This window comes from Gymnodraco acuticeps, unplaced genomic scaffold (genome assembly GCF_902827175.1).
Source record: "Gymnodraco acuticeps unplaced genomic scaffold, fGymAcu1.1, whole genome shotgun sequence".
Taxonomy (NCBI): domain Eukaryota; kingdom Metazoa; phylum Chordata; class Actinopteri; order Perciformes; family Bathydraconidae; genus Gymnodraco; species Gymnodraco acuticeps.
The window spans coordinates 1,908,491-2,016,484 of NW_022990583.1; the positions used below are offsets into that span (position 1 = coordinate 1,908,491).

General features: G+C 40.5%; 5 protein-coding genes across 10 annotated transcripts; 4 read left to right on the forward strand and 1 right to left on the reverse strand.

The window, feature by feature from the left end:
* The first annotated feature begins 5,244 nt into the window (after window positions 1–5,244).
* twist1b (twist family bHLH transcription factor 1b) lies at window positions 5,245–6,609 on the forward strand. 2 transcript variants are annotated; one of them, XM_034228261.1, is made up of 2 exons: window positions 5,245–5,910; window positions 6,086–6,609. In XM_034228261.1, the coding sequence occupies exon 1, from the start codon at window positions 5,378–5,380 to the stop codon at window positions 5,882–5,884; it is 507 nt and encodes a 168-aa protein (XP_034084152.1). In that variant the 5' UTR covers window positions 5,245–5,377; the 3' UTR covers window positions 5,885–5,910; window positions 6,086–6,609. The 2 variants fall into 2 exon arrangements, with proteins under 2 accessions (XP_034084152.1, XP_034084153.1); XM_034228262.1 differs by having other exon boundaries at window positions 5,245–5,791.
* A 25,648-nt stretch (window positions 6,610–32,257) lies between these two features.
* hdac9b (histone deacetylase 9b) lies at window positions 32,258–71,697 on the reverse strand. 5 transcript variants are annotated; one of them, XM_034228386.1, is made up of 11 exons: window positions 71,570–71,697; window positions 45,786–46,027; window positions 45,306–45,471; window positions 44,026–44,158; window positions 43,803–43,924; window positions 39,015–39,146; window positions 38,572–38,687; window positions 37,027–37,149; window positions 36,259–36,433; window positions 35,905–36,119; window positions 32,258–34,201 (listed from the first exon to the last, which is right to left on the reverse strand). In XM_034228386.1, the coding sequence occupies exons 2-11, from the start codon at window positions 45,954–45,956 to the stop codon at window positions 33,887–33,889; spliced, it is 1,668 nt and encodes a 555-aa protein (XP_034084277.1). In that variant the 5' UTR covers window positions 45,957–46,027; window positions 71,570–71,697; the 3' UTR covers window positions 32,258–33,886. The 5 variants fall into 5 exon arrangements, with proteins under 5 accessions (XP_034084277.1, XP_034084275.1, XP_034084273.1 ...); XM_034228384.1 differs by lacking the exon at window positions 71,570–71,697 and adding an exon at window positions 53,014–53,505 and having other exon boundaries at window positions 44,026–44,149; XM_034228382.1 differs by lacking the exon at window positions 71,570–71,697 and adding an exon at window positions 53,014–53,503.
* A 331-nt stretch (window positions 71,698–72,028) lies between these two features.
* On the forward strand, window positions 72,029–90,298 carry ankrd28b (ankyrin repeat domain 28b). The gene is made up of 28 exons (XM_034228381.1): window positions 72,029–72,273; window positions 75,457–75,540; window positions 76,043–76,121; window positions 76,811–76,881; window positions 76,987–77,187; window positions 78,597–78,684; window positions 78,859–79,001; window positions 79,200–79,412; window positions 82,467–82,545; window positions 82,672–82,786; window positions 82,977–83,059; window positions 83,208–83,271; window positions 83,403–83,471; window positions 83,575–83,715; window positions 83,846–83,957; window positions 84,069–84,095; window positions 84,794–84,868; window positions 84,961–85,162; window positions 85,503–85,590; window positions 85,677–85,794; window positions 86,586–86,805; window positions 87,100–87,187; window positions 87,285–87,368; window positions 87,486–87,631; window positions 87,739–87,821; window positions 87,988–88,070; window positions 88,222–88,313; window positions 88,696–90,298. Exons 1-28 carry the CDS (start codon window positions 72,247–72,249, stop codon window positions 88,977–88,979), a joined length of 3,159 nt encoding a protein of 1,052 aa, XP_034084272.1. The 5' UTR covers window positions 72,029–72,246; the 3' UTR covers window positions 88,980–90,298.
* A 920-nt stretch (window positions 90,299–91,218) lies between these two features.
* On the forward strand, window positions 91,219–96,470 carry hacl1 (2-hydroxyacyl-CoA lyase 1). Its single transcript, XM_034228289.1, has 17 exons — window positions 91,219–91,269; window positions 91,525–91,629; window positions 91,719–91,759; window positions 91,845–91,925; window positions 92,016–92,088; window positions 92,169–92,246; window positions 92,363–92,457; window positions 92,543–92,655; window positions 92,769–92,904; window positions 93,131–93,236; window positions 93,462–93,545; window positions 93,695–93,796; window positions 93,907–94,061; window positions 94,361–94,519; window positions 94,613–94,720; window positions 94,833–95,019; window positions 96,219–96,470. Exons 1-17 carry the CDS (start codon window positions 91,219–91,221, stop codon window positions 96,249–96,251), a joined length of 1,707 nt encoding a protein of 568 aa, XP_034084180.1. The 3' UTR covers window positions 96,252–96,470.
* A 1,237-nt stretch (window positions 96,471–97,707) lies between these two features.
* Window positions 97,708–107,027, forward strand: colq (collagen-like tail subunit (single strand of homotrimer) of asymmetric acetylcholinesterase). The gene is made up of 17 exons (XM_034228290.1): window positions 97,708–97,917; window positions 98,460–98,569; window positions 98,855–98,956; window positions 99,776–99,820; window positions 99,971–99,997; window positions 100,806–100,877; window positions 101,096–101,158; window positions 101,252–101,278; window positions 101,509–101,553; window positions 101,654–101,689; window positions 101,797–101,877; window positions 102,361–102,457; window positions 103,049–103,179; window positions 103,532–103,651; window positions 103,756–103,897; window positions 103,996–104,098; window positions 105,217–107,027. Exons 1-17 carry the CDS (start codon window positions 97,821–97,823, stop codon window positions 105,284–105,286), a joined length of 1,368 nt encoding a protein of 455 aa, XP_034084181.1. The 5' UTR covers window positions 97,708–97,820; the 3' UTR covers window positions 105,287–107,027.
* The last annotated feature ends 967 nt before the right edge of the window (window positions 107,028–107,994 follow it).

Genomic DNA, 107,994 nt, shown 5'->3' on the forward strand with positions numbered 1-107,994 from the left:
CTGCTCTGACACATTGAACTGATACTTACTAAAGCTGTGACTGTGAGGTTTAGGTGCTGACATCCAGCTTTTAATTTAGGTTTTGTATCTCCACGTCAGATGAACTGTGTAGGACTTGTGATCTGTTTTATGTTTCAATGTGCATTTCATCAAAGGAAAATGTGTCCTTTTAAGAGAACATGCCACTGTTAAGTTTCACAAAGGTTATTTTCGATGTGATGAGCACCATACAGTAGCTAAATTCCATTGTATTGGGTTAGCGACAAATGACAAAAACAGAAACCAAAGCCCTTTTCACTGTGTAAATAACACTATAAACTGTTCACTATATGTTTCAACCTAACATGCCTTATTAGTGTATTTAGACTTTTTTATTACAAACATTCACTCATGCATTATTTTGTTATTTTTGTATATGAACTAGAACAGTCGAATCTCATTCATACACTGAACAAAAATATAAACGCAAAACTTTTGTTTTTGCTCCCATTGTTCATGAGATGAACTCAAAGATCTAAAACATTTTCTATATACACAAAATAACCATTTCTCTCAAATATTGTTCACAAATCTGAACAAATCTGTGATAGTGAGCACTTCTCCTTTGCCGAGATAATCCATCCAGGGGTAGGGTTAGGGTTAGGGTAATGTTGTGAATCGAGTGGCCTGTGTTCGTCGTCCATTACATACGCCTGCCCATACCATAACCCCACCACCACCATGGGCCACTCGATTCACAACATTACCCTAACCCTAACCCTACCCCTCACACCAGATACTGACTGGTTTTCGGACCCCCCCAGACCCCCCCAATAAAGCAAAAATGCACGTTTCAGAGTGGCCTTTTATTGTGGCCAGCCTAAGGCACACCTGTGCAATAATCATGCTGTCTAATCAGCATCTTGATATGCCACACCTGTGAGGTGGGATGGATTATCTCGGCAAAGGAGAAGTGCTCACTATCACAGATTTTTTCAGATTTGTGAACAATATTTGAGAGAAATGGTTATTTTGTGTATATAGAAAATGTTTTAGATCTTTGAGTTCATCTCATGAAAAATGGGAGCAAAAACAAAAGTGTTGCGTTTATATTTTTGTTCAGTGTATATATAGTAGTTTAGACAAAATACAAAGAAATTTCACAGTAAATCACGATAAAGTTCAACATTTAAAATGAATCACATATGCTTGTGAACTACATGTAAACGGGATATGTCTAAAACCGCAGCAGCACCTGTCAACCCCCCAACCACAACGTGTTGGAGCTACTGTAACTCTGGGGACAGATATTTTCATTGCATGGGTCAGCGCACTTGTCTCTGTGCTGCAGGAGCCGGTGTGTGTGTGTGTGTGTGTGTGTGTGTGTGTGTGTGTGTGTGTGTGTGTGTGTGTGCGCGCATGTGTGTGTGTGTGTGTGTGTGTGTGTGTGTGTGTGTGTGTGTGTGTGTGTGTGTGTGTGTGTGTGTGTGTGTGTGTGTGTGTGTGTGTGTGTGTGTGTGTGTGTGTGTGTGTGTGTGTGTGTGGTGTGTGGTCTGCTGGGTGGCAGCAGGCTTTATTGACTGCAGAAGGCATGCCTCAGTGGTCTCGAGGTTTAACTTTTAGCAGTGGCCAAGACCCAGAATATATGAGCTGATGTTCATTTTACAGTCTTCACTGACACAGAGTGAGGTTATGGGAGTTAAATAAAGAATTCAATGATTCTCCACGCTTTTGTTTACTTTTTACATAGTATACATTGTGTTGGGGTATAGTCAGTAAAGTAAACTAGTAAAACCCATGGAGGAAGGCTCGTGTTTGTTTGTTGTGTGTGTGTGTGTGTGTGTGTGTGTGTGTGTGTGTGTGTGTGTGTGTGTGTGTGTGTGTGTGTGTGTGTGTGGTGTGTGGGTGTGTGTGTGTGTGTGTGTGTGTGTGGTGTGTGTGTGTGTGTGTGTGTGTGTGTGTGTGTGTGTGTGTGTGGTGTGTGTGTGTGTGTGTGTGTGTGTGTGTGTGTGTGTGTGTGTGTGTGTGTGTGTGTGTGTGTGTGTGTAACAGAGATGTTACTGCTAGGATGCCAGTTCTTCCACAGACCCCACATCACCCTGAGCTTCCAAGCTGTGAAAACATACCGGAGGTTTGTTGGTTCTTACTGGCTAATATGGTGTCATTGTGCGGTGGAGCTGTCTGATACATCCCACAGAGTCATTAGGACGGCATGAATAGATTTAACAGAACATCTATTGCACTCACACACGTGCACCTCTCAATGCGCAAAAATCTGTCTTTAGTCCTACACAAATCCATACGTTTTATTAGAGGAGATTCCAGGAATGGGGCAGGCTTTGCTCAGTTGTTTCTGACATGGTGAAATGTTCCTCTGCTACAGGAATACAGGACTTGAAGCCCGATTAGAACCTGCAACATCAAAGCATTTGGCTTTCAAAGGCTTTCTTTTATAGCTAACTTCAGGAGTCCTGGCTCCTATGTGTTCAGACAGCTTATAAAGGCCTGTTTTCATCCTCATCACCTCCTGATTCAACACCACATATCCTCTCCCACCACCACCGGACTGCTGCTATCAGAAATCCCCTGATATGATGTCTGGGTTTCTCTACAGAACAAGACATTTGGAGACTATTGCTAAGGGAAAATGCAGTCGTCCAACTCTGCCATTTGACCCTGTTAGTCCCGAGGGTTGATTAGAGGCTATCTCGGACTCGCTCTTTGAAGAACTCACTCCTGTCTTTTCTCATCCGGTGCAGTTGATCCATCTTGGCGAGCTGGCACTGCACTCATTGCGGTTAAACTCTAATGGAGTGAACATGAATATCACTGTCAATTGTGGGAGCCTCGTACATGTGGAGGACTGCGGTTTGTTATTTCAATAGATATTAGGCTGATAGAGAAACACTGCCTCCCAAAGCTGGAGCAGAGAAAATAGACAGGTCTCTGTGGATCTGGTTGTGGCTCAGGACTTTAGTAAGTGAGAGCCTGAGTTGTGTCTGCCTTGATGTGACCTCTGGGAAAGGTGGTTAATGACGCTCTGGGGTCTCTCATGACTGCTGTGTCAAGTTGCATGAGTCAGAAATATACACTTGACTTTATCATAACACCCTCACATTGCTCATTGATAAGGACAAAGGCTTTCCTCATCAATTATTAGTCACTGCTCCAGGCCAAGTGGACAGCAACTTACAGTAAATCACAAAGAACAACAATTAGCACACTTTATCTCCTCCTCATGTACTTGTAATTGTCAGTCAGTGACTGACTGATGAAGGTTTCGTCTTTATTAAAGATCAACACTAGAGGAGTTGTCCTGTGATGACATCATATTCCCGAGAAGCAGCTGTGTTTTCTCAGAGTCACTTCAGCAGGAAAAGAGCTGAACCCTACAGAGCAATATGCCAAGAAATGTAAATGTAGAGTGGGAGTAAATACTAGCTTTTTCATTAAGATTAGGCTTTTAAAATAAAGGATGATGGTGTGTCCTCATAGCCAGGGTGTTCAAGAGGCTGACCAGGCAATCAAAACATATTATTGTTTTCATTTGCTCAACTGAAACATCTTGATAAAAGACCAAAAAAGAAAGATATTAGATAAAGTGCAATCATTAATATCAGTCAACGAATTTTTTTTACTGAGGAACAGAATTTGTGTAAATGTTTGAGTTGTCTTTCACCGATGTACAAGCAAAATGGAAGGAAAATAATACTTAGCATATGGACTCATACATTTGATATGAAAAGCTGTTCAAATCAAACATTTCTTTAGGAGAGAAAGCAGGACAAATTACAGCAAAAAGATGAACATAGGGTGGTTGGAGCTCCACCTCATGCTTACCTGTGAGGTACAGCAGGTAGAGAGTGGTGTGAGATCAGCACCATGGACAGGTCCACCTGACAGGTACACTCACCTTGAGATCTTTCTTTTTCAGACAGCATCATCATGTCCATTCACAGATACAAGTTCCAAACTTTAAGATGTACAATTTATCCTTTACTTTTGCAACACAGTCATAAAAAAAGGATAACGTGCATTTCTGAGCCGAAAGAAGTGACAGTGACTTTTTTTCTTTACTGAGAAGGTAAAATGCTACACCTTAACAAACCTGTTTTCCCCCTGAAACAATGCTTCACTATTAGGCCTTCTTTAGGATGTAAGTAAATGTTCGCTGGTGTTGTGACCTCTGACCCTGACTGCCCCCCTGTTTCCTGAACCAGATGCTGCTCCTGTGGACCGAGGCCGTCTCAACCTAAACAAAGTAATCCTCCACTAAACAAGATGGATATTGTATCACCAACCTAGTAAATACCAGAAGGTCTTAAACACAGAGCTGCTCTTTTTACTGTTTCCCATTGGAACCAACAGGGACGAATCACTTCTTGAATGTATGGACGGACATAGAAAAATTATAAAAATACATTATAAAAATAAACTATGACTTACCACAATTTTACTTTTTGCATTTCATGGAATATCATGGCATACAAAAACATGCCCTCTTGTGGGGGATATAATTAGAACATGCAACAAGTCCTCCAAGGAAAGGTTTGAAAGTCTGCACTGGCTACATGTCAAAAATATGAGATATGTTTCATGTGAAAGTCTTTTAATCTCACTTGGTTTAAGCTCGGCTATGGAAACATAAATCTAAAATTCTCGTGGGTTAGGTTTAAACATATCTGCCAAGGTTGCATAATACTATTTTTAGTGTCAGCTCACAATCACTGCAGTTGATAGCACAGCAGTGATGGAATGAGACAGTACAGCATTTTATTGAGATGCCAATGAATGGATGAAAGGATAAAAACACGCATTGTCTGCGCATAGACCTGCAGAGAAAGCAAGGCTGTTACAATGTGTTAATTTAAATAATATTTGCATTTTTTAAAAAAACGTTATTTTGTTTGGAAGTTTATTTTTAGTGAGGTAATTTACTTTTCTAATGTTCCTCGCTGTGAACGCAGTTAAATGGACATGATACAGATCTAAAAATAATGTTGTAGTTATGAGGATTTATATTAGCCTAATAACTATATTGTAATTGTTTTTGTTAAAACAGTGAAATGATTTGAAATAAAAGCGTTTCCCACTTGTCTTTTCCAGCTCTGACTTTGTATTAGGTTTCTGAAAGTTCATTGGATGCTCCCACCCCTCGCTTCACGTAATTCATCTTCTTGGCCAATCACGCCCCTCTCCAAAAAGTTTACGCCATGCAGCCTATAAGAACTGCCTAAGTTTCTCAAGTATCAGAACATACTTGTCCTCTCAGGAACCCATCTATGGATACGTTGGTGCCTTCAAATCCAGATAGATATACAGGTGGACCAATTCCTTGACTTCATGAGAGGGAAATCACTTGTTCGACACTTTTTGGCCGCTGTCTACCCAAGTGGAGATGTCTGAGGAACATTTGGGGGAAGAATCGGTCAGCTCCCCTGTCTCTCCTGTGGACAGCCAGAGCAACAGCGAGGGGGAGCAGGACAGTCAGCCGAAGAGGTGTGGGAGGAAGAGGAGACCGAGCAGGAAAAACGGGGAGGACTCAGATAGCCCGACCCCTGGGAAACGAGGGAAGAAATCAAACAGCAGCAGCCCCCAGTCTTTCGAGGATCTCCAGTCGCAGCGGGTCATGGCAAACGTCCGGGAGCGACAGAGGACCCAGTCTCTCAACGAAGCGTTCACATCTTTGCGGAAAATTATCCCCACTTTGCCCTCGGACAAACTCAGCAAAATACAGACCCTAAAACTTGCAGCCAGATACATCGACTTCCTCTACCAGGTGCTTCAGAGCGACGAGCTGGACGCCAAAATGGCAAGTTGTAGTTATGTGGCTCATGAGAGGCTGAGCTACGCCTTCTCAGTGTGGAGGATGGAGGGCGCTTGGTCCATGTCAACATCTCACTAGTATCTGGAGAAATTATGCCCTAAATGGTACGCTTGATTTGCAAAATAAATGCATGTTCCAAGCATTAAACTATGGAAATATAACCTTACTTAACAATGTTATTTGACGGCTTTATTCTGGTTTAATGCACCCAAATTATTTTGTGTTGGCCTTTTTTCTCTACACACTTTAGTGATAATGAATGCGTTGTCTAACCTCCAGGTGACTGCTGAATCTTCTGATCACATTCTGACGGGACACATCTGGAGTCCAATGCTGGATACATGGGATCACTCTATTTAAACCAAAGACGACAGAAACTTTGTGGGATCATTTTGTCAAGGCCCGACATGGACTTGCAGCCGTGCCTTAGCTACACTCCCATTCTGATGCGTTTTCATGTTGTTGACGAAGAATGTTGAAAATATCCTGTTTTTTTAGGAAAAGGCGTTTATAATGAACGTCTTTGGGCTTGTTTCTGTGGAGGTCATAGTGCATTATTGCAGCAGTTGTGAGTCTGTCAACTGGTGGTGTAGCTCACATTATAGGCTGACTGTGTGGATCTAACCTGTGCAAAACATATTTTCAGAATACATTTATTTATTTATTGGTGAAACGTGGTACTTTGAGGAATTGGTATTGTGTCTGAAGTACAAAATGCATTCCTATTTTTTACTATCGTATGTTGTAAATGTTTGTTGTAAATGTTTGTATATTTTTTTGCATTAAAGAAAATGACAATCAAAGTGTTTGCCTTTGGCTTTTTTGTGCCAAACAGAATCAAAATAAAAAGCACTGGATATTTTGCATAAAACGGAAACTATAGGCTGCTACTACTACTATAGCCTACTAATACAAATGCTTGTGTGTATGCATCACATGGACTGTACTTCAGATTTAATGACTAAAGCTTCCACTATATCGCCAGTCACTTGGGAAAACAGATGGAGTTATTATTGGCTCAAGTGAAAGCGTTGGAGAAACATTCAGCTTTTTTTTTTACATATCGGTATACATCCAAAAGGAACAAAGAAAATACATTTTCTCGTCATTTAGCACAAGTAAAACCATTTAAGACACAATCAAACGTGAGAAAAAGTTGTATTGGTGAAAAGAAAAACCTGCTGTAGAAAAACAGAGTCAGTCTGTATAAACGAAGTTAAAATTCCACTTTAATTAAAATTTGAAAAGCCTCGCAAAGTCCCCAGTTTCTCTCTCACTCTCTCTTTTCCTGGATGTGTTTACAGTTGGATTAAGGACCTGAGACTCACCATTATAAGTAAATAAATTACACTGGGGTCATGTCAACCTGCTATTGGGCCCATGCTACAGTCTCTCAGCTGAACATAAACAGTGAGGCAGTGAAGTGCTCAGGATTTTAGACATTTAAAAGTCTGAAACTAGAACGACTTTCTTCGTTGTGTTTTATTTAAGCATTACAATCCGTGTCCTGTAAACTCTTGATGAGAAAATCAAATAATTAAATCATAATTGGAATATTTAACCTATTTGACAGAAGCTATTGCATTTTTAAAACTGCAACATAATTATCAGTACAGTTTTTCGCAATAAATGTATTCCCATTATTGTCTCTAAATAAATCATAGTGTTATCGTGCTGTGATTGATCACAGTGATCCGGGAAAGTGTTTCTCACTGTCCAAATCAAAGTGTGTGCCCGTTTGAAGGTGTGTAATTGGCTTGCGAGGCATGTATGGAATTTCCAGATGTCTATGAAATGTAAGGAGGCCGTGATGGTATGGGCTGAAGGTCTTTACATACAGACTATTCCCACTGAAATGTGCGGGGAAATACACACTCACAGTGTAGATCGATAAACTGATTGTTTACATCTCTACAGTGAAGAATATTCACTCAACATGAGCAGATAAATAAACAGGGCCTACAATAAAGGACATGGGTCACAAAATACTTTTTCCGATTCAGTCCTTACGAAATGCAATAGGTTTAAATACATTTCCTCTCCCCTTTCTTCAGGAGAGAGGAGTTGGCAATTGACACGATGCAGAGGCAGAGAATGAAACCTATTTAGAACAGATGTTAGTATTTTTAAAAAAAGTCACGTGAAACGAGCAGATGTTCAGACTGTGTAGAGAGCCTCGCCGCGCAGCGCATTACTCTGCAGAGAGAGAGCTCGGAGGAGCTTTGCCTCTGCACACAACGAACATTTGTGTATATTTAAATCATCTGTAGGTTTTATTAAAATGGATTAATAAACAGGGACACCTGCGGGGAGTAACATGGAGCTGACTGACGGCACTGACACAAAGGTAGGCTGTAACAAAAGGAAGTCTGACTGTAACTTGGTGGTGATGGTGTGTTCACGTTCTGATTATTTGTCTGTAATTTGATATCTGAAGATCAGGATGTTTTTCCAAAGCTTCCAATACTAACAGGCCTTCTGAAGTCGACGTGTCAGACTGCTTTGAAGCGTTTGTGTGTGTGTCGTGCGTGTGCGTGCGTGTGTGTGTGTGTGTGTGTGTGTGTGTGTGTGTGTGTGTGTGTGTGTGTGTGTGTGTGTGTGTGTGTGTGTGTGTGTGTGTGTGTGTGTGTGTGTGTGTGTGTGTGTGTGTGTGTGTGTGTGTTGGGTGGGAGGGAGGGAGGAGGCGGGGGCTTGAAGAGAAAACGAACACAAATGTATCATCCAGCATCAGGGAAAACAAAAATGTATGACACATAAACCCCTGCCCATACGAGAACTGTTCTGTCAGACATTATGATAAGTTGAATTAAATAGAGGAAATGTAGGTACTGCACTTGCACTATCCACTTTTATTTTATTTATAAAATGAAATAATGGGTAATGTTTTCCATCTGCAGTTTATGAAAAACGCTAGACTTCTGTGATCTGGGCAGATGTTTATTTATTAATCATTATTTAACAACCTATATTATTATTATTATTATTATTATTATTATTATTATTATTATTATTATTATAGTTACAGTTACTTTATTAATGCAAAATGGTTTTGACAATCTGTAGTAGTACTAGTATTCACTAGAGCCTGACGGAAAAAATATAATCATTGTGCTGATTTTATTTGAATGAGAAAAGTTCTCTATTTTGTAACAAAATATCGCAGTTTATTCACAGCTGACAAGTTTTATATACCGTGAGAATTTGTGTTCCTAAAATATATAACCAACATTAATAAATGTGTTAATTTGTCCTCCAGATTTTTTCTCTTGTTGTTGGCTTTTTTAAATGTTGCATTTTGAACAATCTTTATTTCATTTGTTTATGAGTTCAGCAGATTATATGAAAAACTGATAATTAATGTTACACTTACTTTAACAATATGCACTCAGTCGACTTAAATTATTTGTGTGTTGTTGCCTCAGTTTTTTAAATTATTGGGCTCAACAGGAGAGAGCAGGTGCAGACCGTGCAGACTTTACGGCTGTTCCACAATTTTAAGTGGAATTCCAGATTTTCCATTGTGAGACTCAGTGAGAAGTAAAAAGTCCTCTGGTTGGTAATCAAACTTTTCAGGCCCACACACAGTTTTGTCCACACCTTCAACAATGGCAGAAAGTAAAGCCAGGAGCAGTTGTACTGCAGGAAGATAGGATCAGAGGACTGCACTTGAGGCAAGGAAACAGAGGAGAGGCTACACAGAAACAGCTGCACACCTCCTGAATCTGGAGTCTTCTGATTATTACATATATTTACATCAAACACACAGCTCTTTTTTAGATGGTTTTTCAGATACACACATGAGAAATCAGAACAGTTGTTGTCCACAGAGAAAATGTACATTAACTTAAAAGCAGTCATATTGTGTAGCATTGACTCCCCAAAATGTAATATGTATATTTAAAATAAATAGTCCAAAAGAAGGACAATTTGAATTTTTGGGGCGATATGAAAACTCTGAAAAAAAGATGTAGCAAAAAATGTCAAAGGAAACAAACTTTCAATTTACAACAAATTTGTGCTGGGAATATGAAAAGAATATAAAACATTTGTTATTAACATTTTATCTCTGTTAATCTCTGAGTGGATAGCAGACATCAGTATCTGTTTAAATGCCACTGACCTTTACTGCTGTTAAAAATGTGCAGCTACCTGCAGCTGTGTATACTTTTCACATAACAGCACCATGAGATCAGACATCAGGTTCAGGGAGAACTGTGTGTCATATAAAGGATGGAATTTCATATTTCCATTGCCTTTACCCATTCCCAGCAGGACGAAGATAATAATAATAATCAATTTCAAAAAATTTAAATTAGTTGAACGTTTTAAATCTCAATACAAAAAAATCTGTTTTGGAAAACCACGGTTCATTCTCACATATTTGAGTTTATTGTCACGATAGATTTTTGAAACAAATGAATCTGTTTTATTGTGAATTGAACTTAATTGTATCTGTACCGTACAAAGCTTAAGATGAGAATCCTCTCTTAAATCTACAACATGAAACCACTGACTCTTTTATTTCCTTTTTTTATGTACGTGCGCAGGTGTGTTTCTGAGAATTATTTGCACACTCGGAGAGTCGGATAGCCACTTTTTAGAAAATAATACAGGACAAATGTGCCTAGACGACTGCTCCAGAACCTTTGTCCCTACAATGAGATGAAGCTCATGGCAATAAAAGCTTGAACACATTGTTATAGATCAGAAGGCTTCAGGAGTCTCATTTATTTAATCATTTAAAATAAATCTCCTGCACTCTTAATAATCAAATGTTGGTTTAAAAGAGTTGTCGAAATCAAACTGATCCAAATCACTCTGGAAATCTTTGTGAATCTCACTTACAAAAGTATTTTCCACTAATAAAAACCATTGCCTTAACATAAATCAGTTTGATCCAAGACTGAGTCCAAGGCTCTTATACGTTATCTCCAGGCATTGAGAAGTGAGGAAACTTTATGCCAAATACTGTACCTTTCTGTGCTGGTTCAGCAGCAGATGTTGAAATAGCACAGACACCTGCATTGCACTTACTCAATGTCTTATGAGAACACAACAGAAAGAGATATGATTGGGTATTTTGCTGGTAAAGATTATTGACTGAAAGCTTTAACGGATTGATGATTCATTTATTACTTTTTATGATTTCATTTGTTTCATCTCTCATTTTCAAAAGTCAAAGAAAACTTGGTTTGGTTAAAGAAAATAATTGCATTTATGAAATCAGCAACTTCCTAAAAGAAAACCAAAACTTTAACACTGAATGACATTTCTTGAGAAAAGCTGATATTTGCAAAGATGTTTGAAGTATTCCATCATGATATAAGATATAAGAGTTATATGGCCCTTGATTTGAATGATCCAAATAAAAGTTTAAATACAGGGACATTCGTTGTTTAGATTTTTCAGCAGAAGTAAACACAACATGAGGAATTGAACTCCTTTCCCTGTTTAAGAAAATGTTAAATAGATGCTTGTTTGAATTGGGTTGAAGGCTTGTGGATACACACCATGTTTAAGTTGGCAAATTACAGATTTCAATGAAAATGTGAAGCAATAACAGGCCAGGCACACTGGTCATGAAGAATGACGACAGGAGTCAGGCATGCGGGCCAGAGATGTCCTCTGATACATGTCCAAAGGGCACAGTCGAAACGTGTGCACCTTGTGTTTAACCTTGGTTGCGTGTGATGTGTGCCACCCAGGCAGCAGACGAGACACGGATCAGTGTGTTTAAGGGCAATGCGCAATGATGTCACATGGACAGGAAAAGGCTGAAAAAGGCTTGGCACCTTTTGGAATTGGCCGGATCCCCATTGGTTTAGGAGAAACGCTGGAATAATAAACAGGCAATCAGAAGGCTGCGTGAGCGTACACAAAGGCATTGCAAAACTTTACAGATAATAAAAGCAGATTTTTCACCGATGGGGAATGATTATTTGTGTTCTTCAGTTGTCCATAAATAGAGGGCCCCTCACAGGAAGTATAAACACACAGACAGAGTGGAGGGCTGTCGTATCCAACACAGTGATTTCAAACACTCCTGTTTATGTTCAATCAACATGGAGTTCAACTGTAGCCCCAGTTTGAGCTCGGGATACAGAGGATTATTTTCTAAGGAGAGAGGGAAAAAGAATACCTCACTATAGAATGTAAACTGTTTGATGAGTGTTTCACTTATTGTGGAAACTGAACCTCAAAATAAGTAAATCTTATAAAGCACATGCATCAGATCATTTCCCTAGAATAAACATGTGTGATGTGGGTCAAAGTTATTTAAAATCTATACTGACTCGAAGTAACGTCTTCCTGGATGTGGATAATGGCAGAGCACAATTAGCCCTTTATTGAGGGACAGAGCATGCAGGCCTCGTGTAGGGCCCGGAGGTTAATAGGGCTCTAATGATGCAGGGTCCATGCTGCTGGCCCTGAGGCACTCCACCCCTCCCCAGGTATTAATCCCATTGCCTTCATTAACCTACAGGCCCAAATGTCCCACCAACATTGAATACCGGGACTTTAATGTCACGCTGATAATTGATTGCTGTTACCTAGAGTTACAATGATCTCCTTATACCCTCTGAACCATCTTAAATACCTCATTCTTATCCAATTTTGTGAATTCTAAGCAGGCATTATGTGAATGCAGGAGAATCTAATTGACCATTACTGCCAAAACTGGTTCAATTAAAGAGTGTGCTAGATAATCATTTCAGTTGGGCACATGCACAACAAATCATCCCTGCATGAATGCACAAATAATGCCTACAAATGTAGCATTCAAAATAAATTAAAATATCAAAGAATGATCAATCCAAAACTTCAACTTCATTAGTAGACCTGTGGTGTGATGTATCAATCCCCTCCTGCCTGTCATTTAGAAAGTGTTTTCCAATGTGTAACAAAGGTCCAGAGGAAGATGGATTTAAAAAAAGTTATATTAACATAGAAAATGTGCTGAAAATCATATACAGCATCAACACATGGATTTGTAGAACTGGAAAAAAGGAAACATTGCGTTTAAACTTTAAAAAATATGTTAATTATATTTGCATTCTGGACATCCAGCTATGTCATGTTTAAAGAGTAAACAAGAGTTTTTATTCTTTAAACGTAGAGCTTCATAATTATATTTGTAACTCTTGCCATAGCATATGTATCTGAACAGGTTACATTTTGATATGTGTTGTTCTAGGCAAGTTCTCACCTGGCTTAAATGTTAAATATAAGTTATGACTCTTCATGTATTTCCTCACATCCCAGCAGGAGCCTTGGTGCAGGCTGTGACTCTTCACACATGGCGTCAGGATCCTTCAGTCCAACGACAGAGGAGCCACCTGGGGCCTATACTACGAAGCTGGTTCAACCTAACCTGGATATGTTTGAGTTAGCCGGTTGGCCTAATCCAAAACATACGCGCTCTCGCTAAACTGTACTACGACGCTGGTTATCAAGTGGATCGCTCAAGCCAGCCGTTTCCTATCTAGTTAGGTACGCGTTCACATGAAAGGGGTGGTATCTGGAGCATTCGACCAATCACAAACATGGAGAAGCGTACTGACAGCGCAGCGTCATACTTCCTGAATGAAAAGTGAACTTTAATACTAGTCAAAAATGAAGAAGTTAAACTTTAAACATCCATGACTTAAACACTTTATCCAGGATAAAAGCCACATAGTCTGCACCTGCAAGGTGAATACAGCTGGCAAAAGAAAAAGTGTTTGAATGCGTACATTAACAGGTTTATGATATCACTGCCCCGTACACGATTTGACTTTAATTAAATTTGTCTCGAGTGTTTCGTCAACTTAATGTGTTGCTTAAAAGAATACTTCTGCATACAGTAGGCCTATGTGACACTGTGAGATACGGCTCAGCTGACTCAGATAAGAAAATATATGATACATTATGAAGTGATATGCCGCGGACTGTAGGCCTACTTAATGTTACTCTGATCCGGTTACTTATGTTGTGGTAAATATGTGGTAAGTGTTCTTAACGCTAATGTTGTAATAGTCAGATTGCTCTGAAGATAGGTGATATTCTATTAATGTTCACGTTCACACAGTCGGTGATTTTTGCCGGCCGTCTTTCCTGCGACGGCAGTTTTTCTGTATTTATTTTCTCCTGTAATCTGACTTGATCGCTTTAAACTCCGCACACTGAGCTCTGATTGGTCAGCAGGCAATGCTTTCACTGAGTTGAGCTCTTAGCCTGCAACCTAACCTGGTCCCGACCAGGTTAGCCGCTAAACATAAATTACCATGGAGATCTAGCCTGCTAAAAAGAGAACCAGCTTCGTAGGACCGGAAAGCCGGAGTTTTCCCTGAATTTAGCCGGCTAAGCGAAAATCCTGCTTCGTAGTATACCCCCCTGGTCAGAGGACCAACACAATAACAACAACAACAACAGTAACAATATGAACTGTATGACTGATGTTTTTTTATATACATCCGTGATTAGTGTTTGGCTTTTTCAATTGATAAAAACGTGTTTATGCTCAAAACAAACTTGTATCCTTTAGTATTAGTTTTATAATATCATATCTGATAATTACACATATTCAAAATGCTAATGTTAACAATTTCAATCCTAATTGTCACCTATTCATAAAAGTGAAAAACTGAAGGTTTAATGGTGTGAGCCGTCACAAAGTTATCATAAACTTTTATAACAGTATAGTCTTTGAAGGACTCCATTGAGACCCAGTGATCATCTCAGTGTAAGACAACATGAACCTCATTTATCTCCTATATCTCCATGTCATCAGGGCGCTCACTTCGTCCTCCACAACAGAGGACCGGCTGTCTGTGACCTTAGTGCTAAATCAAGTTCAAAGAGGACCACTGGTGTTTGGCAGATAGTTTTACATCGGGGCAGTGGGAGAACAGAGTGTTTGGTCAACCTCTGGCTCTCCCTTTGATTTGCAGCTCTCTGTGGCCCCTGGCAGAGCGACACCACTTAAGGCCCTTTACTCAGCAACACTGGTCAGTCTGATAAGATCTGGGTGATAACGGACTTCACTTTCCATGTCTTCTTTTTGTATTACCCGGCATTCTTACACACTTTACCGTCCTATTTTATGCTAGACATTCCTAGATTCCTTCAGATAGAGAAGTCCCACTCTAGTAAAAGACCAAAATCTGATCTGAAAAGGTTACATCAAACTTTTTCACCCGTCTTTTATTACTTCTAACAATACTGTCTAGATTTACTGTTGAATAATAACACATTCAAGGACAGACTTAGAGTATATATGTAGTTTTGTTCCAAATGTTGAGATTTTATTTGAGAGTTTTATTCGATTGCATGAAATGCTCTTGTGCATGACTTCATTATGTGGCTCTTTTGTATTCATCCAAGTATATAAAATAGGAAATAAAGTTTAAATCACCCGTGCAATGAATTAAACCCTTTCTTAACATTTGAGAGTGCTGCTTTGAAGCAGATGATTGGCAGTCATTCACTTTTCCCTTTCTGAAATATAATAACAAGATGTCAGCATCTACTGTGTGAACGCAGCAGTTTACTCTGGGCCATGTTCTGCTGTTTTTGAACCAAATAGTCTGGTACCAGCATACATTATCCAAGAGCGAAGAAATATATGTGGCACATTAATTTTCCAGGACGACGTCTGAACACAACTGGAAACCCATCAGGAAAAACAGTGCTGTGTTTATTCGGTTTTACAAGTGTATTATCACATTATAGGAATGAAAAATGTATTGTGATTAGAATGCTGTTTTTTTAGGACCAACCTCAAAGAGTTAATAAAATAATTCTCAGAAGCAGAAGCCTCATTATTTCACCACGCATGCAGTTTCCTGTGCTTTTTATTGGTCAAAGAATATGCACTATTTTAGAGGAAGCAGAGTTTTAATGGTGCAGAGAAAGGAAAAAAAGTACAGTGAGTTAGCAATGTTAAAAAACAGCAACATGTGTATGGTAACCTTGAAGAAATACTACAGAAAGTGTGAGTTTCAAACGTCCTTGGGAACATATGTTGAAGTGAGTAATTATTGACATTTTTAACGAAAGAAATGCCTGCCCGGGTATCAGTGTGTTGCGTGTGACTCGCCTTTTTTCTCACACACACATTTTCTCTGCTTTATGTGTTATTTTGGTTCATTTCCCTGACCTTTAACACTTGCCCTAGAGAGATGCAAATGCCCCAAGAACATAATGGTTCTCTTCCTGTGTAAAAACTAGGCCGTAAAGGAAGATAATTAGGGTTGTCATGACAACAGGGTCCAGAAGGCCAACGGTGCCGCGTTCGCTTGCAGAACTTCAAAAGGTATCAAAGCTCCACCAGCGCTGGTACAGGAACTCTGGTTTGAATTAGGGAGCGACTTCAACAATCTCCCTTCAAATTCAAGATCAATATGGAACACCCCCTTGAAAAAAAAGGAGAATAGAGAAGAAAAGACCAGCTAGTCGTCGTCCAGACAGACGTAGAGATCTGGATTTCATTAGAGACAATCATCTTATCTGTTTCATCTCGATGCTGCCCCAAGGGTTGGCAGGCGGAGCAGTGGGCTCTTTGCAGTTTCAGAAAGCCTGCATCCAGCCAGAGGCCTGTGGATCGGGTCATTAAAACACTCCTGCCCCTGCTGCTAGTGATAAAATATTTTCATGCTTTTGTAAATAGATTTTCTTCTTTCAACCCCACAGGACACAAAAAACACAACGTTTCTTCTCTCGGTATCCCAGGATAAGGATGTCCTACATTTTGAGAGGAGTCAGCCAAAACATTGTTAGTCTTGCTCTCAGGTGAAGCTCTCATGGGAGTCTCTGTACTTTTGTTGATTTCTTTTTTCAATCTGTGGCTAAACTTCACCAAGGAGAAGCCCAGTTGCTCCATGTTTGTTAACGCCGGTGTAACGGCATGTGGCACGGACACCTGTCAAAGCAGCATGTATAGAACTATTTTAGCCTTCACAGTATTACTCCTTGCTCAACATTACTCACACAATCTAGGAGGCACTATTGAAAGGATAGTTTACCTTTTGGGAGATATACCAACAAGGCAGAAAATGAGCTACGAAAATTCATGCCACCATCAAGTCCGTCTCTTTGATATGTACAGTAGCTACTGCCAAGATACTGTTAGCTTAGCACCAAAAGCAGCAAAAACAGGGGGGGGAATTCACTGCTAAAGCAAAACCTGACCACTCAACATTACATTTATATAACTAATTTGACAAAAGGAACATTGTGCTGCATAATCTTTTTCTTTTTTGACTTAAGTCTGGCAGTCTCAAAAATGGTTAATGCCAAATGTATCTGCTTAGGATTTATTGGCAACTAAAGTCATATTTTCCTCCTTAAGCCTAAGAGGTAATAGTAGTGGATTTTGATACCTTAAAACAGCCCCTTGTTTCCTGTTTTTGTGCTAAGCTATGCTAAACCGGCGGTAGTGTCATATTACAGACTATGAGTGGCATCGATTTGGTTGTCTAAATGTATATGTAGGGAACAAGCCTGTTTCCTAAAATGTTGAACTATTTCTTTAAACAAAATGTCAAGCTTTGACAACCAGCAGTATTTCAGAGGCCAGAGGGGACGGTTTAGCTAATCTGGTACACTTTGGATCAAAAAAGCAAAGGATGCCCTTTGTGGTCATACAGTGGGGGACAGTAGTGGCAAAATGAGCAGAGAGGGATGTGAGGCCCATGCAGTCCTGGAGATGAAATTGAGAAGCCTCCTCATCAGGGGTTAGGGATCATGGGCAGAGACTTCCCTTCATCACAGCCAGGCTGGGAAATGCAGAGGACAGCATGGGTCAGCCCAGACAGCCCGCTGTGTGCTGTTACCATGGCAAACATCCCAAGGGCCAAAGAAAATAGATGACAAGAACAATAATATGAGGTGTAATCACGAAGGTCAGATGCCTGCAATGTGCTGCCTCCACTCTCAAGGCCCCATATTCTCTGAAGTGAACAAGTCAGACTACTTTAAGGGAAAATTACTCAGTAATGTGGTCGTTCTTTCTTCATGCTTCCAGAAACTAGGAGGGACATGCTCTAGAGACGCTGCATGAACAGCCATTGAGAGATTCCAGTCCACTACCATTTCAAGATATTTATTTTCCGGCTCTTTGTACTTGGTGCCCTGCAGATGGAATCTAGCATCCTCTTAAAGGGGGAGTTTTATGACTTATTAACTGTCAACAGTTCATAAACTCCAAGGAGCTATTAAACTTCCTACTGTGGTCACACCAGAAATGGCAGTGTTTGATTTGGACTGGGAAGATATTTGAATGTTTTTGCTCTTCTCCACCCTGTGTGCAAGTGCAACGAAATACTGAAATCAGCTGTAACATCAGATCATTGTTTCAAGATAAGGAAAATAATTAGTTTGCTCTATTTTGACATTACAGAAGGCTTGGATGGATAGGAACACAGTTAATCACATGTGAGAAAGATAGAGCAGCAAAGAGGGCTCTGTGAGGATTGAACCCTGCAAAATCACCATTACGTCAATATATATAATTGTATTTTAATATAATTCTTCTTACCACTGCAGGTGAATAACTGCAACATTCTCCTCACCACATTTTTTTTTTCTTCCTTGCGCTATAGTTATATTTGTACTTGAGAAATGGTGTCAGCGGTGCAGCTAAATCATTTATCATCAGCCAAAAACAACCAGGATGAATAATTGAGTCCAGATGTAGCTGATTCTAGCTTGATACCAGGGTTCATTTCCTGTCTGTGCTTTGTAAGACAACCTATTACACCTCCCAGGCAGCTGCCGGGTGTACTGGCCCTGCCTGAATGTCAACACTCCTCAGGTGTCAGTGTTAGACTCACACAAAACACCAACGCTAAAGTCACCTATTCTTAAGTCATGTACTGACGCATACAGAGGGACATTTTATTTATTTATTATTTGTGGAACCGCATTTTATTCATGATTTAGTTACATATTATTCCTGATTAACTAGTGGTGGAATATAAATAATTTCTGAACATATATTCAAGTACGGAAGAACACTTTTAAGATATCGGAGTTCACCCAGTATGCAACTATATTTGTAATAAAATTGAAGAGCCTACAATTGCACAAGTTATGCCGTTACATTTATTTTACAGATAACGTTTCTGTACACATGATACATTGGTGCAACTATCTAATAACGTATAAAGCATTATCCGCTTGTACCTTAATTCAAAAGTAATTAATAATAATAGTAATAAGTAAAAGTCAGTAATATTATACTACTGAGCTTTTACTCTTGATCCTTAAAATAAATGTCTTAATTCTTTTGTAACCCCTCTAATATTGTGTGACTTCTACTTGTAAAGTTGTGTACTTCTTTCCTTTTTCAAAAGTAAAAGATTGTAATAAGACAACTGTTTTTAAATGTTTGTTTTAGCAAACAAGACAAGCAGGTCTGGTCAGGTATTCTACAGCTATCATAAAATGGCAAAACGGATATAAACAGTGACACAAACACTTGTGGGTAGCATTTCCCTTGTTTATTTTATATGCTAAAAGATCTGGGGGCCATAACTCTCTGGCTGCCTTAAAAGCATTCTCTTCCGGCCCCTTGGCCCTCATGTGGTAGTAATTACCTTCTCTGGCTCGGCCGTGCAGGTGACTGACACTGAGTGACCACTCCTCGGCACCCGTGCATGTGTTAATGAAGCAGAGTTTCCTGGTTGTCTGTTTTTGAAAGAGAGTGTGATATTCCGTTTTGTGTTGAATTGCCTCCCTTGAGTGTTGGACCGCTTTGACATTCACCAGTGGAATAATGCACTGTATCTGCTGAATGTTTTGGCAACTTGAATGCTGTTTTTTTAAAACTATTTTTTCTCTGAAAAATGTAGTCAAATGTAGTTGCAGTTTGCAGGTGGGAATAACTCTGCTGCCTTTCTGCCGCCTGTTATTTGTCTTGTCGTTGAAATCTGTATCCATCCATTTCAGCATGAATTGCATGCAACTTTCAAAACAAATAAACACAGGCAGACGAGGTTTCTATGGAAAAATCAATCTTTTGAGGGATGTCAGGATTGTTAGGAAGAAAAGGTAAATAGTGAAGTGGAGTGGCCTGCAGACTTTAATGTAGTGTTTAGACTGTAATTAGTCTCCGCAGAATGAGATTCCTGACAGAGGGTCTGAGACGGCATGGCATGATCAAATAAACTCTAAACAGGGCTGTTTCAAGACATCCTCCATGGACCATAAACCAAGACGGCCTCCACAGACTACAACCACCGCTAGTGGCATTCCTGTCAAGCTCTCTAATTTTCAAAATGGGTGGTCAAATCTTTTTTTTCTACATTCACTCTGTTTCTTTCTTTTCCTCCAATTTCACCCTGACCTTCTCTCCCACTTTGTTTATTCTCCCTCTGTTTATGCCAGTTATTTCTTTGAATTTGCATTTTCCCTCCATTTTTGTTTTGTTCCTGCCAGTGTTTGTCCCTCAACTTCCTGCTCCCTCCCATTCAGAGTGAACCCAGGTTGGAGCTTCAACTTCCAGCTCTCTGCAGGCCCCTCCGGACCCTGACTCGATGACACAGTCTACAGCCATGCGTGCAGATGGGGGGGGGGGGGGCTGAGGCCCATTGAAAACTGTGTCACTGTCCACCTGAGCAAACAGAGTCTTGGGGAAGCAGAGAGAGAGAGAGAGAGAGAGAGAGAGAGAGAGAGAGAGAGAGAGAGAGAGAGATAGAGAGAGAGAGAGAGAGAGAGAGAGAGAGAGAGAGAGAGAGAGAGAGAGAGAGAGAACTGTGGCGGGGGATAACTGTAAGGAGACAAGGAACCAATTGGTGAGGGAGGGCTGGCAGAGTGACAGTCAGTGTACAATAACATTAGTCTTCCGCTTTGGCCCAAGTCAGCGCTCCTTCTGGACAAAAAAAGCCTCAACAATTATTATTATTCTTTTTTTCCCCTTTCTTTTTCTTTCATGAAACTCCCTCCAATGGAAACACATTCCTGTCATGCCTCACTGCTGCTCCCTGTTTATATTTCTCATTACAAACAGCATTACACGCATGGGCTGGAGCTGGCCAGAGCACAAGCCGGGGAGAGGCCGGGGACCTCAGTCCTCCACCGCCTGCAGGACAGGGATGGAGGAGCTGGGTTACATGGACACTCAAAATCCAGGATCAATGATATTAACTTTTTACATCCATTCGTTCTGAGGATAAGAGAAAACCAGCTAAAATCAATGTCCATCATAAGAAGAAAAAGCTTTTCTGTAAACTGAACTTGCACTGAACTGAAAACGTTCTGTAACTGCCTTCTATCGCTGCAAAACTTCAAATAAAACCCAAAAGAAACCTTGGGAAATTTCTAAATCTTTCCATTGATATTAAACTGTCAGGAGATCCGCCAGTCCATCTTTTGATTTAGAAACTTCCCTGTTATGTTGGGATATGACGAACCCCCAATTTCCATCCAGACGGTTTATGATTATGAAGTGGGGCTGCCTCACAGGATACCAGAACTTTATGGAAAGCAGGCCTCCTTCTTTCTCCCCACACTCTCTCATCTCTGTCCAAGTGCTGCACCAGAGGATTGGAGCTGCCATGACTCCCCAGGCTGTCTGCGTATTGTTGACTGACACCTGACTGTGTCTATTAGTGTGAAAATCTGAGGTTACCACATACTACCTGTGCAAAAGTTATTCAGTAGAGGACTAGTGTTTTGCAATAAACACTCAAGAACTGCTTGGTTTGAGATATCTGAAGGTTTCTGAAGGATAAAAGCTATTTTCTTTATTTACCTGCCAATCAAATAAGGTGTAACTTAAAACTGTAAATCAAAGTGGGTTTTACCCAATATAAATATTGTATCCTGTATTCATCCGGTTTCCACCTGAAACATTTCCAAAACAGCACACAACGAAAGCTGTTCATCTTCATGATACAAAAAACTAAGTAAATTATCTTTCAGATTTTTTTAAACCACTTTATTGAGAAAACAGCAGTTGTGATATGTGTAACTATGTTTCCCTTCCAGAAGAGGTCTCGCAGACAATCTGGTATCAATTTCTTCAAATCCAGGGAATAACACTTTGTGTGATGGCCAAGATATACAGTTAGTGTTAACAGTGGACAAGATATTTTGAAGAAGAGATAGAGACAGTCTGTTGTCTCTTATATTGAGTATTTTGAAGGCTAATGAATATGACGTAGGCATTCATATGACAGCTATCCAGACCTCAAAACAAAATGACACAATAATGCCAAATCAGTTAGCTAAAGATGTATCACTGTACCCTGTATGCCAAGGCAGGTCTGCCTTCACTAACTGTACGGAGGCTCAGTCATTGGTACATGTTCATTTACAAAGCCATGTTGGGTAAACTACCTTTTTATATCTGCTCTCTGATCTCTCGACGAATTGAAAGTACATATTGCCTGAGATCTCATGATGTTGTTTTATTAAATGTGCCAAGTGCTAGGACTGTCTTAGGGAAGAAAGCTTTTAGTTGTGCAGCTCCACTAAATTGGAACAGTCTGCAAACATGTTTAAAACTGAGCGCTTTGGTTCCCCTGCATCACTTTAAAACTCGGCTGGATACTCATGGTACCTGTCTCTGTAAATAGAGTAAACTGTACCCTGCACATTATGTTGTATGTCATCCTTATTGTTGTTCTGTTGTTTTTATGTTACATGTGTAACTAATGTCCTGCAGGTCACCCTTGAAAAAGAGATCTTTTGATCTCAAGGGGCTTTCACCTGGTTAAATAAAGGCTACAAACAAACAAACATTAATTTGGAGGAGCCATGCTAGCTGTTTACACCTGTTTCACTGTTTACACCTGTTTCCAGTCTTTAAGCTAACTTAAACAAAGCAGCTTTTAGCATTAGTCTCATATTTGCCACAAACGCGAGAATGATAGACCTATCACTCTTCTTATTAAACCTTACTCCCGGACAGAAAGCACAGAAGCATATTAACCAAAATGATGGACTCGTCCCTTAAACCCAGTCAATAAAAATACACTGAATTGCATAAATTTGTGTAAACACAAGTAATATTTGAGGTTTATTTTAACACACCAATAAAGTGGCTTGGAAGGGAATCCCCCACAAAAAAAAGCAGACTGGCCAACTTTGTGTCCAGAAGCCAGCGCTCAGACCAGGAATGGCAGAAAGTCGAGGCCACCTGTTTCCCACTCACTCCTGCTGCACTCTTGGCATAATGCAGGCTTGTTCACGGCAGATTAACACCAGGCCATATGAGGTGGCAGTGCCAGCTGAACTTCAAAACATGAGGGAAACTGCCATTAACTTTAGTGTAACACAATTTGTGGCATCCTATGCATTTAAATCACATGATCCCCTCATGTAGATGGTGATTTCCCACTTTGTCCAAAGAAATGCTCTGTCACGACTCTTAGTACCGGCGTGGGCACACATTCCCGTCTGCTCGGGTAACACATTCTTACATTACATTAGTGGTGTGTTATGTTCAGTCAACAACGTGCCTACACTGTTCTGTTAAAACTGTGATCTAGCACCATGGATCTGTCACACTACTGCTTCACAGCCTGGCCTCCACCCAAACCAAGTCACACAAAATGAAACTGTGTACTTCATTCGATATTATGAATTATGTAAATTATACAGTGACTCTACAGGGCATATCACTACTGGAACTAGTTCTTAAAACTTTTCATATATTTGTCCAGAAACATTTACTTCAAACTATTCATGACCTCTCACCATTCCACTGTGGTTTCACAAAGTGAAGATAAACACTTTTGACCAAAGTGAAGCATACAATGTATACATGGCAGAGTTAATTCAGGTTGTCTCCTGGAAGAAAAGATGCATAAATAATTCCATACATCTGGCTTTAAATTACAAAGTTTACATGTTAAACATTGAACAAGGTTTTACACTCCTAAGAGTTGCACATTTAGCAAAATGAACCTCAATCACCTTTTATATGCTTTTAACAACAAGTCCTCCAACTCATACGACCAAATGGGTCGATTGTTTAAGCCCTTATTACGACCAAATATGTCGTTTGTTCAAGCGCTTAATACGACCTATAATTACATTTTAAAATTGTCGGCCTCTAGTGCTCCCGTTGAATGCAAACGTTACAGAGGGTTGTTTATTCACAAATAACCCTCTCTGTAAAATCCTAAATTGTAGGGTAGTTTGGCCATTAAAACGCTTTATGATTAGATTTCTAGCGAGAAGTATATATTGTACTTTTAGAATCCACGTCCAGTCGTTATGTAGGATTTATAGTTTGATAGATATTACGAAGATGATTTGAGGTTTCGTCAGGAGAACGTGTAGGCTATATGCGGCAAGCTTCCATGTAAAGTTACGGGTTGAAAACAGTATTTCCGGTCTCGACGTTTTCATAATAAAACCAATGATCAAATGATTTAACAGTGATATCTGCAGTACTCATCCACTAAAAAACATCAGTTTATCCTAGTTAATTATACGACATTAATTGGTTTAAATTGTGTACAATGCTTTTGTGTTTTTCCCATAGGTTTTTCTCTTTCGATTCTGAGAGACACATTTCTTTTTTCAGAGGTTTTGATAGGCTAAAATCACGCCGCAATGCACGTCGGGATATGGTGTTTATGTGATATGAAATCGGAAAACATTTTTTTTTTTAAATAATAATACTTTATTCCGAGTGTTCTTGCTTTTCTCTTTGAAAGTCATCACATAACGACATTGTAATACACGGTTCGGCTGCATTACATATTACATATCTGCTGTAGATATGTATTTATAGAGTCCTGATCAGAAGACCTTTTGACAAACTGGAAGAGATGCCGCCAAAACTGAATACGTGACGTGGACCATAAATATATCAACAATTAAACAACATCTTCCATTTCTTTTCACACAATACGTCTCCTTGCAGTATCAACACTAATTCGGCTGACTTTTATATTTGATCCAATTAGTAGATAGTCTGTATTTACACCATAACGGTGCACAGGACTTTCTATCAGCTGTGCACCGTTATGGTGTAAATACGGGGAGTATGAATATGGGAGTTTTTAAAGATATTACTGATTTTCTGAACTACCTTTCCAACTCCTCATGCAGTTGACTGTTACAGGTCTATACAAGTTTATGGTACAATGCATAAGCTTCACATCGAGAGACTGAAACTGTATGTTCCTTTACCGTTCTGTTTTAATTTCACAATAAAGTGAATAGTCATATTATGTTTGATATTATTATGTTTTATTAACTACACCACTGGTTTTTTAAACCGCACCTCCTAGTGGTTAAAGCACGTTATTGAATGTAGTTGTTGAATAAGTTATATTTGATGAAAACATTTAAATATTAAGAGTAGCCTACATACAAAATAGGGGTCAATGATAGACATATAGAATAGAAAATATCAAGAAGATACTGTAGTGATCTCTACAATAAAACAGTTTAGTGCAGGACGTCCAAAGATATTAACAGGAGGATGTGCAAAACAGACAAACTGATAAGGCTGAATTTTACTCAGGTGTAACGAAAGTCTGATTTAAGGGTTGTTTATATTTCACATCATTAATCAGAATCTGCAAAGTAACAAAAATAAATGTAGTAGAGTAAAAATACCAGGTTAACCTCTGAATTGTAGTGGAGTAGAACAAAGTAGTACATGCTGCTGTAACAAAAACATTTCCCAAATTGGGATCAATAAAGTATCTTATCTTAAGATGATCGATGGACTACTGCCATATTTGCTAAATGTGCATCTGAACCTTGACAAGTGCATGTTTCAGGCTTATCAATTAACAACAGGAGGGGTCACAGACATAAGACCAGCTGTTAAATAAAGTTCTTCTGACCTTAGCTGTCATGTATATTAATGCTGCCCATTATGGACACAAGCAATTTTCACCCATGTATTAATTATATGTTTTAAATTTGATAACACCAATGTGTTTCGTATCCCCTAAACCTCCAGGGATGTATAGTTTAATACTGGCAACTTCTAATTGTGGGAAATACGAAAACGTCTTATAAAACTACAATTCCCAGTAGAGACGTGCCATAGAACATGTTGCGAAACACACAATAGCCAGCATGTGTAATTCTGGGGGGGGGGGGGGGGGGGGGGGAGGGCTGGGCTGGACCCGTCCAAGTCCAGTTTTGGATAGTCTGGCGTGGTTCCATTCCATTTCAAAGAGCTGTTTGACACTCGGCATAACCTTGTCGCACTGCCACTCCAACATCCAATCACAGAGCTTGAGGGCTAATCACGGGGTTTGTAAAGCAAGGCGGATGTTGTAGTCCCAAACGATAGCTGGGGATTCTGGGTAGTGTAGTGTCTTCGAAAACTCTGTAGTGTCTAAACTCCAAAAAAACAATTTGTTTCTCCGAAGTTTTTTAGTGGATGAGTAATGGAGATATCAGTGTGTAATCATTTGACAGTGTGGGGAATACTTCCGGTTTTATTATGAAAACTTCGAGACCGGAAATACTGTTTTCACCCACGCTAACTTTACATGGAAGCTGCCCCATATACAGTACACGTTCTCCTGGCGAGACCTCAAATCATCTTCGTATATCTATCAAACTGTAGATCCTACACATCCACTGGACGTAGATTATAAAAGTACAATATACACTTCTCGCTAGAAATCTAATAAAAAAGCATTTTAATGGCCAAACTATTCCACAATTTAGGATTTTCCAGAGAGGGTTATTTGTGAATAAACGACTCTCCGGAGCGTTTTCAATCGACAGGAGCATGTTGTTTCTTACACGACCACTAGAGGTGCTACACTTTAAAACGTGACTCTGGGTCGTATTTAGCTGCTGAACAATCGACCTATATGGTCGTTTTTTGTAAGAGGACAGGCTGGCTTTTAACTACTTCCTGTGGTCCTCCTGCTTTAGCGTGACTAAAAAAGACCAAACAATGTGGTTTAAAGCTGCAGAGAACAACCTGTTGTCCAAGGTCTGGATTTAACTTCACAGTTTAATTCCCTGAATATTGAATTGGTTCAATCTGACCTTTTATATCAGTTTGTTATCGTTACACTTTGAGTAGAGCTGTCAATAATACATTTGACTATTTACGGTAAATGAGATTCACAGTTAAAAACATGACCATTCTTACAGAACCATTGAAAATACAGCAAACAAATCAGTTATAACATTATGCTTTCATGGGGGAAATGTATGCACCTACATATTAGCAACCCATAATGATATGTTAAGAATATTTCCCTAATGATATATCAAATGAGATATCAAATAAACCAAACAAACTTTAGTAATACAACATTAGATTTTTCAAAGTAGATTTCACATGAGACAGCCCACAGGCATCAGGCGTGTCCTCAGTGTATTTGAGGGATGACGTGATTTGGAAATTGCACAGATGAGCAAACATGGCAGCAGCAACATTAATGGAGCTTGGAGCCCTGCTTCTCCCGCTGCCTCCGACCTGCTGCTCCAACACGTGCCTCGTGTGTCCACGCACATGATTCCCTCGGAGATTAGCCTGTGATATAGTGTGTAGCATGAACTCCATTGCATGCAGATGCCTCGGGGACCTTTTCAGGGGCCCCCCATTTTATTCTCTCAATATATAGTGATAATGAGAGAGCCCTTAAACCTTCCTTGAATAATATTTCCCAGGAGCATTGCTTCCTCATGCATTCCTCGTACTTCCCTATCTTGTGTCTTAAATACTCTTCACATCTTAAAATGTATAGATAAACCACAGACATGCTTCGTTAAATATGGACACAGTGTTGAATGTATAGTTGTTCAATGATTAAACTATTGTTATTTCAAGGTCAACATCTGATGTAGGTCTGAATATTTTTTCTAGAACACATTTTCTTTGAAGTGTGAGGTTATTATGTGGTGTTTAAATCAGTCCGTCATTATGGGCTTTCTGTGTTTCCCTTACGATTATGTCCCTAGTTAATACATTACATTTGCCATGCTGTATAGATCATGAGACAAACCCCAGCGGTCCATGGTCACAAACCACAAATGGCAACATTTTAGGAGAATTGAGCTGGAGCTCAAAATGGTCTCTTGGCACGGGCTTGGAGAAGAAATTACAAGTCTTACGAGCCCTCTGGGTGTCATTTTGCCTGGCGGTGCATTCAGGCAACACTTACAAACACGTCCTGTCCAACTAGCTGGAGGGCAGCAGACTTGCTTTATGGGCTCTGGATTGGACGGTATGAGGGAGGTGGGCACGTAAAAATGCCTGGTCAATAATCAAAGAGATGAGGCGGCATCCAAGGCCCCACTGATGGGTTTCTCTCAGACAGCAGAGGCCAAGTTGTCCAGTCCCCATCCCCTGAGTGGAGAGGCCACTTCCCTGGGCCACTGCACTTCCTCAGTATCACCTATCATTCAGCTCAATCAGTGGCTGAGATAAAGCAGTTCCTCAGGACAGACAGTCTTTGAACACAGCAGGGGGAAAACTCCCCCAGGTCTCTTATCTCATTAAACTTGAAAAGGTATATTAATCCTTGAGAGGCTAAGATAGCAGAATGGATGACTCCGGTCAGGGAGACTGACAATAGTATAAACACTCTCTAAGTTCATCAATCTCAGGAGACAATAAAAAAGATGTTGGATTCTTCCTCTGCTCTTAAAACAATGCTGTCTCCTGTGGTTCAATTTGATTCTCATTAAGTGGGAACACAACAAGTACATGGTTCACTGAGAACTACTGTACACCTGCACACACTAGTCACTGTGTTGAGTATGGCGTGAGTGTTACATGTTGTGATCATGGATGTTGCCCCTTGTTTTTGTTATGTGATTGTGATGTGCTATATCTGACATGTACTGTATGTAGTAACTTGTATTGTTTATTGTTCTCTTTTATCCTCTCTTATCCTTTCGCCATCTACTTGTCTTTCATCCTTTTTATTTTATTTTATATATTTTTTTATAACTAATGCTGTTGATATATTGTGATTTTAAGGGTGTCTATTACCATCTGGCCGGGGACAACAGCTGGAAATTAGCCATGTCGGCTAAATCTGCTCCATTTACTGTTTTTGTGACAGTTCATCGATGGGGACTGTCCACGACACTATAAATAAATAAACTAAACTATACACCCTTGTGAAATGCTCACAAATCAAGCTTTGTTTTTGACTTGCCGTTATAGATCTCTAAAAGTATCTGATTTAATGTGAAATTACAGGCACACAAGCCATCAAAGAAAGGAATCTGGAGCTAGAGACATCACAGACCACAACGTGTCCAACAGAAATGAGTCGTCTGCACACCCAGCTTACATCATTGCTCTTATTTCTCTTTTCTTTTTTGAGTTGCAATTCTTCACACCAGCACGCAACACAGTCTCTTTCGTTTGTCCTGCACCCTGCACATGGAAAGAAAAACACCACGTTGTACTGCAAGACGCCAGATTCATACAAATCCTGACATGCTCACAAAAAAGCTGGAAAATGTCCTTAATGCACTGTTTTAGCCCCCTTTGAAGTAATGGAGATTCATCTTGCAAATGACTTCCTTATTTACCTTGACTTATGAAACAAAAATATTTATATACGCTGTGTCAAAATCATGAAATCAGGGGAAAACTTACTTTGTTAACATCTAACATCAAGGAAGAAGAAGAATATGCTGAAGCTGTTCTGGATCTGTTTCTTGATCCTTTAAATCTTTGTTACTCTAAAGAAAGTGAATATTCATTAGATTGAATGTATTGTCTTTGCAGTTGTAATCCCTGTTTGCTACATAATAAAACAAAACAAAAGCATGACATGTTTTATATGATAGAGCTTGGAAGATGAGTTTAGGAGTCTTACGGCCAGGGGAAAGAAGCTGCTCTGCAAATCCGATTGAGTTGCTTTATTCTGTGTTAACTGGGAAACTTTGGCATTGCTTGGTCAGTATGTCCAGGGCTGCCAGGTGAACGCCTAACTTAGAAACGTAACTCCATTATCAAACTCTTGGAGCGGTACTTGGAATACTTAGCACTCCAAAACATCCAAACCCTAAACTGTGCACACATTTCTACAAGGGGGAAGATTGCAGCTGAGAACCATTTCCCACCAAGTCCATCAGTCCATCCCGACAACCAAAGCTAAATCTTAAACAACCTTTGTGTCCGAAATATCCTCTCATAACTTTAAACAACTTAAATGTGAAGTAATCCAATTGAATTCAGAGAGAAGAGCATGTCCAGAAATATGATGATTTTTCAGGATATATATGGTGTTTAAAGTTATTCTGGATCTTGCACAAGACGTATAATTAATTTATATAACAAGCCACAATAAGTATCCCTCAGTGCCACTCCTCCTCATTTTTAACAGGAAGTACAGGAACATTCAGCAAGCCAGTAAAACCTGCTTAAGACAAATATGTATAAGAACAGAACATTTGGGTTTATTTCCAGATAAGGCAAGGTTTTTCATATTTTTTGTGATTGCTATTAAGTATCTATGACAGGAACTCAGAGTGGATGGATAGTAAAAGTGGATAAAGCAGCAACAAAATGCAGAGTAAGATCACTTTCTAATATGTGATCGGTCCTCTTGTCTCATTAATTTCCCTTATGTGTAAGAGCAGGGGTCTCAAACTCAAGGCCCGGGGGCCAAATCCGGCCCGCGACTTCATTTTATGTGGCCCCGCAAGAGCTTTCAAAGAATATAATACGTTTATTATACGGTTACATGCCACTTTACAGAAGCAGGTTGCCCATAAACTACATGTCCCACAATGCATCATGCACCTAACCCTAACCTAACCCTATCCAATAATAATCCAATTCAGGGGCAATAATGTAATATAATACATTATTTGATATATTTATTTAGTTACAACTGGCCCTTTGAGTGCAACCTTTATGCGAATGTGGCCCGCGATGAAATTGAGTTTGACACCCCTGTGTTAGAGTGTAATGTGCAGAGCCTTCACTGCTACGATATTCACAAGTCAAGGGGTCTGCAGGCTCTGCACACAGAGAATAATGCCCCGCTCTCTTTTGAATCAATAATTAGCTGTTTTCATGAAACAAAGAATTACATTTCTCTTGGATCTCCTTTGTAAATCAGATGTCTAATAGACAAGAAAAGCACTATGTTTTTCAGTGGTAGTTCCCAAGAAGTTTCAGGGTTTTGTAAAAGAGCCAATTTGGGAAACTCACTGCTATAAGATTGATTTGATTTGCAAGGATGTACTTTTTTATATTATAGAAATCTTTAAAAGGAAAGGATCCAACATAGAAAAAGAAATTCAATTCAAGGCATTGTGCTAGTACAGTATGTCTATCTCATGTGTTATGAATAATATATGTAAAGCCATCGGTTTTAAGTGTTGGCAGCAATGCAGACAGCGGCTTAAATGTATTTTACTATGACTCTGCATCAGAACATCAAGACTTTGTTTTATGTTTTTGGTATTTTCTTCTTGATCCCCAGACATTAGAAAATAAAGCCATTTGGAGTTGGCACCTTGCGATTTAAGACTCTACAACGCCATCATTACCTTCAACTATGCCACATTCTTGCATGTGTTTGCACCCTGCATCCAAATTGCTACTTTTAACAGTACTGTAGGTGATAAAAAAAATACAGGCCCTACTTAGAATCGAATCCATTAAGAGGAAATAGTTAGGCTTTGGTCGTCCTTACTTCCTTACACCTTTAAAAATGCTTGTTTGCTTTTACAACTGGCTCTGTGGGCAGCTGGGGAGGGGCAGCGCAGATGGGTTTGGGCTTAGTTATTTGTTCTGCCTTTGTAACAGCTCATTTAAAATCACAAGGGCCTGAAGCCCAAGACAGATGGAATCTACTTAAGCAAGAGTCAGTGTCTAATTTAACTCAAATACTTCCTAATGGGAACTAACTCAACACCTGTGAAAATACTTTAGGAGCTCTCATAAAAGTTGTATGAAAGAGTTTATATTTGTTATATATTAAAGGTCTTACTTGAACCATCGTGTACAAAGCAAAGAGCAGGCAGCCATTTGGACGATGTTCTCAGAGTAGCGTTTTCAGAAAGCAACATTAGACTACGAGTGAACTTTTCTAGTCTCATCATTGCGTGTATAGCATATCAGGCCAGTCCCATGAACTAAGCTTGCTGTGAAATTGCTTAAGCTTGGTTTGAAAGAATCTGCGCAAGTAATATATCACTCTCTCGCAACTCACCTTATCTTGACTGCTCTAATGCTGCCACAAGAAGCCCTGCTTGCTAACATCAAAGACATGTTTGGAAAGCCTCTTAAGCTCCCTATAAAGGGTTACAAAGATCCCCTGGAAATAAAGAGCAGGGTTATAGGACATAGTGTGGGAAAGCAAGTTGGGCTAATGATTTAGAAAGTTCATTCGGGATGAAAATGTCAAAATGATTAGGAACGTTTTCTGTAAATTGTAATGTAAAACACACAGGGTTTTTAAAAGACGGGTTTTTTTTATTTCTTTACTATGCATGCAAGCCCTCATAATGCGATGGACATATACAGTATGTATAAATAATCGACAAATGAGCTTCAGAGGTAAATTAACTTTATTTAGAAAAAGAAAGGTTTATCACACAAGGCAAGAAATGCAAACTGCTATGAACAGACCACAGGATTCCCCAGCCCCCCTTCCCCCCACTGGCAGCAAAGGGGTTCTCATTACAACCAAATCAAAGGAGCAAGACAACAAGACTCACATTGTTCTGATTGTGTTTACTCACACTAAAAACATTGAAACCGGACAATCTGAATGTACAGTATAAGACAGACAGTTTTGATTTTCACATGAATCCATCAAAGAACCTCATACTAGCATTTTCTTTACATTTAGTCGACGGTACAAATGAAACGGGGAGGTTTACGGCTAAGCAATACATTTGAATGATCACTTTAAGACGGACTATACATGTCGCAATGGGCACTTTCAGGGGAAAACAGGTTCGGAAAAAAAGAAAGAAGAAGAAGAAGAAGAAGCAAGGTCCCGTCCGGGGTTTTTTATTGAAGTAACATCAAACCTGCACGTTGAGGTAAGCATGCCACGAGGGAATACGAAGGAAGCGATTCCCTTTAAAAAGGACTCCCTTTACCATATCCCCACTCACTCTGTAATTCGCCTTGACAGTAAATCAATTCTCAAGCCTGGCCCCTTGGACTCCTCCAACCCTAGGTCCTCCTCTCTCAACATTCCTGCACACATGAATCACTCCAACTCCTGGCTTCTAGCAGGCATTTCCTGCCCGGCCCTCTCTCTCTTTCTCTCTGTCTGACTCCTCTGCTGAAAGCTGGGCAGGAACCCGCCGAGCTTTGATTTGGACCCAGAGGGAGAGAGGGAGGAGAGCTGGGCTTAACACAGGGCCCTGGCTCTGGGACCGATCCGAGAGAGACTTGGGTGTGTTGGGAGATGCCTGCACACCCGGGCAGGGATTTAGTGCTTTATCCTTCAAATTTCAATATGAGCAGCGACCATATTCCAATGGCAATATCACTCCTAGCGCAAAAGTCTGCCCTGAGGGAGCGTCCTCAGTTAGGATTTGAGTATACATTCTCAAATGTTCATTATTGTTACAGTTCTGATACCACTTAAAGTGGAAGATCATCACAGGTTTTTCAGAACAGTGGAGCACGTAGTGTGTTAAATTCTTTAACAAACTTTATGATAACTCTCAGTGTTAAGTGGATAGAAGAGCATTCAAATGTTTTATGGCAGAAATCTACACGGGAGGAAAATGGGTTGGCTCTTTGAAAGCTGTACACCTGTTCAACCTTCTAGAAATCATCTTTGATGCTTAATCCTCAATATATATACATATTACTTTTTGTCGTTTTTGTTTGAGCGGACTGTAGACAACCAAATCAGCTCTTAAAAAGAACGGGTCTAAATCTTTTCCATAATATATACACAAAAGTGAAAGGTACATATTTTACAGAGATCACTTCACAAAGATAACAAACAGAGAGTCTTGGGCTGCAGCTTTGTGAAAAAGGGTCATATGCTGCAGCTGAGAGTTGTCTGCTGTCTGTTTGTATGTGTTTGTGTGCGTGTATGTGTTTGTATGTGTGAGTGTGTGTGTGTGAACTGCAGGGGTGTAGATGCATATGTTGGTAAGAACTGTTAATCTGCGAATGTTCAGAGTGTGTGATCTCATCCTCTTCCCTTCTCAGATCATGGCTCTTATCACCAGTCGCCCTTTGACCTGGTGGAGATAGGAACTCTGCTCTGACTCTAAGCCCTGATTGGTCAGGCCCTCATCCTCACTATCAGCCGGCTCCTCCTTGACCCTGATGACCCCGTAGTGAGCGTCGGGGAGCTCGCTGCTGCTGCTCAGCGTGTGTTTCCGGATGACTCCTCCAGGGGGCAGCCTGTCCTCCTGCATGCTCTCCACCGGCTCTCTGTGCTGCTCCTCCAGCTCCTCCTCCGACTCCTGCAGGTGTGCACTGGGCTGACGTAACTGCTCAATGGACTTCGACAGCAGCTGCAAAACACATCAGCCCGCATTAATAGTGATATCCTGCAGCCAATAAGCTTTAACAATTAAACCTTTATCTGAGCAGCAGGATTCGTTTTACTTAGAAATAAAGGTTCAGTTTTCATTTGGCTATTCCTTGGTATTTAATTATATTAGCTATTTTGGAGGGTGGGAAATAGATACAATGTGCTGTGTGATGGAAAATTGAGGACACAAAAGATTTAGCAAAATAAAAGTGTTTTTCTTATATTTTGTAGAACATCAGTGAATCACACGACTTAATTTAATCAAATGTATTTTAATCAATCAAATAGATCATTACTTCTCCATTAAAGTAACAGGTGCACATCAAGCTCAGTGGAAACGAGATTCTTTAGAGGGTAATAGTGCACAAATACTTGTTACCAGAAACAGAATAAGAGTAAAATACAGCCTGACAGAGGAACTCAATGCATAGGGATGTATCTATGTTTAAATCAGAATTATTGTAATGATGATCAATCTGCCACAAGAGGGCTCAGGGAGCAGGACAGAGAAGTTTCTACCATTGCCAATAACTTTACTGTCTACAGAATGTAGGCCGTATAAAAATATCTTTGCAGCTATAAGAATTAGACTCTTTAGCTTGGTATTAGTAAACAATGTGCGTAGCTCTTTCTAAAATCCCTAAGCTCTAGTACATTTCCATTAGTGCCCCCTACTGTTGCAGGCACTGAAGGACGTATACAAAAAAACGTAGACAACTCTCTGCTAGGAAATTAATTAGGGCAATGTTTCGGAGATCCCTCTCAGTAAACAGTACACTGAGGGCTCATCCGTGATTAGTGGCCATTTATAACCTCCACTTAAAGAGGCTTTACTTGCGATCTCATTGGCCTGAGTGATCAGTGTTCATGTGTTCCAAGACAAAATGTTTACTCCCAAGCTCATTTGAAATCAAATCAACTTCATAGGGTACTTAACAATAATTACAGCAGATATTAAAACTAGTTTCAGATGCCTGGCACTGTTCGTTATTTGAAGTGTTACAGAGAAATTCACACAGTTTGTGACAGTTTAACCTGTACATGTGCAACTCAATAAGCGCTTAAGGTGCTTTGTGCTTTTTATTACTTCTAGGTATTAGTTGCTCTATGGTTCCCATGGCTCTTTCAAGACCTAGCATTGGGACACATCAGTATGTGAGCTCACACAATGCTGCCTTTCACTGTGTGAGCCACCTCACACACGTCCCTCACCAGAATAATTACACTCTGTGTATAGCGAGGTCACCTCGGCCAGCTAACAGAAACACAAATATTGCCACAGAGGAACAAAATGTATTCTGGGCAAATGTTCCTGCATTTGAACTTAGCTGAATTGAATTTCACAGAGTAAGCATGTGAATAGCACTGATGCCTTAAGCTAAGATAACAGAATTAGTGCAGGGGAAGCATTTCTTCCCCATTTTGAAGTCAGGCAGAAGTTCTTTGCTTTGCAGAAATAACACCAGGATTCCAGGGAAGAACAGACAACAGCATGGGTGTGTAAACCTGAGCTAAGTGCTAAAGATAGATCAGTATTTGTGTGCTTTAAATGATAAAATCAGACTCCCTGCAGTAAAGAAAATACCTCATGAGACCTAGAAAGGAAAAGAGAATGTTGCGAAAAAGTAATTTGAAAGTCAAAATCCTCCCCTGTGTTTTAAATATTGATGAACAGCTCAATACCTTATTTATATGGATCTGCTGCTGGTACTGTTTCTGTTTCTCCAGGAAGTGCTGGTGTTGCTGCTGGATGACAAGCTGGGCCAGTGTGTTCTGAGGCAGTGGCGCCGACTGGGTCCTGTTCAACGGCCGGTGTTTTGGTGGTTTAGGCCGACTGCTGGAGGGGCGATCCTTCATGGCCAGAGGGGACTGAGGGTGTGATGACATGGTGACTTGGCCTTGAGGAAAAACAAAACAACAATACAATTAGGCTCCCTCTAAAGTTATGTTTTGAATTCATTGAACTTAAAGTATGGGCATATTAGGCGGTATAGTGCAACGTAATGTTGTGTTTAGAATCATGTAACGCAGTCTCACCAGAGGAGAGGATCTTCTGCTGTCTCATCTGCTCCTTCTGAAGGAGGTGTTGGAGGAGAGCCTGGTGACTGGGGCTCACTTTAGTCTCCAGGCCTGTCTGAAGGGGCACGGGGCCCAGCAGGTGCCCAGGAAGCCCATGCTTGATTTCTGTTGATCTGTCCTTTAACCCCATGGCCTGAGAGAAGAGACACAGAAAGGGTTATTCTTACATTTCAACTACATGATGTGCACTAGGCTTGGTCGTCTCTTATAATCTTTTGTAGGTCCTCTAAGTGGTTCATTTGAATAGTATAGTACTATCAGTATCAGCTGTTTTATGTGAATGAAAATGATTACTCTAGCTACAAATCAGGCATTGATGATATCAGAGACCATGTATAGTTTGAAGTTTCTGCAGCTGATGAACAGGCCTCTGTGGAATGTGCCAGAGAGCTAAAAGATGATTTATCACGTGCTGTGTTATCAGGGGTTGCACTTGATTGGACTTGGCCTTTTAAAAGCTGTGATAAATTAGGTAATAGGGGAAGATAAGACCATGCCTGACACAAGACACTGCAGAAAAATATTTGTCTAAGGGCGATAAAATCGTTTGGGGCCACAGGTCAGTGACCTGCGGTCGTATAGAGACCCCCGACAGCCACTGATGGCAGGTTATTAAACTCATAGACTGAGCAGGAAAAACTTCCCACCACTTAACTGTATTAGGCAGGTTTTCATTCCATGTAAAACAAACACATTATCTAAGAGTATCTGCAAAATATGTCTCACACTTATGGACGAGGATACAGTGGAAAGACCAAAGGAGATGTTGGGTAAGGAGGGAGATGTGTATAAGTTCAGCATCGACACAGAGCCCTCAGGTTGGAATAATCTCGGATGTGAAGGCCATCTCTGCATCGAACAAACAGGACAGAGAAAATCAGACAGATTTAGGAGGAGACGACAGATTTTGAAATCCCGCTATGGACAATTTCAGAAGGCAACATGAGCAGTGGCATAAAGGTTAATGCACTATGACAAGCAACAGCCCTCCTTGCTGCGAAGGGAAAGGTATGAGTTAACGATAGCTGTTAAAAAGGAGTGGCAAGCAGCAAAAGTTTCCCGGAGCTTCACAGAATAGCACCACAGAGGACGATTAGTTATTATAAAACATTGTAAACCTTTAAATCTACCGCTCCACCCTCAGTTCTTCAGTCCACAACCGGCCTGTTTTTTCTCCTTGGTCCCTACCCTCAGGCTACTCTCTCACAGAACATCAGCGCTGGGGCATACTTCCTGTACCCAGCAGAGCAGCAGACCAGCATGTGGTTTTGGAACAGCAATGTTTATCCTTCCAACCCCTACCAGTACGCAGTGACCTGTATGTGGATATCCGGCCCATATTTGACCCAAGGGACCCGTTCCCTCTGAAAAAGGATACCTAATGTAACGGTGCACAAACATGCCTTGCTTTTGCAACAGGCATGAGGTCTACGGGCAGCCCCGCAGTCTCCCAACGACTTTCATGAGAGCCTCAGCTTGGGCTGATACAATAGCAATCCTTGTGTGTTTATGTTGTTAGCATGTGGGTGTCTTTGGCTACCAGTGCCTGGGATATCAATTAAACTCCACAGTTCGTCTGTCTCCCTCAGCCCCAACCTTCAGCCCCATGTCAGGGCGTCTCCCCCTTCTCTGTGTCACTGGACATCCCTGAGAGAGTAAACAGCGATGGTTAAGGAAAACACAGCTGTTCTGTTAAGATTGTTCCGAGATGTGTCATATCTGCCACCCTCTATGGTCTGCTTTGTGAGCTCGGTCCAAAGGGAGCTCTGGTCAGCAACTCAGCCATTAATCTATTGGGCCTCTGAAAAACTCACAAGTGAAAAGCCGCCAAGCCAATGATAGAAATACAATGACAAGCCAACAGCAACCTCGTAGCCAAACTAAAGCTGTTTTGTTTTTTTGGCAAAACATGAAACTGATTGTTCGGCACATCTGGAAGATAAATGATGGATAGAACTATGCACAGTATTCATTTCTTCTCTGTTTTCACACTGCATAATGAGTCATCTTTAAGCATAAACACTTTAGGTAATCATACACGTTAAGCTTTGCCTCTTTAATGTCAGAGTTGGAAGCATTTTCACTGGAGTGCAACAGACAGAGGACAAGTGGCTGTTTTTGTAGCTGCAAGCACAAGGCCAGACAAGCTTTTAGAGCACTGAAATAAAAGCATAGTTTTGATATTCGGAAGGTTTGCATGCAGAATAAGCAGTAAGGCATACTTTTTTGGCATCGTCAATACTAACACTGATGATTTATTTATAAACATACCTCAGTTTTTGTGGTGGTAGGCAGAGAGGAGGGTCCATTTTCACCCCCCAAGGCACTGGAGGCCCCTATGGGAGAGCTGGGGCCGGAGCCAGGGGCACCGTTAGTGGGCGTCGAGTCTACGAAACATCAAGGAGTTAGACACAGTATGCATGTTCACACTCTACACACAACACACATGCACAGAGGCTTGGCATAACAGCTGCAGCCTCACAACAGTTTAGTGTGTACGGTCATGGCTGCCTGATTACAATGAAAGTGCAATGACCATTATGTGCTACTGCATTGCAAAATGGCTGATTATCATGGAGCTATGTAGTAATAACACTAAAGTACAGGCTTGTATTCCTTTCATTTTAAACACCAGATTATAAGATGTAGACAATTTACCGCACACTGGAGACAGGGAAAAAATAATTCTACATAAAATCAGCAACATAAATTACCCATTAGCTCCAGAGCCCTCTTCTTGTAAGGAGCCATGATGTTTCCATCTCTTCTCTTGAGCATTGGGCTGCTCCTCCTCTCCGCTACCTTCTGCTTCAGTCGTGATCGTACCTTCAGGTTGGGCTCAGAGGCTTAAAAGAAAAAGGGACATTTTCTCTGTAAGTGTCAATGTACTCTTTGGAAATTAAGAAGCCCCATCACGTGGAGATACATTATACAATCATGTGAGTGTTCTATGACTAATGTATAGAGTGTGTGCTTTTATAGATCCTGGGTGAAATGAACATATTCAAAGAAAACATTCTAAAATATAGAGACTAGTAACCAAATAAACTATTTTGGCACAATTGACACTTAACAATGTAAGCTTTAGTGAAATTCAAAGCAGTTTTCAGATACATGAAATGAGTCAGAATTGGGCCCATTTCCACCTCATCTGGACTAAATTAGTTTGAGCAACACACAGGCCCTAAGTGAAATAGTCCGCTACCTGCCGCCCTGGTGACCACAGTCTGATACAGTAGCAACAGTTAAAATAACACAAAAACATGGCAGATGCTTCAGGCTCCCCCCACACCCCCTCCTCCTAATGCAAAACAGAGATACCCAAATACACAGCCCCAACACACGGCAGGTTGTCACACACACACATATAGTTATTGCTCAATGAAGTCTTACTTACTTGACCCATGTTTATTTACTTAGGCTTCATAAGGACTAAAACTACATTTTCAGTACTAAACAGGGGAATAACCAGGAACTTATGGCTTAGGCTATGTTATTTGTATATCCTCTTTAATTGGCTAATAATATAACCAAGAATATAATTTAGGTTGGATATGTTGTTCTAAACCTATAGATGAGGCTGGAATTCAAAAATACAGACGATGAGTCTCTTAATAAATGAGAAGTCACTTAAGAATAAAAAAACAGAAGGGTATTTAAAAACATCATGACCTCTGAGTCCTCAATGGTAGTTACATGACCAGCCCTGCCAGGCCTTTTTAAATAAAACACTGTCACTAATTATCAGACTCTAAAATGTGGGTGGCACATACTGTAGGCAACTATGAAAAGATGATATAAGGTGGACAATGGGGAACACAGTGGCGGATGGATCTAGGCAAGGAACTAACCTTAAATAATATAAGCGTTTATTATGGGAAAGTAAGTAAATGCCCGACTGTGGAGAGGTGCTACCGTCTAGTCACAGTGACAGTGACTCACTAGGTCAACATGTCTCATGTGGATTTCCCATCAACCCTTTGGACATGAAGTCCCACAGCTGACCGTACACACTCAAATAAACAAGCAGAATAGATAAGCTGTTTTTTTTACTGAAAGCCAGAGCACAAAGCTGTATTGAAGTTATGTAAACCTGTTACACAATAGCCAACCTGTGTCAATTATTTAGTTCAGATCAATAATTAAATAGGTCTTTGCAATGTGTACAACATACACAGCTAACCATAGGGAAGTGGGGCTATGACGTGGGAGCACTACAGGGAGGGGGCGAGGGAGCCGATGGGGGCACAGTCAGGAGAGTGGGCCAGATGCTGCTATTTCTGGCTTTTGTCAAAAGCAGCAAAACCCTCTACCCTAATACGTGGCATAGACCTCTAATCCTGTGGGTGTGAGGTAGAGTGAACGAGAGCGTGGGTGGAAGAAAGGAGGCAGGAGAGATAAATGGAGAAAAAAAGCTGCTGGGAGTCGTATGAATCTGCTTCACGCTCCGCTGCCTTGATTGCTTTCTATTTTTACACACTGCTGCCACCAAGCTACGCATCCCAATTGGTCGCCACGGGAACGGCAGACAGCACCTCGGGAACAAACACTTTCTCGCTGGTCTCTATGGAAGAAAATGCCCTGATGCACGGTGCAACAGGAGGCTATGATGGCGCTTTCACAGCACATACGCTGAACACCTGGGTCACTTCTGCTTCTCAGTAAACGGAAACATACAGTAATGGCTGCAATATACTAGAGTCATAAATCAATCACCTTATTGCATTTGAAAGTGGTGCTGCAGGGCGAGTGGCTGTGCAGCCATAAGTGTTATGCTATCTCCGCTCAATCATACATTTTAACTCTGCTGTTACGGTGAGTGTCTGTGTCCATTAGAGCGTGGACCTGGACAGATGGCTGTGTGGAAAGCTGAGGTGTTTGTTCTGTACATAAAGACGCCTGCTATGCATGTTCCTGACATTCTGGTTTAAAGTCATGCTGAAATTGATGAATTAATGCTGAGTGTGTGCTGTTCCTTTGCATGAAGGCTCAAACAAAGCCAAGTTACGGTTCCTCTGAGTTTAGATATTCAGAGTTATGAGATCAGCAGTATATCTTTTTTTCCTAGTGTTTCTTATATTCAAGATAAGATCATATTCTTAGCTTTGGAAATGTTACTTTTGAAATGTAAACGGTTACAGATTTAAATGACGTTAAAGTAATGCCACTTTTTACTTTTATTACAAATGTTTTAAACTTAAAGCAGGCAGTGTAATCCTTGCAACAGCATTCAACCGTGATAACTGGAAAACCTTTTCAAAAACGTATTTCTAACTTGAGTTACGATTTGAACAAAGCAATAGAATGACCAACATTTTGTGTAGTAACTTTTAAATACTTTTTATCATTCACTGTAATTGATTACTATAACATTCATTTTGTAATTGAACTGAATAACTCTGTTAATAGTAAACTAACACTTAATCTTTCTGATATGCTTTAGTCTTTACAGGTGTAAGTTTGTTTGATTATTTTTGTAAATATTTCCTGCACCTGCTGAATGCAAACATTTGGTAACTGGGTCAGGACCAGAGAGGGAGTCTCACTTCTTCCTGCTAAGCTGCAAACTATTCTTGCCACAGACTATCGCGTGCCCTCCGTCCAGTCTATTCTAGGCTCTGGAAACAAAGAAGTGAAACGAAGAGGATATACACCAAGTAAACAAGATAATTATGTGACGTTCTTTAAACTAGTTTATGAACAGGCCAAGGGCATTATGGCTTATTTTTGTTTTTTAAGGATGACATAACTATGAATAGGAAGCCTAAAAGTGGAGATCAAAGCACGGATTGTTCCTTTAATAGGATATTTAGAGGACTTCCTGATACACAGTTGTCTCTACGGATTATTATGTCTATACCTGTACCTAAATAGTGTGCTTAAAATGGGTTAAGGAGACATTTGAATCCAATGTTGCCCTCTGGCCAAATAAAGCAGTGAGGAAGTCGATCGTGGAGCATTCGAGTCATCTCCACTTTGTTTTGAGAGAGCTATCTTTGCTTAAACAAACAGTCCTGTCGAGGTTCATCCTGGCTGTGCCCGTCTTAACTCGGCAACACCTGCCAATCAGCTATCAGTGACAGCTAGTGACTCAGGGAACAACACTACCTTTGTGTGTCCCCCTCGGGTGCCAAGCTCTCAGAGGACTTTAATAAAGACAGACAGGAAGTGGGGGAGGAAGGCCTAAGCAGGAAATGACCACATAAAGAGTCAGGAATCCGGAGAATAAGAAATAGTTTTATCAGTGCAAAAGAGGCACAGCAACCGGGAGATGATTCAACCATGAATACAAAGATGAAAATATTCTAACTGAAATTGTATCCTTCTAGTTATTTGTTTTAACCTGCCTGTTTGTATTCACAGTAAAAGACAAACAATGTGTCCGTAAACACTCTCTCTGTTATTTAAGAAAACTGTCTAAAACTAGTTATTATACTTGTGCGGCAACTCTTTACCTTTTGGCTCTATACGCATGTCCTAGAAATGTAAATATGTATTTACAAGGGGTATTTCTCTGTTCTGAAGATGGTAACATTCAAAGAGATTACAATAAATAAAACCTCTCAAAGCCTTCATTTACATGAGTGTTTATTCTTGCCATGCAGTGACTTTACTCTACAAGATATAATTCCTTTGCCTGATCTCTAAGTTGGGTATACACGCAACATGACAGGCCTGCAGTTAAATAACTCAACAAGTATAATTGTTTTCAATGTAATTAAAAAAGACACAGAGGGGAAAAGAACATAATGTAATTTGGTAACCTCATTGCAGAAATATGAAGCTTTTTAGCTTGTGCTCGTGCAAACCAAAAGGCAAAAAATATTCTTATTTATACAACCATCCCCAAAGGATTCCTCAAACTTTAAACCAACAAACCTGAGCTGTTTTTGGAGGGAACCTGTGTCTTTTGAAAATAGCTTTTAAAGCCCATAACTCAGGAGAAATTAATCCCCTTTAATTCTCCCATTACTCACTAAACAGCTCAAAGAGGTCTAGCACCTTGGTTTATTATTGTAACATAGGGACAAATGTAGTTCCTTTTAAATAAAAGCGAGGTCATTTCAGTACAAATTAGACTAATTAAAATGTAACTTGCGAAGTGAAAACATTCAATTAAACTGTGTTGTTGCATGTGTGTTTTACAATAATCCAAATAGGAATAAGGAAAGGTTTAAGTTTTCTGGCATGCGTCACCGCTTAAAAAAGTTTTGTGTTGAGCCCTGGAGGGGGCGGGGGGGCTGGGGTCATAATGAGCCTAACTGATGTTATTAGCAGGTCATCAGCAACCTCAGGAAACACTCCATGGGCACACCGACATCTTGATCGACAAGGGTCAAGAAGACACCCACTGTATTCATAACCCAGTGCAGAAAATTGAAAATAACTTATATAAGGCAACATCTTAACACACACACAGACATACAATCTGAAATCCCATAAAAATGTATGTCTGTGCATTTTTATGTCTGTGCAGTGTGTATGTGCACAAATGTACAAACCTGTCTTCCTCAAGGGGAAGTCGTCCTTGCTCTCCATGTGGGATGGCAAAATATAATGGCAGGTGGGGGATGTGCCGCCCAGAGGGGGGGAGCTTTGGTCGAGTGATGTGTGGTGAGAGGACCTAATCACACAAAAATGCATCAGATGTATGATATAGAATTACAGTTAAAAGTCTGAATTTGTATCACACTGTCTCAGAATAAAACAACAGAAAATACTTACGTGTACCAGAGTTTTTGGAGGTGGATGAAAGAAGGATTGACTCCATTGCTGCCAGGGTCCTTTGCTGATTTGCTCAACAGAAACTCTTGGAGTTTCTGTTTCACCTCAGTACTTGCCACTGCACCTGTGAGACCAAAAGTTGGAAACAACAGAATTGGGGTTACCCTAGGGGCTATGGCTCATTAAATAACATTCCCTACAGTATGTAATCATTCAAATCAAGCTTAGCATTATTCTAACAGGTTCCCTCATCTTTTTTCATCCATCCCATTTCAATTACAATAATTCAGCTTTCTTCCTCTCTTATTTCTCTTATCTCAATTAACATGGAGTTTATATTATCTTCCTGAGCGGCAACAACTCATGCAGGAAGATCTCCCCCTAGTGGTCTCAGAGCATTATATTAGTTTCAAGCTGCTAAAGGGATACTGCAGAGAGATGTTCTTTCCCGTTGGGAGGGTTATAGTTGCAGGTCACAGTTTCAAATTACCTGACCTGACAAAGTCATAAATCTTGTCTATTATTAGCTATAAGGTAAAAGCAGAAATGAAATACTATATCTGAAGCTATTTTCATCGTTCTGTTGAAAGCATTTTCTCCTAAACGCTAATGTTAAATGTCACTGGACAACCTTATGTCATCCGTTGCATGTACTGGTTAAGTACCATGTCATCATCATCATCATCATCATCATCATCATCATATTGTTGGATATTTCTCTTTTATCTATAGAGACTAAATGATTTTGAGTTTTGTAATTTGCCTTGTTTCAGGCATCCTCTAGCATAGCGAATATTATAAAAAAATGTGTCTCCTCTAACCAGGAACATGAACAGAAATCAGAACAGGTCCTGCCTATGAATAGCATGTCCCGTGCAGTGAGAAGGATATACTATATGTGAAAATATAACCTTACTGCTATACTGCTGTGCTGAATATAATCTGAACATTATTATGTCATTATTCCTGGTAAGTATGGAGGTTGTTTTAAAAGGGTTGCTTAACTTAACAAATTAAAAAGCATTGTACACTAACTCACAGTACTTTAAGATCATTCTGGATGTATAATCATCAGCTTATGAGATCTATATTATACAGCTATAGGAAAGCATTCATATCCGGCTGTTATATGCATATTTGTCTTTGACTAAACTCTAAGATATCGCATTAATAACATCTACAATTATTGGAAAGACGGAGTGTTGCCTCGGGCCCTGAAAGTAACTTTTTCCACCCCTGATGTTAAGGAGATGGTGATGATGGCGGTTTCGAGCTCTTACTCTCTCTGGAGCGCTCCTTGCCCCTGAGGATCAGGCTGGAAACATGCTGCTCTCGCCGATGCCTCTCTTGCTCCTTCTCCTGCTGGCTCTGCTGCTGCTGCTCCAGACGACGCTCCTTCTCTACAAGTTCCTGCTGCTGTTTCATGGCCTGGAGCTCGTGCTGGAGCTGAGAAACACGCAAGCCTCAAGTCAGCATGAAGAGAACACACTGACAAATATGTTTGAAATGACAATGGCTTATGTGAGCTTCCTCAGTTTCTATGTTCCTATTCATTGATAACAAAACTCACACTGTTCCGTAATGTATTGTGCAACACCCTGTCTTGCTGTGCTCAGTTGTTTCTTCTTCTCTGCACTCTGTAATGTTGTCCTGGGCTATAATGTGTTCTACTGATCTGCAGTATGCCATGCTGTGTTGTGCTCTGTTGTTTTGCACACTGCTGTGCCGTCCTCCATATAACTGCTCAGTGCAATGCTGACCTTGAGGTGCTCCTGGAGCTGAGCCTGGTGCTGACGGGTCAACTTCTCATGCTGCTTCTGGAACTCTGTGATTAGTAGCTGCTTCTGGATCTGCTGCTGCTTCTGAATGAGGAGCAGTTCTTGCTGCAGCTGCCTCTCCCACAGTCCCGGGTCCGAGCCTGAGCCCAGCATCCTCAGATCTGTACGCAGGTCCAACGGAGATAAAGACTCCACAGTCAAGGGCAGGTCTGGCTTAATGTCCACTGTGGCCCGCAGAGAGAAAGAGGAGAGAGAAAGACGTTCGTCAATCCCTACATTTCTTCTTAAGATATGTGTACATTGCTTTTGAACAAATAGTGTTGTTCAGAGTTGAGGAGGGCAGAAAGAAATAGGATTCTAAAATAAGAGACATGGAGTTAAAAAAATAAAAAGAATTAGAAAAAGGGTAGGAAGTGAGGAGCAGCTTTTTTTTCTCGTGGTCCTCACAAACCTGCAATTATAAAAGTTCCTATAAACAAACATGGGATCACATCCGCCAGCATAGTCTACTGGGAGCAGCTGTATAACAGACTCAATGGACATTTGGCACGAAATGTTAAAGTAGTCATTTCAAGTATTTACATAAATCCTATCTTCCCAGTGTTTGATAAATAAATAAATAAAAGGGACTCCTTCTCCCCTTCTCTACTAGAACATCATACAGATCCCTTGTTAACATAAATGATTTAAAGTCGTTTTGAGCCTGGAACACGCATACATGTGTGAATTCATGTTCCTGTGATCTTTCCATCTCTGTTCTTGAGTTGCAATGTGTGTGCATCCGTAAGAACTGCCTTTGTCTTTGAAGACTACCTCCATTATAAGTAATTGCCAGATACAAAGTGAGAGGGCATCCCTTTGGTCTCCAAGCTCTATATATAGGTTGTTCCACAGAGAAAATCGATCGCCAGTTAAGAACAGAGGAGACAGGGCTACTTCATCTCTCTATTCCACTGAGGATGATTAGTGATTGTACAGTATCTTTCTTTATCTTCTATACCTTTGTTTTCATTCACACTGTTGCATGTTGCAAATTCTTGCTTCAGTAAGAAATGTTTTTCTTTAAACAGAATGACATCTTCAAACCATTTCAGACATAAAAGGATGTATTTAGATCTTTATTAGATCACAAATGGAATATAAATGTGAAAATGGCATTTTAGTAATGCTGATCATGATGTGACATTCAAGGAAGGGTACGCATTGTCCAGACTGTATAATGTGTTTTCCATTTTAAGACCAGAGAAATATTCAAAGCTACTTAAAATTCCAGTGGCTGGAGGGAGATTTATTGAGAGCGTTCATGGCTGTAATCTTCTCTAGGGTCACAGTTGAGGGAACAAATACTGTACAAGCAATGTTACTATACCACCTGTTCTGTGTAACATGTTACAATTGATATGATCACATAAATAACCTTGTGCCTGTGATGCATTTATCCTCATAATGAAATACCAATAAAAAGGAGTTTAAACCTTCCTAAAACAGAAGTGTCAGCCTATAGCCATCAATTAGGAACCAATGCCTCCTGTTCACTGATGCTGTGAATCTCACTGGCGTCCATTTGTTTTGTCATGTAGCCTGTTTTTCATTGCCACCATTCCATGTGTATGCGGCGGCGGTGATGATTATAAATAGAAACATAAAAGCAAGTGGCGCAATCCTGGTCTGTGACAACCCCCACACCCTAGTATCCACCACCCTAACTTGCCGCTGCCATGGCAACGCTGTCTACGTAATTATGTCTCCCCATCCTGCAGATATCGAGTCTCACTGCATGTCATCTCCTGCCTACAGTGGCAATGTGACATGTTGACTATTATATCAGCCTTTCAGCTCTTATATAAGGAAGGAGTCCCCAGCTGAGAGAGACACAGGAAAAGCATTTAGAAACCCACACCCACACACCTACACACAAACACACACTCTGCAGCAATTCAATGGCTAAGTGATAACTTGTCTTTAAACATGTTCAAAGAGTGAAGACAGCTAGAGGGGACTCCCGCACTGTAATTTTTCTTTTGTGTTCTAAAAACAGCTCCTATGAAAAGACAGAGGAGGGCAGGCACAGAGAACAGGCACCTGTAGAACAGACCCGCCTCTCCTGACAGGGATTATTAATCTTAGCTTGTAAGAACTTCACAAAGGACTCAGCTGTAGCGGGGGTTGTTCCAGGAGCAGATGAGAACCTGTGAACCGTTGAAGGGCTCAGAGAGTTAGACAGCCCTGGTGCTACTTTTGCCTAATGGACCTAAATATAGCAACAAAAAACACCTGCTGCCACGGAGAATTCACCAAAGAGATATCTAATTAATCTCATATTTTATTCTGTTCCCACACTGTGACTGGCATTAAGGATCTCCACTTTGATCATCATACTGTTTCAAGCTGACCCTCCATCTCAGTCTCAGACAGTGATTTAACAGGAGGAAGGAGGAGTAGTGGGAGTAGGTGGGGGGGGGGGGGGGGTGGAGTTTGAAAGCTAGAGCCACCTTTTATATCCGAGGCTATATAAAATGGCCCTTGAGGAAACCACAACAGCATCATGTGCCTGTTCTACTCTTGTCCACTGTCTGTCGACAAGAATAACACTGGATGGTATGACAGTGTTGAGAGAACATAATAAGGTCCTAAAGGTATAGGCATTGTTAGAGCTCTGCTGAAGCCTCTACCTAATGAATAATTTATAACTTAGATTCCTCATGATTGACATTATTCTATGTACTGATCGAAACAGAAAAAAAGGTTAAAACATGTCTCTGCGAACATTACTCATCCACATTTATAGCACAGGCACACATTTATAGCTAACATATTCAAATAGTCAAATAAACCCTGAAACTACCCGAAACTGAAATCTGCCGTTTCTTTATTACAAAAATACTCCTGAGGCAGAGGAGAATACGGAACCACCAGTAACTAGGGCTAAATATAAATGCTTTTCTGAGCAGGGTCTTAATATAGACAATGTGCGAAAGACTGTCACAGTTGCGAGGCCGCTCACTTGATTTAACACGGGCAAAAATAAAAGCGCAGTGTTGCATTTATGTAACTTTCGGGTCACTTTTAAAGGATCACTCGCCGAAATGGGCCTGCCACTTCTGGTTCAATGGTCCGATGGTACCATTGGCGATCATGATTCTTGATAGGATTTTTTTCCGGGTGAAAGTGGATTGCTTTCTGATTGGTGGAAAGTACACAGACTTGTCTCGAGGCACTGGTAAACAAGAGATTTATGAATGACAGGTCCCAAATTTGTTTTTAGCACAAGGGAGCGACAAGCACCCTGCCCCATGCCCAAATTCCTCCCTGTGGAGGGCCTGCCAAGGGGGGATAGGGTGACTCATAGCCTGTGACCACACTCCCACTGCAGCGTCGCACCACCAGTGTCCCCAACGTGTTTATTTCTATAACCGATCTGCCTCTCATTAGTCTTGGTGGTGGTTGGGGTGACAATCACAGCCTTAATTTGAGATGTTGGATGGCTGTCTTTTTTTGCCTCAGGCCACATTAGCAGGCTTCCCACCCCGGAGAGAGAGTAGACACACATCGCCAGTGACATTAGTATTACATGTGAGAAGCCTAATATAAACAGATATGTTAAAACATTATTAACAAAAGTCATTAAGCAGGCTCATGTCTTCACCTTTCAATGTAATCTTTTTTTTCTAGCACAAAAACTGACAACTAATGTGTGAAAAGACATAAGATATTACCATTGTAAACATCCGCACTGAATAATAAATGCAGCTATTCTTACACCTTTAAGAGTTTCTGCCACTGAATAAGGCTACAAATATTCAGAATTTCTCCAGAAGGAAAACAAACGTAATGTTGCTTTAGCACACCAAACACATTTTGTCTAGTGTTGAGAGGAAAGTGTTGATGATCTGGTTTACTGTTTATTTAAAAAAATATTGATAACGCATTTTAATTAATTTTTTTCAATAATAACAATTCAAGTTGTATATATATACTTTTAAAAATTGAGTTTACCTAGAAACATTCAAACTTATTTCAATCATGCTTATACTGGTGTTAATATTGATGTTAGAGTTGATATATATATAGAGTCAATAGTTTCACTTGCAAGACGTAAATAATACGTTACATATGGTTACAGGTAGTCACTGACAGCTAAGTAACCTCCTTTTCATAGATTTGAATTGCAACAGCTTTTTGGCTACTACTAGTTTAGACTACCACAACCATCCTAAACATTGCCACATCATTTTTGAGAAACACAGTTGTGTATAATAAAAGATGTTGAGAACATCTTAACCCAATGTTATACTGACCAATAATCATCACCTTTATACAGTGTATATTTCCTCATGACATTTATAAAAAGGCAATATACAGAACAGTCCACACAGTGTTTACACTTTGAACATGTTGTATGTTGCATCCATTCAGTGAGCACTTGAGATGGTTGCTGATCTAAATTCCCTGTCTGACAGTATAAATAGAACCAGAGATACAGAAGATGTTTGAGTGCAAAAATAAGCTGATGCTTGGGACTGCAATGTGGCGCTGGATCTCTCATTAAGTGCCTTGTTATTTTGAGCAGCTGGCATGTCTAAAGCAAGAAACAGGTCTTTATTTTTAAGACTCAGGCTCGACCTTGCAGCTGAGCTGCGGCTTGCAGGCGATCTGCTAACAAAGAGGGCTGAGCTGAACCACCACAGGCCTTTTGCTGAGGGGAGCCAGGAGTCCAGGAGTCTCCTGCCCTGCCATCATCTCACAAAACAACAACACATAAAATGACATACTTTATACTAATTCTGTTTTTAAGCTAAAAACAAGGAGAAACACGAAAAAACTGCATGTGATACTTAACAAGTCCTGCTTTGAAGATATTTTACAAAATCATTACCCTATTCTCCGAAGACAGCATTGGCACTAGATCCTTCAGACAATCAAATCCAGAATAAATCAATCACAAAGACTCAATCGCCTTAATGCATTGAGCTACAGGGAAAACTACACCCAGGGGGAAATCATCTCTTTGCATCCCTGATAAAAAAAAACGAGCTGTAAACTGTGCTTTTTAGAAACAAACAGGAAAAAAATGCAAAACGTTAAAGAAATATCAGTTGATTTGTCTAACTGTAAACCTTATCATTAGTTATGGTTTAAAATAAAAAGTACTTAATTCTTATAACAGGCCAATGTTAAACAATACTGAAACATAATATTGATTTGGGTTGTTTTGCACAGCCTCTTGAGTGCTGAGCAGTGCGGCAACCTGAATGGGTACAGGATACAGAGGAGAGGACTTGAAAGGTGCAGCATTGTTTTCATCTGAAAGGTCTCTTTTGAAGAGAGCTTGCATGACATTTTACATAATATTTAGCACTCAAGGGAAACTAATTAATTTCCATTGTTTGAGTGACCATCTGAGGACCGTTTTTGTCAGAACTCTGATGCTACTCACATTAACACAAATAAAAATAGGATTTTGCCCTTCATTTTAATGTTCAACGATGGAGAGGTAGAGTATCATGCAAAATGTCAAGAAGTTTGCTTTAGAAAACAATTCACAAATAAATGATTTGGTGACATAAGGATCTCTTCACCAACAATAATCATGATAATAGATTCCTATCCTAAAATGAACACACTGCACATAATAAACTCACCCCTGGGTCTGTTTTAAAGGGACTATGTCTGCCCTATCAACAACTCACATGACATCCAGTAAACTCATACAAAGGCATCCTGGAGCAGCTTTTTTAAACAGATAATGTTAGTCACCGTCAAGTGATTTACTATAAAATAGAAAGAACAAATTAAACAGGCAAATTACAGAATTCTCTATAAATATCTGTTCCAAACCACTGTTATATTAGGAGCATGCCGAGATGGAATGATAAAGCACAGACGCCTAATCTTAGCAGGCTAATGCCATAAGCTGAAAATAACTCACCTAAGAATAGCTGACCCACAGAATAAGCAAGGAGCCCGAATTCAGGCGCTCAGTATATCTGTTGTTTGGCTCACAGGCCGTTAAAGCAGAAGAAGAAGAAAGCCCTGCTCCTGGAGCCTGATAGTCAAATAACCTGCTCTATTGACAGACATGGAATGTGCCATCTCCCTGTCATCTCTCCCATCTTATTTTAAAATCTCATCACGTTCAGTTCACTGCCTCTGGATGTTTTTGCTTGCCTCGAGTCAGACTTAGGGGTGTGTTATTTTAAAATGAGTTCTTTTTTATTTAGTTTTTACACCAAAAATGCTCAGGCAACAGTCAATGTGAAGCTTCTAAATGCACAATTAGTTTGAATTACTCGACATCATGACACCCTCTGCTGTTGGCTTTCTTTCAGTAAGTGAAGCAATCACATGACTCAATCTGTAATTTCTCAATAAACACCCTTCTCAGTCACCCACAAGACAATGTCTTAACAGAGAACAATGTTTTCACCCTGAAGTATTTCCAGACAATTTTCACATTTTATCAATAGCTACGTGCTGAAAAGGTATGACTCATCTTGACTCAATACAGTGAATAGATGTTACTCATACTAATGTCAGCCATGTCCTCTTCAATTCAATTCCCAAGTCAAAAATAGAACCATAAATGCTATGGTAAATATCCTGAGAGAAACCTTTCAGTTGTCCCTTTAGTATTTCTGTCACAGTTTTTCTTGTTCCCTGAAAAGTGCACACTGACACGGAAGCTCGCAAAAACACAACATCCCTTTCATGTTTAGAGTGACTCATTTCAGGCAACTAGACCATGGGAATAATGTTAACACAGTTACTTATTTGAGGATAAAAACAACACTCCATTAATCTTAAAAATATCAAGATATACAGAACTTTTAAACTCTTCTTCAAGGCACCTTTAAACACAGATTGAGGTAACAATCCAAATGAGAATGAAAAATCATAAAGCTGCATTTACAATCACAAACAAGAGCAAATACCTTGATTCAGAGGGAAGTGCCTGATCCTACGTTGCTGTGCTGAGAAGCTGTGAGCTCTCTTTTCACACAGAATGAGAGACTGGCTGAGCGCAAAGAGTTGAGAGTATGCGAGAGAGGGAGAGAGAGTAATTCTGTGCAAGAGAGGCACGATGTAAAATAGCGGAGAGTAGGAAGAGGTAGAGGAAAAGCAGAGTGGAATGAAAAGAGGGTGATAAATAGGATAGGATAAAAAACTGAGATTCCTCAAAAGGAGATGAAACGCCGGGCTGTGTGATCACCTGAGTTGTTCACGTTGTGCATCTTGCTCTGGTTGGGGAACTGCTGGTTTCCAACGCGGCTTTCTGTTGTGGAGAAACTTGACTCGCCCTCGTAAATCGTCTGCAGCATACTCCACTCAGCGCTCAGGTCTCATTGCAAGCCTTGCGTTTCCTGTCACCAAGAGCCACCCCTTAGCCACTCAGGGGAGAGACCACGACAACAGGCAACTCTCTCCCTTCCTCTGCCTCCTCCTCTGATAAAACACTCTCACTGTGGCGCAACAACACACACTGCACACTATCTCTGCAGGGCTGCCACTCTCCTGGTGCCTGCTTCAATCTGGTCCAAACACTAACACAGTAATAGGAGAAGATGCCCAGTCCAGCTTTTCTTTTTTCTAATCTGAATCTCTGTCTATTTCTCTCTTTTTTCTCTCCTCAGTGAAGTGTCTGAGCAGAGAAAAATGTAAAGCTGGGTTGCTAGGAAAGCTGTGTAGTGTGCACTGAGCACCTCGCTGAGGCAGTAATGCAAGCCAGGGAGGGAGCAAGCTTCATTTGCATGTGAATCAACAACTGCGTGGCCCACAGGTGACAGAAATAGAACAATGGCCAGCGCTGGCTAAAAATAGGTCAGGAGAGGCGCGGGGATTGGAGCAGCATTGATGCGTTTAAAAATACCACACCAAACACAGCTGTCTTCTTCTGCTCCTGCCAGAAGGCATGTCTCCTGACTCCCTCTCTGCAGATGGAGGCTTGATTCCACTCTCTCCTATTCCTCTTTTTTTTTTATTTGTCGAAACAGTCTCTCTCACTCACTCTATTTATGTCTTCATTTTTGTTCTCGCAGGTACAAGGGTGGAATGATCCATTTCTACCTTGTGCTAAAAGAGACACATGAAGTTCACATCTGTGCAGTATGTTATGTCAAGGGTTTTGCAAGGTTTGTCTCTAATATGGTACACTACATATACTATATAGTGGATTGAAATTGTTTTGGCGAATGCTAACAGTTCAACAAAAGGATGATGCTATAAACAAACACACATGCATTAGAATTAAGTTAACAAGATGTGTTAAATCAAGTAAGACACCAAATAAACACGGTGTTCATTTAACTCTGTGTATAACCTCATTGCCATAGCTCGGTGTATGTGTAGGTTCAGTGTGTATCCAGGGCAGTATTGCTGCTCAGGAAGCATGCTTTCAGATAGCCAAGGAAGCCAACTAAGATGCCATAACAGCTTGATAGCAATTACGTAAACCTCAAACTGTGTCAAGACCACCTCTCCAGGATAACACATCTAATTTCCAATGAAAAAACTGTGTAAAGCAGGGATTTCCAAAATGACAAATAAAACGCTAGTACAAATATACAGAAGACCATGCATACTGAATTCTGGGCACCATGTAGTAATGAAGTAGGACTTTTTCAATTAATATTACATCCCAAACTGGCCAAGCTCTGTAGTTAATATAATCTGACTCACCCATAAAAGTCAAGTCAAATGTTCTATCTGACCACTGATGCAGGGCTGGGTTTGTGGCCAAGTAGCCTGTGCCTTTAAATTTTTCATCTTCCTTCATAATTTGACCTGTCCCCCAGCCAGGGGCGTGGAGCCAGCACGGCTATTTTTAGTTCCTGAGCTCTGACGACTAGGCTACAGAGACACAGAGAAGGAGTTTTACTGTGTTGTTTCAGCTGGACAAACATTTAACCCCTCGATCCTTTTATCACAACACAACCAAGAAGCCAAGAAGGAAATGCAGAGCTTGCAGGCTCGCCCCAGACATAAAACAACTCTGAAGATAGTGTATGATGTTGTACTACTTGATTATTCATAAACAGAAAAACAAGGAGCTTCATTTTGTTTCATTACTACTTCCCTTTTATATCAAAACTTTAGATAATTATTTAATCGTTGCCTACTCTACAAGCTAAGAGCTAATTTCTCAACAAAGACATAAAACATTGTGGCAAATGTATCAATAAATTATAACTTCAACTTCCCCTTAGTGACACATTTTTGTAGAACAGATTTAGCAAACTGCGGATCTTCGTGAATTAGTTTTAGCAGTCAATTTGGATAAGATGGTGTGAGAGATAACAAGCTTTCAAGTGATGACGGCTAAAGACCGAGAGCTCCATCTGTCACAGTATCCTGTTGGCTGACCTGAACATAGGTTAAGGCAGTATTGATCAAATGAGGAAGTATCTCCGTCACACGAAAACAATTACACGTTAATGTGTTTTTTTCCCAAAATGAAAAGTTAAAAATATTTTTTCAATGTTCCTGTTACTGGGAATTTCCGCTATTACACAATATAAATACTATTATGCTGCAGTCAATTTTTGTATTATGACTGATGATGATGATGATATATTCATCTATTCATATCATGTTCTCCACAATATACATATAATTGTGCACTCTTTAGTCAAGTCAGACGTGAAGGAAATCAAATGAATTTCTCTGCACGTGTAATTGAATAATTAGTTCCCAGAAAGTAGCCTTGGTCAACCTGGCCTACTGCTCCTTAAACAAAAAAAGACATTTCACTGGGACATGTTAGCAGCGATTAACCTACACTTTTTATTTAAAACTGCTTCCTGAGGCTGATGAGGATTTGTGGGATTGAAATAGCTTTGTCCAATAGGCAGGGTGCAGTAAACCTGCAATGTGGCAAGCCCATTATAGCTCCTACTGCGTCACTAGCGGCCTTTGTCTACTCAAGTCCTATTAAAGCATTTAAGTGTGAACGTCAGAGTCCCTGCTGGAGAGCCACTCCGCTCTGCTCTCCAGGGCATGGGCTCCACTGTCTGTCACCTCCCTCCTATCAAACACAAAATGTGTGTGTGTGTGTGTGTGTGTGTGTGTGTGTGTGTGTGTGTGTGTGTGTGTGTGTGTGTGTGTGTGTGTGTGTGTCCGTGCTTGTGTGTATGTTTTGACATCAGAACATTGTCATAGAGTGGGGGGATATTAGAGATGAGGGAACAAGTGGGCCGGACCAATTAAGCGCCCCTAGCACTTTCCAAATTTAAATAAAAGCTCATTATAGATGTCAGTTAACACACACATACGCATGAATGCACACACACACATCACACACATGTTATTTATTTTAATTTAGCCAATTAAAATGATCTACTAGGACTAGAAAGGAAACAAAAAGATCATTCCTGCCATGGTTTTAAGACTATTTCCGCTCTATTTCAAGAAACTCTGGTCGTACTTTGCAGTCTTGTTTTTTTTTTTCAACCAAAGAAGCCTACTCACAATACCACAATTACTGTGCCAGTTCCAAATCAACTCCCAAGTTCTTTGGCGTAATCACCATAGCACTGCTGCCTTGTGACACGCTGTGCATGATGAAACCCAGCAGGGAGGCAGACTGGAGTAGGAAGGGAGCTGAACTTAAGTGTTGCAACCGATATGAGGGGAGGACAAACAGTGCTCCTTATAACTGATATGATCCGGCTTGGAAGTGTAGATATTACATTACATTGCATTTAGCTGACGCTTTTATCCAAAGCGACTTACAATAAGTGCGTTCGACCAACAAAATACAAACTTGAAGAAAACAGAATCATATAAGTACATCAGGTTTCATAGAGCTAAAACATTTCAAGTGCTACTCAACTGGCTTTAGATAAGCCAGTCCTTTGTTAGTATATAAGTGCTTTGTTAATAATTCTATCGCTCGAAGTGGAGTCGAAAGAGATGAGTTTTCAGTCTGCGCCGGAAGATGTGCAAGCTATCTGCTGTCCTGATGTCAATGGGGAGATATGTGCTCTCTGTGTCCTCTACTTCTTCAATCAGTTTCAATCTTGTTAGTTTTATCCACCTCTCTGGCTTCCGGCCTGTTGCTTTTCTTCCTGCATATGTGGAGTTTCATCACGCGCCTGGGAGGACTTTGGCGGAAGTTATCCTTGTCAGGTGCCGAGTTCTCCAGTCAGAGGGGATGTTGCTCCCAAGAGAGGGGCCGCAGACTAACAGCAGCTTCTGACGTAACCCTTTAGTTACTTTTTCTCTTGTGGCCACCCCTGAAACTCTAGGGGCAGCCCTGGTACGCGAGGGAAATTACCTCTCACACCAATTACCTCCATGCAAGCCATCTTATTTACATCATCCCCTGATGAGTCACCATTGCCAACTGTGGAGAAGCTCCTACATCACTTCAGGGAGTGAGGCCATGGCTGCATGCAGAGTACAACATGCTCTATTCACATCCCAGCCCAGTCATTCTACCTGCTAAAAGCCATGGGTAAGGTTTTGTCACTTCAAACGGTCCATTTTCCCTTTACCTTGCGGTCAGTCTCATAAAAGCACAAAGGCCCTACAACTGTTGATTTGATGGTCAAATCTAATTAGCCTGTACATCTGGATGTGTTATGTGAGCGTGTTTCCCCACTAATGATTTGGGCGCTCTTGCTTTTATTGGGTTACTCTGACTGGCGTCCTGTGGTATTTCCTGTCAGACTTTCAGGGTGATATAGAATGCACTTAACAGGTTGGATCAAATAACACGAAAAAGCATTTAAAGGCAGTCGGGTTTGGTACTTACTCTTGAAACATTGCCCAAAAAGTTTTGCAATTCAGCTTCTACCACATTTAGATGGAACTCGTTGACATGCAGCTTTATGTGTTTCTCTTGTAAGAAATACCCAGAATAAAAAAAAGATAGAGATGGTGCTATTGAAAGAGAGAGATGAATCAACGTACTGTATACCCTTAAAAAGTAAAAAAAACTCTTTCATAAAATGTGTTCATTTATCTGCTGTGAACCTTCTGCAGTGTGAGAGAGGGTTAGGTTTAGACTGAGCCATAATGGAGTTTCAAAAGAATTTCAAAGCTATTTATTGTGCACTGACCTTGAGTCAGTTTACTTTCTAACTTTGAATAGATCCCTGATGGCATGCCTTCATCTGCTGCTATACGTGTTCTAAATATAGATATAGAGCACAAAGGCACACTGGAAACAGAGGGCAGCTCTCAGTATTTTTACTGATCAATGTGCTCATCTCTGTTGGAAACCATTGATCCACTATTTGTGTCAAATTGACCATGTTGTTGTTGTACAACTTCCACCCTACATTCAATGATGTCAAACCCACGTCATGTTCCCCTTTGTCCCCCTTGCCCAGTACCTTCTCTCAAAGCAACACACAACTATTGATCCTCTAATGATATTATAACACCAAAGGGCTTAGCATTGATTACTGCCTTTGAAAGATCATTCTTTATGTCATCTGGCATTTTAGTGAATTTACCAATGAACATGACGCAGGATTCAGGGGAAACTTTTCCGCCTGAAACCAGTGTGCAGAATCATTGTATCAGTGTCTCCTATACCTACATCATTGAAATGCCTGCAGGAGTCATATGCCTCATCTGTATCGTACAAACACAGAGGCCCAAACAGACACATGTGACGTTGAGGGAATCCAGTCAAGCTTAACTGACTTTAGTAATCCCTGAGGGATTCATAAAAACAAAGGTTCTCTGTTCAGAGGCATCCTTCCAGTACACATCTCGCAAGTCTCATTTATGAGTGGATAATCATAGCATCATCACTCCCAAGTGCCTTGGAGCAATTAACTTAATAAGATATCAAAATATATATTCTTGGTATTACCAATATGTTATTACAAGAAAAACAGATTCTAAGTGGCTTGTTTGTCCTTTGGCAAAGTACCACCATTGTTATTTCCGTCACAAAAAAGTACAAGCTGTTTTCACCCAAGTTCCAGATTTCCTTTTAAAAAGGGACAAATCTCACTTCAGTGACCTAAATATGTTAGGCACAGGCAATAACCCAACAAAATAACAAAAATCTGTAGTTGTTTAATAGGTTATTCTTACTGTTTGAATGTTGTTCTGAATTTGTCAATGACTTTATTCTAAAGACTACAGCTAAACTTCATTCATGGGTTTTAATGGTCCATCTAAAAAAGGTCAAAAGGAAACCCAGTTTACTATGGGAAGGGTGGGCTGTCGCTTATTGTCCGAGCCGCTTCCACCTACGCCACCACTTCTTTACTTGACCACAGCACAGTCACTGTACCCACCTCCTGTGGTGTCTCAAAGGTCTTAGTCACAACAATGCCTCTGAAAAATAGCTCTTCCTCTGATTATTAAGGTAGTGCTATGCGAACCGGGAAATGTCCCACAGTGCACCGGCCACCTCTGGTGCAACCTTAATGTCTAGCCTGCTCCATATGCATGAATCTGGGGGGGGGGCTCCAGATGTATTTTTAAACACTACGCTAGGGTGACCTTGAGTTTCACATTCATATACATTTCCCACCATGGTTACAAATACACCATAGTCAGCTTGCTATCATAATGTCATGCAGTGGAAGTTACTGGTTTATTTTTCCAAAGTATGTTGTAAAGACAATGTTCCACTTTAGTAGGTCCTATGAGAGTGCCTAAACAAGTCAAACAGCTTCCGATTTCCTTTCTCCCTGAAAGCATGGTTCAGGGGTCTTCTTTCTGTTTGGTGGGAAAACAAAAGAAGTGCTACAGTTGCTTCAATTATCAATTATTACATTTCTTTTGTGGTATTTGGTCTCTGGTATTGCTGTTGTTCGACTCAATGGGAATGTCCATGTCTCTCCACATTTTGGATTTGTTGAACTACTTTTTATACCACTGACACAATGATGTTGTATGTGGTTTAGGTCATTGCATTGGCTGTTGAAATAAAGATGTTACAAATTCCTTATCTATCTTTTTGTTTTCACAATCAATCAGAAAGGAATCCAGACTTTTAATTGTGGGACACTGTGCAGCTGGGGTAAAACCCCTGGCGGATCCTTCAGCAACAGTGCACCCTGGAGGTGGATAAGAACAGGGACATAAAAGGAAAAACCGGGAAAGGCTAGAAATGCTAGAGATATTACTTGAACTTTACACAGCAAACTCCGGGGAAAGCTCCAAGAAGCACAGATACTATTAAATACAAATCAAGACATTCACTCTGCAAATAACAACACACGCACAGACAAGCTATAAAACACATGCACACAATTCCACAATGTCACCATGCTGTGCTTGGGAGTGGCGTTCCTGACCTCTGCCTTTCATCTCGGATCCAGTAACCAAACTGACTTTTCAACCCAACCCGTTCAATAACACAGGGCCTAACAAGCTTTGGCATAGGACCAGGAAAAAAAGAAAGACTGTTCCAGCTGTGAGATCTCCTCAAAGATGTGTGTGAAAAACAGTCAAAATAAATGTTAAAAACATGGATGGACCATAAAAGCTCCTATTATCAAAAGAGCAAATCAGAGCGGGATAAATGAGAATAAAAACTCCAGGTATCCTAGCATGTTAATTATTTGTTCTGAACACTGATAAAACAATTATTAATGGATGTTATTCTGAGCTTTTAAATAAATCTAAAGGGCAATATTGAAACTTCCTTTTCCTGATGATTATCTTTTTTTCTGCTTTTTGGAAACATTATATTTAGTCAGGACAGTACTAAGCTAATGCCACTCAAGCTAATAGGGAGAATGTAAAGAATGCTCTAAGGTTGTCACCTCAAAAGGGGGTACATTTATTTTTCTTTCGGTAACAGCTGGACTGGCAACCCTTTCACACCTATTCGGCCACGGAGACCTTTATGAGGGCTCTGCTCTTAGATATCCAGACAGCGTGTCCAATCTCTGTGTAATTCCCAGATCCGTTTGTTCTGCAAATTTCACGCAAAGTGGGGAGGGGTTGCAGCCATGACCTCCTGCCATCCTATAACTCACAGGATGGGCTGAGAGAGGTGGCAGGTACCCACAGATGAAAGTAACAACAAAGAGATGTTTAGTATGACGCATGCCAGGGCTGTCAGGGTTCCAGAGGATGATGGGATGGCATAGAGTGACAACTAATGGGCCTGTGAAATGCAGAGTCTGTTTCTGCCATTAAGGGAAATGGCCCCACCCTTTGATAGTTAAGTGACAATCTTCCTGTCAGGATGGGCATACCAACTCTGAAGCACAGCTCATTTATCACCTTCACTGATTTCACCCTGCAGATTTCAGTCCAGGAGTTAGGGCAGAGGGACACTTCATGGTGCCTGCCAATAGACACACTGACAAGCAGATAATCAGATTAGTATAAATAGATAGACAATACACACATTTCAAGTAAAGATAAACTGCAACAAATATCAAGCCTTTAAAAAATGGGAGGTAAAGTACTACTTAGAAAATCACTATAAACAGCTCTCTTTAGTCAAAAGAATATTAATCTAACTTGAATCCGCGAAGCAGGAGCATTAAAGCTCCCCATTTTTCATGTACACAAAAGGCCTCTAAAAGACATGAATGATTAATATTTTCAACTCGATTTGGACAGGAAGTGAAAACAAATGGAGGTACGTCCCCCCAGAGAGCCCGTGGGGTCTGCAGTGGAGCTGGATGAACTTCACTGAGAACACCAGGCTCTGAGTCTCTGCTGCAACAGGAGCCAGATCCCCCCCCTCCGGGCTCCTGCTCTCCCCCTACTATCTAGGCTATATAAAGAAAAAATATTCCTCACACATACAACTACCTACTCATCTATTCCCTCACAGTTCCTGCCCCTATCTGCACCGTGAGATCACCTCTTGACTGTTTCACCCTGCAGCAGAGCTGGAGAAAATACACTATTAGCTGGGTTTAAGGATTGATTCAAATGTTGTCTGCAATTCAACTGCCTTCATTAGCGTTGCTGTTGGTTAATAGTGACGGCAAAAATTAGAACAGAGACAACCAACACAGAGAGTGTGAGTGAGAAAAAACATCATTGTCAGAATAGTTTTGTATCACCAGGGCTACGTTCAGATTGTCTGCACAATGTCCACTGTACAGCCAAGAACAGCAGAATAAATAAAAGGTGCAAACATGACTCTCCATCATTTTTTCATGACAACACAGTCATATGAAGCCAAGAACTGCACTTTGCACTTTCCTGTTTTACCTCAAAACCCATACAACACACAGAAGAGACTAATCAAAAACAGAACTTTGATACAATATAAAGTGTGAAATTATATTATTTATATTGCAGTGGAGGAAGAAAGCGTCTGCGATGGGGTTTGCCAAACATGCAGATGTTCAGTTAGTTTAGAGGCTTCAAGTGGATTCAAAAATAGCATTATGAAGTAGGACGGTAATTTCTCAACAATGAGTCCAAGGCAGAAACTGATCCGACACCACACTGCTTGTACTCCTGTCATGTTAATGTCTTAACCTGGCATCTCCAATATTTATATAATAGCCTAAAGGGGTTAGAAATTAGATTATTGACTTATTAGAAGACATAATGAACAAAGCTTTATCCTGACAGTGACATTTTGTTCTTATATCCTGTGTGGATTACAGTAAAGGTTGTCTGTTGTCCTGACAGCCTTTTATGTAAGACAGTTTTGTGTTTCAACACTAGTTGCTAGTTTTATCCTGTTATTTAAGCTTCCATACTGTTCCGATGAGGACCACAAAACAATGAACCACTGCAGAGCAGAGACCAGCACCTTCCTCTGGGCATCAACAACACCCCTCCCTCCTGCTAAAAACTCACTGACCCAAACCCATTTTTTCCAGTCTAAGAGAAATGTCAAGTCCAGACCTCAAACTCGTCTCTTTGAAGGGAACATAGCAGCCAAATATAGCCTGCTCTACGCCTCCTGACATACATCAGGCTCTACGGGTTCTGCTAACACTAGATCATTCTGGCCGTCTGCCATGCAGTCACTTACTATTAAGCATCATAACTATACAAAGCAAATTATAACCAAGCAGTGGAGTGTACACTGTTGCCTGGTAACCTAATGCCATGTTGGGGATTCATCCTGTTATGGAACAGAAAACACTTACAGCCAGAGCCAATAATAGATCGTCGACCACACAAAAAATGGTTTAAGGGTGTCAACAAGCATGAATATGAAGCTGAGAAACATAGCATGAGAAATGTACGTTCAAATCACACATCTCACTTCTCAATGTGTGATTTTGAGCATTTTGGAAGTGTTTCTGTTATTGCAACGAACGGGGAAATTATATAATTATTATTCATCTGTCATTTTTCATGTGAAATGATAGATAGAATGAGAGCTTATTACCAAGTGTGAAATCCAGCTAAGAACACATTATGCAGACACGGACTAGGTGCTGGGTAACAGGAACCAAAGCTGTTTTTTTTGTCTTTTGGATCATAAAGAGTTACACCAATATAGGGCTGCACCTGACAAATATTGTAGATTGCAGATTATTTGTTGGGATTAATCTATTCAGGTCTATACAATCTCAGGTAATAGTGAAACGTTTCTAGTGGATTTAAGGGGATGTCTTTTAAGGGTCTTGTTTTTGGTCAGTCCAATGATCCAAAGATGTTCCATTTTGTAGGATATAAAACCTCTAAAATAAAAAACTTGAAATTTGAGAGGCTGAAAACATGTTCTGACTTTAATGATTATATGACTAACAAAGCAGTGCCGATTATTTTTCTGCCGATTATTTAACACTTACCTATAGAGGCATCACAAGGGCATCCTTTTTAACAAATACTTTGCAATGCTCCATGCTCATGGCTGATTTAAATATAGCTCTTTCTGCTTGCAAAATGAGAATATTACAAACAGTACTACATCCTAGCTACATCAGAACATTTCACAACAGGCTATAATACATTATGAGTTTGGTGTTATGAGTCTTTTGGGCATCATATATTTCCCAGTAATTGCTGTGTTTCTACACAGTTTGACATTATACTGTATGTAGACTATTATGAGTTCTGGGACTCTTATTAATGTCCCATGTCTTACAGTATAACTCTGTGGGCTTAACAGACTCATTAAATTATAAAGCAACATCAGATGATTTGTCGTAAAAGAGTCATGACATTAAACAAAATGCATTCACTGTGAGCTGTAAGGTCTGGTACAACATAGCCTCTTCTTAATAATGATTTCACTATCTAATACTTTTTGTCAAATACAATACTTAAAACAGCTATAAACTGGTGACGTATAATAAAGTTATTGATGTATTCTGGGGGGAAATGCAATGAAATTCTGCTGTGCCTTTAACAAATGTGGCCTTTGTGTCAGTGTGAGATTCATCATACGCTATTAATGTATTATGACATGTTCTGTGATAAATGTCAAATATTAACATAATCTTTATTTTAGGGAAGACATTATTCATTCAGGTTTTTAATAAGAGCATACCACAGTGCGTCATTCATGACATTACCTGAGAGGTAAAAATAGTAAACCATGACACTCTGGCCGAATAAGAAAGGAGAATCTATTATAAAATAGTATTCGAATACGAGAAACACACATAGATCCTTCACAAAGCATACTGCTATTCTACCACGTGACTGAATCTATTTATGTTCTAACATATGGTTACACCTGTAAACAGACACCCTTGCACTGTACACACCCACACACACACACACACACACCCACAGTTGTATTTTTCCTACAATTACTTTGTGCCCATTTTAGGTAGAAGAATGGCTCAATCATCCTGTCATGTCATACTTTACGTCACCAGGAACAAAACAACACAGCATTATTTCTCTTTATTGGAACTGTAATTTGTTCTGCATGACATGAAGGCTGCTTTCACACTGTCACGGTCAGTCAAGGATGGCACACAAACACAGGAAATAAACCCACAGTGACAAAGTGTAATTCATCACTTCCATCACTCTAGTTGTGAAGAAAAGGGAAGGCATTGTATTCTCTCCACTTTGAAAAACAAGCTCACACTCACTTCTTATGTCATCACTGTTATTAGCTGACTGCGGAGTGAGTCTTAAGAATATTTTAAAGGCACAAATCGTCCAGATGCCAACTTTAGGACAATAATAATCTACTAAAGCTAACATGCATTACACAACAGCGATACCATGCAACACGCTGCTTCTGTGAATACTGATTGCCAATTGTATAGCCGAACATGCCAATGTATCGGGTCCAGTGAATAATTCACAGAGGCCTGCCAAGATTTGTTCTATCGAAAAAACATTTTGTCTCATTAACACATTTATTGGTACTATGATATTATGTGTTAGGCTAAGTGTAAGGTGCTGTTAAAATGACTTTCTCTCCCTGACACAGCTCAGATGGTACCTGCCCCCTCAAGCCATCTGAGCATTGCAGACATCTGTGAGCATTAACCTGCCAAGAACAAGTCCAATGTAAGAATATTATAAATATTATAAAATGGAAAGACGGCTGAAGGGTCATTTGGAGTGGTCGTGAAAGGCTTTCATGTCATGTATGAGCAGTGTTTTTCTTGTGTTGCTGTCAAAGTGTAAATGTCATGTGTACACTGAAAGCTCTGTGGTTGTTGTGCTTTCCTATTACCTTGCTCAGCGAAGATTGAAATGCTGTCACCATATGACACCGGTGGAAAGAGCGCCGGTCAACAAAGCCATCATACAAGAGCCATTTCCAATGTAACACATCTGCTAAAAGTTTTTGTTGGAGGGATATTTTGTCCAGCATAACAACCTAGATCCATAATCACTTTATAATATAAACATCTGCACATGGCTGCACTGCCAATTAACTTGTATTACTGGCATCTAAAATATATATATATAATAAGCTCCTCACTTGATTCTACCCTTGCATGTTCATGTCTTCATGTGCCTGTTTTTAGTATCTGTAAAAACAAAGTATGCAAAACTGTTGTGGAATCCAAAATGTAGTATTTGCATACATAACTGTAATTAACTGTAACATAATTTACAACATGAAATATTCAAAATGTACTGTGTGTGTGTGTGTGTGTGTGTGTGTGTGTGTGTGTGTGTGTGTGTGTGTGTGTGTGTGTGTGTGTGTGTGTGTGTGTGTGTGTGTGTGTGTGTGTGTGTGCGTGTGCGTGCGTAGATGCAGCGGACAGACAGGTCTCAGTTGGTTTGGTGTCCTGCTTACTTTTAATACTTGTAAATAAAACTTTTGGGACGTAATTTCAGTTCCCCATTGTAGCGAACAGAGAGGGGTGGGGGGGATATATTCTGTCTCTGATAGTGTTATGTTATTATGAGAGTATTTATATAAATATATATATAAATATATATTTGTGTATATGTCCGCATCTGTAGCCTGTTATTGTCTCAATATACAGTACTGTCAATTAATTAAAGTAAATATAAGTCGTCATGAACACAGTTCTGTCCATCAGACAGAGGGCTGCTGTGCCTCCTGTCATCATTAATGGACGTCTCTTTAAAATGACCGCTCAGAGGAGAGGAGTTCTCATTTCTCTAACCGCCTGCTGCTTCCCCTCCTCTCTCCTCGGTTCCCCTCCTCGGCTCCTCGGCTCGCATCTCCTGTGGGCGGGACTAAGTCTCGAGGATAGGAGTCGAGGAGGGGAGTTAGAGAAATGAGAAAGGGCCCTGGTGCTTCCCCTCCTCGACTCCTCCACTCGCATCTCCTGTGGGCGGGACTATGACACAAGGATAGGAGTCGAGGAGGGGAATTAGAGAAATGAGAAACCTTCAAAGCATCAAATGTTATCGGTTGTGGAAAGTAACAAAGTACATTTACAAGATTTGCACCTCAGTTCAATGTTTTGAGGCATTAAACATTGTTGGATTAGTTGTATTTACTTTATACTTGGGTAGTAGTGTGCTGAGACGTTTTAAGAAGTATATAGCTATAATCATACAGTATAGGACTCACTGCTGTTCAACATAGACCACATCACAATTCTCACAATCCCAATACTAGTACACCCTTTTCTGCTTGTTATTTAATAGCTATATTAAGATATTAGTCAACTAATTAGTGGCCTGTGATCAAGGGTGATGCAGCCGATATTTAAGTTTTTCAATAAGGGCTCTTGCACTTTAAGGACGGTAGGTGCTTTCATACCTGTTTAATACATAGGCTACGTCAGCAAGTATGGCGGTCTGCACACACAAAGCAATAATGCTGGTCAGTCATCGCACAAAAACACATATTATTTTCATAACACACACACACACACAGTTCCGGTCGGCTATTGGCGGACTTACAATATAAATTGTTTAAAAAACGACCACCTATGACCGCAGAACTTACCGGTATGGACGACCCTACACCGTGAGCAAAGTGTTTAGCTTTTTAGCTAACCTGACAGTTGAAAATCATACATTTTGAAAACCCTTGGTGGAAGTGGAAAAACATTAAATATATAACATTATCAAATAATAATTATTAATACATAAATAAAAAGCATTGTTAATTATTATTATTATGTGTTACTGTTCAGGTTATAACTGTTGTATAAAAGCAATCAAGCCGTTATTTGCGCTTAAAACTCGCTCACATTTAGTTATTTATATTTTTTGTTTTGAAACATCTTGTACAAGTATACTTGCATAGGCTACTTATCACGTCGAGTGTGTTAAAGATACTTAATTATCAGATGTAGAAACGGTGTTTATCTACCTTGAGGACAGGGTTGAGGGATTGACGTGTGTTCTGTTGTTCAGATTGGAGGACACGCAGGATGCGGTCTGTGTATGACGACTGAGATATAAATAGTCTACTTGGTCGAACGAGGGGAATATATAAAATCCTAACTAAGGTAGTGGCAGACTGAACACTCTGTCTACTCCACTGTCCTCTCTGAATATGTCTGACAAGGAGAGACGTGGGCATGGCAGCTCGGGTCACTGTCTGTCGTCAGCAGGTGCACCACCTTTCTCTCCCTAAAACAACTGAAACAAAACTAACTTTCACTAGTGCTATATCCTTTTTTATTAAAACATTATACAGCCCAGATAATAAACTGGCTTGCATTTAAATAATCGGTGATGTTTACTCTATTCTAACAGTATTTTTCTTCTTTTTATTTCACTGTTTTAGTGTTGAATTAATCATGTTAGGGCTATTATAATAGATGAATGCACCAGGAATTATGATAATAGGAGTGTAAGCCACTCGAGTAGCTTGGTGCTTGTAAATAAGCTATTATTTTCTTGTTATTGCATAACATGTAAATGCTACGACAGCTGCACTTACAGACTACAGTTTGCAGAGAGGCAACTCCTAAAAATAGCACCTGTAGCGTCCACAAGTGCACAAAAAGATTATTAAAATGGAAGCAGTGCCATCTACTGGTCATAAGAGTCATTGTCATCAGCTTTGACTCCAGTAGGACTTAACCTCAGGCACAATGTTTGGCCTTGTGACATAGTCTGCTGCTATACAAAAACAATAATCTATTAATTAGACATTAGTTGATTAATCTATTATTATATAATAGAGGAGCGGTTTTATCACATGCTCAAAAACGGGTTTGCAATGCAAGTCAAAAATGCATTCCATCACAAAAAGCTGTGAACTTGCCAAATGAGCACTTTCGCACTCTTCTAATTAAGTTTGTTAAATAGGGGAGATGCTCCTATCTTAACCAGGAGCTAGGCTTGTGTGGTTAGCACCGATTATATGCAGATTTGTCATCGTCATAAATCAACAGCTGTCCATGGTCTCACGTTTTTATTTTTCACTTCAAAGCATTCTTCGGTGCCTCTCCTGAGTTAACCGTTTGTCCCAGAGGACAAATGTCTCCCCATTAGCGGAAGAACAAGGTATCTAATCATCTCCCTGTCCACTTGTTTCCCACATCACTGCTCGATGTATTAGGAGGTTTTGATACCTCTTCATCTACTTTGGCCATCCCCATGAATATTGCCTACCCTTCCTTCAGACTTTTAGTAGACATTATATGACATGGATGTGGATTGATCTCTTGATGATGTGTTCTCTGGTTCCACCTCAGCAGTGCAGGAACAGTGGTGGGAAGCGATGGAGTGAAAACCTCTCCTTGCATCTTGCCATTCTTTCTACAGCAGCTGGGAATTAACCAGGGGATGACACCACTTTCATCCCAGAACCCAGACTGTCCAGCTGTTTGCTATCGCTCATCCTGACGGCTGGACTGACAGGGGCACAGCCCAGCATCAGCAAATCTGAGGCAGAACCTATGCATGTCACTGTTACTGTCTGAGGCCTGTGCAGGAGCGCACAGCTGGCACCTGGACGCTAAGGACCATGTCATTTCTCAGTAGGAAGGCCAGCTAAGAATTTGATTAACTGTCTGGTGTTTTCCTATTTTTGTTTTACTTTCTGCATTATTCAGTTGTGTTGGGAGGTGCAAGGACCAGTGACCATGGGCTTTGGATTGTTTGTCTATAAATAATGTTTTGCTTTGTCAATAATACAATATTTTAATGCAGAAACAGAAGCACCAGAGGGCATAAGGTTCATGCAAATATATGTCATTATTTCACTCACACACACACACACACACACACACACACACACACACACACACACACACACACACACACACACACACACACACACACACACACACACACACACACACACACACACACACACACACACACACACATATACATCACTTCAGGGGACATTGACTTACATGCATTTCCTGGAGACTTATCCTAACCTTAACAATAACCAACACATGCCTAACCCTAACCTTACCCTTAACCTTACCCTTAACCTTACCCTTACCTTTACCCTAACCCTAACCAAGTCTTCACCCTAAAATTAATGATTCCCCTCATGGGGACCTCCAATTTGTCCCCATAAGGGAGGCGAGTCCCCACACGTGACTATGTAAACAGATTTAGGTCCCCACAAGTATAGTAATGCTAGGCCACACACACACTCACACACACACACACACACACACACACACACACACACACACACACACACACACACACACACACACACACACACACACACACACACACACACACACACACACACACACACACACAAACAGAGGGGTCATGGTGCAGTTTTTAAGAGGGGTGCAGACTGTGGAGGTATGCAAGGATCTGTTTTCTCCATTTATGCAGTTACTCCGTTGTCTGGTGTTTGTCCTCTTAATTTAATTTGTGGGAAACCATTTCCACCTCAACCACCCCAGTGACTATTCCTTCTTTGGTTACTGTGGCCTTTGCAGGGCTTAGGGATAGATCCAGGAGGATTACCCCCAGCAAAGGCGACCAACCTACACCCAAAATCATTAACATAGCTGCTGCAACCTATTCCCTCGCCCGTCTCTTTGTATCCAGTGCCTTGAAATGTGAGACTGCCCTTGAAAGTTGCCCTAGTGAGCATAATCTACATTCTTTCACAAGACTATTTCCAACACTCACAAAACTGTACTGCGTCGCCATACTGCTTTTTCCTTATTTATTTGTTCATAGCGTCAATACCTCTAGGTGGAGATTGCTAATCTCTGTTTCATTTATTAATCAGATATAATTTTTGTGGGAAGATAATATGTCAGGTGTCACTCTCCCTTATACTGTGACAAAACATGTTATCAGCGTACTACATTATCTTTGTTCTTGTTTTATTTCTTTAGATTTTATTAGCTGTACTGCAAAAATAAAACAATGTGCTACAATTTATATGATCGGACATTAAAGTAGCTTATTCACGTTTCTCCCAAATATAATATAGCAGAATATTTTCTTGTTCTGAAGTGCTGCACTGGGAACTTTTGAATCTCAATATACTGATTGTGTGTGTAACAGAACCGCCCAGTCACCGAGAACTCTTTAAACAGACAGTTTTGTGTCCAAGAATTTTGGCACTCATCCATGTCATCCCTGCCAGTCCTGTCTGTGGTATTTTCACCAAACAGAGGAAATGACTGTCCCATTATATCATCAGCTGTTGTGACTGTAACATTCCATGAGAAATTCAACAGACACTCTTATTGTATGATTATTAATGCATGCACTTCTCTTTCTCAACGTTTTATGAAAACAGAAATATGTTTTGAGTTTTGGTCTAGATCTGAAATCACTAACACTAAGATTTGGTCTATATATTGTTTTACTGCAAATTATCAAATTGTGCACCATATTACAAATGGTTGCAACCATACAATAGTACTCTCAAATTCACACTGTGTCAATTAAATGCATATTATATAAGCAATAACTAGGGCTTTGATTTCACAAGAGTTTACATATTTCTTGTCATTTAACCTTTTATCAAATTTGGTGTCGTTCAGCTGGTTAATCTGGTTGTAGTTAAAGGTTATGTCACTAGAGGGCCATATTCCTCCACACTTTGCTGTTAGGACCGGAAACATACTGGGGATTTAAAACCAACCAACATGAGCTGTGCAAAACTCGATTTCAGTTACACTATATTGAATCATACTGTATAACAACAATGCCAAATGATATGTAGGCTATAAGATTTAAGACAGCAGATAGGAAAAGTTCATCAAAAGTTGCAGTATGAGTTGTGTGCATACACTGTTTTCCTCCAAACAGCTTGCAAGCAATTGTTTTGTAAAAAAATTCTTCCTGTCAGCTCAAACTGCATAGAAATTGGCTTCCGTGTTTTTTAACATGACTGGCAAACAACTGTTGTAAATACCAGTTTAGACTATTTAGGAGCGCTCCTTAAAGAATCCGTTACCACAAGGCCAGAAGAGTATTAGCTAGTGATACACAATTTCGGATGTCCATGGTTTATATGCAGCGTATTAATCATATAGCATGTGTGTTGTGTCTGCATGGCATACCTTAGGAGAAGAGTGAGTCATCTATCCAGAGAAACTTCTCTTCCTGAGAGAATAATGTTGTTATAATAACTCGTTACTCCCACTGGCTCCATTAGAGATGATTTGCTGCTGATGCATATGGTTGCATGGTTATCGCTTCTTGTGCAACTTCGACATGAGTCACTGTGTGTAAATAGAATAAAGCTGTTACTAAAAGGTCGACCAAACTGGGCAGAACAGCTCGATATATGCATTCAAAAGAGAGCAGTATGGTTGTACCACCATGTAAATGATTTGCATTGCATGTTAAATTGTTTTACTCGTTCGTTAAAAAGTATCATCATTTATTTTTGACATGAGCGTGGACAGTTATTGTAATATTTAACACAGTGCGTCTGTCACAGAGCGATGTTAGCAACAACCAACCACCACCTGCCTTACTAGCAGGCACAGCGCGTCTGACCAATCGTTTCGCATCTTGTTGGGAGGCGTAGTACGGTGGGGGCAACGCTATGGAGTTTCCGCTACTCCTGTGCTTTCATGCCATCAGGTTAGGAAGCTAGCAAGAGAGCTAAGCTAGCGTCACGCTAGGCCTCCAGCAGACCAGCGGGAGAGCTACCAAGATCAGACACTGCTATTCGCAAGGAGACAAATATCCCTTTATGAATCTGCATGAGAACAATTAAAATCCCAGAAATATGGTGGTTCTCAAAATTCGAGACCAGGTAAGTGATCGTTGTGTCAAAAGCTGACCCAAGTTTGAGCCACTATTGGCTGGCTAATGTTAGCTAGCTGCCCCGATTTCAAGCATTCGCCAGCAGAATGTAAGTCTAGTTTGTCCACCGGCTTAAGGCTAACAGAAGCATTTCCTTAAACATTTCATGTGAGCCTCGGTGATAAATGATCCCTTCTGAGGTTAAAGTTAGGTGCAGTGGTGCTAAGTGAATCACATTTGGAGTGTTTGGCGATAACAAGAGACATCATTGAAACACATGCTCAAATGGTTGTTGAGCTGAAGCTAATGATACTGTTTTTATCTCAGTATTTAGCTAGAGCCTGCGTGATATGCTACTTAGCTGGGAAGTGACTTGTTAGCATGCTGTGACTAAACAATTCAACAATAGCCTTTGAGATTTCGCTTTCAATCTCTAGTAATAATAGCCACTACTGTAGTGTGAGATGAGTACAATAACAACCAACGCTATCTGTTGATTGTAACGTTACTGTGACAACTGGCCGTTGGTGACATCCATGTGTTGTACCTCAGCTGGGGTGGCTTTATGATAGCTATTAGATTGGTTAGATAATGATGAAGCTTTTATGCACCAATTTCCCTAACCAAATGTTTAATCTTGTTTGAATACCACCACTTTGCTGTGTGGTGTAGCGATCTGTGCGAGGCGTTGTGTCCTGCTCAGTTTAGTGATGGTTTAATTTATAAAGCTGGTTTACATCAATTACATAAGTTATGTCCTTGATCACATCTTTAGCTCCCTGCTAATATTCGAATCGTTTTGAAAGTATTTGTGATTTGTTTTAGTTTTTTACTCAAATGTAATGTATGAATGTTATACCTGCAGGTTAACTGCTGTGTAATGGTTGTATTGAATGTACAACGTCACTGGCAATGTGACAGTACATGCTTCCTCTAACTATATTAAATACTTGCCACCTACTTGTGAAAACAAGAATAGCATTCCCTTACCTTTTAAGGGCTGTGTGTTTTGGACATGGATGCTATTCGTGTGTGTGTGCGCGCGTGCGCGTGCGTGAATGATCGTGTACCTGGACTCATGTGAGCTGGTGGAGTTGCCAAAGAGCTGTCTCCATGGTGATGGTATTAACTAGGCTGGCTTGTATGAGGAGAGGAGGTGCACAATCGTGCAGCCAGAGAAGCATCGAAAATCTCTTACACCAATCGGGCTGGACTCAAGAACTGAAAAAGTCAAAATGCACATGTGTCCTTCCCTTTCACTGGGGGGGATATACAGGCATTTTCAAGAAGAAACAAGTGCCTGTTTGTTACCCTGAATGTATCCTCGTAATTCTAAGCTCTACTGCACTATAACACCCTGTAGATATTCATGGGAATTATAACAAGTGAATGAGAGGATTGTTTTGTGTTATTAAAAAGGACTCAACACTTCTTGGTCCCTAGACGGTAATGCTAAGCTTTGTCTTGCTTATTCTAAATACTTAATGAGCATGAGTTCAACTGCTCAAATGTTTTATTCCGCTCAAACAGATTTACTATCTTATCCTGTTGCTTTTCATATACTTCAGAGACGTTTTTTCTACCCATGCCAACACCTATACCTGTTCACAGTAAATATTAAGTGTTGCATTTGTCTTGCTGTAGAAAAGTGTATTGCATAAGGTTCAATTGTGTTCTGTCTGTCGAAGGTGACTACTTGGTTTAATGCTCGACATTCACATAGCTTAGAAAAAAGATACAGGATATGAATGTGATTGTGAGTCATTGAGACATATAAGGAAGCAGTACTAGTCTTTCTAGACACAACTAGAAAGACTAGTTGTGTCCAGAGACAGCTAGTTCTATTTGATAAGGTTTGTCTAGTATGTAGCTCAAACAATACCAGATGAACTAGAGGTCTTTTGTACAGTAACTCTTATAAGCCACATGGCTGCACTTTAGCTAATTATCTAGCAGCCCGGTGCCTTAAATGAGGGATGAAATTGTAATGAACGAATGGACTCTGCGTGTTACATCATTCTGACTGTACGCAGAAGCAAATCCAGCACAAGGAAATTATTGTATGAAAAATATCGTCGTCATATACAAGTCTTGACTTCTGTTAATGCTAAGACTGTCTGCTGGTGTTATGGTGGATCAGACAGGAGTGTGAAGCCCTGTAGATCTCATTAACATGACGTTGTTGTACATTAGCACATTTTCAAACGGTTGATACAGGCATTGATCCCTTCAGTGTTTCCAAATCAATTTGACAACTCACAGATGTCACACTGGTTTATACAAATTAAAAAAAGTTGTCATAATGCTGACCGTTGTTGTGGATATCTGGGTTTTGGAGCATTCGGTTGTCAGTTTGAACTCACTATTCAGCGACACGTAGTGTAGGTGAGCTTGTTCAACAGGAAATGTTGGCAAAATGCTGCGACAGTGTCACAATATATAACTTCAGCTATCTGTACATGGGTAATTACTGCAATAAATCATAAAAAGTCTTTCAGTTACATATCTTAAATGTGTTTTTGAGACATGGATATGAAAATGTGTTTAACTTTTGAAACCGTTTTCAGATCAGCTGGGTGGGTTTTTCCTATTTAACTCTGTTTCCGTTAAAGATGTAGAAAGTCATGTTTCTGTCTTCACAAAAAGTGAACTGATCAGCACGTCAGTCATTTGCAGCACAATGCTGGACTTGTATTCAATCAAGTAAAGGGATATTTCTCTCTGTGCCATGGGATGGATGTGGTTTTGCTTGCCAGCAGACTGTAAACACCGAACAGAATTAGAAAGTGGCTGCTCAGCATTTGTCCTATCAATCCTGACAGTCTGCCGCCATCATCCTCTGTTTGTGGAGTGAGTCATCGTTTTGTTAAATGTACATTTGAATGCCTGTACAGACCTGACATGAACCTAACTTGTTTTCGATGGCCTCTTGAACATGATTGTGTATACTCGGAGCAAATAAGCTTTGTGTGTATTGTGGTGCTTAAGGACGAGGATCCTGCAGTCTCTCTAAGGGTTACATTCTGAATGGTTATTGTTTTCTCAAGTTTGACCTATTCTGTTGGCATTTCTAGTCAGAGAAACACGGTTTTCCCGTACAGGCTTGCATTAAGTTTTACTGAAAGTGTTGCATGTCTGACATAAAAGTCTTGAGAATAAGTTGATTTGAACACAGTCTCTTTTTCTTTTACAGCCTGCTTTGCTGAAAGCTATTTTCAATGTGGACCCAGATGAAGTACGCTCACTGATATTCAAGAAAGAGGATGTGAATGCTCAGGTAATCTCATTAAGTCACGCTCATTTCCGCATTTCATTACCCTTTTCTGATTTTAAAAACTTCCCTCCAACACAGAACTTAAAAGTTGCCATTTATAATTGTCCTTGAATGCCCTCATAGAACTCTATCAGTTAGTCGTTTTTACTACAAAAAAAAGCAATTAGGTTTGTTTTTACAATTATTACTGCATGATCTGACTAAGCTTATTTCATTGCACTTCCTCTCCATTCTTGCTTTAGCTGGGCTGTTTGTTTCCAAATAAAGCAGGTTTGTACTGGAGGAGGTTTCACTGCAAGGCTTTAGAGTGAATGAATTTGTGTTTAACTGGTTCTGTCAACATGTGAACAGTTATCTCTCATTTCTAGAAGTGTATATGTAGTTTAAGAATTGTAATGCAAGACAGATCACAACCAAATTAACATTTATAGAGTAGAGTAGAGGTACACATTTAGACTGGTTTCTATTTATTTCCAGTAAACGTCTTTGTGTTCATTTATTACAGGACAATGAGAAGCGAACTCCGTTGCACGCTGCTGCTTACCTCGGAGATGCAGAGATTATAGAGCTGCTGATTCTTTCAGGTATGTTTTTCAAAAGAGGATTCATGTACTGAAATGAAATACCATCATATGGATTTCTGTCATTTTTATAGTGTGGAGCATTTAGAAATTGAGCTTTCAGAAATCGGAACATTTTATTCTCGACATTGATGTCAGATTGCCTGCATTGTATCTGAAAGCAGAATAGTTCAAAACCAAATATAGGTTTAATGTTACAATATATAAATGATAAGTGCTCATCAGGTATCAGTAGGGATTATCTAGGAAATGGCTTAGCTGTTGATTTGTTTATTAAAAGATTTCTGGCTAAAATAATTATACCAATGTGAGAAGTATATTTCTTCCTGAAGTTTAAACCCTTGTAAATCCCTTTTGGCCAAGTTATCATCCCCTTTCATCTCATTGCCGTACATAGGCTTAACATACTGATTTCTCTATTCTGGGTATTGAAGGGAGTGGTAAAATATGCTGATGTTAGCTTTTCGTAGAGCATAAGGATATGTTTCAAAGGCTTATGTAGCCAGATGGTGCATCTGCATTCAACCTACACACTTTGCAGTCTGCTCTTTTGCTAAGGTTTTTGCCAACAGAGATATTAGGAAACTGCCCTTCATAAAAATCAATAAGGCATTCTGTTGAAATGTTGCACTGGATGGCATGTAACTGTATGACCTTAAACAGTCTAACGGCCTGTGTCATCTGACTTGTAGGTGCCAGAGTAAATGCCAAAGATAACAAGTGGCTCACTCCTCTGCACCGGGCCGTGGCCTCCTGCAGTGAGGTATGTGAATGTTCCTCCGAGTATGCAAAACACACAAATGTCGCGCAACATTTTTAAATTCTAAACCGTGTGGAACCTTAACCTACATGTGATGACTTCTTGCAGGAGGCTGTTCAGGTCTTGCTGAAACACTCTGCAGACGTAAACGCCCGAGACAAGAATTGGCAAACGCCGCTTCACATCGCCGCAGCAAACAAAGCTGTCCGCTGCGCCGAAGCCCTCGTCCCACTGCTCAGCAATGTGAATGTGTCCGATAGAGCCGGCCGGAGTGCGCTGCACCATGCAGCCTTCAGCGGGCATCTGGAGGTAAATTAAGCCTACATCTTGTTTGATTCAGCTGTGAGCTCTTCTGACAGGCTTTAATGCCTTGAGTATTGATTTCGTTGTACCGTAATGGATGGAAATGGAAGCACATTTGAATACCACTTGCTATACAAAACAGGACATGTAACTTTAAAGGGTCTGTGTTGACTATTTGGCTGCACTGTCTGATTTGTCTTTGTTTTGTTATAAAAGCATAAGCACTTAAGTGCTGTTCATATTGACACAGCAGGCTTGATAGCAGGTGGGTTTGCCTGGCTGTTATTATAAGCTCCTGATCTTCGTCTCTTACTGACAGGAAGTGCTTGCCTCATAAATGTGTAAACACAATGGGTATTGCAATACCAAACAAATGAACAACGGCTGCATTTTTGTTCGTTTAAAAAGGGGGAAGTAAACCAATCAACATCCACATTTAGCTATGTTGGCTACCTACAGTTAGCAGCTATGTCAGTAGCCATAGCTGTCATAACCACAACAAATTATTTGTATTTATTTTAGAAATTACACAACAGGTTGACAAACGTAGAGTAGGTTGTTCCTCTTGCTTTCAGAGTTGGTTGTTTGTATTTGTACCCATGGCATTTGGCATACGCTGTGGCCTATTCTTACTTTTAATTTTAAACAAATTACTAAACTGAGCTTTTGTTGTATGGAGAGTGAGAGGTGATGGTGATCAGCCTTCATATTTGGGAGTCATGCACAATTTCAAACACCATGATAAAGTCTGAAGAGGGAGAAGCCACAGCTCCTCAAACCATTGAGCTGCTTATAAATGAACCAGTCATAGTTTGTTGTGAAAATAAAGCATGTTTACACCATAATCTTCTTTCCCTAATCGATGCATACTGACATAGTGGTCCGTCAGTCATGACTTTTGGTCACGTTCAAGGACTCGGCATGCAGAGTCGGTGCTTGTCCAATCACGTGCCTACATGCAAATGATTGCAGTAATATAATCTTGTGCAAATTATGTATCTTAGAAATAGAGAGGTCATATCTAAGTGTTGCTGTGTATGCAAATCAAATGCATATAAGTTATAGTCCATGTACATTGATTAAAGCCTATGTGCGGTGTTCGACATAGGTACACTGCGTAAGTTATCAGTTTCATTCCTACTGACTTCCTCAGGTCTTTCAACCTCTGTTTGCTCAGCAATTTAAACAACGCTTTATAGCCTTGTGGAAACTCCTGAGATTAGTTTAAATCAAAGTCAACTTTAGGCATGTTTGTGGTGTAGAGCAGAGTATTAAGGCATTACGCACAATGTGTACACCATGGTTATGTGTTGGTGCACTAACTGAAAGGCAGCTGAATCAGAAGTGGTCAGGTTGTAACTTCCCTTGACATTTTCCCTGACTGCTTTTTTTCCCTTCTCTGTTCCTGCTTTTAGATGGTGAGGCTCCTGCTCTCTAGAGGAGCAAACATCAATGCCTTTGACAAGAGGGACCGCCGTGCAATCCACTGGGCAGCATACATGGGTAATAAATCATCCACTGGCATTATTACATCTCTATGTAATGTGACGAGTTCACCTCATCTTGTGGTCAATACAAGTCAAGAATTATTAAAAGGTTTTTTAAATGAACACAAATGAATGAGTAATATCTTGACAGCATATTCATGGTATGAAATCATGCTCTCTTTATCCTCAGGACACATAGAGGTGGTAAAGCTGTTGTCATCTCATGGAGCCGAGGTGGCCTGCAAAGATAAGAAATCCTACACCCCTCTACATGCAGCAGCCTCCAGTGGAATGATCAGCGTTGTTAAATACCTCCTGGACTTGGGGGTGGATGTAAGTTCCACCCACCAGCTTGTTCTATACTCTGCAGACACTGATAGATCTGATCGGGAGAGAATTCATGTAATAACATAACCTGGCACTGTGCACTGTCTTAGATAATGACTAGGATTTTAATATTCTGTGTACAAACTGTGTGTTGGTGAGAAACAGGGATGTCATGATAACTCTCTGTCTTATCTTTGCGTCTAGATCAATGAGCCCAATGCTTATGGCAACACGCCCCTGCACGTGGCCTGCTACAACGGGCAGGATGTGGTGGTGAACGAGCTCATTGAGTGCACCGCTAACGTCAACCACGTGAACGAAAAGGGCTTCACACCGCTTCATTTCACCGCCGCTTCACGCCACGGGGCGCTCTGTCTGGAGCTCCTAGTGTGCAATGGGGCTGATGTCAACATCAAGGTAAAAAGAAAAACACAGTTTTGCCTCTTGATATTTCAGCACTCATACCTTTAAAGAAGATGTGACCTGAGGCCTGTACTACGAAGCCGGTTCAACCTAACCTGGATATGTTTAAGTTACCCGGTTTACCTAATCCAAAACAAACGCGCTCTCGCTAAACGGTCCTACGACGCTGGTTATCAACTCGTTAACGCAAGCCAGCTTTGCCCTATCTAGTTATCAAATCAAGTTTTATTTATATAGCACATTTTTAAAACGATTTTTGGTCGAGCCAAAGTGCTGTACATGCATATAGCAAACAGAAGACAATAAATTACAACAGCAAAAATAAATAAAAATCACACACAGGGAAATGTCAGGAGTCGTGCTCCGCTCTGACTAGAAGGCCAGAAAGAAGAAGTGAGTCTTAAGTGTCGATTTAAAAACCCCTAGGGACTGGGCCGACCTCACATGGAGGGGCAGAGTGTTCCAGAGCCTGGGGCCAGCAGCTGCGAAGGCTCGGTGCCCTCTGGTTTTTAGCCTGGTCTTGGGCACTATGGCAGCAGCGAACCACTTCAACACGTGTATTTCGGTGTATTCACGGCATTCATTTTGTTATTCTACAGTATTGTTGTTTTATAGTTATTTGTTAATGTATACAACCCAATTTGTGTTCTATGAAATTGAAAAGGATATCGCATTGTGTTTGTTACTTTCGTTGCAGTTGTATATGTCTTAAGTGTAATTTGGCTTGGCTTCCTATTTATGAACATGCTTTTATTTTGAAGGAGAGTTAGCGCTGTTGACAGGAAGTTGTTGTTGCTATGGAAACAACGTGACGGAGATTAACGGAGAAAAGTAATATCTACATATAAAGACGGAGAAAGTAAACGATAACGTTTATGGTTAAGTGTTGGCACCCCCCCAAAGAGGCACAAGCTCTTACGTTGATATTGGAGATTTCAATACAAAACGAATATCCGAATAACGAAATTGAAACCCGAATAGTACTGCAACGATCGGATATTCGGGTACAGCCCTAATATGATGTGATATGAATGATAATGGGACACATCGACGTCTGCAACGCTAATGTTATAATAGTCAGATTGCTCTGAAGATGGGAGGTGATATTCTATTAATGTTCACGTTCACACAGTCGGTGATTTTTGCCGGCCCTCTTTCCTGCAACGGCAGTTTAAACTGTATTTCCTTTCTCCTGTAATATGACTTGATAGCTTTAAACTCTGCACACTGAGCTCTGATTGGTCAGCAGGCGGTGCTTTCACTGAGTTGATCTCTTATGCTGGAACCTAACCTGCTCCGGACCACGGGCCTATACTACGAATCTAGTTCAACCTATCCTGGATATGTTTTGAGTTATCCGGTTGACTTAATCCAAAACAAACCCGCTCTCGCTAAACTGTCCTACGACGCTGGCTATCAACTCGATCGCTCAAGCCAGCCGTGTCCTATCTAGTTAGGTGCGCGTTCACATAAAATGGGTGGTATCTGGAGCATTCGACCAATCACAAACATGGAGAAGCGTACTGACAGCGCAGCGTCATACTTCCTGAATGAAAAGTCACTATAATATTAGTCAAATATGAAGAAGTTAAACTTTAAACATCCATGACTTAAACACTTTATCCAGGATAAAAGCCACATAGTCTGCACCTGCAAGGTGAATACAGCTGGCAAAAGAAAAAGTGTTTGAATGCGTACATTAACAGGTTTATGATATCACTGCCCCGTCTAAAACACGATCTGACTTTAATTACATTTGACTCGAGTGTTTCGTCAACTTAATGTGTTGCTTAAAATAATACGTCTGCATACAGTATGTGACACTGTGAGTGTTGCACGGCCAGATACGGCTCAATAAGCTGACTCAGATAAGGAAATATATGATACATTATGATGTGATATGAATGATAATGGGACACATCGACGTCTGCACTCATAGTGCCGCGGACTGTAGGCAACGTAATGTTACTTTGATCCGGTTACTTATGTTGTGGCAGATATTTAATTAAGCTTTCTTAACATAATAGTATAATAGTTATAATAGTCAGATTGCTCTGAAGATGGAAGGTGATATTCTATTCATTTTCACGTTCACACAGTCGGTGATTTTGGCCGGCCGTCTTTCCTGTAACGGCAGTTTAAACTGTATTTCCTCCACACACTGAGCTCTGATTGGTCAGCAGGCGGTGCTTTCACTGAGTTGATCTCTTATCCTGGAACCTATCCTGCTCCGGAGCAGGCTAGCCACTCAGCATAAGTTATCTAGCCCGCTAAAAAGTGAACCAGCTTCGTAGGACCGGAAATCCCTGAAGTTAGCTTGCTAAACGAAAATCCTGATTCGTAGTATAGGCCCCAGGTTAGCCGCCCAGCATAAGTTACCATGGAGATCTAGCCTGCTAAAAAGTGAACCAGCGTCGTAGGACCGGAAACCCAGAGTTTTCCCTGAAGTTAGCTCGCTAAGCAAAAATCCGGCTTCGTCGTACAGGCCTCTGGGAATGCTGATACTTAATAACAGGCACTCCTCTCCCATATACAGATCAGTAGTTGCAATGATGTTACCAATGTTACTTGTAACAGTAAACACAAAACCTGAGAATGTGTGGTTAAGAGTTGAGTTGCCTCGCCCCACTTGTTGCTTGTGTTTGAAACCAAGTGTTTGTGTTAGTGTTATTGCTATTTTACTTTGCCTTTTTTTTTTTAAAGGCCATCATTTCAGTGTTTTTTTTACTTCCAGTAGGCTACTTGTTAAATCCTATGTTTTGTAGGGGAATAGCACATTTCTAAAAGTAAATTAAGGACCTATCTTTTTAATTGGCTTATAATTTGGGGCAATAGTAATGTTTTAGTAGTATCACTGTTCATGTTTTATGGTTTAGTAATATAAATCTTTCTGGTTTTTTTATACCTTGTTTTTAATTATGTTCCTCACTTGTTATTGTCATTTTCTGTCATAAAGCACTTTGGGCTGCGACGAGCATGAAAGGTGCTATATACATAAAGTGTATTATTATTATGTTGTGATATTGACATATTTGTATTTCTCTCCAGAGCAAAGATGGTAAGACCCCCCTCCACATGACGGCCATCCACGGGAGGTTTTCTAGGTCTCAAGCAATCATTGAGAATGGTAAGCTCTACTAAAAAAGAAAGATCTGCCTCGCTGGCTTTATTTCTCACGCTGGACTGAAGGCCCAACCTGCCTCCCAGCGAAACTCCGGCTGTGTGCTTACTTTCCTCTCTTTTATTTCTGAAGGTGCTGAGATTGACTGTGAAGATAAGAAAGGAAACACACCACTGCACATTGCAGCTCGATACGGGCACGAGCTCCTCATCAACACCCTTATCACCAACAGAGCTGACACTGCCAAGTAAGTGAGCCCTTTATCAGCAACTTCACACATCCTACAGTGGTGCATCTTTCCAAAGCATAGATGTAATGTCTGTTGTGTAACTTGTATAGATTATTCTGTACTATTAATAGGCGCTTTCCTGCTCTTACTTCAGCAGCATTGATTTTTCAGTTGATGCTGAACAAATTAACATGGGTGTCTTTTTCAGGCGAGGGGTTCACGGTATGTTCCCTCTGCACCTGGCCGCTCTCAGTGGATTCTCTGACTGCTGCCGGAAGCTGCTGTCTTCAGGTGAGCAACACTTTATGCATTCAGTGACAAATGACGCAAGGCTCTTGAAATGATTTGTGTTTTCAAGTATTGAAGAACTGTGCAACATCTGTACCGTTCAACCTCATATGCCGAATCTTTCTTTTATAATGCTTTTACTCTTCTGCAGGGTTTGATATTGATACTCCTGATGACTTTGGAAGGACCTGTTTACATGCTGCTGCTGCTGGGGGGTGAGCACAAGACAAATGAATATTGTTTTTAATATTATATGTAAGTGTTAAGATGTAGTTCCATGACTTGGTCCATCTTCTTCTTGTTCTGTAACAAAATCATCACCTTGTGAACCTCTCTCACCCCTCAGAAACCTGGAATGTCTCAATCTTCTCCTCAACACGGGGGCAGACTTCAACAGAAAGGACAGCTTTGGCAGGTTTGTAGTATTATTATTATTATAGTTTTGCACAAAGAGTTTGAATGCTCATCGTTCCTCGGTCAAATTTGAAGAGGGAACTGAGCTTTGTTTGCTTTTCCAGGACCCCTCTGCACTACGCTGCTGCCAACTGTAACTACCAGTGCCTGTTTGCTCTGGTGGGCTCTGGGGCCAGCGTCAATGACCTAGACGAGCGGGGGTGCTCTCCTCTGCACTACGCCGCTGCCTCTGACACAGATGGAAAGTAAGTAATACGGGTGTCTGTGTGGGAGGCGTGTCAAGTTTATGTTTTTTTTTTTGGCTGCTGAGTAACAGTTGAAGACTTGAAAGAGGATGTTGCTTCCTTGACTACAGCCTCTCTGTTGTGTCTGCAGGTGCCTGGAGTATTTACTGCGAAATGATGCAAATCCAGGGATCCGGGACAATCAGGGCTACAATGCTGTGCACTACGCCTCGGCATATGGACACCGCCTCTGTCTGGAGCTGGTGAGAACTTCCCTCCAGAGAGCACCATGCATAACAACCAGCGCCTAATTCTGTGTTGCTATATTGTAATAATGTTTAATGCTTTGCTCCTTGTATCTCTCTTTGTCACAGATTGCAAGTGAAACACCTCTAGATGTGGTGAGTTACATTTGTATAGTTGTACTCGTATGTATTCTGTTCTGCTTTGTGATGGTTATGTAAGATGGATAGATAGATGGATGGATGGATAGATGGATGGATAGATAGATAGATAGATGATGGATGGATAGATGGATGGATAGATAGATAGATAGATGGATGGATGGATGGATAGATGGATAGATAGATAGATGGATAGATAGATAGATGGATGGATAGATAGATGGATGGATGGATGGATGGATGGATAGATAGATAGATAGATAGATAGATGGATGGATGAATGTCTAGATAGATAACAATTAAACTGAAAATGAAAAATATATAAAAAATAAATAAATATAAACAATAGAAAATATCATATTAGAAAATGTCCAAAATACTACAGTAGCATACTGTATATACATTTGATGGTATATAATGTACAGATATACAGAACATAAATTGTTCATGGATATTAAAGGAAGGAGAAACTCAAACTGCTCATGTAGCAGTGAGTAACTCACTGTCTGACGAAGATCTCTGTTAGATAGAAATATAGATTTTGCTTGGAGCTATCAGTATAGTGTGCAGATGTATTATCTTACGTTCTCCTTCAGAACAGGCCAAAGTGCCATGCATATCTATAGTACCATTATTTGTACAGCTAGATGATTATATGTGGAGTTTGTTCTAACTTGTGTACCTGGTTTGTTCAGCTAATGGAAACCTCAGGGACAGACATCTTGAACGACTCCGATGTCAGAGCACCAATCAGCCCTCTGCACCTTGCTGTGAGTGGATCTTCCTTATTGTCCTTATTATGGCTTTATCCTTAATCTCATATTATTCATGTTAACTTGTTTACGGCGAATTCGTCTTTTAGGCATACCACGGTCACCACCATGCCATGGAGGTTCTGGTGCAGTCTCTGCTGGATCTGGATGTGAGAAACAGCCAAGGGCGCACCCCCCTAGACCTGGCTGCCTTCAAGGGCCATGTGGAGTGCGTGGACGTCCTCATCAACCAGGGAGCCTCCATCCTGGTCAAAGACTTCACCTTGAAGCGAACCCCCATCCACGCAGCAGGTAAGGACTAGGAGTGGCTGACTGAATGAGTTTGTCAACAACTTTCAGATATGCAGTATAAAATAATACATAGGGTAATTATTCACTCTTATTTGCTGCGGTAATGTGTTTTGTTCATTTGTTTTTATTTGTAAAGCCCATAAATGTTACTTTCTGTTTCTGTCTATAGACTTCTTGCACAATGTTTTATTTGAATTGTTGTATTTTAGTATGTTGCATCGTTGGACATGTGACATTAAAACCTTTGAATCTTGAATCTTTTGTTTTTAAAGTTGCCTTATAAATAAAGTTCATCATTATTATGACTTTACTAATGGACTGTGTCTGTCTTTCCCCGCAGCTACGAATGGTCATTCAGAATGTTTGCGTTTGCTGATTGGAAATGCTGATCTTCAAAGTGCAGTAGATATTCAAGATGGGAATGGACAGTAAGTGAACGTTTCGTCTGTGATCTTCGTTTTTTCCACCAGTGTTAGAAACTAATTGCTGACATTTTTTCTCTGTTCTCTCTCAGAACCCCCTTGATGCTGTCAGTGCTGAGTGGACACACAGATTGTGTCTATTCTCTACTAAACAAGGGAGCCAAGGTAGAAGCCAAAGATAAGTGGGGCAGGACAGCCCTGCATAGAGGAGTAAGAACATCTTACCATTCTTACATACACAGTTTGTTTTAAACGCTTCTATGATTTAAAGGTCTCCTATAATGCAAAATGCACTTTTTGATGTCTTTTATACATAAATACGTGTCCCCGGTTTGTCAGGGAACTCACAAAGTGTCAGAAAACAAAACACTCTCTCTTTTCCTCCGTACCCAAATCTCTAAAAACGGGGCTGCAACGGAGCTGATCCAGATTTGCTGCCGATGTGACGTAATATCGGAAATGTGGACTGGCTATACACCCACAGCCCTATCAGAAACGTTGCTATCAGAAATAATGCACGACGTGTTTTGGACGTAATATGGTCTTTGTTTACATTAGCAAGCATCGCTAACACTCAGAGCTAACCTGTGCTGGAGAGAGTATGTGTAAAGAAGCAGGATGTAAAAAGGTACTCACCTTGTGGTAAACCCGCAAGAGAAAGAGACACTTCATCGACAGGTTTTTAATATATTTTGATATATCTGAGACCTAGTATAATAGTATAATAGGAGACTTTTAAGTTTGGTGACGTTTTTTGTGTTTTTCTACTTAGCATTCTTTCTCACTATGATTGTTTATATGTTTGAAACTGTGCCTGCCTTTTTGTCTTTGCAAGAAATGAAATCTTAACATGTTGTCAGCTCTCTCGTATGTAAGTCGCTTTGGATAAAAGTGTCTAACAAATAACACGTAATGTAATCAAACTATGTGAAATGCAGTACCATACAGGATATGAAGAGTCAACGGTAACCCCACTAAGGCGTACTGTTCTCTGTCCACAGGCGGTGACCGGTCATGAAGAAAGTGTGGAGGCCTTGCTTCAGCACAACGCCAGTTTCCTGGTGCGAGACTGTAAAGGGCGCACACCGGTCCACCTGGCAGCGGCGTGTGGACACATTGGGGTACTGGGAGGCCTGCTGCATGCTGCCCAATCAGTGGAAACACTCCCTGTCTTAACAGACAACCAAGGCTACACCCCACTGCACTGGGCCTGCTACAATGGTACAGAGATGAGGGGTTTGAAATCCTCCATGGAAAACATTCAATACAGTTATGAATATGTATATTTAGCAATGTATGCCTTTTTTCAAAAAGAAACAAATTGGTAAAAAGAAGCACTTGACGATGACAACATACATTTTTCATGTTTGGTCTTCATGTCGTTTTTCATGCAATGTCTTACTGCACTCGAGGCTCAATTCTCACACATGTTGATGAGGACAAATGTTTCAAGAGAGCCCTGATGTAAGCACCTTGTGATAAAGGCTGATGTGGTTAATGTTTTCTTGTGTGCAGGTCACGATACGTGTGTGGAGGTTTTGCTGGAGCAAGAGGTTTTTCACAAGGCTGAAGGCAGCTCTTTCAGCCCCCTCCACTGCGCTGTGTAAGCTCTTGAGCCGTCTTCTTCTTTTTTGATCGGTGCATGCAAAGACATAACCTCCAACGGATGAAGTAATTGTGCTCCTTTCCTCTCTCTTTAGAATCCATGACAACGAAGGGGCTGCTGAGATGCTGATAGACACTCTGGGCCCTGCCATTGTCAATGCCAAAGACAGTAAAGACAGGTATATACACATTCATATAAAGACAAGTACAACTGACTCAACTTTATTTAAAATTCAGCTCATAAATAGGATGGCTCTGATAAAAACCGTACCCTTGTTCTGATGTTATTGTTGCAGGACCCCACTACATGCAGCAGCCTTCACTGACCATGTAGAGTGTCTCCAGCTGCTGCTGAGCCACAACTCTCAGGTCAACAGTGTGGATGCTGTAGGGAAGACCCCGCTCATGATGGCGGCTGAAAATGACCAGGCCAACGCTGTCGGTATGAATGCTTCTCTACCTTAACGCCTTGAATGGAAATCAACTGTCAGGTGTAAAAATCAATGCTGTATTGTGTACCTTCAATTTGCTTCCATATTTCACTTATAGAGCTGCTGGTGAGCAGTGCGAAAGCAGATCTCACTCTGCAGGATGCTGTGAAGAACACTGCACTTCATCTCGCCTGCAGTAAGGTTCGTATTGCCATATGGTGGCACTGTTCCTACATTCTCCAACAGCAAATATGCTGCATGTTTCTGCACCCAAGTGTTGAATTACCATTGTAACATTTTATTTACAGCACCATTATCCGATGTGGTTTGTTTTTTATATTTACCATGATGTTACTGTTTTCTACAGGGACATGAAACCAGTGCCTTGTTGATATTGGAGAAGATTACAGACCGAAACCTCATAAATGCTACTAACGCCGCCTTACAGACGTACGTATCACTTGTGTTGCTTTAGTGTCTTGTCTCTTCTGCATCTGAGCATTGGATTTCACTCGTGGTGTTATTAATGCAGATTCCAATCGTAAAATATTGACTTTCCTATCATCAGCACATATATGTTAAATCCTTTTTCTTTTGTTAGGCCTCTACACGTGGCTGCAAGAAATGGTTTAACTGTGGTGGTCCAAGAGCTTCTTGCAAAGGGAGCCAGTGTACTTGCAGTCGATGAAAACGGTAAATTCACAATATTTCTCTTTATCGATGCCATCACCTTTCATATCTGGTTTTTCACATTACATCAGGAACTTGCACCTAAACATAAACACTAATAGACACAGCAGGATCAGAAATGATTGCTTACCCAGAGCAAAAAAGCCCTTACAAATGTCTATGGTGCTGCTTTTATTATCAAGTTTGGGTAATAACAAGCAGTTAAAACATACTGAGTCAGGTATTATACTGATTTTCAAGATCAGCCTCATAGAAATGTTCAAATTCATGATTTTACGTAATTAAATCGGGAAATCCCGATAAATAATTTAACAGATGTAACACCAATTCTAGAAACTGTGTCTTCCTGTTAGATAATGTATGTGACACTGTCATTGTTTCGCAGGTTACACACCCGCCTTGGCTTGTGCCCCCAACAAAGATGTGGCAGACTGCCTAGCCCTCATCCTGGCCACCATGATGCCTGTGTCCCCCTGCGCCCCGGCCCCCACCCTCCCTTTCAGTGCCATTAACCACTACACCACCAGCCCCTCCAAGAGCATCACCTTCGACAGTCTGCCCACGCTGCGCGACGAGCACAGCTCCTACTGCAGCTTCAACAACATCGGCCATCAAGACGGTCCCTATAAGGAAGAAGAGCTCAATGACTCGGACTCAGAGACGTACTGAGGGACAGGAGGAAGCGATAAATGCATAAACACACACACTGTGTCTTAAAAAAATCACCCACCGCCAGCTTGGGAGGGCAGAAGTAGAAAGAAAAAGCCCCCACAGGAGCCTTAAGAGCCCCCCACCCAACAAGAGAGGGAGGAGGTGCAGCAGGCTGGCCCACACTCATCCCGACCTCATGCAGCACCAGGTGTCCTTCAGCTGATACTGGACCTCAGTGACCGCTGCTTTACCAACACTGACTTCTTGAGTGCTAAAACTGTACGTACTTGTTGGGCGGACAGCGACTTTTGTACGGCAATAACATGCTGAAGAGGAATGGTAGCACTTCTCCAAGAGCTAAACTGACAGGGACCAAAAGACATGGATGCATTTTAACCAAGTTTCGACTGTGTAAATGAGATTGTGAAATCTTGGTTTTATTGGTTGGCGGGGGGGTGATGATGACAGTTTTCATTTTGGGGATTTCTTGATGCGATGGAGAAGGTTGATGTCTGCACACTACATCCGTCAGAATGCACTTGTCCTTCAAGTCTGTAAGTCATACAGGCGTGGAAAATCATTTTTTTTTTTTTTAGATCAACATTTTAATATACCCATGTCCATGTCTTAAACTCCTTATCCTCTAGGAAGAAAACAAGTCTGATTTACTGACCTTAAAAACATTTGATATGTGCACCAGCTTCTTTTTAAGTTGATCAACCATACCTTTGTATATTGACCTGTCCATTGCGGTTTAGTCTTTCAAGAATAAATTATTTGTGTAATTTCAGTTCCTATTTATGTGTTCATTTCGTGCCTTCATTAGTTACTGAGAAAAGGTGAGTTTGTTGAGGCAGCTGTGAAAGTACAGTGATGCACACTAGGTAGGTAATGAAACATTTCGAAGAATCACTACTGAGGTATCTGAGGCTCAGCATTGTGAGAAGAAACACTGTAAAACCAATGATAGGACAGCGTTTGATTTTCTTGTTTGAATGAATTTGCTCTTATATTAGTCAATGTTTGTTGACAGGTTTTGCTTGCTTTAACTTAAAAAAAAGAAACCACTCGATTCAACCATCTTTCAGATCTCCCCATTTATGTCTGTTTTCCTGTTTAAAAATCCTTTTAACTGGAAATATGTACAATACATTTGCTAGCTTCTTTAGAAAGGAACAGGTGTTTTTCCTCTTTTCCTTGCTTTTTCTCGAAGAGGGATGAATCTAGCATGTATATAGAAATTATAACTGTGAATTCAACTCTCCAATGAATTCTTTCAGTACTGAGATTGCTGTATATTTTATGAGTAATAAAGAAATGAGTTATTTAATAATGAGCATGAGTTTCATTGAGTATTGTGTTGTATTCCTTTCAATAAAAGACACATTGAAAGCAGTTTAACAGACAAGTTTAGATTTCACAGCAGGAAAAGCACAGATTTAGCTAACATTGCCATGTTTTTCAAGGATACATATTATAAATACCACCTTTTGCATTTAGTGTTGTAGTTTGTCATCAAGTTTGCGGTAAATAAATAAGAAAGACCTTTGAGACAAATAATTATCTACAGCTTATTTCCCAGGCACAGTATCCATACAAAATTCACCAAAGTGTAACAAATGCATATTTTTCTAAACCTATTTGTGTATTTTAACGATGTGAAGTGACTGGTAGCGCTGCACTGTAAAACAGGGAATATTTTTACAATGTCGTTTCGGTGTTGCACTTTGTGGACGGTCCCTGCCCACAAGTGAATAGCTTGCTTACTTTACTGAATTAGGAAAGCCCTGAACCCACCCTCTATAACGCTAGTTTGATCAACATAGGCTCATAGAGGGCATTAAAGCCTCTCTTGTAATTCCAACGACATCTCAAAACCTTTATCTATCAAGTGTATTTTACCATACGAGGGCTTTTGTTTTGAAATGACTTCCGAGAGTGCCGCACCTCCTCTCGCTCAAAGATTTAGTTAATTTAGTCATTTAAAAAGCGAAAACAAAACATTGCAGTTGTTTTTCTCTTCACCAGTTCAGCCAGACATATGTGTAACGTTATTGTGTGATGTCAAGCGTAGTGTCTCCCGTGATTGGCTTACAACCCGGAAGCGTTGCATATTCCAGGGGCAGATAGAAGCAAACAAGCAGATAGCTTGTTAATGTTGGTGGTAGTTGCGACAGTTTATGACAGTTCTAGCCTCAGTTCACCTCTGCAGCTACATAACAGAGTCATAACATAAGTCGTGTCTAACTGAGCAGCAATGGACGAAGTGACAGGAGCTCAGCTTATTGCTGAGTCCCTAAAGGCTCAGGTAAGACAGTTCAAAAATAAATGACTGATTTAGAAAGTTCTAACTTCTTATTGTAAGCTTTCCGTGTACTGAGCAGCGGTTTCTGAACTGAACTTTAACAATGTAACCACGCGTGAAAAAAGTGTGTCAAAGTTCAAGTGTTGCGCAGTCAAGTCTAAGCATTAACTTTAAATAAAATGCAGTTATTTTCCTTATCACATTGACTCTTAAAAGTCTTATGTCAGTGTGGTTTTGTTTCTTCATTTCTTCGTGCAGAAAGTGGAGTACATGTTTGGGATAGTCGGTGTTCCTATCATAGAAGTGGCCATGGCTGCTCAGGCTGCAGGGATCAAATATATTGGAATGCGCAACGAACAAGCGGTAAACACTTATTATTCTGCTACACTGCATTTATAATCCTCAACAACACAATCATATTTTAATATACCATAATTTCTGTCACACAACAGGCGTGCTATGCAGCATCTGCCACTGGATACCTCACTGGGAGGTAAGGTAATAGTAACTGAACAGAATCATTGAAGGAGATGGATGTCTCTTACATGTTGCTGTCTCCTCTGGTTGTTTGTTTCCAGACCAGGTGCCTGTCTGGTGGTGTCTGGACCGGGACTCATTCATGCTCTGGGTGGAATGGCCAATGCTAACGTGAACTGCTGGTATGCCCTCACAAACTGATACTGATGTTATGCAGATTGCAGTGTACAATTCTTGATATGTATCCTTTCTAATGTGTTTGCTTTGCACAGGCCGGTGGTTGTTATTGGAGGCTCCTCAGATCAAAACCAGGAAACAGCAGGAGCTTTTCAAGAATTTCCTCAGGTAATGCACACTTTTAATGTGGATGTGTGTCCACAGATGCTTCATTGAATTGAAACGTTTTATTTTGTATTTGTTGGTAGGTGGAAGCATGTCGCCTTTATAGCAAGTTCTCTGCCAGACCCAGCAGTCTGGAAGCCATCCCTTCAGTGATAGAAAAGGTGACATACCGGCTTATTGTTGCACTCTCTTACATTTGTTTTATTTAGTACAGCAGACTAAGTAAAGTATTTCAAAGTTGGATGATATATTTTTTAATCTGTTTCTTTGCTCATAGGCAGTCCGGACCAGTATGTATGGGCGTCCAGGTGCCTGTTATGTGGATATCGCTGGGGACATGGTCAATGCTAAAGTGGACAGGAGCCAAGTCAGGTAGGCTGTCATTTTTGCTGTTGATTACGATTGTTTTTCTGCATAGTATCACTTCTCTGATAACAGATGTGTGTTTGTCGTGCAGAGTTGTATCCTGCTGTCCATCTCCACCAGTGAGTTTGGCTGACCACAGTGCAATCACAGAAGCCGTATCTGTCTTGAAAGCAGCTAAAAGACCCTTAATCATCATCGGCAAAGGTTACCTCAAAAGAAACATTCTCACTCTAGAAACCCCATGTTTTCTATATGACTAGTGAATCAGAGTTGATCTTCAGATAAGTCATGATAACATGAGTGTTGATGCCCAACAGGAGCAGCCTATGGCCGAGCAGAAACGTCTCTGAGGGAGTTTGTGGAAATGAGCGGTCTGCCATTTCTGCCCACCCCCATGGGGAAGGGGGTCCTTCCTGATGATCACCCCAACTGTGTGGCTGCTGCCCGCTCCAGGTCAGCCTCCTTTAACTATAGGAATATGCAGGCATCAAGAAGTTTAAATGCATTCATTTGAGCCAATATTATTATTATCATATATATAAAGGAAAATGTCATTACTTATAAATAAACACATGTATCCCAATGTATATATATATTTTAACGTACAGTTTTGTATGTTTTAACTCAATGTTGTGTTTTAACTCAATGTTGCCCCACCTCGTCCTCTTTTCTTTCTCAGAGCTCTTCTCCAGGCTGATGTTGTGCTTCTGCTTGGAGCCAGGCTGAATTGGATGCTGCATTTTGGTCAGCCACCTAGATTTGACCCCGATGTCAAGATCCTTCAGGTTTGAAAATGAACAATGGCTAAATTGTCTATTTGTGGAAAATCAGTTGTGCCTCTGACACCACCACTAATGTTAGAAATACCTCACTGGTAAAAACAAAAAGCAAGTGAAAATATCTTAATATTGTCGTGCCAGCGCAGTTCATTTGTTTTCTTGAGCCATATCTCCTCCACTGTGTTGCTGCAAATCGTGTGCTGTGATAACAAGAGTGTGCTCTTTGTGCAGGTTGACCTTTGTCCTGAGGAGATGGGAAACAATGTGAGGCCGGCTGTTGCTCTCCTGGGAGACATCAACGCTATTGTCACACAGGTAACTACAACTCAGCGGGCCCACATACTCTTTCTGATGAATCCCTCTCCTGTATGCTTATGTTTGTTGTGCATTAAATATATCCTTACAGCTCATATGTGTGTTTGTGGAAATGTCTTTGATTCTTTGTTTGTGTGCTTGTTTTTCAGCTTCTGGAAGGCGTACATAAAGATGGCTGGAAATATCCCTCTGACGCAGAGTGGTGGGGCACACTGAAGGACAAAATTGCAGCTAATGCAAAAATATCCAAGGTGAATTTAGACTCCATTTTGAATGATAATGTTGCTCACCTTGTTTTTCATATTGTCACTATTTTTAATGTATTATTATTCATGCATTCTTTCCCCCTCACTATCCACAGGCGATGGCTCTTCAGTCGACTGTGCCCATGAACTACTACACAGTGTTTCATCATGTTTCCCAGCTGCTGCCACAGGACTGTATCATTGTCAGTGAGGGCGCAAACACTATGGACATAGGACGCACCATGTTGAACAACTACCTACCTCGACACAGGCAAGGCAGTTTTATTGTAACGGCACATAAAGACACACATTAGTCGATTATGTTATATGTCCCCAAATATAAATAGAAAAGAAGACAGACGTGGTATTACAGTAGGCATCTGAAAAACTTTGTGGAATATTGTCGGAGCTTTTCTCATGTAAAGATTATGCTTTACAAGGATTTGTGCCAAAGGCTTTTAGAGGAAGAGACTCTAAGGTTTGAATACTGATACCAACTGGAAAATGTATTTGTTGAAACGAAGTACCTAATATGGGATCAGGTTGTACGCTAATCCTGGTGATGTGCAGGTTGGATGCTGGTACATTTGGAACAATGGGAGTAGGCCTTGGCTTTGCTATAGCCGCAGCGGCTGTGGAGAGGAGCGAGAACAGAAACCAGAGGATAGTCTGTGTGGAAGGAGACAGCGCTTTTGGATTTTCTGGCATGGAAGTAGAAACAATGTGCCGGTGGGTTGGTTTCCTCCCTTTCCACCCCACATACTCTATACACTTCAATACCCCACTGTTACTTAATTGCATATTGTCTGTTTTGTTTTACAGGTATAATCTCCCTGTGGTCATCATTGTGGTCAATAACAATGGTATTTACAGCGGACTGGATCCTGAGACATGGAAAGAAATGGAAAAAATGGGAGATCTGACCACTATGTGAGTCCCACAACATCAGTCCCAGCAATTGACTATTCACTGTAATTTGTTCCTACATGTCATCAACTGTGATGTAATGAAATGTATCTCATGTCCTTATGTTGCTTGTCAGAGCCCCTCCTGTGGCCCTCCTACCTGAGGCACGCTATGATGAGGTCATGACAGCATTTGGAGGTCGAGGGTACCTGGTGAGGACGGTGGAGGAGCTGCGCAATGCTTTACAGCAGAGCCTGAGTGACTGGGAGAAACCAAGTCTCCTCAACGTGCTCATCGACCCCTCTTCCGACAGGAAACAGCAGGTAACTGCCACCGGTCAGGAATATATACAGTAGAGTCATCACAGTCTCTATGAGAAGTTCATGTCAAAATAAAAGACTCCACTCAAGTTTTATTTTGAAGTTGGAGTCCTTTGAATAGCAGGCAGTCAATTATAAGCATAGATCCTGTTGAAATGCCATGCCCTCTTGTGGTTGTGAGCGAAACACCACTTTCCTGCTGCCTAAAACACCGTTGTGCTTTTCTCAAACAATGGTCAATGCCTCAACCAAGGACACTTGGAATTAATTTGTCAAAGGTGAAATCTGCATGTTAATAAAGATAGTCATTCTTAGAGGGGGATGGCACCACCAACAGATACTGTACATTTTGACGGTTTGAACAGAATACCCACCCAATTAGCTTCACCATTAATATCCCTGGCTGAAACCAAATGCCCAGATTTCTGTGCATTCGTCGATTGGACATGTACAGGACGTAAAGCTGCTCAAATACATCCCTTTTGCAGACTTCTAGAGAGACAAGATTAAAGGGTCAGGAACGTGGCAGCGGTCATAACAATTGAGGTCTAAGTTATTTTTAATACAATAATTGCTTCCTTTTATGGACCTTGCAGACATGACGTGATTTTAGACACAGGAAATTGTGACCTGATGTCTCATATTTACCTGTTTCCCCCTGAGACAGTAGTACAGAAAGGAGATGAACAATGACCCCGATGACATTGACAGTCGCAGCAGCAAAGCCCGGCGAGATTAAAAGCAGCAGCATCATGAGGTCATGAGTGCAGAGCAACAAACGGTTTGGTGTTTACTTGGCTCTGGCCTCCTCCTTCTAGCTGCATGGCTGACATGCCTTACTGAACAGTAATCCACACACTCCAGGTGCACTGCAGAACTGTTGTATTCCTCTCACAATCCCTCCACCTCACACCAACCTGACCTTTCTATTTCAGGGTCCCCATAATTAGAAAGCAAGGCCCTCTGTTTATGTTGAATGTATCTACGCAACCCTTCGCAGACATGTTTGAAGGTTGTATTGAGGGCCGTATCCATGGCGCTGTGCTCTCTGTGGCCCCGAGAAAGACTTGTCCTCTTATTAGGTGTGCTGGCCTATTGTTTGCCTCGAGACTGTTATCCGTTTTCAGGTTGTTTTTGGACTTTTTCCTCATATAGCTCTGTAACCTAAGGTCTAATGTAATGCTGTGTTGTTTGTATTGCAGGAGTTCCCTTGGCTCACACGCTCCAACCTATAGACTGAACGAGGGATCTGCCTCCTCCTCTGTCCAGAACATTATCAGAACAGCAGTGACCGTTTTCCTTATGGAAACTCAAACTGGATAATTATAAATGCTGTAGCTTTTTGTGATTGTTTCCATGAAATAACTGAATATTTTTTAATCAATTCTTACTACACAGTAGTATTACAAATAACAAAATAATTAATACAAAAATAAAACAATTTTACACATACACTTAATGTTATTCGTCTTTATTTTTTTGTTTTAAATCTTTATCCATTTTCTTTTCACATAGTTAATATGAAATATTATTAACCTCAGAATCCGTTTTATTGCTATTCTTTTGGCATGCAAGGAATTAGCTTTGTGCATAAACATAGTAAGACTAGTTCAAATGAAAAAATAAAAGCATTTGGAAAATGAAGAAACATAATTATAGAATAGAAGGGAAAAATACAATAAAAAATGATACTATAATTACAATAAAACATATGTACGAAATATCTAAATACAAATTGTAAGAGCTTTGTCGTTTTAGGACTGGTAGTTTCATTCAGAAATGTGCAAAATTGTCTAAAGAAATGAAAGGCTCACAATACCAATATGCAATGAACATAGATTGAGTCTCAAAGATGTCCATGTATGTAGTCAAACATTTAGTATATGAATTATTAATACATTAAAACGCTAAGAAAGTGATGTTATGGTCTACTCAGTGCTGCAAAACAATTCAATTCAATTCGTTTTTGTACAGCACACATTTACAGCCTCCATTGATTTCACACATGGTCAGAAACAGCTTTGAACATGGTGAGGGGCTTTTTAGAAGGAGGAGTAGCAATCTTATGAAATATCTAGATATTTCTGAGAGTTCACAGTGTGATCATTTTTTTATTAGATTGTGTATTAGTTATTATCACTTTGCATTATTTTTTACAATCTCCTCCAGATTTAATTTAATAATTTGTGTTCAGTTGTCGACAAGCAAAATATTTATTTATATCACTATAGTTGAAGTGTAAATGAAAGTTACTTGTATTTCTAGTTGTTGTTTTTGTAGGTCTCTCAGCCCCCAAAGAGCCTCATTAGAAAAGCAGCCACTTAATTTAGTCGGAGAGACTGGGCAATAAAACCAATCTGGCTGGGATTAAATGGTAACTATGACTAATGACTAATAAATACAAAGAACAGCCGACTGATGCACTTGTTGTCTCAGGATGTACAGATGACACCTCATGCAGAATCCTATTTGCACAAAAGCCTCATGTGTCAGTCGTGATACAGTAAGTCTCCCTGTGAGAGCAGTGGAAACAACAAAAGGCTCCCCCTGCAGTTGTAAAGGTCTAATATTGGCACTCGAAGCAGCTGGCGGCTGTCTTCTGTAATTTTAGCGCACACTGATGCAGAGGAAAGGTTTAATAGGCATTGGTCGGCGTCCCCTCTTCGGAGGGCGTAAAGGAGACAGAGCGAGCGGAGAGGGAGGGGAGCAGAGGGAGAGCGCAGTGAGGAGAGAGGGAGAGAGAAAGGCAGTGTGTCAGGGCTGCTGTGGCTCAGAAATAAAGTCAGGCAACTATCTGGATCAACATGACTCTTCTAACACTTGGACTGTATCTGCCACTTTTGTTTTGTTATGGCCTGGCTCAGTCCTCTTTTCTGGACAACTTCATGTCAATCCCAGCAGGTAAGAATCTAAAAATCCTGCCCCTGTTTGTGTTTGTGTTTGTACTGTACATACAGTACTATGCATGAACAGTTGCTTAGAGAGTTGGTTGTAGAAGCATGGATACAAAATGTCTAGCTTTGGGATTAATTTTGAGCTCGGTGTCTTTGAGAAATATTCTTGTTTTTATTTTTCTTGTCGCTCATGAGGTAGTACTGTAAATGCCTCTATAAATAGGGAGACTAGCTCCAGTCCTTCAGTAAGAGGCACAGACACTTCATATCTGTGTCCCGCTCTGAGAACTCTGCTGGATGGGTGTCATTATTTCATATTGCACCTGTTCCCCTCTTGCTTATGCTGCTCATGCATGTTTACACCTCTTTGACTTGTCCAATTTGTACTGTATATGTGTGATATTAGTCACAATACCTCAGTTGCCAGTGCATGTCCATGTGTCATTAGTGAAGCATTGCTCTTCTTATTTTGATAAACATGACCTCTTCTGACTGTCTCCTTCTAATTCTGACCCCTGTCATCACTGACTGCATGCACACCTTGTCCAGCTCTCAGGTCCCAGGAGCAGCAGAGGAGATTCAGCCCATGCTGTTTACTGAGTCCGCCTCCACCCCCACTATTTCCTCCACCCCCTGCTCTTTGGCACCGCAACAGTCATGTGAGTCAAAGTCATGTGACTTTCAATCGTGGAATATCTTACTGTTGATATGTCCTTGGATGATTTCCAAACCGCCCCACACTTAATTTGTCTTGACCCCCGGATAACATCATTTCAACACTCATCTGCAGGAAGACATGGCTAAAAAAGGCCTTTAATGTGCATTGTTATGAAGTCCAGACATTAATTTCTTTGACAACCTTTATCAACATCAAACATATTAAATAATCTAAACAATACTTAGAAAGCTGTAAAAGAAATACCTTTTTTTTTTTTCTTCTACAGAATGAAGAGATTGATGGTCGTGAGTCAAAGCCAGGCAATGGTCACAAAGGTTCTTCCTGCGTACAGGGATTCCCAGGGCCCGCTGGCCCCTCTGGACCTCAGGTAGGATCCAGACTCTTCCCACGCATCATGGTTCATCACAGAATTAATAATGTTTTGTAGATCTGGCATCACCATCATTGCACCATTCCAACACACCCCCCACAACTGGACTTACTCGGGATTGGCTGTCAGTATGACTGAATCACAGACTGTCTCTGGGGTTTCAAGGTGTAGAGAATTAGTCCTCCAACAACATATTAGCCCAATATCCTCTTCAACTTGAGAGTTCCTGCAGGAGATGGGGATTTCTCTGGCCAGTGCAACACAGCGATCCATTAACGCTCTACATTTAGCTCGGACACAAATAGCCTTTTTCCACCGGCTGCCAGTGGCCCACACATCATTCTCAGAAACTATCCGAAGAGCTGTCGGGCTGGAAAGGCGTACTGGGTCGCGTAAATTCCAGGGATTACCAACACAAGCATGTGCCCATGTGTTTGTGTACTTTGGTGGTGAAAGATTGAAAGACGTTTTGGTTTAATAGGTGCTTGCAAATCCAACCTCATCCTCTGTTAAACCAGCATTTTGTAAGCGAGAAGCAGATTGACCAAATGATTGGTAGCGCTTTGCCCATCTCAGGCTGTTACAGCACCCACTGGACTGCAGCAGCGTTCCCGTTTATCAAAAGAGACCCACAAGGCACTTTTTTAATCAATAGTGGCCACTCAGCCTTTAGCTAATTGAAACTGCCGCTGTGTCCTCCCAGAAGCAAACATGACTTTGCAGTGGAACGTTGTGGACAACAAAACTAATTTAGATGGATATCTCTGAGATTTATGAGCATATGCCATCATTTGATTGTTTTTTTATGTTCATCAGGGTCCACCTGGTTTACCTGGAATAGAAGGGGGCAAGGGAGAGAAGGTAAGCAGTTAACATAATAGATATACATTTTAAATCTATTCATTATTTTGTAAAGTCAAGTTTATCGACCTGTTGCACATGACAAAATGCTCGCTGGAAGTTAATTAAATGGATGCTGTCCTTGTCCCCTCCTCCGCATCCTGTTGTCAGGGAGAAATCGGAAGACCTGGGAAAAAGGTGAGAGTCTCCATTAATCACTCTATATTCTCCGCTAAGTGGATTTACTCAAGTATGAGATACAGAGCCTCCGCCTCCTCGCGAGCTGTAACTCAGAGGGCTGCCAGGGCCTGTTATGTACATCAAGGAATTGTGTGCTAGAACAACCTTGACAAGAGACAGCACAGAAACACTGACATGATGCGAAGGAGACAGGCTGTTATAAAGACAGAGCGATGGTCTCCTCTCACTGAGAAGCAGCATATCTCCTCACTTTACTCCTTTAAGACACCCAGCATCATACCTCTCTGTCAGATGTTCCTCCCTCTCCATTAGGAGAAACAAGCCCACACAGCTTGATTGTAAAGTGACCTCCTTAAACGATCGGCCACTGTGGGCGAGCATCGAAAGCGTCCTAGTGGGAGAGCCTCCCTTGGGTGGCCTGACCGAGCAGCTTTGCAGCACTGCAGTGCAATTTAGCTTAGTGCTTCAGCCAGGTCATAAATCATTTTATTTCCCACAAGCACGGGCTCCTGTTCTATATACAGCCCATCATTTAATTAAAGAGAGCAAAGTGACAGGGCTCGTTAGAGTCATTCTCCCCCTACATGTGCAGCAGCGTTTGATAAATACTGTAGCAGGCAGGCTGTCAGCTGATGCAGCAAATCCTCCACTTACATTGCTTTGCTTTTTTTAATCTGCAAAACTAAAAGGCATAAGGAGCCCTGATATTATAATCACATAATTGCCTCTTCAGCTGGCGCAGTGTTCGTTTTATAATGTGTTTTTATATCGGAGATCATGTGTTGAAATGGATGTCTCTGGATAGGGTCGGACAGGTGGCCCTGGCCTTCCTGGGAAAATGGGACCAGCTGGATGGCCTGGACCAAGTGGGCCCAAAGTGAGTAAGTCAGATCTCATAATGTAGATGATATATAAGTGACATGAGACCAGTTAGGGCCAACACAAGGTGGAGTAGGTGAGTGTTAGTTTTTCTATGTGAATGCTTGATTGAAATAGTAAAACAATTACTTGTCACTTCTACTTTGGGACATGCATCCAAATAAATGAAGCCTATCCACATGTGTCTTATTCCTAATGTTCTCTACTGTTTGTCAGGGGGAGAAAGGAGACTCAGGGCTGATGGGATTACCTGGAGCCAGAGGACCGATTGGGCCAAGGGTATGAGAAACATTATGAACTACAGCGATGTAGGGTGATCTCACTTTCCCACTGCTTTATTTAATCTTACATATTTTGTGTCTTTAATTTAAGGGTTTATCTGGTTATAAAGGAGAAAAGGTATGTAATTCCTTCCTTTATTATCATTTAATATCAAATGTAATTGGATATTCATTTGCAATTACTGATATCTTTGTATATATTTGTATTCCTAAATCATGCTTTTTTTGTGTAACTAATAAAGGAAAATCAATTAAACCAGTGTTGGATGTTTCATTTGTCTTTTTTGCTTGAATCTGATTTTTGAAATGAACTCTTCATATCTAACATAACACAATGTGCTCCATCAGGGTTCTCGAGGAGATCGTGGTGAGAGTGGAGGAAAAGGCGACAAGGTGGGCAGAGTTGATCAGCAGCAATGGTTGTTACCATAGCAGCCATATTGTGCCTTATCTGCTGAATGCTATATTATCCTCTACTGTTCTTCGTCCACAGGGTGTGATGGGTTTCCCAGGAATGCTTGGACAGAAAGTAAGAAACAAATTCAAACAAGAAGGAGCTTTACATTTGCTCCACAGTATTACAACTTCTTAAATGTGCTCATGTTGAATGTTGAGTTTATATGATTGTTTTTGCAGGGAGAAATGGGTCCGAAAGGAGAACCTGGGATCTCAGGAAACAGAGGACCGACTGGCCGACCAGGGAAGCGAGGCAAGCAGGTGAGGAGTTAGTGTACATTCTCTTTGCTTTATTTCCAAACAGCACTAAATACAGTTATACATTTGCCTGTAATTATCAAGAGGTATGTCTCTCCCTATTGACATCCGCTCTGCAGTCTCTGTAGAAGCTTTTCAAAAACTACTGAACACCTATCTTTTTACATTGGCTTTTGTTTCTACTTGAGATGTGTGTGATGTGTTCTGTTCTTCCTTTCAGGACTCCACGCGGTCTGTTTTTTGTTTTTATGTTGACCTTAAATTTCTGCCTCATGTTGTTATTGTATTCATGTTTCTGTGGTCTTTCTTGTGAAGCACTTTGTGAATTATATTTATGTGAAAGATGCAATACTAAATACACTTATTATTATTATTATTAAGGATTTCTCTTTAAATGTCATTTTTTATTTGTACGCAGTCAGGATTTGGTTTTAGTTTTTACCTTTTCGATTGAACCATACTGTGTATTTGTTGATGTTGTTGCAGGGAGGGAAAGGAGACACGGGTGGTGTTGGTCCTATGGGACCTGCAGGCCCTCAGGGGACTCCAGGCCACCCTGGTCCTCCGGGTTCCCCTGCCACAGGTGAGAACTTTGACCCTTTTCATTTTCTAACAGATTTAAAACTCTTGACTACTTTTAAATGATGACAAAATAATACACATTGTTCAGTTCAGTCAGGGACATTCATTTTCCTGCGTCCACTTGAAGTGATTGGTGTGTGTGGCCCTACACTTTAGCTGAGTAGGGAAAAGCTGTGCTAGCAGTGTGAGAGGCAGCAAAGCCTGTGTCAGCTTTGGACCAGTGTAACACCGGTAGTCAGATTTAGCACCAGAGAAACTTTATCTCCCAAGGTGAAACACGAGGCTGTGTTCATGACATCATGGGGCTAAAATGGATTCACAGATGACAAGCCTTTTTGCTGTTTACATAAATAATGTCAGCAGATAAATACATTTAACATTTCATTTGTCATCTTGATCACATTTCAGAGTGAAGTTGGTTGCTTTTACTTCTTAATAGATTAATTCAGGATACTACATTTCATGACATATGCTATTTCTACAAGTTACTCTACACTTTAACACAGCTACTCACTTCAGTTACATGGAACTACACATGTTAAGCTTTTTGTCTTTTAATACAATATCTCTCTCTGTGTATGTGTATGTTTAGGACTGTACATGGTTGGAACAAAGGGGGCTCGTGGTCCACCGGGGTCTCCTGGAAAGTGTAGCTGCGGCTCTCCCAGTAATTCTCCAATTGAGGATTATCCTTCCAGAGGAAACTATCTTAAAGTACCTGTGGTGAGTATTTAATATGCTATATATAGTTTTTTGTAATTTACTTTTGATATTGACAAATCAAATCCAAAAAACTAATATACTGTATGTATGTAAAACCTCTGATTACTGTAACTACATGTTATTTTAACCTAGGAGTTTAAAAAACAAAACAGGTATTGTTAAGTTTTAATACATTTTGCGTACATGTATTAATAATAAAATATTTTAGAGATAAAAGTATGCCTGTGAGGGACATGGATGTTGCTCTGAGATGAATACTGCCATATTAGATATTAAATGTTGATGCTCCATATCTCAAAATTGCATTTCAATGGGCCTTGATTTCAAAATCCACATCAATTTCTTCACTCAGATATTTGTTGTAAGCAATGAGGAGGAACTGGAGCGCCTTCACACAGATAATGCTCTGGCATTCCGCAAAGACCAGAGATCTCTCTATTTCAGAGACATTGATGGCTGGCTGCCGATCCAGGTATCATTGCATTCAGCAAAATGAGTTTGTTTCATATTGTTTGCAAACGCTGACTTTAAAAGCAGTTTTCTTTCTTTTTTTCAATGTTTTTAACTATTTTTTAGACTTTCCCATTCCCAATGACGCCGTTCCAGTCCATGGAAAACGCACCTGATGATGAGGGTTACTGCGGTGACGGGATTCAGCAGATTTCCACCGGGGAGCAGTGTGATGACAGCAACAGAGTCGTCACGGACGGCTGCGTCAGTAAGTCATGTTCGGTGGTCTATAATAGCTCCTTAGTTCCACTTTGCTGAACGCATATAACATGACCCCTCCACCTCTGCTGTCTCCCCTTACCACAGAGTGTAAACACGCCTACTGCGGAGACGGATACCGCTATGAGGGGGCTGAGGAGTGTGATGGAAAGGACTTTGGATACCAGACATGTAATTCATATCTTCCAGGGTAAGCACAGTATACAACTCAACACAACTCGATATTCAGAATCAAATATCACATATTTTTTTACCAAATACCTCAATATCAATATTGTGACGATAGTGTAGGGTTGGTCATTGATGCTTTCACAAAATATGTAGACTTTTTTGATTAAATCTTTATCAAGATTTCAAGGCTTTATTGTCATTTGTACATTAGCTACAGTGTAGATATGTCAATGAAAAACGTAGACCAGGCTCCTCCAACAGTGCAACATATATAGGACATAGAACAAATAAAACAGATAGAATAGTGCAAGTAAATACAAATACAATAGAAATAGTGCAAGAAGATTCTATATACAAGTAAATGGAATGTGATGTATTAGATAAATAATTTGCAAGATGCAAACAGATGAATGTTTATGGATGTTCTTTCAAAAGTTCAGGGGCCTCATTTATAAACGGTGCGTATGCTCAAAAGATGGCGTACGCCAGTTTCTAAGCAATGTTTGCGATTTATAAAAAACAAACTTGACGGGAATATGTTATTGAAAACCACCTTGAATATGTTGTCTTAATGTTATGACATGTATAGGGTTAGGGTAATGTTGTGAATCGAGTGGCCTGTGTTCGTCGTCCATAACATACGCCTGCCCATACCATAACCCCACCACCACCATGGGCCACTCGATTCACAACATTACCCTAACCCTACCCCTACCCCTCACACCCGATACTGACTGGTTTTCGGACCCCCCCAGACCCCCCCAATAAAGCAAAAATGCACGTTTCAGAGTGGCCTTTTATTGTGGCCAGCCTAAGGCACACCTGTGCAATAATCATGCTGTCTAATCAGCATCTTGATATGCCACACCTGTGAGATGGGATGGATTATCTCGGCAAAGGAGAAGTGCTCACTATCACAGATTTTTTCAGATTTGTGAACAATATTTGAGAGAAATGGTTATTTTGTGTATATAGAAAATGTTTTAGATCTTTGAGTTCATCTCATGAAAAATGGGAGCAAAAACAAAAGTGTTGCATTTATATTTTTGTTCAGTGTATTAACCAGCTCTATACAACTGTGAGAAATGTTATGTTGCCATGTTTAACAAAAAGTGATGTTTCTCCTGTTATTTGCAGGTCATATGGTCAGCTCAAGTGCTCACCCTACTGTGTTATCGACTCTACAAACTGCAAGTACTTCACATGATGAGGAAGCTGGACAGTGCAGCGAGATCCTCTGTGTGCTCTTTGAAATATTTTCATGCAAAATAAAAAGAACAATAATACTCCAAGCAAAAAGACTCTGAGGGTAGCGGCAGCCTATGAATCTGAATATATATATTATACATAACTTCTCTGTATTTCTGCTGAGATGCCACGTAGCTCCCCGGAGTTGTATTCGGCGAGTGGAGATGAAAAACCTTCACCCACACATAGGAAATGCACAGGACAACTGCACTCAGTCTTAACAAGCAGGACTAAGACTGGCCTCCTCTCCATGAATCAGCCTCTGGGTGCAACAGTTGTGCAACAGCCATGCCGAGACTTAATTAAGTGGGAGATGTTGCAGAGGAGCAGTAGCCGGGCCAGAGGCATATTTCTATTGACCCAGTTACTGTTGAGAAACAGTGGCCTCAGGTATTCTACTGCAGCGCCAATGGCAGCGCACAGCATTTGCATGAGGCTGGGATTACTGTGACAGCAGCTGTCACTATCCAAGCATGTTAACAATCAATATACTTATTATTGCCACGACTAGGCCAGTACTGTGTAGGCATCAACAATTTCAGTTATAAAAGGTTAAACCATGCAAATAGTTAGATCAAAAGTATGGTTAAGGATGGAGATAGAGGTGCATGAATTATGCACTTGGGATATTTCAATGAGTCGAATCATTAGCTTGTGGTGGAACTGTGATTGACATTGGACTTTCAGTTTCGACAAGGTTTCACAAATCTCCCCGAAAAAACTTCTCAGGAACCAACAGGTAATGTAGCTCCAAACAGCACCTTTCACAGGCACCCCCAACTACTCCTTTTGTAAATTAAATGGCAGTGACTGTACGCTTAAGCACACAGATAACTCAAGGTTCTTCTCTGTGCTTTAGTGAGAAATACTACTGTATATGAAGGCTTGAAACTGTTAATGTTCTTAATTCTCTCACTAAACAGGAAAGGCTGTGATACTCAGTAGCTGCTAAAAGGGGGAAGAATTACAATTCCAGCCTGTCCTATGGTCATTATTGTATTTACTCTAATACCTCTTTATCCAGTCTTTTCTGTCTTACAGTATATACACAGAAACTCAACAGTAAACTTAACAGTGTAGATGTAGTCTGCTGTGTGTTTGGCACCAAAGGTGAAAATGACCGATATAAGCTGACTTTTCCATAAGCTAGTGTATAAGTCGCAGTGCCAAGGGAGACTTGTTCTCAGCCATATTGATACTGTACGTGTAGGTGTTATAAAGTGATTATTCTGTACAAAAAAATTGAAAGATAAAGACTGTTACTGTATTGTCTCCGCATGCTTGTGATACTGTGCTTATTAGTGTGAAACGCTTCCACTGTTTTGTAAATCATTGCAATTGACAGTGCATTAGGTGTCTTTAGAAATCTCAGTCTTGCTCTGCACAGTGTAGCTAGTTGTACGACACACCTTGTATGAAAATGATGAACTGTGCCTTGCACAAAGATGAAATACCTTTTGGAAACTGTGTTGAATGTCCTGTCTGTGGCCTGTCTGCCTGTGCTGTATCCTGTACTGTGTATGCACAACGATGCTGAAACATAACATGCATGTGGTAACGTACTGTTCGGCTTTATCAAATAATGTATGCACTGTGACTGGGATGAGGGAAATTATTTTTTGTTTCATTTCTCTGGTATGATTTATACAGTAATTGTGAATAATTAAAAAAATAAATAAAACCTGAATAAATAATTCAAACCTGCTGCATTTTTCTACTTCAATCAGGTTTTGCTAGCGGCTTTGCTTCCTGTGTTGTTAAGAAGTGTTGAGAGTGATTCGAAGCTGTGGAATAGACAGTGATAGAGATGCTATTGACGTTCTTTCAGGCACTCGATGTAAGCTCAAAGCTGATATCTATCAAGTGGAAAAAAGGAGCTGTCAGCAGCTCCCGGTAGAGTGCTGCGTTAGATTGTAAGAGCAGGCAGTGAACTCTTGCTGTTCTCAGAAAAGGCAATGGGTTTTTTCAGCTTTTCATTCTGTCTCGATGGACCCTTAGAAGTGAGTCTGGGCCTAGACATTATGCACATTGTTACAGGTTGGGGACGGGCAGCCATCCAGTGTGGCCGCAGAGATGTTTGAGACGGGAAGCACCATATAACTTCATTAGCATGCCGTATTTCTTTTCTAAATCACATCAGGACAATTTGTCTGCTGAGATGCCCGAGTAAAAGCCTACCGTGCTGTATTTACCCCATCATGTGCATTCCCCTGACCAGACCAATCAGATTTGTGCCACAGATACTGTATCTCAGCACAGCACTAAATGTCGCTGGAGATGCAGTGGCCCACACCGTAGTGAAGTTAGTTTTAGGTTTTTACATTTACATTACATTGCATTTAGTTGACACTTTTATCCAAAGCGACTTACAATAAGTGCATTCGACCAAGAAGATACAAACTTGAAGATAACAGAATCATATAAGTACATCAGGTTTCATAGAGCCAAAACATTTCAAGTGCTACTCAACTGGCTTTAGATAAGCCAGTCGTTTATTAGTATATAAGTGCTTTGTTAGTAATTCTGTCGCTCAAAGTGGAGTCGAAAGAGATGAGTTTTTTATTCTCAAAAACTCTGTGCTATCTTGCCCATATTAGGGAAGATTGTTCCAAAAACTATAGTAAATGTAATTTGGCACACCTTCTTTATTACTGATGTGTCTTGAAT

Coding starts and splice junctions, on each gene's coding strand:
- twist1b (XM_034228261.1), top strand. CDS start 5,378: ATGTCTGAGGAACATTTGGGGGAAGAATCGGTCAGCTCCCCTGTCTCT.
- hdac9b (XM_034228382.1), bottom strand. CDS start 53,122: ATGCTGCAGACGATTTACGAGGGCGAGTCAAGTTTCTCCACAACAGAA. Junction 45,472..45,785: donor AGCTCCAGGAGCACCTCAAG/GTCAGCATTGCA, acceptor CGTGTTTCTCAG/CTCCAGCACGAGCTCCAGGC. Junction 39,147..43,802: donor CTTCCCCTTGAGGAAGACAG/GTTTGTACATTT, acceptor TTTTCTTTTAAG/CCTCTGAGCCCAACCTGAAG.
- ankrd28b (XM_034228381.1), top strand. CDS start 72,247: ATGGTGGTTCTCAAAATTCGAGACCAG. Junction 78,685..78,858: donor CCACTGGGCAGCATACATGG/GTAATAAATCAT, acceptor CTTTATCCTCAG/GACACATAGAGGTGGTAAAG. Junction 79,002..79,199: donor TCCTGGACTTGGGGGTGGAT/GTAAGTTCCACC, acceptor CTTTGCGTCTAG/ATCAATGAGCCCAATGCTTA.
- hacl1 (XM_034228289.1), top strand. CDS start 91,219: ATGGACGAAGTGACAGGAGCTCAGCTTATTGCTGAGTCCCTAAAGGCT. Junction 93,237..93,461: donor CCGATGTCAAGATCCTTCAG/GTTTGAAAATGA, acceptor CTCTTTGTGCAG/GTTGACCTTTGTCCTGAGGA. Junction 95,020..96,218: donor CTTCCGACAGGAAACAGCAG/GTAACTGCCACC, acceptor TTTGTATTGCAG/GAGTTCCCTTGGCTCACACG.
- colq (XM_034228290.1), top strand. CDS start 97,821: ATGACTCTTCTAACACTTGGACTGTATCTGCCACTTTTGTTTTGTTAT. Junction 98,570..98,854: donor TTTGGCACCGCAACAGTCAT/GTGAGTCAAAGT, acceptor TTTCTTCTACAG/AATGAAGAGATTGATGGTCG. Junction 103,180..103,531: donor ACTATCTTAAAGTACCTGTG/GTGAGTATTTAA, acceptor TTCTTCACTCAG/ATATTTGTTGTAAGCAATGA.